The sequence below is a fragment of the Siphateles boraxobius genome, unplaced genomic scaffold, assembly GCF_051911475.1.
Source record: "Siphateles boraxobius isolate OS27281-9 unplaced genomic scaffold, OSU_SipBor_1 1, whole genome shotgun sequence".
NCBI classification, from domain to species: domain Eukaryota; kingdom Metazoa; phylum Chordata; class Actinopteri; order Cypriniformes; family Leuciscidae; genus Siphateles; species Siphateles boraxobius.
This window is the reverse complement of record NW_027508699.1, coordinates 30,036,618-30,176,924: the sequence shown is the minus strand read 5'-3', so window position 1 is coordinate 30,176,924 and position 140,307 is coordinate 30,036,618. Positions and strand designations below refer to the sequence as shown.

Genomic DNA, 140,307 nt, shown 5'->3' with positions numbered 1-140,307 from the left:
CTCATCTATTACAGCTACATATCAATGACATCCCTCCAGAAAATAGTACAGACAGACCACAATGCAGTGCAGCGGCACAGAGGCACCATTGTGGACTGCCTGAAAGATCAAGACACCTCTGTCAAACGGTACTATAAATTATTCAAAAAGGAGAATGCATATAGACAATACAGATGTATATAAATTGAGGTATAATTACAGTTATTCATCCTGCTCTTTTTCTTATGCAGTCGTGCATTGGATCTGTCACTTGCCCTTGTGTCGGCTGTGAACATTCGCTCAATGATGAAGGAGCTTCTCATTTTTCTTTCAACCTGTCCCCTAGAGCTTCGATCTCAAACCGCTTCTGGCATCTTCAACGCTGCTGAAAGGTATCATCAGTCCTTTGTACTTTATATCTACCTGTTAGTATCATACATTATATGTCTGTGGTTCAGCTCCACTAATTTGTGTATCTCTCCTATTCAACACTGTCACTCATATCTAAGAAAGTACTTTCTTACAGAAACCAACTTTAACATTGTCCTGTAAGACTTGCCTACGTTTAATGCCATTTCCCATCATTTGATGTTAAAATGTATAGCTTACCTTTCTATGTAAATTTGTGAGGTAGCTAAGGATATCAGATAATGTGTGGTGCTAAATCTCTTCATATTTAACTTAAAGAATGTGTACATTTTAATGTATGTACTCTGGCAGGCAAAAGATGATCAAATAAGGTATGTTACATTTATTTGGGCATGTGAATTGAGGAAAAAGAACAAATTCACTCTTCAGAATTTTTAGGAGACACAAATGTGTATTTTAGAAATGTAGTTTTTACCCATATCTTCATGGTAAATTATTTAGTCGTACTACAGATCGGCTCCCCTGATTAATTATTAATTAATATACAAAAACATGTAAACATATCCTGGGAAACTAGCTCAAACAGCATGTGGAACGTCTCAGTGCCAAATATCTACAAGACCCTGTGATTCAAACACATCTGTACACATCAGTCTATAAAAAATACAAAGGTTAAGGTTTGGTTCTTGAATATTTATTAGACAACTGAACCATGAAGATTAACTGGCAATGGCCATCTGAGCTAATTAATATTCATGAGCTCAGTCTTTGCAATCAATGGCTAACCCATTCTAAAACGTGTCATGTGGAGGAATCCCGATTTATTGCCTTTTTTGTTGTTTTCTGTGTTAACCTGTCTAACTTTGTATATGTGGCAAGTCACAGGCACTGAACAGCACTTTGTCTTTGTGTGTCTCTCTCTGTGTCTTGGTCAGGTATTCCCCTTCTAAGCGCTGGCACATTGATACCATCCTGCATGTGCTCACTACGGTAAATAACCACTGCTACACAACCAAAACAGTTACATGCCTCCCAAAATATGACGAAAAGTCTTCCCATTTGCAAATAAGCAATGACGTTCAGTCTGTAAACATCTTTGTGTTTATTAAAGTTCTCATCCATTTCAACGCAGTATTATTATTATTATTTTTTGTGTGAAACACAACAGGAAATCTCACGCACAATGTTTGGCAGCTTTTCCATGCAATGAATGTTTCAATGGTGTTGTTTTTTAAATGCCAAGCTCGAAAAATAACCACAAAGTATCATAAAAGTAGCCCATATTACTGATGCAAATTATTTCAAGCCTTCTGAAGCAACAAGATAGCTTTGTGGGAGGAACAGACTGGAAACTACAGGTCCTTCTCAAAAAATTAGCATATTGTGATAAAGTTCATTATTTTCCATAATGTAATGATAAAAATTAAACTTTCATATATTTTAGATTCATTGCACACCAACTGAAATATTTCAGGTCTTTTATTGTTTTAATACTGATGATTTTGGCATACAGCTCATGAAAACCCAAAATTCCTGTCTCAAAAAATTAGCATATTTCATCCGACCAATAAAAGAAGTGTTTTTAATACAAAAAAAAAGTCAACCTTCAAATAATTATGTTCAGTTATGCACTCAATAGTCAATACTTGGTCGGGAATCCTTTTGCAGAAATGACTGCTTCAATGCGGCGTGGCATGGAGGCAATCAGCCTGTGGCACTGCTGAGGTGTTATGGAGGCCCAGGATGCTTCGATAGCGGCCTTAAGCTCATCCAGAGTGTTGGGTCTTGCGTCTCTCAGCTTTCTCTTCACAATATCCCACAGATTCTCTATGGGGTTCAGGTCAGGAGAGTTGGCAGGCCAATTGAGCACAGTAATACCATGGTCAGTAAACCATTTACCAGTGGTTTTGGCACTGTGAGCAGGTGCCAGGTCGTGCTGAAAAATGAAATCTTCATCTCCATAAAGCTTTTCAGCAGATGGAAGCATGAAGTGCTCCAAAATCTCCTGATAGCTAGCTGCATTGACCCTGCCCTTGATAAAACACAGTGGACCAACACCAGCAGCTGACATGGCACCCCAGACCATCACTGACTGTGGGTGCTTGACACTGGACTTCAGGCATTTTGGCATTTCCTTCTCCCCAGTCTTCCTCCAGACTCTGGCACCTTGATTTCCGAATGACATGCAAAACTGAGCAACAGTCCAGTGCTGCTTCTCTGTAGCCCAGGTCAGGCGCTTCTGCCGCTGTTTCTGGTTCAAAAGTGGCTTGACCTGGGGAATGCGGCACCTGTAGCCCATTTCCTGCACACGCCTGTGCACGGTGGTTCTGGATGTTTCTACTCCAGACTCAGTCCACTGCTTGCGCAGGTCCCCCAAGGTCTGGAATCGGTCCTTCTCCACAATCTTCCTCAGGGTCCGGTCACCTCTTCTCGTTGTGCAGCGTTTTTTGCCACACTTTTTCCTTCCCACAGACTTCCCACTGAGGGGCCTTGATACAGCACTCTGGGAACGGCCTATTTGTTCAGAAATTTCTTTCTGTGTCTTACCCTCTTGCTTGAGGGTGTCAATGATGGCCTTCTGGACAGCAGTCAGGTCGCCAGTCTTACCCATGATTGCGGTTTTGAGTAATGAAACAGGCTGGGAGTTTTTAAAAGCCTCAACAATCTTTTGCAGGTGTTTAGAGTTAATTAGTTGATTCAGATGATTAGGTTAATAGCTTGTTTAGAGACCCTTTTCATGATATGCTAATTTTTTGAGACAGGAATTTGGGGTTTTCATGAGCTGTATGCCAAAATCATCAGTATTAAAACAATAAAAGACCTGAAATATTTCAGTTGGTGTGCAATGAATCTACAATATATGGAAGTTTAATTTTTATCATTACATTATGGAAAATAATGAACTTTATCACAATATGCTAATTTTTTGAGAAGGACCTGTATATCTCCTAAAATACATAAAAAAAGAAAATGATACTGGTTTAGAATGTGTTAGGTGAATTACTGTATCTTTTCAACTGTATCAAGTTTTAAATGTAGTACTTTCTCTTTCAGGCAGGGGGTGATGTAAGAGATGAGACTGTGCCCAACCTAATCCAACTCATCACTACTGCTTCTGAGCTCCACTGTTACACTGTTCACAAGCTCTATAGAGCGCTTGTAAAAGATATTTCACAGGTAAGGATATGTTTTTCCTTATAAGGGGCCATTCACACAGGTCTTAGAATCTCTACTAATGAGTTGAATCAGGTGTGTTTGATTAGGAAGAGTTAGAAAATGTGTAGTGTTGATGTGCCTCCAGGAACAGGGTTGGGAAACACCGGACATGGGGTCTCATTCATGAAACATTCGTAAATATACGAGTAAATATGCAAGTGATTTGCGCGTAAAGAGACCTTCCCAAAACTCTTCTCCTGATTCACAAATACTTCGTAAACGTCAGATGTGATCGTGAAATGTGTGTGTGTGTTAATGAATTCCAATCAGTCGTAAATGGGATGCGCGTGCACGTTCATTCTCAATTACCATAAATCCCGCCCATTAAATCTGACTGACAACTATATATGGGCATCATATTATGACATGAATGCGAATGAAAAAGAAAAATTTCTCAGATGCAGAAATTTAAGTTTTAATATCAGAAGTTCATTCTAAACGCCACATTTTATTTTCAAGCGTACATAGTGATGTATCGGGTCCTAAAAAAAAGGAAGCTTGGCAGCATATTACAGATGCATTCAATGGAGTTTCATCTGTTAATCGAACATTCCCAGAAGTGAGAAGAAAATGGTTCGACTTTAAGCTTGAGAGCAAAAAACTAATTCGTTCACTTCGGAAAAATCGTATTAAAACTGGAGAAGGACCACCATCGCAGATGCTGTTACTGGCTCTCATAATAAGAAAAACCGTATGTAATTACTATACAGGTCCTTCTCAAAAAATTTGCATATTGTGATAAAGTTCATTATTTTCCATAATGTAATGATAAAAATTAAACTTTCATATATTTTAGATTCATTGCACACCAACTGAAATATTTCAGGTCTTTTATTGTTTTAATACTGATGATTTTGGCATACAGCTCATGAAAACCCAAAATTCCTGTCTCAAAAAATTAGCATATTTCATCCGACCAATAAAAGAAGTGTTTTTAATACAAAAAAAAGGTCAAACTTCAAATAATTATGTTCAGTTATGCACTCAATAGTCAATACTTGGTCGGGAATCCTTTTGCAGAAATGACTGCTTCAATTCGGCGTGGCATGGAGGCGATCAGCCTGTGGCACTGCTGAGGTGTTATGGAGGCCCAGGATGCTGCGATAGCGGCCTTAAGCTCATCCAGAGTGTTGGGTCTCGCGTCTCTCAACTTTCTCTTCTCAATATCCCACAGATTCTCTATGGGGTTCAGGTCAGGAGAGTTGGCAGGCCAATTGAGCACAGTAATACCATGGTCAGTAAACCATTTACCAGTGGTTTTGGCACTGTGAGCAGGTGCCAGGTCGTGCTGAAAAATGAAATCTTCATCTCCATAAAGCTTTTCAGCAGATGGAAGCATGAAGTGCTCCAAAATCTCCTGATAGCTAGCTGCATTGACCCTGCCCTTGATAAAACACAGTGGACCAACACCAGCAGCTGACATGGCACCCCAGACCATCACTGACTGTGGGTACTTGACACTGGACTTCAGGCATTTTGGCATTTGATTCTCCCCAGTATTCCTCCAGACTCTGGCACCTTGATTTCCGAATGACATGCAAAACTGAGTAACAGTCCAGTGCTGCTTCTCTGTAGCCCAGGTCAGGCGCTTCTGCCGCTGTTTCTGGTTCAAAAGTGGCTTGACCTGGGGAATGCAGCACCTGTAGCCCATTTCCTGCACACGCCTGTGCACGGTGGCTCTGGATGTTTCTACTCCAGACTCAGTCCACTGCTTCCGCAGGTCCCCCAAGGTCTGGAATCGGCCCTTCTCAACAATCTTCCTCAGGGTCCAGTCATCTCTTCTCGTTGTGCAGCGTTTTTTGCCACACTTTTTCCTTCCCACAGACTTCCCACTGAGGTGCCTTGATACAGCACTCTGGGAACAGCCTATTTGTTCAGAAATTTCTTTGTGTCTTACCCTCTTGCTTGAGGGTGTCTATGATGGCCTTCTGGACAGCAGTCAGGTCGGCAGTCTTACCCATGATTGCGGTTTTGAGTAATGAAACAGGCTGGGAGTTTTTAAAAGCCTCAGGAATCTTTTGCAGGTGTTTAGAGTTAATTAGTTGATTCAGATGATTAGGTTAATAGCTCGTTTAGAGACCCTTTTCATGATATGCTAATTTTTTGAGACAGGAATTTTGGGTTTTCATGAGCTGTATGCCAAAATCATCAGTATTAAAACAATAAAAGACCTGAAATATTTCAGTTGGTGTGCAATGAATCTAAAATATATGAAAGTTTAATTTTTTTCATTACATTATGGAAAATAATGAACTTTATCACAATATGCTAATTTTTTGAGAAGGACCTGTATATAATATTTTTTCAAAATGCTGTGTAAATATGTACCCGATTAAGGTGAATTAAAATGCAGCCTTATTAATGAGCAAAACGTTCGGGTGTTAAGCGCATTATTTACGCGTGGCTGTTTTGTAGATTTCTTGCGTACCAACTAACATTTGGAAAAATACGAACATTTTAGTGAATCCGAAAATTTACGCCAGAACCACTTTACACACGATTTACACAAAAATTCGTTATGCTCGTGTTTCATGAATGAGACCCATGGTTTTTAAAAGTTTAACTTCTTGAGCACTGCGTTTTTAGAGCTCCATGTCCTCCATGTCATGCACGGGGCACTGCAAAAGACGCAAGTGTGACTAGCGCATGTTGACATAAAAAAAAATGGAAAAGGAGCGCAGTGAAATGTAAAAACGTGTGATGATGTAGAAGTGGCCTTCCACACAAGATGCATTCTTGATTCTTACAAACATGTGCATTGTGTTTTTGGGCTTTGAGCATCTCTGGGCAATGACACCATGTCATGTGTGGACATTTCATACGTGCCTGATTGTGTAATTGACCGTTTATTTTCATAGCAATCCTTGGTCCAAGTTGCGTGCTGGTGTATAGGGGAGTATGGAGACCTGCTGTTGAAAGGCGAGTGTGAGGAGATTGAGCCTGTGCAGGTAAACAGAAATCAAATAATTATACATGTAAAATTATATAGGGAGCACATTTGGTGCACTAATCCGTGTCAATACTGGAGCAATGTGAATCTGACATATAAATTAATACATATACATATAGTGCATTTTATGTTGCAAGCCACTAACAAGAAGGTATCCAAAAATACTTTTTTTTTTTTTTTTAACCAAGTACCATGGTAGTTCAAATGTTTCTTTTTTTTATGTACCTTGGAGTACCATGTAAATACTATTGTACATGAATATTCTTCTTATCCATTATTGTGGTCATGAGGTTTCACTAGACTAGCATGCTGTACTTTTACGTGTAAAGTTTAACGCTTTTCTTACTTTAAAGGGATAGTTCACCCAAAAATTACAATTCTATCATCATTTACTCACCCTTGTGTTGTTCCAAACCTGTATTCATTTCTTTCTTCTGCTGAACAAAAAAGAAGATATTTTGAAGAATGTCAGTAACCAAAACAGTTGATTCATACAGGTTTGGAACAACTTGAGGGTGAGTAAATGATTGATTCATTTTCGGGTGAACATCCCTTTAACAGCAACCCATCTGAGAAGTTGTGTCTTACAAACTAGCATAATTATACTTACAGTTTTATATTAGTCAGTTTTGAAAGCATGTAGTTTTGCACATCAATTACACCATGATAAATGAAACTGATGCCTCCCCTGTACCACCACAGTACTTGTTGTTTAAGGAGTGACTAAATTGTGTTTTGGGCCTTTTTTTGCCATTAGGTTACAGAAGATGACGTCCTGGAGGCCTTGGAGACAGTTCTTCAGTCTCACATGTCATCACCAGCAACCAGAGGCTTCGCACTCACTGCTACCATGAAGCTGAGCACTCGGATCACTGACAATGTCGAGTGAGAAACGTTATAATGAAATACTGACAAAAAATTTACTGTGTTGAATATGAAAAATAATGTAAGAAGTATTTGTATAATTCTACAGTATTTTGTCTAAATGAATTTAAAACGCTAAAAACTAAACTCAATCGTTTTAAATGTCACAAGTGAGTTTAGGCATCACAAGAATATAACGTATAGTATAAAAAAATGGATATTCATATTGAGATTTTCTATAGATTACATTTAACAGTTATTTACATATTAGTGTTTTTTTATGCATGTTAGATGACAGCATATGTACTCTAAAAGAAAAATTAGGGGAATTGAGCATAAACAATTATAGATCCAATTGGGGTTTAGTAGTTGTTTTTTTGTTTTTTTTAAATAAGTTAATACTTTTATTGATCTTGACTGTAAAGACATTTACATCATTACAAAAAAATAAGAATATTAAGCAGCAGATCTGTTTTTAACATTGTAATTGTAATAAGAATAAATGTTTCTTGGGGCACCCGATCATTTTATTAGAATGATTTCTAAAGGATCATGTGACACTGAAGACTGGAGTGATGGATGCTGAAAATTCAGCTTTGATCACTGGAATAAAAAAACATTTATAAAAAATAGAAAAGAAAATTTGTAAATGAAAAAGAAAATGTATAATTTGGGCTGATAACAATTATGGTACTGATATATCCTACAGTACATCCTCTCTCTCTAACTCTCTGTGTATTTACTTGTTTCTTTGAGCCTGATTTGTCTTAGATCTTTTTCATCTTTCTGTTTTTCTCTCAATCAGCCGAATCAGAAGTATTGTCAGTATTTACGGCAGCTGCATTGACCTGGAACTTCAGCAGAGAGCGGTCGAATATAATGCACTCTTCAAGAAATATGACCACATGAGGTACCGCTATGTGCTTTATTAGCCTACTATTTTTCAGTACAAAAAACCCTGAGATTATTCATGAATGGTGCAGCTCTTAAGCAGTTCATGATTAAGCGATCAAGTTCACTGTCTTCATCTCAGAGCTGCAGTGTTGGAAAGAATGCCTGTGATGGATAAGAACTCACCTGGACACACTAATGGAGACACATCAGGAGAGATTAAGGAGCCTGACACATCTATACCCAAACCAGTTGAGGCAGGTTTTTTCTCAGAACCAGCAAGCCAGGTAATTATTATATGATATTGTATTTAGACATTGAACTGTTAAAGAATAGATACACATTTTTTTGTATTTATAATTTTGTTAAAGGTGTGCGACCTTCTGGATCTCTTGGGTGGGACCGACATGTCTCTCCAGCCCAAGCCTGCCCCAACCATCACTCCAACAACTACCTCTAGTGCCGATCTTCTTGATCTGCTGGGAGGACTGGAACCGACACCAGGTGAGAACATGGACACCTGAAGCACTGATGATTTCTCCAGTTGTGTGTGACCTTTAAAAAAAACCCTGAAAGATACATTACCATTTAAATTTTGGCATCAGTATTTATTTTTAAATCAAATATTTTTATTACAGAAGGATGCATTAAATTGACCAAAAATTACATTTCTAATGTTACAAATTCTTTTTCAAATAAATTCTGTTTGTTTTTTGTTTTTTTTACATTCTATTAATCAAAGAATCCTGAAAAATGTTATCCACAAAAAACAATTAAGTACCGCAACTTTTTTCAACATTTATAAAAGCAACAAATCAGCATATTAGATTGATTTCTGAAGGATCATGTGACACTGAAGACTGAAGTGTCACATTGAAAACACTGAAGGAAGCTGAAAATTCAGCTTTGCCATCTCAGGAATAAATTACATTTTAAAATATATTAAAATAGGAAATGATTATTTTAAATTGTGTTTATATTAGTTTTCACCTCGTGTTGGTGTGTTTGCATGTAGTTCCCACTGTGACGGTGTATGAGAAGAATGGATTAACCCTGAAAACCCAATGTGACAAACAGACAGAAACAGATGTCACGGTCACCCTTATTGCCTCTAACTCCACTCAGAGTGACATCATCAACTTCACTCTTCAGGCAGCTGTACCTAAGGTCTGATATTAATTTCAGCTCATTTTCATGAAAATTCACAATAAACCTATTTGTCAACAGTCTTTTATAACATAAGCCTTTGAGTGTGTGTACTAGAGTGAACTACTCACCCGTTGTTCAAAAAGTTACAGGCACACAAACACTGACTGAATCCAGAAGATGTACAGTGTTTTTTTTTTTACTCTGTAGGACTTATTTCTCAATACTTGAGTCACTTTTAAAAGCTTTTTGCACATTTTTCCAAACTAACTTTCAACTTGGCACAGGAGTTTATTGCAGATTCAAAATGCACTAAAACTGCCAAAACACTTTATACAACACTTCCAAAGTTGGTTTTTCACCCAACACACTTTGTCACTTATAAAGAATGACCTATAAAACTCTAATCACAAGTAGCATCACAAAATGTTTTTCTTATTAAAATTTCTTTACAAAACAAGAATGACAGCTCTCTACTGCAGTATGTTAAATGGTCCATGTTTACATTACAATATAAAATTGTCCTCTTTTGTATAGATGGTTAAGACTATGTGTAGGTGTTCAGCTACATCTAATTGTTTTAATAGTATTTGTGTTTTTTTAAGATTCGGAATACATTTCAATATGGTATTACTGTAGTAATGTAGCAAATCCGTTCACACAGAACGCTTTTTATCATTCCAATGCGCGCTACTTTTCCATTGTTTTTCTATGTAAACGTGCTAGACGAACATGTATAACCGTTGCACTCGCGTCTTTTGCAGCGTCTCGCGCATGACACTGCGTTCTAAAAACGCGGCATTTTCCCCATTCCACCAAGAGTTACTCACTGCAGAGTTAAATGACGACCCACTCCTCCTCTCTGGAGCTCTAATGGGGTGGGATTAGTCCCGCTACTTCTCTCTGGAGCTCTAAGGAGGTGAAGGGATAGAGTTGTGGGTAGGATTAGGGTGTGGTTGGATATTCTAGCTCCACCCATTAGGTCCAAATTACATCATAGAATTACATTCGCTAAACCTAAGCTCCAACCAAGCTTGCTCTGCAGCTTCTCCATTCCGCTCTGCCCCACGTCTCGTGTTTTTCCAAAGCTAAAAAGCATTCTGTGTGAACGAGCCCTTATTCAGTTTTGTATTGTTAGCTTTTGAAATTATGTAATTTCAAATGAGTCATTGAATGCGTTTTGTGCCTAAGAAATGATAAATGTGATTCTCCACATTACATCTGCAATAAATTATATTTCTCAATAATTATGACCCCAATTCTAGAATATATGGGGCATTTTGTAAAATGCAATAAAATCAAGAATCTGTGATTTGTTAATTCTCTCGCACATTTATTTAACTGACAAAAATACAAAGAAAAAAATTATTTGTTTTCACTGGCCAAATTAATTGTATTTGTATTTTGATGGCTACAACACGCTCCAAAAAAATGTGAGTTACTGCCCACAATCAGCAGGTGAACTGGTAAAAGGGTATCGCGTTTGGGTATAAAGGGAGCATCCATCTGTTCAATGCAGAGATGCTACCGAGTTCTCTGGACTTGAGCTCATCTCAGATGCTCTAAAAGACCAGTCCATTAACATTGGAAATGTGTGCTGTAGTCAGATGAGTCCATGTTTCAGCATGTTTTTGGGAAAAATGGATTACGAGTTTTCAGTCCCAAAGACTTGATGTGGTTGAAAGTACCATTGACGTTGAGGTGTATATTGGGATTGTACAGAGACAATGCTAGGCCTTATTCAGCACATGCTACAACAACAGAGTGGTTTCTACACTGACACTCTTCACCGAAGAACGGATGTGCTCGGTCTCCTATTGAAAATATATGGCCCATCATGACAAGGAGAATCAGACAATGACAACATTGGACTGTTGAGCAGCTGTCATGTATAATTGGTGAGATTGGGCTAAAATTCCACTTGCAAAACAGCAACAATTAGTATCCTCAATAACCAAATGATTAAAAAGTGTAATTAAATGGAAAGGTGATGTGACACAGTGGTAAACATGCCTCCATCCCAACTTTTTTGGAGTGTCACAGCCATTAAAATAAAACAGATTTTTGATTTTGAATTGTATTTTACAATGTCCAAACTTTTCTGGAAATTGGGTTGTAAATTTGAAAGAAAGAAATTATACGTTTGTCAGAATCTTTCACACGCTGTTATCACATTTAAACAATATTATTCTCCTTTTTCAGAGTGTTCAGCTGCAGATGAAGGCTCCGAGTGGTAATGTGATTCCAGCACATGGCCTTGGTCAAGTCACACAGACTGTTTTACTCAACAACCCTAACATGGCAAGTCCATCCTGCTTCAGTTTTGTGCGACTGTTTCTCACTAAATTTTTCGGTGCTATATATGAACAAGCTTGACAATACTTTTATCTCCCACCTACAGGTCAGCCTTAAGATGCGGATTCGAGTGTCTTATTCACATCAGGGTGTAGTGCATCAGGACACAGTACAAATTGACTCCTTTCCTAGTCTGGGCTGGAACTGTCAGCCATCAATCAGCCCCTTGTGACCGACCTACGAGTTCAGAATCCCCATTACTGTCTCTCTCATTGAGATTGGAATCTACGGAAATAGGCAGCTTACTGTCAACCTTTCTATTATGGACTGAACGTTCTCACGGCAGATTTGATACAACAGGTGTTTATGAAGTGTTATCTTGGTTTGAATTGTCTAGAACAAAGTGTGCTTTGATGTGCTGTCATCACTACACAAGAGTGAACAGTCAAACTAATGCATACTGTAATTAGATAAGCTCCTTTGAGCACTGTCACTAAATAACCGTCAACAAGTTGAAGAACTTGAATTACAGATGTCCTTCATATGCCCTAATTAATTCATTTGAGCTCCAATTGCCTTTCTGCTATCATTAAGCCTCTCATCATTTTTTTCTGTTTACTGTTTTTCTTGACTGTGAATGTGAACTTACCATCTCACATATTTAGAATGTCATATTCATATTTCTCAAACAACCTCATTGTGTGTGTGAAACCACAAGTATCCATTTGTCCAATTTGTTTAATCTTTTATCCAAACACAATAAAACATATGTATATGGTATAATGCACCTCATTCAAGAAATTAGTTTTTAGAAAGATGATGGTACACGTGAGCATCTCTTTTAGGAAACAATATGCCTTAATGCCCGTTTAACAGCTGAATGAGAAATTTAAAATAGCAAAAGATATTGCTAACTAATTAATCCTTTAGGGACCTGTGTCTATCTTAAAACATGAGTAAACAGTTCTTAACCTGCTAACGTGTATACTGTCAAATACCACGGAACAAAAAGGGCAGAAACAAATGTCAATATGAACCCACATTTAGGTTGTAAACTGTTCAGAATCACAATTACATGAGTTAGAGAGTGATGTATGCAAAGCCAAATGTCCACTTGTGGCTTTAAGCAGCAGAGCCACCTGGCTCATCTGTTCATGTACATGATAAAACAGATTTCTACTATTTACAAGTTTACCATAATAGATTATAGGAAAGACACAGGAAGATTGCAGGGCTATTGCAGGTTTTCCCCTCCCCGGAGAGCCAAAACTAAATGCAGGACAGATCCTCCCTGAATCTTGTAGTCAGCAGCAGTCTTCTCATCATTCCTGAAAAAGAGAAAAGCATATAAGAAAATGTTCATTTTTGAATGCTTTATTTTAACTTCAAAATTATTTAATATTAATGGGGAACTTTACATTTGTTTTCCACTGTAAATGAGTCTTTGCTGTTGTGGTGGGATCCCCTCCTTTTCTTCCACCCGCTCTTTGATTCTTTCCACCTTGTTGAAAGAAATAGCATAAAAGAAATATCCAAATACTTCCAAAGGTAACGAAATATTATTCACATTTTAAGGACATTACCACTCCTACCTTGTCTGTAGGTTCGATGTCAATTTCTATTTCTTTGCCTGTGAGTGTCTGAGACACGATTAAATTTTTTTTATATACAATTTTAACACATCTGAATCACTTCACTAGTAGTTAAAAACAAATCTGCATTTCGACAGGATTTTAAATAGATCAACCCAAATCAAATACAATTTAATCAGTTTAAGCATGTTATTAACACTGGAAATCATAAACCAGGTTAAAACTGAATAACGTTATAGCAACTCAGATAGCGACAGCTAAAAGCGAGGACAATAATCGCTTACCTTTACTTTAATCAACATTTTGAGGGCTGTATTTTAACTCATAAAAGTTGAACAGAAACTAGATAATCTGATCTCATCTGATATTTTAAACAATAGTAATTGCAAACGCTTCTACGAAACAAACAGTCTAACTTCCCGTGTACCCGAAATAAACTCCGGGTAGTTTGTTTCAACTATAGCAATGGTACAATGGTTCCGCATTTGGGCGTCTTGTTGGATCCTCCGAAATAAATCCCAATAAAAAACTGTCAAAATTATATACAAAATTGTAAATTGTAAGAATTAATTATTATCCAAATATAGAGTAACATACATCCCAATTAGTGAGTAAATGCTGCTTTTTTTTAATTCCTCCTCTGTCAGGTGTCAGCTGTTGTAAATTAGCTAACTGTTACTGATAACTGACGAAGTAGCAGAATTCAGAAACTCACAGACAGCGTTTGGTTTGCACCTCACTCGGTCTGCATCTGATCATGAATAACCTTTTGCAATGTTTGTTTGTTTTTTCAGTTGCCACAGCGTTTGTGATGTCTGAAGATAGTAATAATGGTAATGTTTATTATGGCACAAGAAAAATATTATACATTCTTAACATGTAACATAACATCTAAAAGAATCCAGCTTTAGCGGGTAGTTGTGCTTTCGAAATGTGTAGTTGGAAATGAGCAGAGTAGTTGATCATTGGCTGGTAGGCAAACCACAATGTTTTAAACTAGTATTTTGTTGTTGCTGGTCCAAGATGGTCTACTTGCTAATAATCTGCTTTGAGACCAGGTTCTAAACATGGATGGGCTATCAGAGTTGTTCAATTTTCTTCAACTTTGAGGCATACAATGAAGTACTTCCTCTCTCCTTTTACTATAGATATCCAAGTTACGTGTGGCGAACAGTCTGTTCACGTTAAGTGGAAAATCAACCAATCGATGACTGGGAATCCTGCTCGTCTTTTCTTGGGTAGTTGCTTTCCTTCACAGTTCTTAAATGTGTCAAATGAAGAAGCAGAGGCAGACTTTCACTATCCACTTAGTGAGTGTGAGTTTAAACGGACGGTAAGTTCACTTCCTGATTTTGGTAATCACAGAATCCTGAAAATATGGTGATGAAAATATACATTTTTTTTCCCTTCCTTCCGATTAGGCTACATGGAAATACTTGGTGTATGAGAACAAGTTAACCTACAGACCCTTGCCAAAGCCAAACCCTCCTTCTTTCACCTATACAATTAGATGTGTGAATGACAGGTAACATCACAACTGGGTAGCCTACTACAGGTATTCACTCTCAATCCCAAATCATTCCCATCGATGATGTACAATAATTTTGATTCGGTCTTCAGGCCAAAGGGTTGGACTCCTGCCTTCCAGAGCTCTTCTACTGGTGCCATAGAAGGTCATGGAGAACTGGCCTTTCACATGGCAATTCTCAATCGTATGTAGGCAGATCTTGATTCATTGTCTGAGATTCTCATTCTAACAATAACTCCCCTATCATAATCTTCTCTACAGATGATTTCAGTGGCCCTGCAGAATCCAGTGTCTTTCCGCTGGGATCTTTTGTCCCTATTTGGGCTGGTGTTAACCAGCAAGCCCATCAGCCACTGGTGTTGCTTCTTGAGGAATGTGTAGCCTCTACAACTCTCGAAATCTCCCCGGATAGTCTTACGTACCCACTTATCGCCAATAAAGGGTGTGTATAATTGTGATTATTTGAAATACCCATTAGTCAGTACATCAAATAAAGTTAGATCGTCCTTATTTGCTGCAATTTAGTGCCCATATTTTTATAATTGACTTAAGATGAATCCATCATAGGTGTCTTGTGGATGGTAAGAAAAGTTTATCCACTTTTTTACCAAGATCTCACTCCTCCTCAATCCTGCTTCACCTTCAAGCATTCAGATTCGCCATGGGACAAGAGGTGAGGGAGTCTCTTCATAGGAATGTGGCAAGTTCTTAAACATCTGAATTTCTTGCTGCCTGTTCTCCCCCACCCTGCAGGTCTATATCCATTGCAAATTAATTGCATGGGACCCTGACAACCTCAACGATCTGAAGAAGGCCTGCAATTATAATAAAGTCAAAAGAGAGTTAGTGTATTCTTGATTTATACTTAAAATCCTTCAATATGCTGACATGATTTATTGGAAAATATCCCATTATCCTTCATTAACAGATGGGAGCTTTTAGATGACCCGTTCCAGAGTTCTCTTTGTCAATGCTGTGATTCAACATGTGGAGTTCGTGGAAAGAGGGAAACGGATTCCGGTAAATCAAAGGCATAATGCCAAGTAACTAATCATGTAAAAATTGCAAACCCTTTTACGTGGGTTTAAGTTAACATGCAATGTGTTGGGATTACAGCACCTCAAGGACTGGTACTAAAGTCTGTTTTAGGACCTTTGACAATTACTGAAGATTCAGCATGATTTTACTCTGATGTGCCATCCTTTATCTCAGAGAAAGGTTTGTAATTATGTTCTTAGAAATGTTTAAAACTGTCTAGTGGGTTTTTTTTCTTTTTTTTCTTCTTGATTGTTAGGCATGTGGCAGTGGTTTGTTTTTTCTCATTGGTAGGTTGAGTGGCTGTCTGGAGTTGCAGTGGATAATTGACAGGTCAGTGGTGTTTACTCTCTACATGATATTATTGTGCTGAATAAATAACCATTGTGTGCAGTGAACTGATGTTTTCCATCTTTTTTGTAGGTGCTTGATTCATGGAGTCATTAGAAGTGGCCAACGAAATCATTAGATTTGTATGACTCATTTTGTTCATTAAAAGACTGTGAAACATCCTTTGAGTCTATTATTTGAAATTTTGACCCTGTTGTGATCTCTTTGACCAAAGTGATAAAGGAAGGGGTGTCACATCAATTTTGTCTTCATAAAATTGCCTCAATATTTCCTTTTGATTACTCCCAGCTAAGGGAGCAGGTTCATGCATTGAGGAAATGTTAAAGTCCCCCTGTAGTCAATATTTTTATCCCTTAACTCATCTTTGATCACCAAAATTACATTAAATGTTTTTTCCTTAATAAAATTTCTTCATGCCTTAAAATGGCTTGAATGTAACTCTACACAATCCGTGTATCATTCGTTCAGTCGTGTTTTGATTTAATATTGAAAGTAGAAAAATGAGAAAACAGTTCCTTTTTTTTCTTCTTCTTTTCCAAAGAAACGAAAAACAAGAATTCTGCTTGATTTTCGTTTATCGTTCTGAGGTAGAAAAATGAATCAACAGCTTGAATATTCGATTTCTACAGGTGGGCGAGAATGAAACGCCCCTTTCCTCTGATTTGTCAGCCGAAGATCACACTGTGTCGTCATCAGTCCTTCCTCGGTAGCGCACAGAAGAATAAGAGTCCTCCGCTGCTGATGATGTACGGATTCTTAACTCGTTCATTGCAACTACATTTCATCTTTTTCTCATCAAACAACCAGACTAACGAATGACTCGACACACACAACCCGTACCGGGGAAGACCCTACAGGGCTTTCCTCTGTGTACAACAACAGTGCTCAAGTGCCAGGGGGTCTGTGAAATAAAATAGGGAAATAGCTGTTTCCTATTCTGTATTCCAAAATAGGGAAATATTCAGTCACTGTAAAGTCACGTTTTTTTATCATAAGCACGCTGTAATTTATTCCTAAGTGATTTAGGCTTATATAATGAATTTTTACTTCAGATAATCTAAATGTTGTCTTTCAAAAGTAGGCGCACCAAAAAGGCTGATCGCTGTATTTTGGTTTATTTTATGGTGTGCGCCAGAAAGATGTTCAATGAGACAGAGACGCGCTTAAGCAGCGCATCGTGTTGTTTTCTTTATTTTTCAAAGGCATGACATTTTGTAGTCATTTTGAATGTACTCAAATTAAAATATACATTTTACTGTTTGGAATGACAAAGTATTATAAAATACAATACAATTTTATTTGTAAAGCACATTTAAAACAACCCCGAGGTTCGCCAAAGTGCTGAACACTGACACAATTTAAGACAAATTTTAAACACATGACAAGAGCACAAGACACAGTTAAACACGTGACAATACAAAACAAAACAAAAAGCAGAAATTAACTCTCAGGCCGGTTTAAAAGCCAATGAATAAAAGTGAGTTTTAAGTCGAGATTTAAAAGTGTCAAGGCAGGGAGCAACCCTGACACTCATAGGCAGATCATTCCACAGCCTAGGGGCTACGACTGAAAAAGCTCGATCACCCCTATTTTTAAGTCTTGTTCTAGGAACAGATAAGAGTAGTTGGTCAGCAGACCTTAATGATCTCAGAGGAGCATGCATCATCAGTAGATCATCTATGTAAGCTGGTGATTGCCCATGAAGAGATTTAAAAACAAATAATAAAATCTTAAACTGTATTCTTAAACAACTGGTAGCCAATGAAGAGAGGCAAGAACAGATAATGTGCTCCCGTTTACGGGTTCCTGTAAGTCGAGCGGCAGCATTCTGAACTGTTTGCAATCTAGAGAGAGAAGCCTGGTTAACTCCTATATATAAAGCATCACAATAGTCCAGGCGGGTGGTGATAAAAGCATGTATAACCCTCTCCAAATCTTTAAAAGATAAAAACGGCTTCAATTTGGTGAGAGCCTAAGTTGAAAAAAACTAACTTTTACAACAGAGTTTATCTGTTTCTCTAGGTGAAGATCACTATCCATCTTTACACCAAGGTTCGTTACCATAGACTTGACATAGGGCGTCAGGGGTCCCAGGTCCAATTTGGAGGTGCTAGTAGAACTGCTAGGTCTAAAAATCATAATTTCAGTTTTACTTTCATTAAAATGTAAAACATTTAAAGCCATCCATGCTTTGATGTCGTAAAAGCAATCTAACAACCTTTTTGTCGAGTCCTCACCCTTACTCTTTATAGGAAGGTAGATTTGTAAATCATCTGCGTACAGATGGAAACTAATATTATGGTTCTTTAAGATAGATCCCAAAGGAAGCAAGTAAAGGGAGAAGAGAATCGGTCCCAAAATAGAGCCCTGCGGTACTCCGCATGTCACTGGTGCAACTGGTGAAGTAGAGCTCCCATACTCAACTTTAAACACTCTCTCTGAGAGATATGATCTAAACCATTTTAATGCAGTGCCTTTAATCCCCACCTTGTGCTCGAGACGCAAGATAAGAACACTGTGGTCAACCGTATCAAATGCTGCTGTAAGATCTAAAAGCATCAAAATTGTAGAATCTCCAGAATCTGTTGAAATCAAAAGATCGTTAAAAACTTTTATAAGTGCAGTCTCTGCTATGAAAAGCTTTAAAACCAGACTGAAACACCTCAAGAATACCATGCAGATCTAAATAGGCTTGTAACTGCACTAGAACTGCCTTCTCTAAAATCTTGGACACAAAAGGAAGTTTAGAAATCGGACGATAATTTGAGAGAACTAAAGTGTCCAGATTTTGTTTTTTAATAAGGGGCTGCACCACAGCCTCTTTAAAACAAAGTGGCACATAACCAGAAGTAAGACTACTGTTTATGATTGCGTGAATATTTGGTCCAATAGTGTTCCATACCTCTTTAAAAATACTTGGTGGGATAATATCAGTGGGACAAATTGACGGTTTTAAATGTGTAACAATATCATTAAGGGCCATGGTGGAAACAGGCTCAAACTCAGCGAAGACTGCAGCACACTCTATGAAAATGGAAGGATCAAAGGCTGGAGGTGAAATGCTAGCTAATAGTAGTAATCTTTTCCACAATAAAGTGGAGGAATTTTTCACAGGTCACAGTAGATTCTTCCTGCATTATATATCGGGGGGTATGAAGAACAGAATGTATTGTTCTAAAAAGAACATGAGGTTTATGGCCATTTTTATCAATAACATCAGAGAGGTATTTAGCCTTTTCAGTTTTAACAGTTCTCTGGTAATTACGCCAAGAATCCTTTAGGATATCATAAAAAACCCGCAACTTTTGTTTTTCCATTGACTTTCAGCTTTCCTACATCTTTGCCTAGCCACTCGAGTTAAGTCATTAATCCACGGTTCAGAATTAGGTTTGGAGCGCCTGGGCTTTAGAGGTGCAATTTTATCAAGAATATTTATACAGGTGGATGAAAAACATGAAATAAGCTGATCTGTACATAGGAAGGCAGACGGCTCTATAGTCTCTATAACATTACTAAATGCTTCGGAACATTGTGCAGCAGTGGCAGGTTTTATCATCCTGCGGATACGAGGTGGAGCACAATGCTTAACAGTATTGTTTGAAAGGGAAACATCAAATAAAATTATTAAAAAGTATTAAACGACAGAGTAGCCTATTAAGTTATTTCCCCAGCTGAGGAACAAATCCAAGTGATGGTGCCGGTGCATCGCGCTTACACAACATATTATCAGTTCACTTCTGGCATTACAAACTTGACACGCAGCCTGTTCATTATTAAAATAAAACAGTCAACCAAACATATAAAAAGTTATTCTGCCTAATTTTATTCGTCTTTTGTACAATATAAAAACTGTGCCGGTCAGTCATAACTTGCTGTTCTTCCAAACTCATTTCCCTTGAAGTGCGGATGTAGCCTTCGTCTATATTAGGACTCGACTGAAGTACAAAGCCTTCTTTACATAAATAGTTGGCATCCAAATGTTACATTGCAAATATGGAAATGTTGGGCCGAATGAGAGATGTGCGAACCTGGTGCGAACCCAACGTCGGTACAGTTTCAGTTTTGATTCAAATAAATTTGTTTAGGCTTCGTGTTTAAAATATGCTAAATGTTGTTTGTAATAAAGGGCACAATAGGCTATTTTGATAAGCTACTATGTATATTTTTTTATTCTTGTTGTTTTCTTAATAGGATAGGCTACCATTCATTTAAAGATTTGACATAGGCTACAGTAAGGGGAAGTAAAATACGCATAGCATGTTATTAAATAGTGTTTATAATGTTCATTTAGTATTTTATTTACCGTTCTTTTACACTATTTCTGAATAGGCTAATAATAAAATGCGTTTTTTTACAACGTGACGCGTGCGTGTTTTTTACTCTAAAGGCTGATTTATACTTCTGCGTCGGACCTACGCCGGAGCCTCTATGCTATACACTACGCGTTGGTTTTCATTTATACTTCTGCATCGTTGTACGCGTTGACGCGAAATTAAGCCCAATTTATGCTTCTGCGTCGAATCGACGGCGTACCCCCGCAGACCACTCCGCCGTAGCTGGACGTGCACCTCCAGACCACAAGGCCTGTGATTGGTCAGATGCACAGCGATGCAACTCAACCTGACGCAGAACCATAAAACGGCCACGACGCCGTAGGAGTGACGGCGTAGCTACGAGGCCTAATGAGGCCTTGACGCCGTAGCTACGCAGTAGGCTGTGTGTAGCGCGCGTACCCTTCCTCTCCAAAAATGTAACAACGCGTCAATTCTACGCGGACGCAAGCGCTGTGATTGGTCTGCTAGAACCCCTCCCTCGGGTTTCACATGTTCCCTCTGCATGTGTAATTGCGCGTCAACGCGGACAACGACGCAGAAGTATAAATGAAAAACCAACGCGTAGTGTATAGCGTAGGGGCTCCGGCGTAGGTCCGACGCAGAAGTATGAATCAGCCTTTAGCATGACCCGGTGCCCCACGCACAAGCGCGCATCCTTTAGATTATAGGCTAAAACATTTTAATAAAACACAAGGCCTACGTCATAAAACTCAGAAGAGTATTTTAATATCTATGTTGTTCTCTGTTCTCTAGTTGTTAAGGTTGATGACAGTTCATGCGTGAACGACGTTTGGCCTATTATAGGCAATTAATTATTCTTTCCTTTTAGTATTAGTGTTTAAAATATTTAATTTACAATTAATTATATAATTTTTTTAAACTTACTGGGCGAGAGCGACCATGCTAGCAGCCGTCATTTACCCTGCTATACAACGTAGGTGAATTTAGGCTATATCTACACAGAAGAAATGCCTGCAGGCTCTTCCCCGGTACGGGTTGTGTCGAGCCATTCGTTAGTCTGGTTGTTTAATGAGAAAAAGATTAAATGTAGTTGCAATAAATGAGTTAAGAATCCGCACATCATCAGCAACACAGTTTGATCTTCGGCTGAGAAATCAGAGGAAAGGGGCGTTTCATTCTCGCCCACGTGTAGAAATCGAATATTCAAGCTGTTGATTCATTTTTTCTACCTCAGAACGAAAAACGAAAATCAAGCTGAATTCTTGTTTTTCGTTTCTTTGGAAAAAATAAAAAAACAAAAAAGAACTGTTTTCTCATTTTTCTACTTTCAATATTAAATCAAAACACGACTGAACGAATGATACGCGGATTCTACACCCTTGTCTCATTTAGTATGTTGCTGCAACCCATTCACACTAAATGCGTCTCTATAGCATGCATTGTGTTTATCGTGCAATGTATATGCCAAAATGAGTTTTTACGTGCATATGATACGCATGGGTAGGTTAAGTAGTGTGGGGTGCTGTGTATTACACGCAATAAATGGCGTATCAAATGCACGCAAAAACTGCGTAGGCTATCATATGCGCGTAAAAACTCATTTTCGCGTATAAATTACACGATAATACACAATGCGTGCCATTTTTGAATATGCAAATTAGCCCTGCCTCCTATCATTTACACCATTTCAGAGATCCACTCGTTGACGATCACATGTTGATGTGATTGGTTACATGGTAGTTTGTGACGTCAGAAACACTGGCGATTTCAAAATGCTATTTTGAGAAACTCTTTGGTTCACTGCAGTTTTAAGGAGAAAATACTTAGCAATGGTGCTGACTTATGAATTTGCAAATTGTTTGTCTTAAAGCACATTAAAAACACCACATAGTCATATAAACATTAAAAGCTTGCTTTTCACTAAAGGGGGACTCCTTGAGAGAGTATGTGATTTGTGAAAACATGAAACTGTAGTAATTGTATGCTCAGATGTGAAATGTGTGTAAAAACCACATTAAGCAGATTTTCACAGAGCCTGAGCTTGTAAATTAAAAAAGTATGTTTTTGTAACCTGCTGTAATACTGCCGGGGAGCTATTACAATTGGACACAAAGACTAGTGCTAAAGAGTTGCCACATTTATGGTTTTAAAACAATACCAGAAATGTGAAAATGCTTGTGGGTTGGTTGTAATTAAATTTGTGTGTTGCAAAAACCCTTTACCTAGCATTTGTAAAATTCACAACCAAGATGAATGTCCTCACTATAAAACTAACACACTTGTAGTCAATACAAAGTTCTTCCAGTATATGCATTTGAAAAGATTTTTCAAGATTTGAACATCATACTTGCAATATTTGCCACATTTAATGATCAAAGCAGAGCATCAGCAGCTGATGTTCATTAAGCTCGTCCAAACAATGTGTTTCAGATGGGAAACCCTTAACTAGGTTATCAATCAAAGTGCATAAATTAGCGTGAAGCATGCAACAGCATATTGTCAAAATGTCTTCCTTTTTGATACTAGTTTTTTTCAGTCTGGTTGTTTTCTTAGTGGCACAAGCAGGTAAGATGGCTCTTGTAGCAGATAGATCTTTTTAACACCATCCATTGCACACTATTGCTGAATTTTGCACACACCAATTCTGAAGTCATCGTCAAATTCATCTCCCTTCAGAAATTACTGTGGAATGCGGCAAAAACTCTATGTCTGTGCGATGGATTGAAGCAAACTCTCAAATGGATCCATCCCTTCTCCGCCTGGGTGGCTGCCCTCCAACCCAGGTTTCTGTAAAACTTCAAGGGTCTGAGGCAGTGTTCTATGCAGAATTTGGGGCGTGTGATATTAGAAGGATGGTAAGTTCAGTAAAGAACTTTTTTAAGTAAACCAATTTGCAATTTGATTTACTTGTGTGTTTGGAAGTATGAACGAATGGGTTGTTCGCTAAAACCTTGGGAAACAAAGTGTTTCCTGTAGTAATTCACTGAGCCATATTCAAATCTCAAAACTTTTTGGAGACATCTGTACATGGAAAGTACCTCTGAAAAATAAAGATGACTGTACTGTATCTTTGCAGTGCTGAGAAAAGTAATGCTTGTTCATAAATGGTGTAATGTCAAAAAGTTTATTAAGTTTAATGTATTGAAATGGCAACACATCGTGTATAGAAAATACTTAATCTATTTATGAGTCTCTTCTCAATATCTTCCCCTTCATAGGTGACAATCAATGAGCTTGTATTTGAGACTGAGATCACTTCTACAACGTTGTCAAAAACCGCACCAATTTATTACCCTGTGGCCTGTAAATATGAAAGGTGCATTGTGCTCCATTTTAATTTGTCTTATGCTTTTAGACCTATGTCAATGTAGATAAAAACTGTTGCCTTTTTCTCAGGCCAGAAGATTGGACACCTCCCCTGTATGATCCTCTCCTGTTTCACACACATGGCCAGGGAGATCTGTCCTTTCGTATGAGTTTCATGAAGGGTATGTACTTATTGTAATGAAACATTCTTGACTTTTTGAATACAGAATTATCTTACAACTAATTTTCTAATTATAGATGACTTTAGTGCTGTGGCCACTACCACAACATTCTCACTAGGCTCAACAATCCCAATTGCTGCTTCATTTGACCAAAAGACCCATCAACCATTAATACTGCTCCTGGATGAATGTGTGGCCTCCACAACACCAGAATTGGGTCCAGATTCTCATATTTACCCAGTCATTACCAATAAGGGGTATGTGCGAAGACAAGGTGTGCTCTTTCTGGAGCCATAAAATGTTTTCCTGTTCCACAGCCCTGGAATAATTAGCTCAGTTCTTGGTCTTAATACCTTTTAAAATTGATTACGGTATAATTACCTTTTGTTTTATTTTAAGGTGTCTGGTAGACAGCAAAAAGACAAACTCCAGGTTTCTGCCAAGAAACCAGCTGTCAGAGATCAGGCTGAGTCTTCAAGCTTTCAAGTTTGCCATCGGAGAAGATGCAAGTTTGTTTGTGGTTGTGTGTGTGCAAGCGCGTGCGTGTGTCTTATTTTTCTTTTGCACCATCCTCAGGTCTACCTGCATTGCAGACTTGTGGCATGGGACCCAAGAGACCTGGATGGTAGCAATAAAGCTTGTCAATATGACCGGGAAAGCTCACGGTATGATAATTAAAGAATGTAATGCTGAATGCACTCTTCAAAATAAAGGTTCCTAAAGAGGGGTTTTAGCAGTGGAGCCATACAACAATTTTGGTTTCCCCAAAGAACTTTCCAATGATCTGTTCTTAAAAGAACCTTTTTTTTTTTTTTTAAATGTGACCTTAATCTAAAGAACCCCTTTTCAAGGTTGCATTGATGAAGTTTCTTCATGAAACCAATGCCAGTTGGCTAGAAAAGAAACGAGCATGCTCTTTTTGTTTTTGGAGGTGGGTGTTGACTGATGATCCATCCCAGAGTTCTCTCTGCAGCTGCTGTGACACTGACTGTCAAGGAAGAAAGAAAAGAGAAATAACAGCAGGTGAATGTTCCCTGTTTTTGCTTAAAATTATACTTCCATAAATAATTATTTGTGCACCACTTTAGGAGTTTTTGAATTGACATAAACTGACTGCATGATCTACAGATTCCTCTACAACTGTGCTCCGGCCTCTTGTTGAAAGCTGAGAACCAGGTCATGCCCCATGGATTTGGCAAGGTTTGTATTATTATTATTATTATTTATTAATTTCCATTATGTGACATCTTTTTCATGTTTAATTGTTTTCAAAGATTGGTTCCTCCAAGCCACTGGAGTTGTTTTGGACGTCCTAAGGATGGAGCTCTCTGTGCCTGTTCAACTTGTGTTTCTTGAGAGAAATAAACTATTATAAAGTGGATGCTGTTCTTTATTCGTGAATATTGGCTTGTGGACAAATTAACTTCTATTTTATACCCTCAAACATCTGTTTTCAGTGTGAATGACTGGGACAGAAAAAAAAACTTAACATTACGAAAACTGAATTTGCTGCTTAAAAACAAATGACACTGCTTCTCCTGCTGCAGTTGTGAAGAACATGGGGATTATGAATTTCAAAGACCCTATTAAAAACTAAGTTTTCGAAGTTCTCTAAACTGGCCACGAGATGGCGCAATGGTTTTCTTGGATTTCTTTTTCCTTTTTTACTTTGGCGCCATCCAGTGACGTGACGCGTACGCTCTCTCAATGCCAGTGTGAGATGTATTACGTTAATTTACCAACTAAGTTACTGGTGAGTTATTTAGATAAACATGCCACTCGTAAAACTTGTTTAAATTTGCTACAATACGCACCAGGCAATTTGCTATACGGTGTAGCATTAAACCTTTTTAGTAAAATTAAACCTTTTTAGTAACATGACTTATAACGTTACATATCGTCCGTTAATGGTATCGTCCGTTAATGGCTAGGTTTTTTTCCAGGTGGTCTCTCTTTCCTTTTAGGGTGGTGAAATGAACTGGTTTCACTGTAACAACTGTTTTGTGAGAGAAGGGAAAAAATTCGTTGTGTCTAGCTGTGGCCATATATTTTGTGAGAACTGCGAAATTGCAAGTGAGTCCGGAATACGTTGCATACAAAACGTTAATTTCGGGATATTGTGATAATTTTACCTTTTTTGTTATTTGCGAAGATAATGTGAATCCAAATAAGTTGAATGTTTTTCTAAAGGGCAGTGCCGAGTTTGTCATGCCAACTGTAACTACCTACACATATCTGATCAGGTGAGTCGAGTCCACTGAGAAACCAGATATCTCATTCTCAGGCACATTCACACTGGTGGCCCTACTCCATAGGGGGTCCTGGGTGGGTCTGGCCTACCCCCCAACTTTCTAGCCCACCCTAAGGGTCCCATGGCTCACTTTGGAGCTGGGCCTGGTGGTCAGACTTGTTTTGAGTGCTAAATAAAGTTCTGTCCATACACTGTTTTGCTATTGAAGAGAAAGACATTCAGTTTTCAAGTCACAGGTAAATTAGTGAGTTCAGTTAATGTCGACTGTGGTTTCTTTCATACAGCACACAACTAGTCAAATGTGACATAAGGAGGCCTACATGCTAAGAAGCTTTTTTTGTTGTTAAAACTGTCGACCTTAAGTAATGAAAATTTGCCTAATATAGCGGTATAGTGCAGAATTTTTAAATTTAATAAAACGAGGATGTGAGCTGATAGAGTTGTCTGAAATAGCTTAGAATTAAAAATGAAAACCTTAATGCATTACAAAGTCTTAATATGTATTATTATTTGTCACCATGGTTAAAAGCATAATTATTAATTAGAGAAAATATTAACTTAACTTACCTATACAAACAATATGTATTCCCCATTCCTTCCAACCTCTGTGTTTCTTACATATTCTTTCATTTTGTGAAGATGAAGCCTCAGGAAAAGATGTTTTTCAAAGATCCAGTGAAACTCGTTCAGACTCGTCTGGAACATATTGGACAGGTCTCAGTCATTTTCTGCTTTTCAAAATACATCGCATTTGTCCCAATTCATTAATAATGGAAAGCTTTGGAAGGCTAGAAAAACCCAAGCATTAGCTGTGAACTCTGGTACCCAAAATGATATGTCACAGTGACATCAAACCCTAAGCAAACACAATTCTGCCAGTTATAAATTAAGGAGATGTGTTTGTTTCAGATAGCTTATTTTCAGAAAAGGCAGAAGGATCGAGTCATCGCTTTCTTAAGAAGCAGGTCTGCGGAACTGGAACGAAAGCTAAAAGAAGTTCGTGATCAGTGCTACAGGTGGTAATTAGATCTGAGATATATTCAGTGGCACTTAAAATGGGACTGTTTAGTTACTTGTGCTTTGTTTAAGGCAAGTCTCTGAGCTGAAACTAGAGAACGAAGAACTAAAGAAGCCGCTTTCTCAGAGGAGGGTGAGAGTTTCTTATTGCATTACCCTCACTTGCCTTCTAACTTACGTTCTCTTCAGATGTGATAATTTTTGTCCCCTCCACACAGACATCTCCTGGGAGGTTTCCGATTAATGGGTAAATACAGATAATTGTCTATGTGCTTAGATGTGTGCCATAATATAATATAAACATTTTAAATATTTTCTCTCAATATATAGAGGAACTCCAAGAATGATTCTTCCTGTGGCTGTCACATCACCAGGTAGCAAGTTTCATTTGAGACAGAAACCTCACTTCTTATAAACACTATAAAGCTCTTTATATTTTGTTCTTATCACATTTCATTTCTCATTACATTTCTAGTCACACCTCGCTCTAGAGCTGTCAGGTAGGTTGCATTTTATCATCTCAATTATTTTTAAACAGTAGAATTGCCTTCCCTCAAATAATACTATCCAATTCTGATTGTCATACAAGTTCGGGTGACACTTTGGAGAGGTTTAGACATTCCAGACTCGGCATGACAGTGAGTTAGCTGCTCTACAATATTCTAGTATATAGTTTTAGTTTAATATAATCAGTATAAGCTAAATAAGTAATCCTTGTGTGACTGTTTTACATCTTATTTGTTCTAGACACCCCCAGGGTCATCCATCTCTATGTCAGGCATGAGTTCAATACATGAACATGGTTTCAGTAAGTGAGGAATAGTGACATTGTTAATCATATCTGTCAGATATCATTATTTGAGTTCATAAAGTATCCATGGTGTCACTCAAGGTGGACACTCTACTGTTTAGACTCTTTACTGTTTGTATGCTTATGTTCTCTTTTTATCTTAAAGGGACACCCAGCTCAGTTAACACTCCTACAAGGTAACGTTTTATGCATTTACCAAGATTAAACATTTTTAATGGCCCAAATTGAAAGTTTTCACACCAGGAAATTCTCATAATTTTTAGGTCCCAACATACAACCCCAAACAACTTCCAGTTCCAGCTTCTGGCAAGACCTACACTCCAGTCTCCACGGCCATAATCAATAATCATTTGTAGCTTATACAGGTCATTAGAAAGCTACTTTATAACCAATGCAGCACCTACACCACCCAATAGATGGGTGATATTCTTTGCATCGTATAAGTAGAAAAAATTATATTGGCCTTTTATATGAAAAATAATTTTAAGTTTAATTAAATGTGACAAAAGCAATATGAGTCATAAATGTTTTTAATTTACTTTGGCACCTCAGTTTTACAGTTTTTCTCATTTTTTGAACGAGGTTATTGCTAGAATTGAAATCATACATATCGACAAAACGTAAACTTTCCAATAGAAATAGATTTGAAATTCCATTCAACATTTTAGTTGAACACATTACACAAAAACACATCAGCATTTTTGAAAGTTTGGCTCAAGACGGATGTCAGAAATAAATTAATGAAATGCATTTTCCCCCAGTGTATTATAACAGAAAGAAAATCAAACAAAAGCTACAATATAAAAGGAACGAGAAAGAGGAATGTCAGAAATAACTCTCCAGCATTATTGATTTATTGTATAATTATAAATAATAGCTGTATTATGGTCCCTTTTTATAGGTGGAGACAAAACTTAGACATGGTTTTACAAATATACACTTTAGCATACCAAAAGATCTGAGCTTCTACCACACATAACCAACACTTGTGTGTCTGTGTTGATAAGTGAAATACTGATCTAATTTAAACCTTAGTTTAATACTAAAAATATTTATACTCCAAATATTGTGAATAATTTGCAGTTCAAGCCATTTCATACCCCATGTGCCTAATTCAAATGTCATGTAATTACCACATTTGATGAGACCTATTGGATAATGTTAAAAGGGTAATTGGACAGAATGCAACAGTGAGTTAAACATAATTGGTCTTGTTTTATTTTGCCACCCTGAAACACAAATTTACAGACAATAAGGCACAAGATTTTACAAAAGCCATGGCTTTTGTTGTCTTTTCATTGGATACGGAACAAATCTGCAGTGGAGTACGGATGTATTCAAATGAAAAGTTTATTCACAATGAAGTAGAGAGATTAGAGAAATGGATCCATAAACCTCTAAGTGCGGAATGTTAGCTCATTGGAAGGGGAAAATATATTGTAAACCTAAGGTTTAAATTGTTTAAGAGGGAATCAATATACAGTGCCATATGGATCTCTGAATTAAACAAAAACATACTCTCACATTGCTAACATTTCTGGCCCAAAGATCTAAACTACAGTACCTAATAGATAACCAAACCAAAGTTTCTGAAAATAAACAGTTTGAGCATCATGTCAGTTCTAAGAAGCAGCAATTAAGGCATTAAAAGATTACTAATAATAGCACAATAAGGGTAATACTTTGCAGTGAATGTAGTCAAATAGTCAGTAAAGACCAAAAATACATTACAATTTTGCATTTTCAATACTGCCTGTCAAATAGGTAACAAATGATGTAGTGGCTGTTAAAGAAAATACTTTTTAACACTGTTGCTATTTTTTAACAGTGGAAAACAGGGCATTGCTTGAAGTGTTTGTATACTGAGCCTTCAAACGGGTCTTGCCTAATTACAGGACTCACAGCAGATTACCAGACATGATCACAAACGTTTTTCTTTATATTAATCAATAACTGTGAGCTCTGTGTCCAATGTTGTACTGTCTTTAGACGCAAACCAGTCTCGCACCTGTTGGTAACTCATTTTGGACTTTCGGCAGAGATGGTCAAGGTCTTTCTCTTGTAATGGTCCCGTCTGTTGATAATACAGCTCCAACGGACTGATGTCTACAGAATCCGTTGCAGACTTCTGTGTTTTTGTTGTGCTGTTCCCTTGTGACTTACGTTTCCTGTTGCCTTCACTTCCTGGGGTTCCACTGGCATCGGCAGCAGCCCCTCCACTTTGTAACAATGCTATCTCGGCAAGCACTTGTCCACGTACGTCAGCATGCACCCAGCGTACATGGCCATTTTTTACAGCATAACGCGTGTCCCCAAACCACTGGATAATGTCAGCACGAGGCAAAGACGTTATTTCCACTAGCTGTGTGTATAAGTCACTCTTTGGCCATGGGCATTTATGGAAGTATTCCTTTAGGATGGCCAGTTGCTCCTTTGTTTTCCTTGGTCGTCCAGCCACTGTTAATACTGAAGAAGGTGAAGAGTTGTCCAAGGGGTTTAGGGAGTTGTTCAAAGTGTTTGCTTTGGCAGAGCGTGCATATTTCAACGACCTGGCTGAGTGTTTTTTAGATGGGGTGATGGATGGAGAAGAAGAAGAGGAAGTGGGTGCAGCTGGCTCCGGAGGTGTCACACAATGTCCCTCACTTTCCTGTTCGCTTCCTACATCATCATTATTCTGAATCTCACTTTCCTCTGAACATTTCTCCTCATCTTCTCCTAATGCTCCATCTTCAAATGCCTCAAGAGTGTTAGACAGGAAAAGCTGGAAAAACTGAGAGCTCCTCTGCCGATTCTTTCGCGATCCTGTTCTTTGCCTGGTCTGTTCTTTGCCTTCGTTGTCAGCATGCTTTGTAGTTAGCTTTTTAGTGGTGAGAGGAAGAGGCTGAACCTCCTGAGGCTGAAGTAATAGACTACAGTTGGGTTCATTTTTTTCTCCTTGAGAAGCAGGGAAGGACGTTGTCAATCCCCTACCATTTCGCAGCTGGTAGCGACTGTCACTAAACCATTTTCGAATCTCATTACGAGTTAGGCCCGTCTCCTCTTGTAAACGCTGGAGCTCTGTCTCATCAGGCCAGTTCTCCTGTAGGAAACTCTTACGCAATGCAGCTAACTGGACTTTGGACTTTTTGTAGCGCCCATGCCGTGGCTGCTCAGATCCAACTGGAGATTCTGTAGAAGTAGGTGGGGTAGCTGCTTGAGGTGTTTCGGGCATTTCTACTGGTTGTCGGTAGTAGTACGAATCCTGAGGAGGAGGGAGAGATGAACGGAAACGTGAGGGAGCAGGAGAGAGCTTTGCTGGTTCTGTGCTTTCAATTTTATGTCTTTTGTGAGGCACTTGTGGAATTTGCGCTAGATCTTCTACGTGGTCTTCTGTTTCTTTAAAATCCTCAATTCCCTTTTTCCTCTTCATAGTGCTCTCTTTGTGCGTCTCACTTGTTTCTCCAGGCCTAGCCAGCTTAAGCCGTGTCTCTTCAATGTCCTCCGATGCCCAGCTGATTCCATACTTTATGCGTTGCACCATGAACCACACCTTGACTTTATCTAGGGGAAGAGCACAGACGCGGGCAAGAGTGCTTACCTCTTGAGATGTTGGATAGGGGAAGGTGTTGAAGGCCTGTACAAGTTCAGGGACACTATCCAACTCACGTGTTTGATCGGACTGGGTCCACACTAGCTTCAGACCTTCCGATACCAAAGGAAGACATACTACGGAGTTATTATTAGTGCTGAAACTTACTGCTGCGCTGCCATTGCTCTCTCTTGGTCTGCGATTAGAGGGGCTTGCATGTTCCTTTCTGTCGGAATTGTGGTGTGGTGATTTTTGCAGCCGTGGACTGGTGAGGTTTCCGTCTTGTCTTTTTGCTGCCACCCCTCTCGGAGAGATAACTTTCAAGTCAGGGTCAGTGTGCGTCGCCATCAGAGATGTCACACCTCTATTGCCACAAACTGAAAGAATGACAAAGAAACAGTCAATTGACAATGAATATAATTTAGAAAGCATTTTAAAAATATATTCCGAAGGGTAAGTATAACATAAAGAAGTTTATTGGCAGAGTAGGATTGGTCTCATAATTAATTTGTTATGGTAAAATATCAAACTATTCAAATGTACAATGGAAAATAATAGATTTAATATTACAACACATACCATTACAATGTAGATTTGAGGTCATTCGAGTTGGTTGTTTTTGGTTGGGGGTGTGTGTAAAACTAGTAAAAGCTGACCAGTGCAGCACTTTATTGATGAATGAAAGTCAATAAAGGCCCAAATTGTGACTTTTACACTGATTGTGAAATGGCCAGATTAGAAACTGCAGTTGCCCTCATAAGCACCATCATACAGTAAATTAGGGCATGTGCACTACCCACCATGTCTTTTCTTGAACAGTTATTTTTTGTGAACTTAAAATCCTGCTTGTTGTTTGTAACCCAAATTTGTGAGGGGTGAAGAGGTTGGAATGCTGGGGGGTGGTGGGCTGTTGCTGGTTGATGGGTGCAAGGATGATGCTTTGGAGAGGGGGTTAATGGGTGGGGTTCTGGTCAGACTTTGATTGGTCAAATCTACAACAGAATTGTTCAAAGCATTTGCAAGATCCAGCCAACTTAACCTCAGGAAATCTTACATTGTTGATGCCTATCCAGAGACTGAGTTTCAAGGAACACCATTCATCAAACTTCCTAAAAGTCATTAAACTGGAACTTTATGGTCAAGTCTACAGTCCAGCCACTGACTTTCCTCTCTAAAGTTGAAAGAAGGACAGATGTCACCCCCTTCCCCCTGCCGTTCTCTTCCACTCATTAGCCTTTTATTAAAGCCTGTCGTATACTCTACACCAATGCACACCCAACCCCCACTTTGGCCGACTTGGGCAAAAGAGATGGGGGCCCTGCCCTTCACAGCTCTCTTGCCCCTTTCCAGTGCACGTAATGGTCCACTTCCCCCGTTTGCCTAAGCCCATAGAACCATAAGTCCGTTTAACCTTCCAAAAGATGGCCAAAAGGATAGTGGGAGTCGGTCTCGGTTAAATAAAGGTAACAAAAGTTAGTGCAGTTTGTCAAGCTGGTTTGTTTGCCAGTTTTGCTGTTTGCCTAGATGCCTACCCAACACAGCTCAGTCTACAGAGAACACGTTGGTTAACTTAAATTGGGTCTGTGCTAAAAACGTTGTCTAATCATGACATGAGATGATTTCTCATTGTTTGTCCTGACTATGACACCTTAACTGCTTATGGTCTCCAATTTCTAAATGAACGACACAGAACCTTAAGGGGTAAGTTCAACCAAAAATGTAAATTATCCCATAATTTACTCACCTTCAAGCCATCCTAGGTGTACATGACTTTCTTCTTTCAGCCAAACACATTCGGAGTTATATTTAAAAAATACTCTGGCTCTTCCAAGCTTTATAATGGGAGTGAATAGAACTCTAGATTTTGAAGCCCAAAAAAGCACAGCCATCATCAAAAAAAAAAAAATCCATATATCTCCAGGAGGTTAATAAAGGCCTTCTGATGTGAAGCAATGAAAAATATCCATATTTTTAACAGAAACTATAAATCACTGGCTTCCGGTAACAGCCGCACACAAGTCGAGTTCCGGCGGAAGAGTGACCGCTGACCAGACGAATGACATAGGATGTAGGAGTAGCGTACGCTTAGGTGAGAGTAGACAAAATCCTCTGGCATTTATTTTTTAAAATTCTCGTTTTAGACTTCTAATTTGTGATCTTCTGCGCTTACGCATGCGTCAATACGTCGAGTCAGAGTTCACTCAGCCTTGTGTATGGCTGTTACCGGAAGCCAATGATTATGGTTTATAAAGTTATAAATATGGATATTGCTCTTACAAAAACACATCGCTTCACTTCAGAAGGTCTTTAATAACCCCTGGAGCCGTATTAATTACTTTTACGATGGATGGATGCACTTTTTTGGGCTTCAAAATCTAGGGTATCATTCACTCCCATTATAAAGCACGGAAGAGCCAGGATATTTATATAACTGATTGTGTTTGGCTGAAAGAAGAAAGTCATATACACCAAGGGTGTCTTGAGGGTGAGGGTAATTTTTGTTGGGATAATTTTTATTTTTGGGTTAACTAACCCTTTAAGTTTTAGCTAGTTGAAGCAGCATCCTATGATTTGAATGAGCCCAAAACAAAGCTGAACTGTGAACGACAGAAACTGATTTTGCCAGTACTCTACTTGAGCACAGTTAGGCAATACTGACTGGAAAGGCTTTACCAAGGTTAGGCAATTTACCACTAACATGCAACAAGCAGGCCAGTCATCTACAAAACAAGTTGGAGGTGAACTTGACAGGATAAATTCCAGACCGCCTGTGGTGACCTCATTTATCAGATGATGACTTGGAATGACTCGACTAAGCGTAAAGTCCCTTGAAGTCAGAGTAGCTTTTTTCATCACATTGTTTAGCAGCATCACCATTTGTACTTTACTGTCCAATTTACAAATATATGAAATTATGAAATATATATTTTATAAATACATTCACAAGTTCACATATTTTCCTAAGTTTAGTCTGAAATGTGAGATAATATTAATATGGTCCAAATTAATTAATAAATTATGTGAGAATTCATTTTAATATAATTTGTGAACATGAACAATGGTCTATCATACATGCACTCTATAAAACAGAAATACATTGCACTGAAGTTTACTACACTAAAACTTGGTTAGACTTGTTGGAAATTGCGTCATTTGCCGATGTTTGTCCATGGCCTCTATTATAATCAGCTTATGTGGGGAACTTTTGACGCAGGTCGTAGGGTGTGAGATGAGATCACTACAGTGTGTATTTATCCAACAAACAGTAAGCAGGTGTAAGGGCCATCGTGGGCCGAATGCTTCTATAATAAACCAGGGTTTATGCCAAAAGAGTTCTTGTACAGAATCCATTTCGTAGCACAGGATCCGCTCACGCTTCAGTTACGCACATAAACAAACTCCTGTTGTTCCACTTAACCACACATTCCCCGTTGAACCTCGTACAAAACAAATGCTTCAAATAATGTGAACGCGACGCTAAACAAAATCGCCTGACCCATCGCGTGGCTTTCAGGGTCCAATAACAAGCCTAGTCTCGGCTACGCTTTAAAAACTTCACGAATGTAAACTGTAGCAGTTCGCGTGAACCAGCAACTCACCGCTTGAATTTCTCTCAAGGTTGTATGTGGATACGCCACTTCAGCTGGTCCGTATTATACGTTGTTGCTTTTGTTCTGGAAATCCCGAAGTGTTTTTCGCTTGTCCGGTCAGACCGAGGCTAGACAGAGAGGATCAGGAAACTCTCGGACCAGCCCCCTCTTTCTCATGAAACGACGGTGCAGTGCTCGAGCAGGTCCAATCCGGGAAGGAGAGGGATGGGAGGAGGAGCACAGCTGAAACTTGGCCCCTTGAATGCACTTCCCATCTGGGATGTGATTAACGATGCGAATTGTGCCATATGAAAAGTTTTAGGAGTCTCCAGGTAAGGCTGCAAATCATTATTCTTTGATCAGACATGTTATTAGAGATAACTTTATGAATGTTAGAGTTCAGGAAACAGCAATTAATTGAATCTACAAATTAGTATAACAAACCCCTTTAGAGTAATACAACAAGAGCTTTTGACTTTACATAGGGGTTCTGTCCTGATCACCCTTTATTTTGCTTACTTGACTGTAATACATGGCTACCCACCAAATATATTAATTGACATGAATTATTGATTTGAGGTGAAGTAATTTTGAATTTGATACAGCCATGTGTCCAGGAAAACTAATTGAACTTATTACACAGCTGAATTACATGAAATATTGATTTGATTTACATTATTTAGCATACTTGTAGAGAACGGAGAGGCATAACATGAGCACAACTGTGCAAGATTTCCCAGATGAGTGGACAGTTATGACGTGTTACTCGAGTGCTGTTTACCAATCAGAATCAAGTATTCAAGAGCAATATATCAATCTCTCAAAAATGTCAAAATACTAGTAAAATGTTTGGTTAATATACATTTATTTATTACAATTATTTTCTTTCAAGTTAAAACCAGTAGCCTATATTTAAAAGGGTATATATTTTTTATTGTTTTAGAAAACAATAAGTTGTGACAAAAATGTGCTGATGAATTTTGCAATAAGTGTCTTCCAGACTCAGCTACTGCTATTTTAATCAGTGCTTACTTCTTTGTAAAGATGGACATTACAATAATTTTAGAAACAACATTGAAGAAAAAAACAAGCTCTGTTTCTGCATGTTAAAATTTTCCACTGCCAAGACTCAGCATGGAACGAGGCACTCTGATGAATGAAGGAGTGAATACGGAGAGCCAGGACACATAGGGTACCTGGGAAAAGACGAACTTCAGAGAGGTGTAGTCCACGACACTGCGGCCTGGAAAATAAACATCATAAACACTATGACGGGTTTAGGAACATCTACAGTACATGTAAGTGGGCTGTATCTTTGTTCATAACTGGAAGCACCATCACTCCAGCATAAACATCTATCACCGTACCATCAACATCCGTGAGTCCATAGCGCCGAGCCAGGTCACATGTCATCAACACTTGCCCAGTCATGGACATCAGACTTGTATCTGTTTGTCACCAAGAAGCAGAAAGCAACATGAACAAGAGCCTCCAAGTAATACATTTTGCATCAATTTGCCTTTCATGGTAATTCATAACTATGTAAACTTTAACTGCTCATTAAATCTTTTTTTTTCTTTTTTTTATCCAACCTTTGGCCAGCTCAACTATGCATCGTCCACTAAACTCCGTCGTCTCACCCTTACTGAAAACTTCCTTGAACTGAAAAACAGATTGTAAACAAATAATTAGCAAGATATGTTTGTAATATCATAATAATACCCATTTTATATTAACTTTAAAACCAATGCTGATTAATATCTGGAATAAAATGAATATGGCTTACTTTGGGATCCAAACCTGGAGCTGCCTCATCATGAGATATATACTGATTAACTAACTCAGTCTGAACTGCCCCTGGCCAGAGGCTTACAGAAACCACACCTTTCTTCTTCAGCTCTACTGCCATATCTGCTGCCATTCTGTCACACTGAAGAAAAGAATCGAAAGAAAGAAGGAACATAAATCCTCCGAGAAAAATGAAGGAATAGTCTTCAAACAAAAAATGGAATGTAACTGAGAATGCATTCTGTGCAACTGAAATAATCTGGCTTTCAAATATGATACGCTGAAAAGGGCTGCAAATATAGAATCTGTAATGTTGTGTGCACTGACTTACTGCAGCCTTGCCGACCCCATAGGGTACATTAAAGAGATAGCGCATGCCACCCATGGATGATATGAACACAATCAAGCCCTTGCCCTGAGCCACCATCATCCTTGCAGCATATACTGAGCAGAAATAGTGACCCCTGTAAAAACACAGCGACCATGATTTCAGATACGGCTCTGAAAGGATTAAGCAAATGAATTGTTATGAAAAAGTAATTGTGTGATTTTTCAATATGATACATTATGCAGTATTATATGCCCCAATATACTCACAACGAAGTTCTTTTTCCTTCTTCGCTTTGTGGTAAAAAAATACACAAGCTGTGGTATACTGTTAGTAAACATTCCATTTAAGGTTTTTCAGGAAGTTTGCTTTGGCAAGCTGGTTCAAACCCCTGAAACGAACTCAAAACGAACATCGTTTTGGCCTGATTTTGTTCAAAATGGCTCCAGAGTCAGACCAGTTAATTCTTTGATTTTTCTTTAAGTATATCGGGGACTTAAAGTTGTCATACTTTAAAGTCATACATAAAGTTGTTCAAAGGTTTGGGGTCAGGAAGATCTTATTTTAAAGAAATTAATACTCTTATTCATATATTTATATATGATAAATAATTATAATATATATATATATATATATATATATATATATATATATATATATATATATATATATATATATATGTATATATATATATATATATATATATATATATATATATATATAATATAAATATATCAAAACAGAAAAGTTTGAAATTGTAATAATATTTCACAATTTGCTGTTTTATTGTATTTTTGATAAATGGAGCCTTGGTTAGCATGAGGGACTAATTTTCAAAAAGATTTAAAAATATCTCCCCAGCTTGTTTGGTGAATTTGAGGCTGTCTATTGGATAAGGGACAAAAAGTCTTCAAATGTATTCAACATTTGTTTTGTTTGTTTGTTTTTTACATCGGTTCATTATATTTATATTTCATTATGTTATTTGGAGTCACCTCCAGATCTGGGGCCTCATTTATAAAACTGTGCGTAGGATCCTTACTAAAAGTGTACGTGCGCCAGAAAGCTAAAAATGGCGTACTCAAAAAAATATTCAGACTTATAAAACCGTGCGTACGCCGGAACCTGCGCAGAATTCACTTTATAAATCCCAGTTAGCGGAAGATTGTGCGCACATGCGTCTCCTCCCCGAAACAACCATATATGGAGCTTACAACGCCTAGTTTTACTATGCATATCCTCATCTGCATATCATTTGCATATGATTATTCATCCACGTGATAACATGTTTAACGGTACAAGACATTAGGAAAATATGAAATGTGGCTGTGCTGTCACATTAGTTACATTAATAAAAACTAGTAGCCTATCCTTGCCTTGTTTTTGAATAAATAAATCAAATAGTATAGAATACATTTCGGAGAAAGTTTTTCTTAATCTTTTCCACTGGCCAAAGAGTATTTTCAATTGATTTATGTTTTTAATGGACACAGATAGACCTTGTTGTGCATTATTTGCACGAAACCATTTTCTCAGACAATCTGCTATTATCATGATAAGCAGTTATCTCTTTAGTTAAAACATTAAAACACAGCATGCAAGAGGAAAAGTGTTCGAAAGCATTGCATCCACAACAAATATTTCTATTTATTGTATATAAAAAATGTTGTAACTTCTCAGTAATGATTTCATGTAATTTAATTGTTTAACTACATTAATCAGAACGGTATATTTAATCTAAATCTTTACAACAGAAGTAAAACAAAGTTTAAATCATTGTTTTATTTAAACTGTTATTGTGAACATGAACTGTATTTATGATTAGGACTTATAATGAAGATTTACGGTTTTAGATGCGTTATGCTATGCGTCAGTTTCACTAAACAGCCAAACGCGCTCGCTGGCGCGGACATTTAAGAAGGAATGGATGTTTGCTTCATGTGATAGGCTTGGTTTGTGAAATTATATATGTATTATCTTTCTGTATATGTATAATTTTCTTTAGATTTTCTGTCTAAAAGTGACCAAAAAGACATTTAACTCCAGTTCACCATCGGTGTTGCCAAACTGCTCCATCTCCAAAATGAATGTTCGTACTCCAAAATGTTCGGGTCCGAGTTTGCGTGCAGGTGCGCAAATTTTCCCGTTAAGTTTGTTTTTATAAATCACAACTTGTGCGTCGTAAGTGGCGTACGCCTCTTTCAGGGCCTGTTTTGTGCGTACGCAATGGTTATAAATGAGGCCCCTCTACTGTACCTGAGTCCAGTGTTGTTGATGGTGTCCCAAATATCTGGATCCACCTCCCAGAACTTTTTGTTCATGTTGTCGAAAATAGCCTAACACAAAGACATATTATTTTATTTTCAAGTTATTTTATGAAACAATCAAAAGAAAAAATAAATCAAGTTTACAAAATCTAAATATTTGTTCCACTGTTAGCTGTAACTGACCTGTACACCAGCGTAAGCATTATTCACCAACATATCAAGCCTGCCATTTTGCTCACGCTGGACACGTTCGAACAGCTCCTTGATGTCATCCTCTTTAGATGAGTCACAGACCACAGGGAGACACTGGCCACCTCTCTCTGTCACCTGTCATCATGAAAATAAAAGAAGCTTCAAACCAATATCACCTTCCCCAAGTTGCACAAACCACACAGGGTTATCAATGTTACAATCAATAGCCAGTTTCCAAACCTCAGCTGCTGTCTGCTTTAGAGTTTTCTCCTGTCGACCAGTGATGTACACAGTAGCACCAGCCTCAGATAACTGAAGGGCAATACCTCTTCCAATTCCTCTGGAAGCACCAGTCACCACACAAATCCATCCTGATAGTGCCATCTGATAAACACAGATTGATGTCTGATTCATAAAGCAGTTCTTTTGAATTAGATCTTTGAATTGGTTCACACAATCTTTATAAACTATTTGTTTAAAGGCCTGTTCAGTCCAAGGACGATAACTACTGGAATCACTTTCAGACGATTTTTTTCCCAGCTGATGAATGATAAAAACATTGATAGCCAATCAGAATCCATCCTGTTGTAAAGCAAGTGGTGCGCACTGCAAAGCCAAATGACATCCAGCTCCCACTCTGGACGATATGGATGGGGACCTAGTCCACCTAGTCCAGCTCCACCTCTGTGGACTTCATGGAGTTAGCTTGACCTAATTAGGTTTAGGGATAGGGAGATGGGTAGTGTTAGGGTGTGGCTGGCCCTTTAAGCTCCACCCATTACATCCAGCGAGGGGGAGCTGGATATCAAGCTCCACCTATTGGCTATGCAGTGAGCTGCCTCTCCTTTAAAGAGCTTGAGCATTTAAAGTGGCAGATGACAAAACTGCAGCACTTGCTTATAATAAACAGAATGTCATTGTGTGCTGATGTGGTAACTAACATAGGTATCTTTATGATATCGTCTTTATACGGTTACGATTTTACACTGTCAACACTGTCTAGTTCCGGTGGATGACCTATGACCCAACGCACGCATATTGACAAATGCGAAAGCTCCGAGGATAGAGCAAAACAAAACATCGGTAACGAATTAGAAGTCTAAAACAATAAAAGAAAATTAAGAAAAATGTCACAGGATTTCAATATAAGAGAAGAGGAGCTTGAGTTTGTTGCTCAGCCCTATTTGTTTGAACCGTCAGAGGCGTCTATTCTCACCTAAGCTTACGCTACTCCTACATCCTATGTCATACGTCGGGTCAAAGGTCACTCTTCTACTGGAATTCTTGACCATGGGTGCTTCTCATTTCTTATTTGTGCATCCTCGTTTCCTTTCCTCGCTTCCTTTCCTAGCGCCTCAGCTCCTCCCCCTGTAGGTTGTGAGGGAAGGACGCAAGGAAAGAAAATGAGGATGGAGGAATCGAATGAAAGCTTTTTTTATACATTGGAATACTTGATCACTCAAGCGTCACTTCACAGCGTCATCAGCAGCGCTCAAAGGATCTGCCCTTATGTTGTTGAAGTTTGTTTATTTAAGAAATTCATAATGAATAATAATAAAGCAAGATACCCAGTTGTAATATGTGAGATGTGTGGTTTATATAAACTGCATAGGTAAACTATAATTTAAAAAGATTCTGACCGATGTGAAGGGGGAGGAGAATGTATACGTGCGTCACGTTTAGTCAATGGAACAGTTCCGCATAGGATACACCTGTGTATGCTTGCTCATGACTCCTATGGAAGCCTCCTCACTCCTCGTTCCTCGACTCCTCTCGGTGCAATTAGAGAATTGAGATGTCCTTCAAGATGGCTGTGCTTGATTGGTTTCCGGGTCATAGGATGGAGGACAGAGGAGCGAGGAGACGATCGAGGAGGGATATTGAGAAGCACCCCAGGATATTTCTTTAGATAATTCTGATTGTGTTTGACTGAAAGAAGAAGAAACACCTAGGACGGCAACTTTTTCAAGAAATTACAACAAACATGCTTATTGATTACCAAATTTAAATACAAAAAAAACAGCATTAGTAATGTGCCAAGCTGTTCCGGTTCCGTCAGAGGTTGCGTAGTGAACAGCCGAATCATTTTGTTGTCTGTAACGAACTGTTCCCAAAGAACCGATTCGCCAAAGGAGTCACTCACTAATCAAATTGTCTCTGCTAATCAGTAACAGGGAAGCGGAGAGAAATACAAGCACGTCACCTTGTGGTTACATATATCCATTGCAACCTTCTTCACAACGACAAATAATTGGCCCGGAATGATAGTTATGCAACAATGCATCAACAAAAGTTAACAATTATTTATCAAAGCGTCGTGCAAATGGAAAGGTACATTTTAATTTCTCGTTTCACTCTTGTGACACCTCGACTTGTCTCGAATGGTATGTGTTTAATGCGATGGATAGAATTGTCTTTCTTGTAACATTATGAAAAACCTATTGCTACTTTCCTTTAGCTACGTATTTATGTAAACGAGACACCTACCTGTTCAACGCTGCGTTTAAACTCCAGATGAACAGTATTTTCGCTCAGGAACTCTTTCCTGGACTTGAAATCTCCAACAACAGGCAAAGTGTGGTGAAATGATGAACTGCTACATATATAACGTGCAGATAAGACAGTCCTGTTTTTGGCTATCCTTCCATTCCCGTAATACATCTAATATAAAGCAACTGCGTTTTGCAAATGTAAATGCTTTTACAAGCCTATTTAAATCATATGAAAGCCCACCCCATAACACTCACAAATTTCTTTATTGGCATGGATGGTTCCACAAAAGATTTTTTAAAGTGTAAAAAAAAAAAATCTTTAGACTAATGTACTTCACACTGAGAAAAACATTGCTTTTGTAAAAACTGTTCACTGGGGTACCAAAAATGGTTCCTGCAATGGAAACGGCAATGTTTATACAAATCATTCAAGCCATTCACTTTCCCTATAGGCATTTCAGATTGGTCTTTTTCAGGTATGTTTTCAATTTTAATTGAGAAACAAAGAGAGAGGAGCTGCATCTGAAATCACAGAGAAGGTTCTTTTGAAGAAGAACTTCTACTTCATGACCGATCCGTGTACTCCTCTCCTACTATTTTTCGAACAATATGTATTTGGACAAAGGCTACAAATCTTTTGGTGTACTATGTAAGGAAAAATTTTTAGATGCATTGGGTATGGGAACAGCTAAATCTTATGTTTCCCATGATCACAACAGCGCAATATTTCTGAGCACTCACATTGACTACAAGGCCACCTCCTACAGCAAAATCACTACCAAATAGTGGTATTCACTGAATTGTTTTATGCAGTCACCTCATTTCCCCAACAGAGCTTGGATTTATGATTGTGGGGCACCCAAGGATCTTTGCCCCAATTACATATTGTGCAATTTGCCATTTGTTATTTCCAGATAACCTTTGCTCTACTGTGATGCCACTCTGCTGTCACCATTGCTTACATGTTACCATTGTTAGAGAATTAAACACTAAAATCCAAGTCACTGCTCACAGTACCAAAGGCCACTGGAAATTCCCTTTTAGTAGTTGCAATGTAGCATCGCACAGTCCCCCATTAACCCCTTTTCATTGTTTTGTTTTGTTTTGTTTGAGGTGCACAGACACACGGTTGAATAGGAAGCTACCAAACAGTGGTTAGATTCAATCGATGCCCTGTGTGTTTTCCTCACACAGATAAAAGCTTAGTAAAAAAAGATAGTGATTTAATCTTATTAATAAAACTAAGCAGTAAACCGTGTTCATAGATGTTAATTGCTCTGCTCAGTGACAAACATCAGAATTTGAGCAGAGTGTATACTGGCATCACTGTCATATACAGTGGGGAAAATATTTATTTGATCCCCTGCTGATTTTGTAAGTTCGCCCACTTGCAAAGAAATGAAGGGTCTATAATTTTCATGGTATAGGTTTATTTTAACGGATAGAGACAGAATATCAACCAAAAAATCCAGAAAAACACATTATATAAAGGTTATAAATTAATTTGCATTTCAGTAAGTGAAATAAGTATTTGATCGCCAAGCAAAACATGACTTAGTACTTTGTGGAGAAACGTTTGTTGGCAAGCACAGAGGTAAGACTTTTCTTGTAGTTGGTCACCAGGTTTGCACACATCTCAGGAGGGATTTTGGTCCACTCCTCTTTATATACTCTCAAAATCCTTAAGGTTTCTTGGCTGTCGCTTAGCAACTTAAAGTTTCAGCTCCCTCCACAGATTTTATATAGGATTATGGTCTGGAGACTGGCTAGGCCACTCCACTACCTTAATATGCTTCTTCTTGAGCCACTCTTTTGTTGCCTGGGCGGTGTGTTTTGGGTCATTGTCATGCTGGTAGATCGATCCAAGGCCCATCTTCAGTGTTCTGGCTGAAGGAAGGATGTTCTTGGCCAAGATTTGACAGGACATGGCCCCGTCCATTGGCCTCTGAATAAAGTGAAGTCGTCCTGTAACCCTCCAAACACGGCGAGTTGAGTTGATGCCAAAGAGCTCAATTTTGGTCTCATCTGACCACAGCACTTTCTCCCAAGCCTTCTCTGAATCATTGGATGTTTATTGGCAAGCTTCAGATGGGCTTGAACATGTGCCTTCTTGAGCAGGGGTACCTTGCTGGTGCTGCAGGATTTCAATCCCTTGTGGCGTAGTGTGTTACCAATGGTTTGTTTGTAATTGGTAATTGGTTTTGTGATGATCTAAGCTAATCGTATGACTGTTAGTTCTACTGTGTTAAGCAGTTTGGAAAAGTATATGGTCTTTGACCTGAGCATCCTTAGTCTGCATTTCTCTGTACATTTAATGTTGAAAATACCCATTACATAAAATATTTCTATAACGATACACAAACCATAGGTGACTTGCATTAGTTTTTTATTGTAGCCCTAATCATTTCAAACTGTGAGTCCATGCATGATGATAAATTATTGTGAAATTATTATGATTGAAATTATTGTTCACTATGTGAACTATGTAAATTTTTCTCTATAGTTTTGGAAACACTTTTTTAGTTAACTGCAGATGAATTTGCATTACAAATAAAAGTACCATGTCATTGACATTTGCCACACTCAAAACCACTCTGTTATCACCAGCCTCAGTGCTGGGTGTGCCTTATACACATATCTTCCTCTTGTGCAATAATCATTTTTATTTATTTTTTGCCATGAAGGTCACTGTTAGTGTTACCACATTGATATGAAATGTATTCTGATACAAATAGTTCTGATACAGTACATTGACAATTTGTATTTGCCTGGATATTTTTGATGCTCAAACTTTGTGGCTTATACAAGAAATATTTAAACAACTCTGTGATGGTAGAAATAAACACAAATCCAATGATGACATCACAATTTTGTCAAAACCATATCCATATATTAAAGGGATAGTTCACCCAAAAATGAAAATTCTGTTATCATTTACTCACACTCAAGTTGTTCCAAACCTGTATGAATTTTTTTCTTAAACACAAAAGAAGATATTTTGTAGAATATGGGTAAACATGGGATTTTTTTTCTACCCATACAACGGACGTCAGTGGGGTCAATCAACTGTTATGTAACCCATATTCTTCTAAATATCTTCTTTTGTGTTCAGCCGATAAAAGAAATTCATACAGGTTTGGAACAACTTGAGGGTGAGTAAATGAAAGATTTTTCATTTTTGAATGAACTATCCCTTTAAAGCCAGCTAAACAACATATTTAATACAGCAGAATAAAACTGTACGTGATCAAGACATGTAAGATGTGACAGTGCAGATGACAAAATTTGTGTCAAAATTTGATTGTCATTTAATGGCAAAATACATTTGTGTCATTTGGCCCAAAAAAAGTCATGTCTTTGGCCATATAAGGAAATAGTCAGAAATACATTAGCGAAGTCAGTCTACCGATGCTTTCTTCCGGCATGAGAGGTAAAATACCCAATGAAATTGAGAATTGGGCAATAAGGACCAGTGTGTTTTTCATATATAAAGCACACAAGCTCACTGTGAGAGTACTTTCACACACAGTAATGGGGTGGATAGATAATCTCCTGCTTTGTTCTTTCTTTGTGTCAATTTACCTGCTTACACAGGCTAAATGTGGTAAGCATTTCTTTCATTGTTCTGTCTGTCTCCTTTCTACGAGAGAAAGAAATAATTGGGAGCATTTATATTTTGATTGTGATTTAGGTCCTGTGAATGGAGCCTCATCTGGGAGTGATGAAAAAGACACTTTGTTTGTGGTAGGTTTCAAGTGCAACTGGTTAAACAGACGTGCTTTTTTCAGATATGACTTCTTGTATTTTCATATGAATTCAGTTTACAAGTATACTGAATATGAATCAGTATACAATCACACTGTTTAAATGTTTGGGGTCGTTAAAACGTTTTTTTAACGAAATCTCTTTTGCTCTCAAAGGCTGCATTTATTTGATAAAAAAACAGTAATAATGTGAAATATTATTACATTTTAAAATAACTTTTCTAATTTATTTATGTATGTTATTTTAAAAATGTAATTTATTCCTGTGATGGCAAAGCTGAATTTTCATTATCTCTTTCCATTGAAGAATTTCCATTCTTCAGTGTCACACGATCCTTTAGAAATCATTCTAATATGCTGATTTGGTGCTCAAGAAACATTTCGTATTATTATCAATGTTTTGCACATTGTGCTGCTTAATATTTGTATGGGTACTGTGATACACTCTTTGATTAATATAAATAATTTCTTTTTCATGAAATCTTTTGCAACATTATAAATGTATTTATTGTCACTTTTGATCAATTTAATATCCTGGCTAAATAAAAGTATTAATTTATTTCTGCAAAAATTACTGAACCCAAACTTTTATGCCAAGTCAAGTCACCTTAATTTATATAACGCTTTATATAATATAGATTGTTTCAAAGTGGTTTCACAGTAATAAGGAAAAGAACAGAATCAACTATGCAAACTTTATCAAATATGAGACAAATTCAAATTCTGCTGTAAAGCAGCTCTGCAAAGACAACAGTGTCGTTGTTCAGTGTGAATTCCGTGGTATGTGTACGAACTGGTAGTTTAAATGAGAAGTTTCTAACACAAAAATGGAGCTTGAGAATTATGTCGTTGGTAAATTGTATATTTATGTTGTAGTGTCTTTCACAGTGTAAAAACTGAACAAGGTCACTCATTTTAGTCTAAAGTGAAATTTTCCACACATTTTAGGCACGCGGGGATTTCACAAGAGAAAAAAGAGCCGTAGTGGTGAGGCTGTTTTAATCTTTGTTTTTTGCATATTCATTTTATAGGCATGCACTTTTAAATGTACGTTGTTAAGAAAAAAATGTAAATATATTTTTCATTATCTTTCTGTAAAATAATAAGGACTGTTCAGGTATGTGAATTATATTTTATTCAAAACCATTTTATTCAGATATTAAACCGATTTGGAGATTAGATTAATTTTCACCCCAGGCCAGTTCTACCATAGCTTGCAAAACATTGTACAACATGACTAGAAAGTGTCAGTCTTATCATCTGTACTTATTTAGGCCTTCAGAAAGATCTTGACGAGATGAAGATTAAATGTAGGGATTCTTACAAAGTAGCGAAGGATAATATTGATGGTGAGTCAACCATCTTCATCTACTCAAACTTAAAAGTATCAACCATGCAGTTCCATGCAGTTGCACTCATATTCATCACAATGATTATATTGATGGACATGTTTTCAGGTCTTAAAAGGCAACTGGATGATCTTTTTAAACAAGTCAGTTCCACCAAGAGTCCAGCCAAGGATGGTATGTGTAAAATGATACATTTGAACATAGCTGCTTTAAAATAATGAAATAAATCTCCTTTTTTTGTAACATATTGTGAAAAGACAATATTGACACTTATTTCCCTTGTTTTCCACACATTCAGTCTTAAACATTCTCCAGAAAGTCATCGACCTACAGGAGATGGATGTGGTAACGAACACTGAGAGAGATGGCGCACGGATTGAAAGTGCGTTCCAACAATACAATATTTTATTATTAACTTGAAAACCTGTAAATTTCCTGTGTATAGTCATGCAGGTATTTTAAAAATCAACAGGACTGGAGAAGCGTCGAAAGGAAGCAGAGAAAGACTTGTCAGAGATGAAGAAAGAATTTTCAGGAAGTGTTGAAATTTTTAGGCGTGCAGGTACAGAAACACCCCTGTGCATGGAGCAATACCACACTGACACTGCGTTTAGAGCCCTTGCTCAATTCTTAACCAGCAGGACCAGAAGTAATTGTTTTGTTTTTTCCTCTAGTTTCACAGATAAGCTCAGAGACATTGAAAAGTGATAAGGCAACATCAACCCCTCTTAATGGTGTGTATGATGACAATATGTATGAATGTTACTTTACAGTTAGTTTTGCACATTCTTATGAATCTAATCCACAGAATTAAAGAAATACCTGGAAGACAAGCTCAAACAACCAGGGGAACAAGGTGTCATTGCAAACCAGGGTGAGTTTAATTAGAATGAGAACAGTGGAGCCTTTCGATCAGAAATACTTTTATCAATGATTGTGGATAAAGTTCTGAAAGATTTTGAAAACGTGTAATTGCAGTTTGAGTCTTTTCCTCAATAGATGACTCAATGTGTTTTTTTTTTTTTTTTAGTTCTGCAGATTGTTGCATTGCAAATAGAAGCAGTTGAACTAAAGACACGTCTCTCTGGTAAATATAAGATGCAAGTGCAGATGGATGGTGAGTGTTCATTCTTTGATGTTTCCAAAATCCATATCAGGCTTGTGAAGTTGCAGTTGTGAGATGATCTGAATGGATAATTGTACATGTGCACAATCATTTCATCTCATTTAATGTTTGCCAGTAATTATAAGCAAACTGGAGCAAAAAAGTGGCCTCCTATCAGATTTGAAAGAGGAGCGAGAAGAGAGGAGAGAAAAGATACAAATTGGTATGTTATTACTCAGAGTATGTTTTCTTTTTTTGTAGCTCCACAATAAATGTATAGCATCTATAAGTTATGTGACAAATAAGAGGTAACTTGTGAGATCTGCAACATTTCCTTCCCATTTTCTCTAATGGATTCACAGATAAACTCATTGCAACACTGGAGAAAGAAATATTGGACCTGAATGCTGAATTATCAGCACTTAAACAAACACTTGCTCAGCTTATTGGTACTGGATTCAAACTAGTATTGATTTATGTATTATTTTGAATTTAGATATGTGAATCAATACTTCATCTTGCCCATGACTTGTATCTTGTAGGACAGACAAATGAATTTGATGGGAAAAGAACTGAAGTAATTGATCAAATTGCCAAATTGAAGGGGAAAGATGAGTTAAGTAAGTTTCTTTCATTTTAACATACCTGATTCTCATTTTTCGTGAATTATTCTATTGCGTAAATTCTAGTTTTACTAGGGGTCTCAATATATCGCCATACAAAAATGCAACAATATGTATCGTGGATGGTGACAATCTGTATTGCGTATAGTTCACCCAAAATAAAAATGACTGTGTTGGTCCTGATAATGCCAATGTTACCAGCAAAAAGTGGCCTACATTATTTTAAATATATCTAGTCAGTGACAGAGTGCAAGCATATTCATCTGAAATAATTCTAATGAATATTTTTATTCTGGTGTCACCATTGTACTGCATTGGGTAACCAGCACCAAGTCCAAGCCTATTCATTTCCACCCCCATTGTAATACCAAATTTAGCATTTTAATTAACAGTACATTTGTTAACCTTTAACCATATCTTGGAGTATCGCAATAATATGAGTTTGGTATTGTGATATGTATCAAATTTTGACATGAGGGTATCGTTACACCCCTAAGTTTTACTGTTGCATCATCAGTAATATTATACTTTTTTTTGTTGCTATTTTTAGTTTCTAGAATTCTTACACTCCAGTTTGAATTTATGGAGGCGCTAATCACTGCACAGGGACAAAAGAAAGCAGACGCATTTATGATAGCTGGTGAGATCTGAATGGTTTTTAATTATTATTATTTAAAATATGTATATATTCTTTTGATTGATTGATTGACAGGCTTTAAAAGGCAGCTTTAATAGAATTGTGATGTTTGTGTGTGATTTGGGGTTATGCCTTCTCAGATCTCCAGAAAGAGCTTGAAAAGGAACAGGACATGGCACTTTATCTGGATTCTGAAAACAAAAGTAAGATTGATATATCATCTTGTAATTACTTGCCAACTAGGGAAATCAGTGGGATTTAAATCAATAATTTATATCTTACTGATGAAAACAACTTTTTCTATAAATGTTTACATTGATTTAAATGTACATTTATTCATTTAGCAGATGCTTTTGTCCAATGTGTCTTACAAATGAGAAAAATCTGAAGCAATTCATCATAGGAGCCAACAATATTCATTGTATATTGGGCGCTTCATTCCAAAATCAAACATAGATCGTTGAGTAATCTGTAATCTTTACACCCAGGATTACGCAGAAAGCTGATTGACCAGACAGAACAATGCGAAGACCTGATGAATATGTACATTAGTAAGACATCTTACTCTCCTTTCCTCCCATCAAGTGACAACATGAAAGCAACAAAATACATTTGAAGTGCAGATTCAGTTAAAAACATAAAGGTCCATCTCCCGATTATTGTGTTGTGATTATTATTTATTTATGTATGAATCGTCTTTTCCAGATGCAGAAAATGAACTGGGTGTTCAAGTAAATAAAATAACAGATTCAACCTCAAAGACAGGCAAGTTGAGTGAAATATTAGAGACACATGAAATATAAAATATTATATTTTCAGTTGAAATGAATATACAGTACGGTTAATTTAATATACATGGCAACATTTAATTTCCACAGCCATCCAGATTATTTTGCTTAGCTTTGAAATAGACCAATTAACGAAGCAAATTAAAGGATCTTCATCTAATGATGGTATGTCTCTGAACCTTTTTTGTACTTGTGATTCTGTCAATTTGAAAAGCAATCTGAATTAAAAAATCATTCTGCTAATTGTACTATTTTTAGTCATTTTAGTGTGTAATAAAATAATATTTGTTCTATTTTTGTACATACAATAGATTTGAAGCGAATGCGGGACGAAAAACTCAAAGAACTTAAGGCGAAAAAGGAGGAACTTCAGGAAAGTGACGCTAGCTTTGAGAAAAGTGAGACTGGTTCTCTTTGCATTAATATCTGCCATAAAGTTTTGTCTACTGATTGCCTCTGCTTTTCAGTTCTTAAGGTGATATCGCAGATGGAGGAAATCTGGAAGCTACAGAACAAAGATCCAGATAACTTAAATCAAATCAGCAGTGAGTGTATACAGTACACATGCAGTCATTATATACTAATGGGAAAATTAACAGTAAAATTTCAACTCATGTTCTATTCTGGTTTCAGATCTGCAGAAGGATCTCTTGAAATTGATTACAGGATTAGACGATAAAATGTCTGCAAAACCAAGTGAGTGGAGAATTATGGTTCTTGTTTGGACGTAAGGCTCTTGTTATTTGCAGTTATGTTTAGACTCATATTTGGCCAGTTTCACAAACAAAGCTTAAGCCTATAGTCCCAGACTAAAATGCATGTTTGAGCTGTTTTAACTGAAAGCAACTTGCACTGACATATCTTCAAATATGTCAGTGCCATTTTGTTGTCTACAAGATGCACACCAGTTATGTTTTTTCTAAGGCACTTTTATAAAAGGTACTTAAATGTCCTATTTGAACTAAGGCTTAATCTAAGCCTCGTCTGTGAAACCAGGCCATAGATAGTTAAATAATTACACTTTCTGAAACCTTAAGGCCAATTAACACCAAGGATGATTACTATAATGATAAAGATGTAAAACAATAGCTGAGTCCACACCACAACTAAAATGATAACGGCACAGAGAAATTATATTGTTTGAATCACTTTCACATTGTTTTTTTCCAACTGAACAATAAAAAGAAAAAACCAATTAGAATCCATCCTGCTTTAAAGAGCTCAAGCATTTAAAGCAGCAGACAACATAACTGCAGTGCGTACTTATATTAAACAAAACGTTATCATGAGTTTGTTGTGGATACTATCTTTATAGATGTGATAGGTGAGATTCGTGGTGTGTATGGGCCTTTGTGTGTATTACATTAGCTTAAATCAGTTAATCTAAGTTTCATTATACTAAATTCATGATTTGTTCATATATTTTTGGCAGAACAATCAATATTACTTTTTTCTATGTTTGCCTCAGTGCTGAAAATCATGGCTCTCCAGTTTGATGTAACCTGGATAAGGGAAATGCTGAAAACAGTGACTACACAGGCTGAGATGAAGAAAACTGGTTGGCACTGATACTTTAAAGAACTTTTAAAAGTGTTGATATTTCCTAAAGGGATCATGACATGATAAATCAAATTTGCCTTTATCTTTTGACATATAAGAGGTTTTTGTACCATTAACTCTTTCCCCGTCCGTGTTTTTTTTTTTTTTTAAGTTGCCAGCCACTGGCAGCATTTTTTTTTCACAAAATGTTCATGGCCCCCAGAATATTTGGCTGTATGAATATCTGAACATGCAATATATTCAAAAGATAGAACAGAGCCTCTACTTTTGAACAAACACACACACACACACACACACACACACACACACACACACAAATGTTTTATTCAAGAATGAGGATTAAAACATCCTCCTCATTATAAACAGAGCATTTGTTTAATCAAGCTCCAAAAGCTCTGTCTTGTTTTAATATTGCAGGATCTGTGACGTCACACAGGCAAATACATTTGCATACGACTGCATCCAGAGCAAGACATCGACGAATAGTCATACATCGTCACACCATAGGCCCCGCCCATTGGTGATTACCCGCTTACATGACATTTGCCTATGGATGTGAGTGTCGTGTTGCGTCAAAAGTAAATAGAACTCATTATTATAATCAATGATGCTGTATACACTGGATACAGTAAACAGATTTGCTATTAGTTTCTGACTTTACGCGCTAGTCTGTCTACAACAGGACAAACTAAAGAGTGAAAAATGTTTGCATTTATAAAGCTTGTTTGCATCTCTTTAGAGACTTTAGAAGGATCCCAGCATCAGAAACAAATGGATGGTTTATTTTAATGGTGTCCCGGATCACATGCACCGGAGTAATATGTTTGTTTGGAGCATTTTGTTTTGTAAACAAGGCACAGTGTATAATGGAGAGTTCGCAAAGAAACTTGTTGAAAAATGAAGCTGCCAACTGTATCGAATCTGACAGCAGCTGCATCACAAACCACAAGTTAATTATGACATAATGCTTTGTCTGTAAATCATGGTTTTATATGGATAATGTTTTCAAAACACTTACTCACGTGCAATAAGGAGTGGGCATTGATACTGTTTCCTATGCAATGACTTTAGCCAATCATAACAGTGGCCGTTTACTGACAAGTCTTAAAGGAGCCGCCCCCTAAAAACGGATCATTTCAGACAGAGGGTTAGAATGAGGGTTAAAAAAATAATTGTTTTCCGCATACAGTATATAGTGTTTGTTTGTTATTTTGTGGGGAAAAAACTTTATTAACATTATAAGTGAACCTCAAGGAATCCATTTCATGACCCCTTTAATATTCTTTTTACATGAGCAGATTGTAACTGCTCAGGTTGGATTATTGCTATACTTACACTGACTTCTGACAGAGCTCCAAAAAGCACTGGATGACGTGGAACGTATGCTGAAGGAAAAAAACAAAGAGCTGGCTGCTGCGACCGGTGACATCAGTCAGTTACGTGAGTGAAACCTTTCATTTTGACATTTGAAACAGTAAATGGAAATCTATAGTGGACATTAAAATGCTTGTTTTGCAGAGAGAGACATTGCTCTTCTGAAGAAAGAAGTTTCGATACTGAAAATGGAAAAGGACACAGTTGAACAGACTGCAAAGCAGAGGATTAAAGGTTTCTGTTTCACCATGTACAGTAGTCAACATTTTAAGTGGATCAAAACCTTTCATTAAAGTTATACATGAATTTTGAACCATACCCGTTCTTATCTTAGGACAACTTTGATCAACTTTTTTGATCCACTTCAAATGTTGACTACTGTATTTCATCTCAGTCACATTAATTCAACAACATTCCATGAATTGATTTTCATTATTATTCTTTCTTTGATTAAAACGTATTACTCAATCTGTCACAGACCTTGAAGGAAAACTAAAAGAGAGTAACGAGGCATTGGATGATGCAAATAGAACTCTGAAAGAGAAGAATGCCACACTATCACGACAAAGTAAGTGGACAAGCACCGAAGAGATTCAGCCAATCAGAAAATGATGTCGGTTTGCAAAAATGATCAGTATTGGCAGATAAAACGCATTTGTCAATTTGTCTGCCATTTTCTTGTCAGGGCATCAGATCATTGCTTTATAATGTTTTAACCTCATGTCCCCCTAGTTACAAAGATCACCAGTCTCACAGATGACGTGAGAACCTTGAAACAGCAAGTGCAAGAAAAAGAATCGCAAGTAAATGCTAGAATAGCTGGTGAGTTTTATTCAGTCCACGTATCAATCAGATACAACCTCCATTCGCTTATTTAACACTAAAGCATATAAAAATTGGGCCTTTCCATTAATTCAAGAACACACCTTGATGTTGTTCTTTTAGAACTTGAAAGGAAACTGATGAAGAAGGAGGAAGAAAATGCCAAAATTCGTGAGGATAATGAAAGTAAAACCTTCAGCAATAAAATCTTCAACAATATAGGGCATTTAAAGTCAATGTCTAAAGAACAATTCCCTTTCTTCCCGATTCTGTCTCTCTCTAGAGCTGAAAGAAAATTGTGTGGATACAGATGATTGCCCTGAACTCCAGGAGAAATATAAAGGTATGTCTGCTGTAAAGAGATTGTCCTTTCAGAACTTTTGGAGAGTTGTATAACCAGGATACTTGGTGGCTGTGTGTTACAGAAATGCAGGCTGAATATAACGATACCATTTCTAAATTGAGTGGTGCACTTCTTCAGAAGGGTGAGTGAAGCCCTAATTTATAATTAAATGTATGACAAAATTCATCACAAAACATTGTAACTAAAAAAACATCATATTGTGTTAAACCTTATGTAAGTCACTCTTATTTTGTCAAATAATTCTCTCTCTCTCTCCAATGTTGTTGTTGTTTTCAGTTTTTATCATTAAAAATCTAATTGATGAAGTGGAGTATCTGGATAAGAAAGTTGCACAAGGATTAGGTAATGCAGGATGTATGTCTATTGATTCTGATAGCACAAACTGCAATAGTTTTGGACATACATATAAAAAGAGGTGCTGCTTACCAAGGCTGCATTTATCTGATCAAAAAATACAGTAAAAACAGCACAATTTAAAATTTATGTTTTCTATTTTAATATATTTAAAAATGTAATTTATTCCCGTAGTGGCAAAGCTGAATTTATGTCTTCCATGTTTGTGCGGCTTAATGTTTTTGTGAAAACGGTGACCGTTTTTGAGGATTCTTTGATGTGACATTCAAATAACAGCATTTATTTAATATATTGTAACAATGTAAAATCCTTTACTGTCACATTTGATCAGTTTAATGTGTCCTTTCTAAATAAATCTATGAATGTGTTAATTTCATTAAAAAAAAAACCTTACTAACCCCAAACTTTTGCCTTGTAGTGTAAGACTTGAATGAGCATCATTGAACAAATTACACACAGACCTAACAGACTATTTTCACTGCACCTTTCCAAGAACTTTACCTTCAGAATACCAAAAACTCATTATTAACTATTAATTTGATTTTTCACTTCATGTGAATTTAAACAAAAAATGAGTAAGGGGAAAAGAACAAGGTTTATGTGTTTTTGTTCCATTCGCTCCATCTATGGTTGTCTGCTTTTCAGGAGGGAGGGAAGAACTGGAAGAAAAGAAAAAAGAATTGAAGGAGGCAAAGCAGCAATTGAAAGCTGAGGGATCTGTATCAGCCAAAAGTGAGTCAACCCCAATTTTTCTGAATTTTGGGCCTTCGTTATCTAAAAAGAGACCATTTCATACTTACACAATGGTTTGTTACAGCTCTGGATGTACTTCAGTTACTAACTGACATAGGGAAGCTGCAAGAAAATCCAACTGTAGAGAATTCAGAAAAGATTCAGCGTGAGTTGAAACAAATCCATTTCTTCCCTTTAAAAACATCTCATTCATTAGCTCAAAATTAGTGATTTTTTCCTCTTCATTTAGAACTGGAAGCTAAATTAAATAGTTTGCTGACTGAGTTGAAAAACTCTGGAGAGAAGGGGCTTGAACTGAGTGAGTTTAATCTAATTTCCTTTTAAATTGTAGTAGAGTAAAAACCTGTGTGTATTATCTTAATCTGATTAATAATAGAGTGGAGCATGGTGCTTGCAATGCCAAGATCATGGGTTTGATTTTTTTATGGAATGCATTAACTGATAAAATGTATACCTTGAATGCAATATAAGTCGCTCTGGATAAATGCATCTGCCAAATGCATAAATGTAAATGTTTTTCTCATAAATTCATACAGCCTTGAAGATCATATCTATAAAGGAATCAATGTCCAGACTAAAGCAAGCACAAGGAAAACTACAAGAGGAATACAAAAGAGAAATCAATGGTAAGCCAATCTTAAATGCATCTATTGCCATTAAATGATCTAAAGAGTGCGGATTATTCATTTAAAATTAGAGGGGAAACAAAGACTATAAACTTTCTTTTTTATGTTGTTGGTCAGGTCTAAAGAAGCAAATAGAGGACAAAGAAAAAGAGATTTTGCTTTTGAATGCTAACTGTGGCCATTCCACTCAGCTGAGTAAGTTGTGTTAGTTACTACCATAGATGTACTTTGCATTTTAACCCAGTAAATTGTTAATGACAACATATTGCTTTCCAGAGGACAGGATAAAACAACTAGAGAAGGAGGCTGAGGAAAGCCAACAAAAATTGAAAAAACTACAGAAAGAATCAAACGATAAGATTGCAGGTACGTTTACCCTTGATGTGCTATTAAGTTGTATAAGTATAATAATGTTGAGACTCCTAAAGAACAGATCCTCATTAGAGGGAATGCATCCTGTTGGGATACAATCACAAATAACTTAAAAATAAAGGGAAATCAGAGTTTTATTAAACATGAAAACAATTATGACGCTTAATAAACACCGATTTGTGTTATTAAATATTATCATTTAAAAAAAAAAATTCTCAGCGCTAGAGAAACAAATTAAAACAAAGGACCAGCAGCTGGCAAACACTGAAGATAAACTTCGGGAGACAAATGCTGAAAATGCTGATTTGGGTAAGAAAAAAGATTATTTATGTTTGATTCCATATTGTATTGTCACCTATGTATGACTAGTCATTCCAATAATTTCAGTTTTGTGCCTTTTGTTTTAGTCAAAAAGCTGAACAGTCTGAATGATGACATAAAGAAAATCACAAAGGAGAAAAATAATGCACTACAGATAGCAAAAGAAGAAATCGACGGTATGACGACACTATCAAAACACCAAATACATGTGCTTAAATTCATTATCAAGTTAACTTTTCCAATACCATACAATATATTTTTGTCTTCCAAAGTGATTAGATGTGTTGGTCTTGATAAATATATAAGGGGCTGCACATTTGACCATTTCTTGTTTTAAATTTTCCTAACTGCATTTTCTGTAAGGTTTAAATGAGAAATTGCAAAGACTGGAAAACACGCTTGCTAAACAGGACCTAAACCTGAAGGAGAAGGATGATACCATTGCTATATTGAAAAAGCGACAAGACGATATGGAGAACGAGCTTGAAAAAGTGAAGAAGAAAAACGAAGGTCAGTGAGAAGAGATTCAAAGGGTTTTTGAATATTTGGTTCATAAACTGGGGAAAATTCTGAAAACTCTCAATCAAATTAACTACAGATAAAAAAATAATGATGCTGCAATTGATGCATCATTACTCTTTTTTCTTTTCTTTTTGTGGTTGTCCAGAGCTAGTGACAGAGCTTAAAACAAAGGACCAGCAACTTGCTAAAACTGAAGTTAAACTTAAGGAGATAAATGCTGCAAATCAAAACTTAAGTAAGAAAAAAATCTAGTAGAGGTGTTCCAATATAAAATTTACAAAATTAATGCATTGTAGTAATTGATTTTTTCTTTCTTTCTTTTTTTTAAGTTCGCAAGCAGGAAGAACATGAAAGGGAACTAAGAAAAATCATTGAGGAGAAAAACATTTTGCAAAACAAATCACAGGAAGAAATCTCTGGTATAACAATACTGTCAAAACACTCCAAGTCATGATAAAGTTCACATGTCCATTATTTTTTACACTTTTACATTGCTCTACATTGATTTGGATTTTATAATTTTGTCTGTTATATTGTATTCAAACCTCAGACTGTTTTCTTAGCCTAATACGTATTTTTCCACCCTTTTATCAGATTTAAAAAATACACTGGACGTACAAAAACAAGACCTTGCTAAGAAGGATCAGAAACTCCAGGATAAGGACAAAGAAGTTACTAAACTTCAAAAGGAGTTAAAACAAGAGAAAGATCAATTCAATAGTGAGTGGGGTGCCACTATCTTTTGGTAAAGTCAATAAACAATGCAAATAACATTTGGTCAGGGACCAAATTTTTTTTTTATCTTGCATGTATCTGTAGAAGGAAATCTGACAGGTTTTAATATTTTCACAATATTTATAGGTGTGGTCAGTGAGAATGGTAAACTTAGACAACAACTGGATGAGACTAAACAGAAAGTGGATGAACTTGAGAGTGAGTTATTTCTTTTTTACCTGAGCAAAAAAAGGACTATTAGCATTATTTATTATCAGAATTAACAGTATGCTTTTGTTTCTTTTATAACTCCTTTTTTTTCTGAAACTATAAAAGGAAAAAAAGAACTTCCTAAGGAAGGTAAGTTTGTGATTTCAGTCTTCTTGTAATATACAGAATAAAAAAAAATCAATTAGTTATAGTCTGTAAAAATGCAATTAACCTGAAAAATGTCTGCCTGTGTCCCCATGCCAGAATGGCCGAGATTTGACGCAAACACTGCCCACCGCAGACTCATCTTGTCGCATGATGAGAAAGAGGCAAGCACATCTTTATTGGCTCAGCCGGTACCTAACACCCCTGAGCGCTACGACACAGCTATTGCAGCTCTGGCAAAAGACGGATATAATTCTGGAAAACATTACTGGGAAATTGGGGTGTTTGGAAGAAATTGTTATGTTGTGGGAGCGGCCAAATCGTCCGCTCAGAGAAAAGGTATTCTGACATATGGCCCTTCGGCTGGCTATTGGGTTATTCTGAAGAAAAGAGATGGAACACTTGTTGCCATTGTAGACAAGCAGGTTCAAATGAACATTCGTGGAACAACCTCTGTAATTGGGATCCAGGTGGATTTTAAAAATAAAGAGGTAACTTTTTATGATGCAGAAAAGAAATATAAAATCTTTAGTTTCACTGGCAATGAGCTGCAGGGTAATATTTACCCATATATTGAGACCTGCAGTGATTCTAATAGTCATGACCCTCCCATGATCTTAAAGCAAGTTCAATCCATAGATTGGCTGAAGCAATGATCTCCATATATTAGCAGTCTGTTTATGTATGCAAAGAAAATGACCTCTGCTTTGAGATTTCGGATTGTTACTAATCTCAACTGCATCCTTGAATGTCTCGCATCTTTCAATTTAATAAAGCATTTACATTTGAAAAACCATATTTATCCTATATGTTGGTGTCTTTTAACATTTAAAAGGATAAAGCCATGCAAAATCTGTTATAATTTACTCACTTTCATATCAATCCAAACCTGTATCTTTCCTCATAAACGAAGATATATTGCAAAATGTATTTTTTTTTTTGTCGTCCATACAATGGAAGTCAATGGTAACCAAAACTGTTTGGTTATCTACATTCTTCAGAATATCTTATTTGTTCCATAGAAGAAATAAATGCATAAAGGATTGGAACAACATAACAGCGAGTAAACAATCACAAAATGTTAATTTCTTAATAAACTTAAATGTCTGAAGCAGCAAATCCACACAGAGGAAACATAAATGAAAAACATATTTTTTTTATTTTAGGGGAAAAAACAACAACAGGTTTTTGCTTCCAAACATGAACTTTTTAAGAGTAAACATAGTGCTTGAACTACGGTCACATGCATACCAAGCTCAGCTTTTCAAAAACCCATTTAACAGTATAATAGTCCATAGGAGACTTGATTTCAGTTACATTTTGAAGAGTGAAAAAGACAAACAAATAAAAAACATTGTATGAAGTCCTCAATCTCTGCCTGCTGTTCCTGCAACCCGGCTATAGAAGTATGCAACAAAGGTTGGGTCCTTTTCCTCTAAGCTGTTCAAAAAGGCATTTCTCTCCTCTTCACTCCATGAATCAAACCACTGAGTCCACAGTCTTAACTGGCATTCAAAAATGTTGGGTGGGCGATCATTCACCTGAAATGAAGAGACAAAGAGGATATCTGTGTTAAAATACAAATCTGCCTACAAAGTATCTTTTGATATGAATGGATGGAAAAAATTAAACACCTGTAGTGTGTTGAGCTGGTCTAATAAACTAGACACCTTTCCAGGCACTGCCTTTGAGATCAGATCTTCCAGAAATCGTTGCTTCTGGACAGCGTTCCATCCAAAATACCAACCAAGTACACATCGTTGCTCCTGAAGCGTCACGAAGGTCAGCGGCACAGAGTTTTCTCTGGAGCCCATGTTGAGGGACGTGCAGGACAGAGCTTCCAGACGTTGGGGGACGATGCCTCCTGAGACAGGGGGAAAGTCTGTGATGGAGACTGGAGGATGGGTTGACCAACCTTGTCCATCAGACATTCCTAACTGTGTAATGGTGTGCTTAGAGACCTGTGTATGGGACAGATCTTCCACTGTAGGGGGCATCATGGATGCTTCTGGCTGACCTGAGCCTTGTAAAGCCTGATGGAACCAAGCCATATCTAATAAGGTCAGAAAAAGGAGGATTTCAGCAGGCTTGACTTTGATGGTACTAAACAAAACTATAGCATTAAAAGAAACAGGTTACCTTAATGTTGAGCATTTTCTTAACTTCATACATAAACTGAAACATTAAAATAAGGCACCTCCTGCATTTAACATAACTTACATTATTACATCGGTTCAAAGGCTTCGTAAAACTGTTAGCTTTGGATCGTATCATGACTGCAGTAGGCTACACTTGTATTCACTTCCTTGTTAAGACACACTGTGCTTGCTAACGTCAGATTGCTAGCTGACCAAAACAAACGGGTAAACTCCGTTTTAAAACATTACTTGAGTCAGAGTGTCATTTGAAATAAAACGTCACCTTTTCTTAGCTGGATTTGTCACCTTCGGTCAAAAAAACATGTTGTTACTTTCAAAATCAGAAATTAGAGGGTAAATAATCTCGATTGCGCCGTGAAGCTCAAACGGAGCCGCGATGTGTTCTGTTCAATAAACCGCTCGGACACCAGGGGGCTTGTATGTTGTGATGTCCTATTCGTGAAACAACCCGTTGTTGTTGTTTTTTTTATCGGATCTTTTCACATTGTTCACAATACTGCGTCTCACTGAAGAAACAGACTGAATTAGTCGTTCATGAAATTTACTGAATCCCTTCACCTTTAAGTCAACAACTCTACGACTCGGAAAAATGTAGAAACGCACTTCGCCTCACTAGGCCATGCTATGTGATATACACAAAATCTCAAGATCCGAAATTGCATCTATTCTTTATATTATTAGGCCTATATAGAAAATACTTAACAAAGTCAATGTGTTATTAAGACGGTAATATTGGAGGAAACATTCAGCATACATGTTATTGATGATGCACACAATTAAACAGTACAAACGCAAAGCCTTAATGGATTTATGTTAAAAGGGAAATTAAATCACAAGAAACAAATACAATTATGTAACAAGAATATATGTTTATTGCCTGTTACTTTGTAAAACATCAAACAACTTTGATGTTCTCTGTCTGAGCTTCAACCCCGCCTCTTCCGGAAGCGCTCGTGGCGCGCTGACGTCGGTCAGGAAGGCGTTGCGGTCCGCGCGAGCTACAGAACGAGCGAAGGGAATCAAGATGGCGGACCTCGAAGACGTTACGCTGGACGGGAGGCCGCTCCATTCGCTCCGGGTAGCGGATTTGAAAGCGGCATTGGAAGAGAGAGGGCTTCCGAAAAGCGGACAGAAGAATGCTCTCATCAAGAGGCTCAAAGGGGTGAGTGGGAGTTGCTGTTTTCTCTGCTCCGCAGAGTCCGAAGACCGTGATTCGGAGGCCGAGCGTCGGTGGTCTCGCTAGCTGCTAGCGCGCACTAGCTGGGGTGCTCATGCAGTTTTAGTGTGTCATCATGCCCCCCCCCCCCCCCCCCTTGTTGCCTGTTTGTGTGTATGTGTGTGACATGCAAAAGCGGCGTTTATTTTCTATACATGTGAGTTTTGGGATGGAGCAGACGTCGCAAAAGGTTCAGGGCGATGCGGTTGTGTTTACAAGTCTCTGGATGGCTGTGAACTGTGTTTTTTTTAAGTTGTCGGCGGTTTCGCGCTTTGTTAGTGCATAAGGTGTCGGGGGGGGGGGGGGTATTTAACGGGGGCGCGCTTACTAAAAAGTCCTTCAAATAATAAGTTTTTGTAAGATTAAACACGTTTTACCCCTTGAATATCATGTGCTTTTGCTGAAATAATCACTGAGGTCGCATCGCAATTCCTTTGCGTCGGTGGGAGGATTTGATTGATTGATGTGCCGGGCGCAGCTGCTGCTTTGAAGTTTGATCTGAAAGTTACTTTTACTGAAAAGATGTAAACATGCCTGTCTGTCAATTTCCTGATTGGGTTCTTTATTATCTTATTTCGTACAATTGCTTATTTGATGTATGATGAAAGCAAAAGGTAAATACATCTATGTGCGTGATTTAGTAATAATCAGTAAACAATCAATGAATCAGTAACTTAAATGATTTCTTTTTGTATTGTTACTGCCTTTATTATTAAATCGTACGCTCTGATCCATACAAACCTTAAATATTCATGAATAATCACTTTTTGACCATTACTGTACATAAGCAGTTATGCCCGGCCTAGATCAAATTGACATCTCATACAAATTATTAAAAATCTGTGAAATATTTTGTACTTATGAGCGTATTGTATAGTTGTGCTTGGAGTCAGTTGTTTTATTTGTAATAATGCAATGAAACAATCTAAATTGTGCCGTCTGAAGAAACAGACTGAATGAGTCGCTCATGAAATTTACTGAATCCTTTCACCTTTAAGTCAACAACTCTACAACTCGGAAAAATGTAGAAACGCACTTCGCCTCACTAGGCCATGCTATGTGATATACACAAAATCTCAAGATCCGAAATTGCATCTATTCTTTATATTATTAGGCCTATATAGAAAATACTTAACAAAGTCAATGTGTTATTAAGACGGTAATATTGGAGGAAACATTCAGCATACATGTTATTGATGATGCACACAATTAAACAGTACAAACGCAAAGCCTTAATGGATTTATGTTAAAAGGGAAATTAAATCACAAGAAACAAATACAATTATGTAACAAGAATATATGTTTATTGCCTGTTACTTTGTAAAACATCAAACAACTTTGATGTTCTCTGTCTGAGCTTCAACCCCTTTCCTTTTGAATTGTTTTGTTTAAAGAAATTGACGATTGATATCTCCGTAGTGAACGCGCATATAGAGAGAAATGCACATCATGGATTAATCAGAGAGTATGCTGCCTATATTTCTTTTCCTTTTGAATTGTTTCGTTTAAAGAAATTGACGATTGATATCTCCGTAGTGAACGATAGAGAGAAATGCACATCATGTAGGCTAGCCTATTTCTTTTCGTTTTGAATAGTTTCGTTTAATGAATTTGATGATCGCCATTTCCGTATGAACGCGCATAGAGAGAAATGCACATCATGGATTAAATAATCAGCGAGTGGCCTATTTCTTTTTGTTTTGAACTGTTTCGTTTAATGAAATTTCAAGCTTTATTTAGATATAGGCCTATCTGTCATGTCTGTGAGACATACACTTAGTTTCGGTTAATTTATGATGAGATTTCAATGCAAGTGACCGCGGCGCGCCAGCGCACGATCATGTCATGATTATGTTGTCTGCTATATTTGATTCTTATTTATTAAATCCAGGCAATTGGTTGATAAAAAAATATTAAAATTAAGATACAATTTATACAAAACGAAATTCACTTTAAAGAAAGGCCTTTTACAAAATGAAACTTAAGTGGTCAATGTCTGATTCCCGATGCATCCCATCTTACTCGTGCTGTTCAGTTTTCATTATCAACGTAAAAAAAAAAACATAATATTTTAACAAATATAAACTAATGCGCTTATTTAATGAACTGGGGGCAAAATGCATCCTCACAGCAGTGAGGGGGTGGTTGTTTCGGAGATGTGACATTAGGTTAGAGGTGTTTCCATCTCTCGCGGTCACCTTTTTTATTGCAACATTTACAAATTGCCTCGTCAGTATTTACCTTCTCTCTCTCTCTCTTTCTCCTCCACACTGTCACTTGATGACAACTACATAAGCATTTTTAGGCATTGAATAAATGATATTTATATATTATATAAAAGTGCCGGTAATGACGGTATTGAAACTGATACTGTTGCTATTTTAAGACCCCGCGGTATACGATATTACCGTATTACCGCCCAACCCTATGCCACAGCTTTGCGGTCCTTTATCTGATATATCCACGCTATGTAAGATTGCCAGATCGGGTCTCCTTTCTGTAGTTCTAATAAGACATAAGAAATCTACTAATTTGACTTGCTTTACGGTAAGCATTACAATTGCTCGTTTGTGATGTCGCAATACATCATACTTTCATAAAATCATGCATCATACTCTACCTTGTCTGTGGCCATATTTGATTCCAAAGCCGGTGCTGGATAAACAGAGAGCATGTGTGTGCGCGTGCGACAGTAGGCTGCGGATTTATGACAGCGGCAATGGACAATTTCACTTCCAACCTGTAGGGCGACCGCAGAGGAAAAATCACTTGGTGTTGCTTTAAACTAAGCTACATATCAAGCATTTATGTAACGTATCTTGTTTGTACATTAAGGGCAGTTATGTTTAATAATTAAATAAGTTATTTTACCTCCGAACACTCTTGACTCATCTTCCCCTCAGGTCTTGCACACAATTTTCAAAACGCTCTCAAGATGGCGCCATTTATAGGTGAATTCGATATTACAAAACCAATACCCGATTATGGGAAATGCTTAAATATGGGGAAAATATTGGTAAAACCGATTATCGGTCGATCTCCACAGCTGTAATTTTGGTGCAGGTATTGCGCATCATTTTAATCATTCCCGCAGGTCTCCGACTTATAATGCGGGAAATACCCGCAAACATTGATTCACTTTAACATGTTGGTTGAATGAGTAAATGAATCAACACAGATTATAAAATCAAATCAGTCATTTAAAACTTTGCAAGACGCAATTTCACAAACAGCGTGAGTAATTCAGCAGTGCTGCGTCTTCTCTCTCTGTCTCTCAAAATAGGTTGCACAAGGCAAGCATCAAGCACACTGCAGGTGGCGAGAGTAGACACTAAGGTTTACCATTTGCATGTCGTTTTGAGTCTTACCAGTTTAAACATATAAGCGTATTCAGTACTTGAGCGCTTTATGAGAGTTTTTGTTTCCTGGTCCATACATGCAGTAAAGCCGCCTCACAAACAGCTTGCAAGTAAAAAAAGTTATTTTTCGCAGATTATATTACTTTAACAGTTATTAGGTCAAATGATCACAAAATTCCAGTCTTGATGCATATCCTCGTAAACAGTCGGTTATGTCTTAAATAAGCATAAAACACATGGGACAGTATAATGAAAACGGTAATGGATCCGTGCACTAGCTCTTAAAGTGACAGCAGCCTAATATGTGTCTGTCACTAATTTAGTTGTCAAAACAACAAAAGATGGCTTTAATTTTAAGGAATCAGGCTTAATAGCCTATGTATTTAATTAAGTGAGGACCAAAAGAATATCCAGTGTTATTTTATCCAGTGCCCCATTGTAAAAACACAACGAGTGTCCAAACATTTAGGTTAGATAAATGTAATAAAAAAAATTTGACTAACCAGCACCACTATCAGCAACCTCCACCCCAAACTCCTTCAAATAAAAAACACAATTTTGACAGTTTATGCAAACTTGTAAGGTTATTGAAAGCAAATAACCCCCTCATACATCACCTTTGGCCTCTTCTGTATGTCAATGAAGTTAAAGTCCCTGTAAAGTCAAAATTAAGTATGTGTTCTGAGTTTGTCATATCACAGAAAAATGTGTTATTAGCCACCCAGCCAAATTTGAATGATAAAAAAGCCGGCAAGTACATAAAATAAGCTATTAAAATCTTGAAAAAATGAGCAGTAGTCTCTGCTCTCAAACGCTGGGGACGTGTCCGCTGGCTGCGCTGAAACCACGACCCCTCGTGGTAAAGCTGCCGTTGCCACACTCAACTGTCACCCGCTACAGCCAGAATGGATGCTCCTAGCAGCTTATTAGGTTAATTAACGTTATAACATAAGCAGACAAACTTACACTCATTGGTGGGCACGCACTGCCGATGATGGCACCAGTTGTCGGCATGATGGGAAGATGAAGGCAGAGGCGGGAGAGAGTCGGTTCAGCCCCATTCACCAGTAACAGCGGATTATCAGTGAATCCCAGTTGTCTCCGACAAAAGTTTATAAAACTATCCCGTGTAAAATAATCACTACAGAGGCGGGTTTTGGTGGTGATCCTCAGCTCTCCATCAAGGTGGCTCTTCACAAAATTAATCCACCTCTTCTTGATGTGATCGTTTTTAGGAAATTTAAAGGACACCGATCTGTTTTGTACATGATCGCATCCAGGTAGTACGCATTTCCGTGACGAAGACATAACTAGCAAACTATACGCTGTAGTAACTATAATAGTACTGACAGTAACTCGCGATTGAGCGGCAAACTGATGCGAATGTGCTCTATTTATATTTTTAGTGGAGCGGCCAGCCTCAGTGGCCTCAGTGCGTCATCAAGTAGGGGCGTGTCCAGGAGCTCAGGGGCTCCAGTGCGTCATCGAGCCCCTTTTTAGACCCGCCCAAAAAATCCGTAAAATAGCAATGGTGAAAAACTGTTTAACGGTCTAACTCCACAATTCAGTACTTCACAGTTCACAGTCTCTGTAATATGTTTTATCAATACATTTATAACATTTATAATGTGTTCAGAATTTTTTTTTAAATTGCCTTTACTGGGACTTTAAGAAATAAAATCAGCTCTATTGTTTACTTCTACTTAGGGCTGGACAATAATTCAATATCAATATTTATCGCAATATTTTTTTTTCGATAACGGTGATATGATTTTTAAACACATTTTCGATATTTCAATATGACTGACGTTAGGCGCGCAGCCGTCAGAAAGAGCTGAACACAATTGGCTACTTTCATGATGACGTACACCACAGAAACGCAGCCGGTGCTCAGCACAGAATGCTGTAGGCTGATCTCCAACGTGGCAAGTTTCAGCTACAGAATGAGCGCCCCTGACCGCAATACAAATGTGACTGAACAAGCTTCCACAAGTGAGGAGAAAGCAGACGAAATAGTTGATAAGAGGGGAAAGACTAATTCAGTGGTATAAATTCAGTGGTGTTTCAGCGTGCTTTAAAATGTGCCGGAGAGTGACTGCCGACTAGCAGCGGGAACACATCAAACCTGTTCCCACCCGACCCGATAGAAGCAGCACAAACGAAGCACAAACAAACGAGACTTTTTGCGTGGATTTGGAGCATGTGGGGATGCTGAGTGACCTCAGAATGACCAATACATATGATTGTAATATCTAAGAAACCGAAACTTCACGCAGTGATTGACGGGGCGGGAGGGGGCGTGATTGGCTCGGAATGCATTGAATTTTGCTACATTTATTGCGGGACATTTAATGAAAATGCAATCGCAAGTGTCTTAACTGTGAGTGTAAATGCAATTAAGAAAAAAAACATTTAAATGATCATTTTGCTATAGTTTTTGCTTGAACATGTTAAACATATCTAATCATATATGTAATACAATTTAATTTTGCAACTTATAAAACGTTTAAATATGTATTCAATTGACATATTAAAACTAGTGTATTAAATTGCAAATGTAAATTATATTATTTAATTTTTATTTTGTACCAAACGTTGCAAAAATGTAATGGCAAATGTAAATTTAAAAACAGAAATGTATTGGCTTTTACATATTGCATTGTCATTTTGCATGTTACATTTCAAATTGAATATTGCTACCCATATGCTTTCATAGTCTTGTAGCAGGTATTGAGAAGAGAATGTTATTGTTATGATGGGTTATTTCATTGGTTCATGTAGTTTGTTATGGTGCAGTACCAAAAGACTCCAGCTGGTTTCATAGACTTGGCAAATTCATTTTTCATAAGATTGTATGTACAGACAGATGTTGTGGGCGTTCTTGGCAGTTTTTCTGAGGCTTTTATATTGTTCATATCGATATCAGAACTATATTGTATCAACCGAAATTAAGAAATATATCGTGATATAAAATTTGGCCATATCGTCCAGCTCTACTTCTACTTGTGCAAAGTGTATGTAGTATAGATAATACAATGTGTCTGTCATTCTGCATGTGCAACAGGCTCTTATGTTGGAGAACCTTCAGAAAACCTCCACTCATCACATTGGCCTGCAGCCTAACTCCCGGGTGAGCCAAACTGAGATGTTTTACAGTAGAAATAAGTCTGTTACTGTTTGTTCTTGTGTGGATGACTTAACTGCACTATAACAACCGCACAATTTTGGATAACATGTGTGTTTGTTTAGATTGGGGAGGAAATGAGTCAGAACAGCTTTATTAAACAGTACCTGGCCAAACAGCAAGAGCTTCTCAGGCAGCGTTTGGAGAGAGAGGCACGAGAGGCAGCTGAAACTGATGGTGAGTATCTGAAACAAAATAACACTAATAAACTTAAATTGTACGAGTGTATGCGTGTTTAAGCTGAATGTGTATTACGATGTTAGCCAACACAAATGCTGCATCTTTGTATAAATGGGGGTGAAGGTGAATTATAGAAACACTGTTGACTCTAAAATGTTCAAGTACTTTCAACATATGCTAACATGTAGCTTTTGTTAATATGCAGAACGTTTTGGTATTATATAGTGATGTGGACATGCCAAATCTGTTTTGATTTGAGAGTTGTAGAACATGGTTATTGTCTATTCTACATCATGAAATTGTTTATATGTATGTATGTGTATATATATATATATATATATACACATACATACATACATACATACATATATACAGGTCCTTCTCAAAAAATTAGCATATTGTGATAGTTCATTATTTTCTATAATGTAATGATAAAAATTAAACTTTCATATATTTTAGATTCATTGCACACCAACTGAAATATTTCAGGTCTTTTATTGTTTTAATACTGATGATTTTGGCATACAGCTCATGAAAACCCAACATTCCTATCTCAAAAAATTAGCATATTTCATCCGACCAATAAAATAAGTGTTTTTAACACAAAAAAAGTCAACCTTCAAAAAATTATGTTCAGTTATGCACTCAAGACTTGGTCGGGAATCCTTTTGCAGAAATGACTGCTTCAATGCCGTGTGACATGGAGGCAATCAGCCTGTGGCACTGCTGAGGTTTTATGGAGGCCCAGGATGCTGCGATAGCGGCCTTAAGCTCATCCAGAGTGTTGGGTCTTGCTTCTCTCAACTTTCTCTTCACAATATCCCACAGTTTCTCTATGGGGTTCAGGTCAGGAGAGTTGGCAGGCCAATTGAGCACAGTAATACCATGGTCAGTAAACCATTTACCAGTGGTTTTGGCACTGTGAGCAGGTGCCAGGTCGTGCTGAAAAATGAAATCTTCATCTCCATAAAGCTTTTCAGCAGATGGAAGTATGAAGTGCTCCAAAATCTCCTGATAGCTAGCTGCATTGACCCTGCCCTTGATAAAACACAGTGGACCAACACCAGCAGCTGACATGGCACCCCAGACCATCACTGACTTTGGGTACTTGACACTGGACTTCAGGCATTTTGGCAGTTCCTTCTCCCCAGTCTTCCTCCAGACTCTGGCACCTTGATTTTCTCAATGACATGCAAAATTTGCTTTCATCCGAAAAAAGTACTTTGGACCACTGAGCAACAGTCCAGTGCTGCTTCTCTGTAGCCCAGGTCAGGCGCTTCTGCCGCTGTTTCTGGTTCAAAAGTGGCTTGACCTGGGGAATGCGGCACCTGTAGCCCATTTCCTGCACACACCTGTGCACGGTGGCTCTGGATGTTTCTACTCTAGACTCAGTCCACTGCTTCCGCAGGTCCCCCAAGGTCTGGAATCGGTCCTTCTCCACAATCTTCCTCAGGGTCCGGTCACCTCTTCTCGTTGTGCAGCGTTTTTTGCCTCACTTTTTCCTTCCCACAGACCCCCCACTGAGGTGCCTTGATACAGCACTCTGGGAACAGCCTATTTGTTCAGAAATTTCTTTCTGTGTCTTACCCTCTTGCTTGAGGTTGTCGATGGCCTTCTCGACAGCAGTCAGGTCGGCAGTCTTACCCATGATTGCGGTTTTGAGTAATGAAACAGGCTGGGAGTTTTTAAAAGCATCAGGAATCTTTTGCAGGTGTTTAGAGTTAATTAGTTGATTCAGATGATTAGGTTAATAGCTCGTTTACAGACCCTTTTCATGATATGCTAATTTTTTGAGATAGGAATTTTAGGTTTTCATGAGCTGTATGCCAAAATCATCAGTATTAAAACAATAAAAGACCTGAAATATTTCAGTTGGTGTGCAATGAATCTAAAATATATGAAAGTTACATTTTTATCATTACATTATGGAAAATAATGAACTTTATCACAATATGCTAATTTTTTGAGAAGGACCTGTATATATAGGGCTGGGCGGTATATTGAGTTTGTACAATATATCGATATTTTTTTTCCCCACGGTATGGAATGAGGCAATACCGTTTATATCGATACAGTAGTTTGATACGAGCACATCTGAAAAATAGTGGAGTACACAGTGTGAGCTCCTGCAGTGAAAGAACAGTACAATTTGTCCTAAACATGACACAAGCTTAAGCGCTTCAAAATAACTGGTAAGATAGTTAACAAGTTTAAAGCAGCTTGCCCTGTCAGATGCTCGGACAGATAGCCTACTGTTAGTGACTGAAAGATAAATAATGGCACCGTTTAATGGGTTTGAGACGTGGTGCTTTCCTCAGTGCTTAACTTACATTTCACAGGTATATTCTCCATCTGTAAATGTTCTAACAAATCAAACAAATATGTCCATTTCACTGTCAGGAGAGGACGAGCTTCTGCAAATGAATCTCCGCTAAAATTCCAGCTTCCGTGAATGAGCGCCAAACAGACGAGCACAATAGAACAGTAGCGCAATAATTCTGACTAAAATACATATTTCTAAAATAATTGTTGTTGGGGACAATAAATGTGCCATATGTGGAATTTTAAACCTACAAGTATATTTTTATGAAAGAGACCATTATAATGGGGTAATCAAATGCAGGCTAATTTAATTAATTTGTGCTTTTGTTTTTATTTTCATTTTTAGTTTAGCCTTTAGTCATTTTTAAGAACAAAAGCATTATTTTTGTTTTTAGTTTGTAATGTTACAAAGTTAGAATGTAATCTGATTTTAACCACCTTTTTGCACGTAATATATTGCATAGCCTACATTACATTCCCTATTTGTTTCCATATCCTTCAATATCAACATTGTTTGGATATCATTGAGCAGGATGTGAAATTTTTTTTTTTAAATAAATAAATTTTTTTTAATCCAAATAGAAAAATGTAGAATGTACCGAGATATATATCGTATATCGCCATTTAAGCAAAAAATGCCGAGATAGTATTTTTTGGCCATATCGCCCAGCCCTATATATATATATACACACACACACACACATCTCAGTAGCAGGCAGTGCATTTCACACCTAGGCCTTAAGTAATGTCCTACCTGAATTAATTCCACCTCTTAATACGCTTTTAATAGTGTAGCGCATAACTCTTTATAATTGTTGTGAAATTGAGGTTTTATTTTACACCGGCAGTTATAGGGTTAATTCGGTGAGTTCGGAGAAGGCCGGGTAGAGAGAAACGAGGCTGGTGCGTTTGTGTAAAGTTCTTGCGTTCCGATTAAAAAGTTTAGAAACGGAGCCTCCCTTGTCTGTCGTTTCTTCAGACGTTACAATAGTATGAATGTTTGGGGGGAAAAATCTTAATTTTTCTAGAAAAATTAAGAAGAAAATCATATTCAGCACGGAAAAAACGGGGACAAAAATAAACATACTCACCAAAACTACTGATTATTTTTACACAAAATCCATCCATTTCTTTTCTCAAGAAGACTTCAATTACTCTGTTGTACAGGTTATCTGTGTGTTTTAGTTCCAAAAAGAAGTATTTTCTATCGAGTCTAATACTGAAAGTCGAGTCGGTCCCGTCATATTTCTGGCATAAGTTTTAATTTGCTTTAGGGCTGAGAGAATGTCCGCTCGACAGAAGCAGTGGGCACAGGGACAGTCACCACCAAACATGACCCATGCTCTCACACATATTTTTTGATGAAAATCAATGAGATCAGCCTTTAAAATCAAACATGGCATACATTATAGCAGAGACTATGAATATTGTCAGTTAATTATGTTTTTACCCGGGGAGATCGAATAGAGTTCTGTGACTCTGCGTTATGCTAGATAAGGCTGAATAAGGGATTTTTTCCCTGTAGGATTGAAACTGCTGAGGATCGAGGAGGGAGAGAAACATTAATTTGTGGGTTGAAAAACTGTTAAATCAACAGGAATTTATTTTAGTTTATGCAGTTTGTTACAGATGCGGTTAGCTAGCTCTGACTACTAGTAATAGTACACGCTCTGACCATCAATCAAAGGACGTGAAAATGCCGACGTTATTGTACGCCTGCTAGATGGCCACAGTGCAGTCAAATTGATATCTGATTGGCTGATTAAATCTGACTGATTATCTGATTGGTTAAAGCAACAGTTTCATAGCTGTTCATTTTAAGCTACAGGTGCCCGCACTATAGATTCTGAAGGCTTCAAGGCAGATTTCTTTGACCCTGGCAACACATGATGGCTGAAATATGATTGGATAAAAGCTCTAACATAAACATACACTACACACTACACAAAAGCTGTGGAATTGTACTATTGGGAATAATTGAATACATATTCATGGAAAAATATATTAAAGCTCAAGTCTGATTCAGGCCAGCAGAGAAGGCCTTGACGGCCCACCACTGATATATTAGACCCGAAATGGCTGTGGACATGTCTATTATCATTTGATTCAAGTCATTAATTATTTAGACTTCATTATTTATTAATTCTTTTTTTTAGGAACAGACCATGAAGACCACACAGAGGCCAATGACAGTATCTGTACTGCCCCTAACCAGGTTAGAAATATTATCAATCCTCTGCTTCTACAGTGTTTGCTCAAGTTTGGACCATGAGTTCTTACAAAATTAATATTTTGTTTGTAGTCATGCAAGATAAGGAACATTTTTATTTCTTTGGACATTTGTTGCATGACCTGAACTTATCTTCCATGTCCAACACATGTATTTCCACCAGGATGTTACTCCCTCCTTAGTCGACCAGCACAAAGGAGGTACAGCAGTTGGGGTGACTGCCAATGAGAGTGATGAGCTCAAAGAAAAAGAAACACCCGGGCAGCCGTCACCCTCCGCACCTGCCCAGCCTGGTGCAATAGCCTCTTTGTCGGTGCGGGTTGTTGGTGAAAGAGGGCCGACTTCAAGCCATGTAATGGCCGACAGTGATGATGACAGTGAAGGTGGGGATGACAATGATGGCGAAGAGGAAGAGTGGAACGTCAAAGCTCAACGGAGTCGTCGAGCACAGCCTCCAAAAAGCCAACTGGTGAGGGAAAGATCTGGTGGCTCGCAGCAACAGCAGCAGCCACCCCCCCAACATATACCTTTACTTTCACAGCAGCTCAGACAGCCCACTCCTCCCCCATCACCTCCTCCTGAACTCTCTTTCCCACTCCCAGATACCCCTAAACAGAGCCCCCCTAGTCCTGGAGAGCCCCCGTCTAGGCAGCGCATATCTAGCTCTTCGAGCTCCGGTAGTTCCAGTAGTGACAGTCGTAGCAGTAGCCCTGAACCAGCAGGGGACTCCACAGAACGCAGACCAGGCCCATTGACCTTACTTGCTCGCAAAATGGAGTCTGAGGGAGCTTTCTCTGGGGCGGGAAAGCGTGACAGGGAAGGAATTGATGGACAGAGAAGCCACCAAGAAGGAGTTGTGTCCGCAATTACCCACACAGCTAATGCAGCGTCAGTTCTGTCATACCCTAGTTCAGTGATCTCCAACCAAGGTGTTAGTGTTGTTAGGACAGCTGTGACGGAAGAGAGTGATGGCACAAAGCGGGATGAGGGTAGTCATCTTTTATGGGAGCAAGAAAACAAAAAGAGGGAAAGGCAAGGAAAACCAGGAAGGCTGAAAGCCCTGGAGAAGGAGAGAGAGGAAAGGGAGAAGATATTGGAACAAGAGCGAGCACGAGTTTTGGAACGGGAAAGACTGGAACGAGAAGAAGCTCTGAAACAGGAGAGGGAGAGGGCTTTAGAGCGAGAAAGGGAAGAGAAAGAAAAGGCCTTACAGTGGGAGAGAGAAGAGAGGGAGAGGTTGGAGAGAGAACAAGCTTTGGAACGAGAGAAGCAAGAAACAGAGAGACTAGAGAGAGAGAGGCAGGAAGCTTTAGAGCAAGAGAGATTGGAGAAAGAGAGGCTTGAGAAAGAAAGACAAGAACGAGAACAAGCCTTAGAGAGGGAGAGACTCAAGAAAGAGAGACAAGCTCTAGAGAAGGAGAGATTGGAGAGAGAGCGGCTTGAGAAGGAAAGACAAGAACGAGAACAAGCTCTAGAGAGGGAGAGATTGGAGAGAGAGCGGCTTGAGAAGGAAAGACAAGAACGAGAACAAGCCTTAGAGAGGGAGAGACTCGAGAAAGAGAGACAACAACAAGCTCTAGAGAAGGAGAGATTGGAGAGAGAGCGGCTTGAGAAGGAAAGACAAGAACGAGAACAAGCTCTAGAGAAGGAGAGATTGGAGAGAGAGCGGCTTGAAAAGGAAAGACAAGAGCGAGAACAAGCTCTAGAGAGGGAGAGATTGGAGAGAGAGCGGCTTGAAAAGGAAAGACAAGAGCGAGAACAAGCTCTAGAGAGGGAGAGATTGGAGAGAGAGCGGCTTGAAAAGGAAAGACAAGAACGAGAACGAGCTCTAGAGAGGGAAAGATTGGAGAGAGAGCGGCTTGAGAAGGAAAGACAAGAACGAGAACAAGCCTTAGAGAGGGAGAGACTCGAGAAAGAGAGACAAGAGCGAGAACAAGCTCTAGAGAGGGAGAAATTGGAGAGGGAGCGTCTTGAGAAGGAAAGACAAGAGCGAGAACAAGCTCTAGAGAAAGAGAGATTGGAGAAGAAAAGGGAAGAACGAGAGCAAGCTTTGGAACAAGAAAGACAGGAAAGAGAAAAGGCTCTTGAGAGGGAGAGGCAGGAGAAAGAAAGACAAGAAAGAGAGCAAGCATTAGAGAGAGAGAGACTGGAAAGAGACGCTGCTTTGGAGAAAGAGAGACAAGAAATTGAGAGGGCCAAAGAACAAGAAAGGCTGGAGAGAGAGAGGGCTTTGGAAAGAGAAAATCACGAAAGAGAAGCTGCTCTGGAACGCAAGAGGCAGGAGCAAGAAAGACTTGAAAAGGAGAAAGCTTTGGAAGAAGAGCATGAAAGAGAAGTGCAGAGAAAAGCAGAGCAAGAGCGAGCCTTGATAAAACAGAGAGAGGAGCAGGAGAATGCTTTACAAGAAGAGAAGCAGAGAGCTTTGGAGGAGAGGGAAAGACTTTTGGAGCAAAAAAGAGTGCAGGAGGAGAAAGAAAAGACTTTGAAACATGAAAAAAAGGAGGAACAAGAGAAAGAAAGTCATCTTCCTCCATGGAAGCGTGGCCGTGATATCGGTGGTTTCTCGAGTCCATCGGAGAAGCCAGACGAAAGTAAGGCTGGGGAACCACAAAGCGTGGGCAAAGATGGTCAATCTTCAGAGTCTGTCCCACAACAGTCACCCACAATTGCAACACCACCATCCCCTCAATCTTCCTCCAAGAAGTCCCGCTTCCTTAGAGATGCCCCTGTGAAAGTTCCTCTCCCATGCTCGCCAACGTCTGTGCTGAAGAGACCTCGTACTTTCTCAGACAGCCCGATGTCACAAGCCGCCTCAATTCCATTAGCATCTAAACCTGAGGAACCGGTGCAAGAAGATGCTCAGCCCCCTCAAACATCAGTCCTTGTTGCAGCACCCCATGAGCCTGAGAGCAAGACCCCCAAGGTGGCCACCCAACAGCATGCACCACAAGAGGAAGAGAAGATGGAGACATCAAAGAACAGCGTGGCAAGCAATGACACTAAACATGAGATGCTCAGAAGAACTGAGGATGAGAAGAAAAGAGGAAGGGAAAGAGTAAAGGAGGTGGAGAAAAAAGAAAGGAAATCATCATCATCTAGCGATTGCTCTTCATCCGACTCAGATTCTGGGTCTTCATCCTCCTCGCGCTCCTCCAGTTCATCATCATCATCAGAGGTGAAAATAAGTCATTCCACTTCAGGTGGTAGGAGGGTGAGTTGTTTAAATGTTCCTCATCTTTTTGTCAGTCTTGCTCTCTCTCTCTCTCTTTAAACACTTTACTCTTTAAATACAGTAAACACGACTCAACGCCGGCGATATGTTATGCCCTAAATTACTACATGATTAACTAACTGTATTTTTTTCTATGTACATTTCTGAAATGCACTTTCTGTAAAGCTGCTTTGAAACAATATGTATTGTGAAAAGCGCTATACAAATAAATTTGAATTGAATTGAACTTTAAAGACATCACCCATGAGTATCGTAATCGTCAAGTGTCAAAATTAATCGAATGCCATGCTTCTCAAATAGCTTTAGCCAGCTATGCGTTACAATAAGTGGCAAAAGAACTCAAGAGCATTAGAGAACTGGCATAGTTAACTTAAGATTTATTGCCTGAGCTATTAAGAATTTTAATTTCATGACTCCATTTTCCAACCATTGTCAGTTGTTTTGTCTTGTGCTTTCCTCTACATGTGTAAATTAAACTTCTAATACTGGGTTACTGAGTCAGTTGCTCACAAAGCATACAAATGTCCACTTACAATGGAACTCTATAAGGCCAAAATGGGGTGTTTTGCCCCATAGACTTGCATTGTAAGAACGTAACTGTTCGTATGTGCTTTTTTTTAATACTAATTGCAAAGAAAATAGTTGAAATGTTCTGTGATAATTGAGCTTAGGTTTTATGATGTAACCCAGAACATACTTTTAATTCAAGTGTGATAAATAGGCTTTCATTTTGATATAATTTCACTAATTGTTTATAATGCACTTGTATTGGATTGAATTGCATTGTACTATGCCTACATGCAACTCTCTTTTATATTCCCACAAAAGCATATCTTAAACATTTACTTTCCATCTTCCCCAGGCCCAGAGAGATTCTTCATCTCAGCCCACAGAAAAAGTTGATCAAACTTTGACTGAAAAGCTTCCTACATCCCAGCGCAAAAAACGAATCTTCACAGAGCAGGAGAAAGATGTTTGCAATGAGGATGTCATCCAAACCAAGGTCAGTAAGCAACCAACCTTTGGTAATATAACTTGGTTCTTAAACCCTGACTAAGCTTAGTAGCAGTAATTATTATCTTGTACCACTTTCTTTGATTGTCATTGTCTCAGTCTACTCTAAGAAACTGGCCATAAACATTTTTATATACAGTGCTTTTTCTATACACTTTAGAAACCCTGCCTTGAACAACAAGATGAGAAGAAGAAAACAAGGAGAAAGGACAATATTGAGGAAGATGACACTAACAAAGACACTACCAGGTCTGTTTGTTTTCTACTTTGATTATAGCCTACTTGTTGTGCACTAGAAATGAGGGATTGAATGAACACATTACTAAGCAGGTAAAAAGGGATGACATCTAAAGCTGATGTACAGCCAAAACAATCATTGTTACATTAATTTCCTATTATCACTGTAAAGCTGAGATAAAATGTGTTCATTATGAGGTGTTTTAAGATGAAAACATGTGTTTTTACAGTTGTGTGGTCTTCGTTTACAGTGTGAAGTTGGTGAAATGTTTGGGCTGCTCTAGTACTTGTGTAGCCTATTTTTTGAACCCAGGAAATGCATAAAAAATGTTCTTATCACGTGGAAATATGAAATAACCAATTATTTGAAGACAAAAACGACAGAACAAGTTGAATCATCAAAGAACCACAGTGTTTATGCTGTCTATGCTACAAATAGCTTATTTATAATTGTCTTAGTTTGCACGGATTTGCAACAGAACAACATGATTTTGTTTAAAATTGAGATCACAATTATCTCTAGGTTCTGACAAAATGTTAATTGATGCAGTTTATTTAAAAAAAAATTTTTTTTTTAAACAGCTGGTATTAATTATTTGAGTCATCATAAAAATTTCACTTGTTTCATGAGTGGATTAGTTGTGTTTTTGAATTAATCTCTTGAATGAACGATTTAATGAAAATCATTCTTAACTGTCACTTGTTGCCATCTACTTGAGTAACAATGTAATTGATACAATCTTTATTTGAAGTTATTTTGTAAAGGTGATTTATTCTAATTTGATCACTACCTTAGACATCAGTGTTTATATCCGAACCATAAATGTTTACCCCAGTACTTCTGTGCTAATTTGAATTAAGGTAAAACCAAAATGATACTGTGTGGTTGAAAACTGTAAAGCAGTTTCCTCCCTTTACATGACAACTGCTCTCTCTGGACTATGGAGCGAATTATGTGCCATAATTAAACAAACAAATACAGCATTTTGCAAACAAACTCGATCTGCTTTGCAAAGGAAAAATAGACTCGCAAACAAACATAAAGCAATGGTCAAGGACAAAGGTCAATTTGTGCGAAAATGCAGTGGAGTAACATATGTATTGTGTTTTGCAAATATAAATAAATGAGCCTAGATAATATTTCACAAATAAATACAAACCATCCTACAAATTGCATGTAACCTTTGAACAAATACCAAATCTAGTGCATACAAATGCATATCTGTCTGTTTTGATTGTGAGACACTTGGCTTTTTATGAGATCTCTCGGCTCGATTTTCTCACAAATGCATCCAGGCAGATTTTCTCACAAATGCAGTTGAGCAACTTCCTCTTCTAAAACTAGTAGATGGCGCTAAGATTGGGGATTAATTTAGCGCTAGTCTCCCGGGAGAAGCACTGATTTGAAACGTGTGCTTGCCTTTGCCTACAGTCAGGGCTGGACTGGCCAACGGGCATACCGGGCATTTTCCCGGTGGGCCGACGTGCTTTTTGGGCCGATACAGATCATTCTTTAAAAAAAATAAAAAAAAAATTTTTTGTCTATACGGCCCGTAATACTCGTACATTGGCGGCCCATTCGTTTAGTTTTGCTCAATTGGCGGCGCTGGGATCCCCCGAACCAAAAGATTTACCAAAAATCCTTTGTCAAACACTGGTATTGCTATACCAATGCAGCTTATAGCTTGTTTAAGGATTCATCATTGTGGAGTAGTTCAATTGTATTTTACAATTAGTAGTTATTTCATCTATTAACTCTTACTCATTCCTACTCACTCATTAGGCTACATGGCATTAGTGGTTTTAATAGGAGTTAGTATACATATTCAGGGGCGTGAAAAGATCGGTTGTGTTTATGATTATATCTAGTGGGCCAGTCTGGGCCAAAATGCCTGGGCCGATTTTTAGTCCCAGTCCAGCCCTGCCTACAGCTGAGGAAAATAAGCGGTGAACAGGTGAGTTTCTATCTTACTGTATCTATAATGTACCTTTTTGAGGTTTTCTTTTGCAAAATGTTATTACATATCTTGACAGAAATCCACATTAGTACATAGTAGCACTTCACTCTAGGATAGAGGAATCTATAAACTGAAAGCTCTACCATCATAATGTTGTTTTTACATTTTTCCTATCGGATGCGTGCGAAATGACTAAATTAGTGATTGTCTACACTGAACAAGTCTTATTTCTTTCATTCTCCATAAATTAATGAGAACATTTCATTTAATTGAAAGGAGGGTTTCATATGCAGTGCCCAAATTATTTTGGACGGACAAATGTCAGAGGCAAGTTAAGAAACAATTGTATATTGTTTGTTTTGTTCATTCATTTTTTTTACTACATTAACAGTTAAGCTGACTGAATTCCAACTAAATAAATAAATAAGTGGGACCCTCCTTTCAATTAAATTAAATGCTCTCATTGGAGAACTCATATGGAGAACAAAAGAAATAGACTCGTTCAGTACATGTAACGTCTTTACAAACATGTAAAAAAGCAACATATGATGGCAGAGTTTTCAGTTTATAGATTCCTCTATCCTAGAGTGAAGTGCTGGTGTACTAATGTGGATTTCTAGATATGTAATAACATTTTGCAAAAGAAAACCTCAAAAAGGTAAATTATAGATACAGTAAGATAGAAACTCATCTGTTCACCGCTTATTTTCCTCAGCTGTAGGCAAAGGCAAGAACACGTTTCAAAATCAGTGCTTCTCCCGAGAGACTAGCGCTAAATTAATCCCCTATTTTAGCGCTATCTACTGTTTTAGAAGAGGAAGTTGCTCAACTGCATTTGTGAGAAAATCTGCCTGGACGCATTTGTGAGAAAATCTGCCTGGACACATTTGTGAGAAAATCGAGCCGAGAGATCTCATAAAAAGCCAAGTGTCTCACAATCAAAACAGACAGATATGCATTTGTATGCACTAGATTTGGTATTTGTTCAAAGGTTACATGCAATTTGTAGGATGGTTTGTATTTATTTGTGAAATATTGTCTAGGCTCATTTATTTATATTTGCAAAACACAATACATATTTGTTACTCTACTGCATTTTCGCACAAATTGACCTTTGTACTTGAACATTGCTTTATGTTTGTGAGTCGAGTTTTCCTTTGCAAAGCAGATCGAGTTTGTTTGGGAGTCGAGTTTTCCTTTGCAAAGCAGATCGAATTTGTTTGCAAAATGCTGTATTTGTTTGTTTAATTATGGCACATAATTCGCTCCATACTGAACCAGCTGCAGCGCCAACGCAGATCTGAATGTTCGCTGTCATCAGACTTGTCAAAGCTTTAATAGACAAAGGCGAATTGGAATAAGATTGCTTCAGTTTTTTAATCTAGATCACAATCTTTTAATGATTCTGCAGCTCTGAAGAAACTGAATATTTAATGAAATAAAATAAATCAGCGGGTCATTTTTGAACAGCTTGTTTTACATGTTCGAACAAACCGATTCACCTCAAACGATTTGGACTTTCCAAGGCGAAACAATACAACACCACAGTTTTGAACACTTGCCATTGCCCTGCTAATGTAGTTAAGTTAGTAGCGTCGCTAGCTTGTTTGTTCCTCTCCAAAACGGCACGTAGCTTTACTAGCTTATTTTAAGAGCGCGTTATTGAAGTATGTGTGGATTACTGACAGGCAATCAGTGCGGCTGCCTCTCAGCCGGTGATAATGGGGTCCTGCTGCAGTGAGTCTCGCGCACCTCCCTTTCTCTCATCCAAACATGCTTTACTGCGCGCTTGACCAATAACACGGGGCTCAAGGTGGCCTGTTAGCTTTGGACGAGCGTTTAGCTTTGGACGAGCGTCAATGAATTCGCGAAGTCCCGTCCGTTTATAGTCATTTGGGAGGTGCTGTTAGGTGCGTGATCTCACTGTGCACTGTGCTGCTGATCAGGGAGGAACGAGAAGATGCTCAGCGCTACGCTCGTGTACTCGCGTCCCACAATGCGGCGGAGCGTTGTTTGTCTTATGCATCTTTATGTGCTAGCGATATGTTAGTATCAGGGCGCACTTTATTTGAATCGACTGGTATTTTTGATAGTTTTGTCGGCCGTTCGAACGATCTAAACGGGGTTGAGAGTAAAACAGTGACGCCTCGCCACGCGTGTCACTCCACTTGAGGGATGAGCTCTGATATGTAGCCTCGTGCTTTAATTTAAAAGGTCAATGAGAAACTATTAAAAAAAGGTTATAGATTCAACCCAGAATTTCTGATCCTCCTTTCTGGAGCTCTTGTTTGTTGTTAAAGCAGGCCTGTAATTGTTGTGAGTGTTTGTAGAGGTGATTGATCAATCTCTGTTTTGGAGGGTAGTGGATATTGTGTATCTTATTTACAATAAGTTGTTTGTTTCAGGATACACTGTTTCTTTTTAGGTATCACTCTCATGTTTCAACCTGCATTACTTTTTTCTTACATGGGACAAAAAATGAGATGCTAGGCAGAATATTAACTGCAGTCACCATGCACTTTTCATTGCATATTTTACATACAATGAAAGTGAATGGCGACTGAGACTGTCTAACATCTCATTTTGTGTTGAGGGTGAGTAAATGACTTTTCATTCCTTTAAATTTCAAAAACACCTTTATTGTGGGGGCTTTTTACTGTGGCTTTTGCAAATTTTAATGACTTATAATAATATTTACATACCACATTTTCCCCTGTTCTCTTTGCTGCTGTCTTTCTTAGAAGTGAGGTGAAGGAGGCTGTCATGGCGGAGCCTGAGAAGGTTCCAGAGAACAGTGAGGAGGTAAGAGTGCAGAGTGCTAGGCTGACCCATCACTACCATTCGCCAGATATCCTCCACATAAAGAGGCAAACAACATGTTATAAAGGACTGTCACCCTTCCTCCTTATTCAATCCAAAATAATAATTATTACAGGTATATGCAGGCATTACTAAGCACTTGTATGTAGTTAAAATCTGGTCACATGCTAATTTAGCAGCTCTGTTTTGTTTGTCCTCTTTGTGGTCACAGATGATGTTTTGTGAACCTTTGCTGAAGCTGTCATAGACAGAAACAGCAGGGGGCACTCTGTCACTTTGGCTGATGTTTAAACCCCCCTTGATTGCTTTGTTGTAAAGGTGCTCATGACTCTTCTATTGCCCTTATTGGTACCTGCATACAACTACTACTACTTCTACTACAGCACCTGTTCCACTGTCTCCAAGTGCCATGGCATTACCTGATAAGCCTTGAGTCTGCTCTGAAGTGCAACACACCTGGCAAAAATGGCCACATTTCCAGAATGGCGTTGGCTGGAAGCATCTGTTGATTGGACTGATAATGAAAGGCTGTGTAATGTGGGTTTGATGAAACGCTGAGTGTCTCATGAGCCTGTATCAGTTTGGCTCAAGATGTCGGCAAGTGTGGAAAAGAAGTTGTAAGAAACCGTAAGCAGATACTTGGACATCTTTCAGGACTGTTTGATGTGACTTTTTGGTTTAAATGGAGACGTTTTCCAGTGATTGCTATATCAAGGGACTTTTTCCGTTTATCCTGCAAAGAAAATGTACATGTTTTCTGTATTGTCAAGGAAACGTTGGACTCTTATCATTGCACTACTGCCTTGACGGCTGGATGTGCTGGATTTTACAGCTTTCTCATTTTCCTCTGGACTATCACAATCAAACTTAACTGTTAGTTTGAAAAAGGACTCTGTTTTGTGGCTGCTTTACTGAGACATTCAGCCTGAACAGACAAAAACCATGTGCAATTGTGGAGCTTCACAAATATATCGGATGAGAGATTGAAGTGCCTCAGACTCGGCAATTTAAAAACATTTTGCAGCAGTTTGTTTGAAAGACTCCCCTCACGTTCCAGTTTCATGCCAATACGATGGACTTCAAAAAAGACACTCAGAGCCTCGCAAACTCTACCCACGTTGTTCTACGAGAGCTCTTCTGCCATCCAGCTCTCAGATCTCTGACCAAACTTCCCAGCCTTCTATCATTGGACTGTTGTTTCCTAGATACAGTACATACAGAGGTGCGATTGGGCCATTCCCTACCCAGTGAAGAACATGTCAATGGTACCGGGAAATAAGTAGTCATTCTCCATTTTCTACTCTAAACGTTTTGCCTAGACAATGCAAATATTTGCCCAGACTCCCTGGTAACCCTAAAATGGAGCTATTGACTACAGGATAAAATGTAGATGTTTTTATGTGACCCTGGACTACAAAACCAGTCACATGGGTCATTTTTTTTAATTGAGATGTATAAGTCTAAGCTTTCCATTGATGTATGGTTTGTTAGGATAGGACACTATTTGACCGAGATACGAATATTTGAAAATCTGGAATCTGAGGGAGCAAAAAAATCAAAACATTGAGAAAAACGCTTTTAAAGTTCTCCATTTGTTCGCGATTTTGCGGCATTCACTCTCAAAAATAAATGTTTTATATATTTATGTTAGGAAATTTATAAAATACCTTCTTGAAACATGATCTTTACCTAATATCCTAATGATTTTTGGCATAAAAGAAAAATCAATTATTTTGACCCATACAATGTATTGTTGGCTATTGCCACAAATATACCTGTGTGACATGTGATTGGGTTTGAGATCCAGGGTCACATATATAAGGCCACTTCAGAGCTAACATAAAGCAGTGCTTTATTTTAATTCCCCACTACAGTAACTACCTAAAGGGATATTTCAACCCGAGGGGTGATAGATAACTGCAGCATGGCCTTTAAGAAAGTATTTTGGTGTAAGAGGACAAGACCGCATCTTCAGAGCAGAAATAGACCTTTGAATTAGTCAGAAGACCTCTAACCACATAAAGAACATGCACACAGTGTGTGCGTGTACACTGTGACTGAAGAGGCGGTCTTTTCTAATAGATTTCCTTTTATTTCTTTAATCAATTACTTGTTGATGGCTCATTCTATTTTGGTCTCTATTTGTCATTCAGTTTTATTATCTCCCTCATGCAGATTTTCCCCCCACTGTGTACCTTGTGTTTTTTCCCTATTTATTCTATCCATCTCACCTTTTCCCCTGGCTTGGATGTGTTTATTCTCTTTCAGAGCACCACGCTAAAGACCTTCTCGGCCCGAAAGATCTCTCTCGGCAGTAAGTATTTCCACAGGTTTCCCCATGAGTGATTAATTTGGAGAGATCTTTCACTGTTGAAAAGTTTTTGGTTGGTAAGACTTTTAAGAAAAATTCTCAGAATGGCCGCATTTATTTAATCAAAATACATTACAAACTTTTAAAGTAAAATTATTGCAATTTAAAAACTTTTCTATTTTCCATTTTTATATAATTTATTCATGTAATGGCAAAACTGAATTTTGAGCAGCCTTTACTTTAGACTTCATCATTGTAATATGCTGATTTGGTGCTCAAAAATGTTTCTTGTTATAAATGTTGAAAACAGTTCTTCTGCTTAAAAGGATAGTTCACCCAAAAATGAAAATGACTCACCCTGTTAATTTACTCAACTTCAGGCCATCCACAATGTAGGTGTCTTTTTTTATTTAAAGAACAGTAAAGAAGCCGTGGTCCTTAGTGATTCATAAGATGCAAGTCAATGTCTACCGTTACTTTTAAGGTGTCAAAAAAACATATACCGGCAAAACAAAATTAGCACCTGTGGCTCCTGACGATACATTGAAGTCTTATGAAGGCGAAATGTTCCGTCTGTGCAAGAGACTGAATATTATTTACAACATTATTACCTGTTACCCACAGCTTTGGCAAACAGTATGGAGCGCAAGCTTCCTGTCGCATTATTTCCTGTCCACTAAAACAGCAAATTTTCATTTTTTGGGTGAACTATCCCTTTAATGTTTTTGTTGATCCATGATAAAAAATTAAGGATTCTTTGAATAGAATGTTCAAAAGAACAACGTTTATTTGCTAGTAGAAAGCATTTAAAAAAGTATTTTTGTTTTTGAGCAATTTCATGCATCTATTTTAGTTTTTTCTGTTTTTTTCTTTAACAATCTCTAACCCAAAACTCCTGAACAGTAGTGTATCATTTGACAGAGTTTTAATAACACACAATGTTTATAAGTTTAAAAAAAAAAAAAAAACGTCCAAATGCTTGCTATCTTCAGGCAGCAAACCGTCTTCTGGGGTGGTGAATTCGGAAGGGGAAGCGGAGACCGCAAGCAGTGCTAGTGCTGGCAGGAAGAGAAGATGGGGCTCCAGTACAGCTGTCACTGCCAAGAAACCCTCCATCAGTATCACCACAGACTCTTTGAAGGTCAGAAAAATATAAAATAAAAATGAGTTTGAAAGATGATTTAATGCCGAAAAAATGTCTCTCCCAAAAGTCTATTCCTGTCTTGCTTCATCTGATGAACAGTGAATAATGCCATAATGTAATTTTTACTCTTTACAGTCTTTAATACCAGACATCAAGCCTAGCTTGGGTCAGGAGACTGTGTTAGACCTGCATCCGGAGGAGATTCATCTCTCTGGGGAAGAGGAAGGAGGAGAGAGGGGTGACCAAGACCTGAAAATTAGACGAACTGTAACACAGGTTGGTGTTGTTCTTCTGCTGTAAGTAAAAGTGTGTTTGATTGCTTACATGTGTTGGAATAACATTTTGGTAAACATAACAGGTTGTGCCCTCTGACACACAAGAGAATGGACAGAAAGAATCCAAAAGAAGTGAACATGAGGATGAGGAAGAAAGAAGTGAAGGGCGGGATAGACTTAGCCAGGAGGAAAAAATGGAAGGCTCCAATCAGGTTTCCATGGAGACAGAGCCGTTGTCCCCTTGGCGAGATGTAGATATGAAGACTGGTGAGAATTACAGAAGGAACAAATTCAAATTTATAAGGGTGCTCCAATTGTTCAGGCTCTGATCGTTATTGGTCGATAGTTGTTCTATATAATTTGATCAGTGGTTTATTTTAAGGCTGTACAGAGGACACAAGACAATTTTTGTGTCCTTTAAAAAAAAAAAAAAATTAACCTAGCTTTTAAAGGAGGAGGATCTTGAGTAATTGTCTCTGTGTTATTGGCTATTTGTGTTTAGGCATGTTAATTGTTATTGTTTTTTTTATTATATTGCTCCTTAACTTTTATTATTTACTTTTTATACACTCTTCTACAACAAATATGACCAGTCACGGAAACTAGGGACACAAGTCGGTTCTGGGGCATTTTTAGTTATTCATAGATTCTGAAAGTGTAATATCCAAGCTTTCCAACGATGTGTAACATGTGGAAATCTGATAATATTTGGAGAAGTTGTGGCCATTTTAAAGTAGGCACTTAAAAAAGCTCAAAGTGGAGAAAACGAGCTCTAAAGATTGTGCAGTTCTCACCTCTCTCTGCTGCTGGGGGTGACAATATGGCTCATTTACATCTCATTTAGAAAAGCCATACCCCCTGTAAAGCTCCTCCATGTGCTTTACAGCTTTTTTTGCACTTCGAATGAGTGCACTTCTGCCGCACTAGGCGAAAAACAATTGTGCTGCCCCTCTATTTGCAACGTACCAGCAACAACACACAAAGACCAATATGCCATATAGCCTGCATATAACGCAAAACCAGCAACAACACACAAAGACCAATATGCCATATACATATAACGTAAAACCAGCAACAACAAACAAAGACCAATATGCCATATACATATAACGCAAAACCAGCAACAACACACAAAGACCAATAAGCCATAGGCCTACACATAACGCAAATAGTGCGCAACGCTCGTGTGCCCAAAATGTCAACAATATTAAAGTTTATGCAGGAGGGAAATGCCTGCTGGCATTTTTCTTTAAGCAGTCATTTCTGCAATTTTCCAAATAATCACATTTCACCTCCTCAAATTACTGTTGCAAATCTCTTTACACCACTTTCATATGTGCGTATACACACACAAATGAAATGTCCGCAAGCACATTATATCATCAGCAGGTTCAGCATCTTAAATAACGACTAAAGAGCAAATGAAGCTTAACTTACATTTTAGAAACATGCACGGCAGGCCTTCATCGCAGCAAAGGTCTTAACTGCATCCTCTATTTCGATTCTCCGTCACATATGAAACAGCCAGCCACCGCTGTCAGCGAGCCGAGCCGCCGTATTCAAGCACTGAGGGCGCGCGCGCTGCGCCCATACCTCCGGTTTAGTTTCCCGAGCCCACGAAGTGCGGCGAAAACATTTTCGGTGTAACTGCCAGACGGTTCAGCTCGTCTGCGACAATCTTTGCGGCATCCATCTTCATTGAATTTTGATATCAGAGAGAGCCGGCCAGAGCACAGCATAATAAGTAGCCATGTGGTTGACTTGGAGGGCGGGGGCAAAAGTGCCGGGTTATTCATTATGGAGATACACACAGACAATGACACGCCACGCCCCTACTGCATGCTAGAATCTCCGAAAACAAGCCGATTTCAACCTCAAAATGTAAGCTTTTAAATATACCAATACTGCTATCTCAAACATGGAGAGGCTTCTTCGTGATTTCAATTAACAGATTCTCCAAAAAATTGAAAATCACCAATTTTGAAAAAAAACTCTTCTTTCTCATTTTGCTCGAAAGTTGTGCTGCCGACTTGTGTCCCTGGTTTCTGTGACGGGTCACAAATGTTAAGCACTTTGGACAATAAAGTTGTTTTTGCTATATAAATAAGTTGAAACTGAAGTAATATTGCTTCACTACATTCACCGGTCTCATCTGGCAGTTCTACCAGATGTGTAAAAAATACATTAAATTTGCGAACGTCAATACAGAGACATTGCAATGACTGCAAGAAACTAGGGCTGTTTTGTTTTTTGTGCATTTCTTTTTTCTTCATAGGACTTTCGTTCCTCCCTAAAAGCCCAAACTTAACATCCAAATCAGCTAAATCAACGATTGTTGTAAAATATAGTCTACTGTTGCTAAACTGTAGGACATGCTCAATAATAAAGAGTTAATTAAACTGCAGTGTTATACATTTGATTAGCCTAATTTCTGGTGATAAAGACCGTTTTATTTTTTTATTCTAATTTCACTGGAAAGCTGTATTTGTTAAACTCTTAAGCTGTTCTTAATCTCCTCTAAGAGAGGTAATGGAACATTGCTTGCCAATAAAAAAAAATTGTCAATTCATGATACTTTCTAATCTTATCTTTCTTAAATTTCTTATCTAATTTTAATACTTAACACACATTGTTAAGAATAATTAAACTGCCATGGGTCCATTTGAGGCCTTCTGTTTATGTAGTAGTAGTATTTATTTCGGTGATCGGTGTCGGACGATACTGCTTTCGGTGATCAGCCCCAAAAGTCTGGATCGGAGCACCCTTACAACTTTCTAGTGCAGTATTGAAAATCTGATATGGTGTCCTCACCCTTTTCTCCTGTCTTTTTCCCCTGCTTAGTCACTCCCAGTGACACGCTGATTCGGCGTTCGATTAGTCAGCAAAAGTCTGGAGTGAGTATCACCATTGATGACCCGGTCCGCACAGCCAAACAACCCTCTCCTCCTCGTGGCAAGCTGTCTAACATTGTCCATATCTGCAACCTGGTACGTACACACACACACACACACACACACACACACACACACACACACACACACACACACACACAATGATGATTCAGAAAATGTTTTAATAAGCTAAAGATGCTACATGCATACAGTTTTAGCTGTGCCTGTGTCATTGTCCCAGGTTTAGTAACCTAAGGCTTGGTTTGTGATGTTTCTAAGGTGAGGCCGTTTACCCTGGGGCAGCTGAAGGAGCTGTTGAACCGCACAGGGACTTTAGTGGAGGAAGCTTTCTGGATTGACAAGATAAAATCTCACTGTTACGTCACAGTAAGTCTCTTCCCTGCATCCCTCTGGATTTTTTTTGTTTCTATTTTTCATACCTGCTTACCCTTTTACCATCTTTGCTTTCACTCAGTACTCAAATGCAGAAGAGGCGATGGCCACTCGAACAGCATTACACGGGGTTAAATGGCCCCAGAGTAACCCTAAGTTCCTCAGTGTTGACTTCTGCATGCAGGAGGAGGTACGGGTTTTTTTTTTGTTTGTTTTGTTTTTTCATCTGCTGAATTCAATATCTTTTTTTTTTTTCTTTGAAAACTAATTCCCTTTCATTCCTGGTACATCTTATCAGGTGGACTTCCACAGAGGTTTGGGTCCAGCAGGAGAAAAGCCACCAGAGGAGCCCCGTGGGGCGGCAACCGCTGGACCTGGCCGTCCGGTACCCCTGTCTCTCCTGCCGGAGCGTGACCAGTGGGCAGAACGAGAGAGGGAAATGGAAAGGAGGGAGAAATCGCGTGCAGAAAGGGAATGGGACAGAGATAAGGTGAGGGACTTCAGCAAACCTGGAGAGGAAGCTGGCGCCAGAAGATCACGTTCACGAGATCGTGAGAGGAGGCGCAAGGAAAGAGGGAAGAGCAAAGAGAGGAAAACCGATAAGAAGGGTGAGGAAAATGTAATCTTTTTTTGCAGTATAGTAACTACTTGTTATTATTTGATATTTAAAATGTATTATTATTTTAATTTAAGTATGTTTTATTATTTGTTAATTTCTATTCAAATTTGTAAATATGTATTATATAAATTATACTTATTTCAATCGATTACTATTATTATTTGTAAACTTAAATATAAAATATTTATATAATATATACATTTATATTTATTATTCTTTTTTTCTTTTTAGAAAAAGGACCCGAAGAGCCACCCGCTAAACTGCTGGATGACCTCTTCCGCAAAACCAAAGCCGCTCCATGCATATACTGGCTCCCCCTCACTGAGGAGCAGGTACATTTCTTTGCACATTTTAGTTACTTATAAAGTGGTAACAGTAAGGGAAAAACCAGATTTGATAATACAGTGGTACTCATTACCCACCGCACTTTGAATTGCAGGCAGCACAGAGGGTAGCGGCTCGTGCCGAGCGCATGAGGGAAAGAGAGAAGAGGTGGAAGGAGATGGAAGAGGAGGATAAGAAACGTGAGGAGGAGCACCGGGAGAGGATGAAGACCAGCGGGACAGCCGGAGGGGACGGTGAGAGAGACCGAGACAGAGGTCGAGAGAGGGAGCGAGAGGGGGACAAACGGAAGGAGGGATATCGCAGGCCTGGCGGAAACAGTGCAAGCGGGAGCAGGAGGTCCCGAAGCCGCAGCGGCCCTCTGCCCAGAGATCGACGACGCTAAGAGAAGTCTGGAACCGTTCAGTTTGTAACCCCTGTTCTTGTATGTGCTGTAACAGCTCTATGCCTAACTTCCTGAGGACCAACTCAGACTTCATACAAACACACACACTCTGCGTAAAGACACACGGGTGCACACACACACATTGGGACCACGGTGGTGCTGTGTCTCCATATAGACTCGTCTCAATGTCTCTTGACTGGGCTTAAAGACTCCTGGTGTTCATTTCCCCTCCTCAGTGTTAATGGACTTCTGGTATAAGTGGGTCGGACTGCAAGACATTCTCCGGGTTTGGTGACGTCCTCTTTCTCCTTCAGTGTAACGTCAAAACATCTGAAAGAGTGAAGCTGCATTCAGAAAGAGATGCTCTGAAAGCCTTTAGTGTCACTTACGTTTTCCTCTTCTGTTTTCCTTACATTCCTTGTATCCTTTTTCCCTTCTATTGTCTGCCTTTTATGACCCCTTTGTTTTTACCAGGTTGCCATGGATAATGGGATGCATATTTAACCTTTTCACATTTGGTTTTAAATTTTTTTATCGTTTTAGCGTAAAAGCTTAATTTTGTTTTCTTTTAATTTTTTGTTTACTCCTGTAAGTGCTGAATGTACAAATAATAAAAAGGTTACATCTAAGGACTGGAAAAAAAGTTCTTTGTCAGTTCTTATAGGGAGTCAACTTGGACTATCTGCAGATTTGCGCTACATCTACACTTCTGTTATGTGTCTATATCCCTCTGAATATAATCAGCTGAGCTGTGCACATGGCACGCACCCAATACAGTTGACCCATGTCCCACTTCTTTTTTCGAGCTTATTCAACCACTTGATTTTCCGGTTTGTCAGAAAAATAAAAACAATTGCAGGTTTTATAAAAGGATTTCTATGAATTTAATTTCCTAGGCTTGGTTACATCAGAGAAAGTCAGTGATTCTTCTAGTCTCGACATAGCAATGCATTTTAGTCAAAAATGAAGTATGGAACAGGGATCACCATTTCACTGTTGCTGAAGTCCAGACTTGAACTCACAGCTGATTAGTTGGTGAACAAGAGGACACAAAGCTTTGATGGTTCCATTGTGAACAGTGTTGCTGGCCACCTTGAATCCTTCAGAATGTAAGATCTGCACTCAGCAAATGATCTTCTGGTGTTTTATGACTGTTATAGCATTTTTCTGTTAGTTTTATTTTGAATGTGAATTGCTGCAATCAGCAGTATCAGGTGTGTTGTGAGGGCATGAACTGTTTAAACCACGTAACTGACTTAGTATTACAATTTGTTAACTTTTTGCAATGCTCAAGTCGTTATATATGATTACATTGTGTGAACTAGCAATGAACTTTTTTTAATGTAGGTGGATAATTTATAAATATATTATTGTTCATTTGTTTATACATTTAATGTTAATGTACACAAATGTAAATATAAAAACTTAATAGAATATTTAGAAGTTAACGTTAACCTAAATGTATACTCTTCCAAAGTTTGTGGCCTTTCAGGTATTTTTGAAAGTCTTTATTTTTTACCAAGGCAGCATTTATTTGATAAAAAAAAATATATAAAATTACTACAATTTAAAATAACTCTTCTAAAATGTAATTCATCCCTGTGACGACAAAGCTGAAGTTTCAGATGCCATTACTCCAGTCTTAATTGTCACATGATCCTTCAGAAATCATTCTAATATGCTGATTTGGTACTCAAGAAACATTTCTTCTCTATGTTGAAAACCGTTGTGCTGCTTAGTATTTGTGAATCATGAATCAGGATTCTTTGATGAATAAAAAGTCCAAAGAACAGCTTTTATTTAAAATATAAATCATTTGTTGCAATACATCTTTACTGTCACTTTTCATCTATTTAATTAATGCATCCTTGCTGAATGGAGAAAAAAAAATTGTACTGACCCCAAACCTTTGAATTGTAGTGTAAATGCTAATACTGTTAACAAATTAAGGAGCCTAAAGGACTATCATTATTCAACACACCACAAGGAGGCAGGCTTTCCAAAAATCTAAATCTACAGGTCACATGCTCCTGCCTCTTGACTGCCCTTTTAGCCCTGAAGGTTAAAGCAGCTCCTTTACCTTAATTTTAAGCAACAAAACCTTAACCTTGCTGATGTCTGTAAAGGCTAATGTAATTGTGTTCCTTATGCAGCTCGTGGTTGGTTGTGTGACGAGGAAGTTCATTTGTTACAGTTCCAAACTCATTATCTCGGAAACCTATTGTTGTCTGGTTACGTATTGCACACGAGCAGGTAAATATAATGCCTCAAATGTTTACACCCTGTCTGTGTCTCAACTCCCACCCTTCTATTTTTATTGCATTGTTAGCTGCTTCCTCGCTCAGTTGCTAAGTTAGTCTCTCTCTCTTTCTCTCTCTCTCTCTCTCTCTCTCTCTCTCTCTCTCTCTCTCTCTCTCTCTCTCTCTCTCTCTCTCTCTCTCGCTTCCCCTTCCCTATGTTCCGTCTTTGACGTCCTTCCTGTCGAGCTCAGCAATGGTCCTCCTCTGTAATTAGCGCCCTGGTGGCTGAGTGGAGCATTTTTCCGGCCTGATGCAATGAACACACTCTGCATAGGGCAGCTGAACTGGGTCGACCCTCCCGTGCCCACACACAGCCCAGCCCCGCTTCTGTGACCTACAGTTCCTTCTCGTAAGTTTGTACTCTAGATAATTTAAGAGGAATTACTTGAGTCTTTTGCAGTTGTTACATTTCTTGATTAAGTGGCTTTAAGTAGGTAGCGTACTTTAAGGCCAGTTCGCCAGAAAATGAAAATTTGCTGTTAATTTATCCTCAGGCCATCCAAGATTTAGGTGACTCTTTTCTTCTTCTTCATTGGAACAGTAAATAATATTTTTAGCTGAAACCGTGGTCCTCTGTGATTCATATAATAGAAGTCAATTGGTTTCATCCAAAAAACATGTAGACAAAACAAAATTAAAACCTGTGGCTACTGACGAAACATTGAAGTCACTGAGATAGCCTACAGTAAGTAGGCAAGGCAAGGCAAGGCAAGGCAAGTTTATTTATATAGCACATTTCATACACAATGGTAATTCAAAGTGCTTTACATAGAAGAAATTAAAATAATCAAAAGAAATCAGAATAATTAAAACAGTTTAGAATAAAAGATATTCTAAACTGTATCTTCGAAATCCATTTCCCAGAGTTCCTTTTGTAGGGAGTTTGTGTGTGTCAGACGGAGTCTGGAATTAGGTAGCACTTGTTGCATCATTCTTTTCTGAAGTTTTGAATCTGAGTCAGGGTTTCTTTTTTTTTTTTGGCCAAAATTAGTTCTTCAGACGTGGGTTTGGTTATCTGTGCAGCTGTGTACAGTAATTCACAAACCACACGGGCAGTTGAACCATATACAGGGCACAGGGGAATAAGTCCTAAAGGAATATTCCATATTCAGTTCAAGCTGTCGACAGCATCTGTGGCATCCAGTCGAATACCACAGAATTACTTTGGCTTGTCTCTCATTTTATTTTAACAAGTAAAAGTTGCATTTACAGTAATGCATTTACAATGGAGGTTTATGGGGCATGGCATTTAACCTGGGAAAAATGCTACAATACTGTGTTTAGCACACTACTTAAACATATCTTTAACATGTAACTAATGTGATACAATTAATTACTAACTTTGTCTAATCAAAGTAATATGCAATTCTTCAATTCCTGTTATGGCTAATGCTTGTAAACCCTAAACTTTCGCGCCATGTGCAAGGATGCCAGAAAGTACATGCATAGAAAATCCACATGCATAATTAAATCTATAATATATAACCTGATGTTCATTCATCTAGAGCATTACTGCCAGTGCTAAAAGGATGATTTCAACAACTTTATAGCCACAATAATAGTTTGTACAGAAGAGATAAATATATGCTCTATAAATACTCCATATGACAACAGTTCAGACCCGTCTATCAAGCTCCAAAAAGGACAAAATCATGATTTTAAAAAAATGAAGCCTAGTCCATATGACTTAAATTCACAAATTTTATCAATGAAGTTCACAATTCTTACAAGATTAAATTTAATTGTCACCAAGTTTCCTTTTTCATTGGTTCATGTTTTGTTTAAGCTGGACAGCTCTAGTCACTATAAACTGTCACATATCGACAAGCGGTGCATGTACATTCTTCCAAATGTTTCTTTTTGACTTTTGAAGTTACTATATCCCTGTAGCTTCTTTTGAACCTGAAAAAAAAAACCTTTAAGGGAAGCAGGGAGAAGAACAACTATGCATTTTGTCCCAAATCTTGTCCAGGTTGGGTAATGTAAGGATAGCATACTCCCCCACTGCCCTGGCCCTCAGATCAGGCTACAGTACCACATCCTGTCAGTCCCGTGATCACTGCTGATGAACGAGCCGTGTAAACAGATTTTAAGCAATCTTCAGCAGACGCCCCCTTCCCACCGCACTGCCTTTTGTGTCCAGCAGTTGGAGAAACTAACCACAAGGCTCCTTTTTCAAAGGCCCCCTCTGATGTGGCATCTTAGAACTCTTTCTAACCTCCTTTCTTTCTTTCACTACCCCCAAAGCCGCTTGGTTCAAGCTGTAAAAACTTAAATTCTTCATGCAAAAATTCTGCTTATAGCACAAAAACTGGAAACCGCTGCTTTTCAGACGTTTTACAAAACCGTTTAGAAAGAATCGATGTAAACCTTCTAGTATTTGTGCATCATGTTTCTCATCCGTTTCCTTTGCTTTGAGTTAGACTTTGATGACATAGATTTATATATGAGAACCATATGTGGTTTAGTGTTGGAGGAGGGGTGACGGGATCTAATGCAAGTCGACCTGACGAGAATAGAGGGAGCACTGGGAGGAAAAAAAGGAAATATTAAATACAGACAAGGAGGGGAACATATATACCTCATGCTTCTGATGTGGCAGTCCAGTCATTAAAGTCATAAGGTGAAGAAAGAGTCCAGTTAACTGTTGCAGGCCTGAACTGAAGCAGGGGGGTTTCCTGGAGGATGTGACTGGGTCAGAGTGAGGGTAGCAGGGTTTGGTACTGTAGGTTGGGTGGGGGAGGGTAAAAGACTGATTCAGCAGCTCCTGGTGGGGAGTCTTTTCCTGCCCAGTTTGGAAGTATTTGCCTTTTAAAGAAGGAGGGAAAGAACCAACACTATGAGTTTAGAGATGTTGATTGTTTTACTTCCTATAACCTGTTTCCCCCCCCACATTCTCCTGTCTGGAACAGCGGAAAAAAACTACTCTCACCACACCCTGTCTTAAGTGTAGACGGTATGTTTCCCATAGCTCAACACGTTAATGCAGGTGCCTCTTCTTTTATGCACATTTCTAGCACACTCAGCATTACCTAACTAGATTTATTATGTACTGGCATGTAAGAAAATGCAAACTCTCAAGAAAAGAAGTAGCCTATAGTGTGTTTGATTAGTAACGGAACATATATGGTGTGTTTGCATTGATTGGAGCTGGATTATGTACTAGGTAGAAATTTTTGTTTTTGTTTATAGAAGTCTCTTATGCTCACCTCTAAGGCTGCATTTGTTTGATTAAAATAGAGTAAAAACAGTAAAATTACAAAATATTACAATTAATACTTTCTTCTATTTTAATAATTTAAAAATTAAATTTATGGTGACGATTTCAGGTTGTATTTTCAGCAGTCTTCAGTGTCACATGATCCTTCAGAAATCATTCTAATATGATGATTTGGTGCTCAAGAAACATGTCTCCGCAATGTTGGAAACAGTTGCGCTTGCTTAATATTTTTTGTTGAAACGTGATACATTTTTCAAAATTCTTTAATGAATAGAAATATCAGAAGAACAGCATTATATATGTAAAATTATAAATGTCTCTCTTTTGATCAGTTTAATCTGTCCTTTCTGAATAAAAGTATTAATTTCTTTTTAAAAAAACATCTTTTGAATTGTTCATATGGAAATGAATTTAGAGAGACGAGTTTGCCAAATTTCATTGTAGCTGCCCATTTGAACCGAATGACTTACGATTTGGTGCTTTATGGCTTGATGAAACTAAAACCATGTGCATCCCACATTAAGACTTTTATTTTTTTATGTTAATTTACATCCTGTACAGCATTGAAAGTTAGTGGCTGTGGAAAACATGTGTTTGCATTTAGGAGCTTCTCATTCACATGCCCCATATTTATTCCACATTTTTTCCCGTAACATCAGAATCTTTTACCCCCATCACTATTAACAGATCCTTTTAAGTGTGATAACCATAAAATGTTTCACATCATTTCTAAACATCACTATTGTGGTCCAGGTTTTGTTTTGTTTTCCCTGAAAAGATTTGAATTTTGTTTCCTGTTTTCTCTCCCTTCGTTAAAGAGGTAAAATAGCCAAGATGCCCCATTTGGCTATTTAACCTCTTTAATAAAAAAATAATAATAATTATTTCAGGGTTATTGTATGAAAATAAAGTTTTCCCCCCACTTCAAGGTCTGTCTGTTTTCTCATTAGGCTTGGAAAGACAGGAATTCTCTCCATAAGGAAAGAAGTGGACACAGCCTGTCAAGTAAGGGTGTTAAATAGCATGTGACCGACTTCATTCGAACTAGCAGAGCCCTGTGAAGACGTAAAATGGATCACAAAGAGCAGGCAAGTCTCCCAGAGACCTTCAAAAAAGATAGAATGTGTATAAAGAGAGACTTGAAATGTTTGTGGTGATACTAATGTTTGCAGTTAAGCCTTGTTTAAGAAAAAAAAGGGAGTCACTTAGCAGAAACGGCAGGAAACTCAACTCTACTTGCCTGGAGAAAAAGAGAGAGAGAGAGAAATGGAGGGAATTGTGGGCAGAGCAGAAAGTGCTGAGGTTGTACTTCGTACTGCAGAATCAGCTTGGAAAAAATTGAACTTGCTTAAAATGTGTGCAGAGTGAAATAGATTGAGCACTCGTGTAGCAAGATACTCTCTGGCTGAAATACATACATAATTCAGTGCCTTTAGGAACAATGCATCATAAATACTTTATACATCTTTGAGGGCCTGTCATTGGGTATCTTATTAGATTGCAATGCACATTTATTTTTTGACATGTCTGATTGAAAAAAAAAGATCAAGATCAAAGATCATTTGTATTACATCAACAGTGTGTGCAGAGATAAGCAATGTTTGCCTCTTTCTCCTGCAGTGTGCTGGTATTAAGGCAGTTTGGATTCCAGATGTTGTTGATGGAATTCTCCTTGAACGTTGGCCTCCAAATGTCCGCCTCCCGAAAGCCTTGTGACTGGACCCAGAGTGCCAAAACATTATCCATCTCCTGACACTTATTCCAAACAGCAAATACGTTCGGCTGTCTTCACTAAAATGTACTTTAACACATTGAATTGAGTGTCATCTCTCACTTACATTTATGATTTTTCCTCAATCAGTATCTGGAAGTGTAATTATTCTCAAAGACGGACGCACACGCTCGCATTACAACAGAGATATGTTTCCTTGTGAACAGTGCCAAAGGGGTTTGCAGAATTATAATCATTCCTGGTTTTGCTTAATCCTTGGACCTAGCCTGCTTTTTCCATCCCATTTATATGGCCAAGTGTTTCCGAGTGCCAGCAAAAGGGAGGAGAAAGAAGTATGGACTGAAATGACAAGAAAAAAGGTAGTTCTATGCAAAAGAAATAAGCTTATGTGGGGCAACAAACTGTATGTGTGAAAGAGCAGGATGTTTGTCTTATTCTTTGGTCATAACTTGAGGAGTAAAATGAGATGCGCTAATGCGAGATATGTTTCTTACAGGGAGTTAAAGAGCAGTTCGGAAAATATGGCTAAGGAAGGCAAGAAGTCTTGGAATCGGATGCAGGTTAAGAGGAGCAGCTGGAGATTAGGACACAGACATGCATTTCCCTTCGCTGTTGTGCAGGAGAGTGAGTGGGCTAAACAAACATGTTAAAGGCATAGTTCACCCAAAAATAAAAATTCTGTCATCATTTACTCACCCTCATGTTGATTCAGTAGAACACTAAAGAAGATGTTTTGGTGACCATTGACTTCCATTATAAGGAAGAAAAACATTGGGACATTTCTCAAAATCAAAATCTCAAAATTCTCTGTGTTCCACAGAGAAAAGAAAGTCATACAGGTTTTTTTGGATGTGTAAGTGATAACAGAATTTTTATTTTTGGGTTAGGCATTCAGCTATGACTATGACATATGTTTTAAAACAACATAGAAAGTATAGAAAAATCTGACAGCAAAGAAAACTTAAAAAATATTTTATTTTTGACAAACATAAAAAAAGGTTTGAAACAAGCACAATTTATTTTTAGATAATGATCATCATCATTTAAATATTATTATCATTATTGTTTTATTTATTTCCAATTTAAAAAAGCACCACAATTTATCAATAATTGTAAACATAACAGTGAACATGTTATTTTCAAATTTAAACATTTATTTCATTTCAAAAATACAAACCCACCCATTCACTTTCCCCCAAATTAAGGCCACTTCATAAGACATACATTATTGCCTGTCCAGCAGGACATTTTTAATGACAGTTGTTAAAAAAAACAAAAAAAACACATTCTTGACACGGAGAACAATAACAATAGTAATAATCATAATGATACTGACATCATCATTATCAATAATAGTAATTATTTAAAATACAGTACAATATAAAGCCATACTACTGAAGGACACAGACAGACAGCACAGCTTTGCAGGCATTGTTAGTGGAATAAGTATCAATTATCTTTGGAAAGGCACATGACTTTGGATTCTTAACCTGAGTTGGGAGTTACATGGGGTGGGAACAGACCCTGTGTTGGTTTAGTTATAAGAATTACCTTTCATGAGCCAATGCAGATAATGTTTCATGATATCTGGTGCACATGGAATCACTTACACAAGTACTATGGTGGTCCCAGAGATGGTAATACCATGGTACGGAATGATTAGTTTATTCATGCACTGTGGTATTTATATGGTACTACAGAGAATATCATATCATGGCACTTAAGCACGTTTTGACTGACTTTTCTAGTCTTATCCTGGAAGGATTTTTTTAAATTATTATAAAATTATTATCACATCAATTTCTGACATTTTATAATATTTAGAGTATAACTTTATAACTAGATTTACATTTTTCCTAATAATATTTCAAAAGTATTTTAAGTTTAATAATTTCAAACATTTTATATCCATCACTGTGAGGACCCATTGGTACCACATCCAAAAACCATGGCTGTACCTGGCAGTGGCACTTTTTTATTATTATGGTTGCATGGAATGCAAAATGTGATCAGCATCGGCTGCAACCTGAGATAAGTACAAAGTCTTCTGATTGGGACAAACGCTGTTTTTGACAGTGGGTAAGAATTCACAATGAGTCAGACATACAACAATAATCACACTTTAAAAGGACATTTACAAAAGGCTAAACAAACAGCGATGAGCTGGCGTCATGTTCTCCACCAGAAGGGAAAGAATAGAAAGACATTGAGAGAAGAGGGGAGAGATGAAGTGAATGTGACGGGGGGGACAAGCACCATATGCCTTTGTACAGCGTGCAGTAAGAGCTCGGCACAGGTGTGAAAGCAAAATGTTCAAGGACACTAATTACAAAATATAAAAATGCAGAATGTCATCATTTCTAAAGTAAACAACAAAGGGTCCCTTTTTGACCAAAACCATTTTTTTTTATTTTCCTCAAAGCTTTTTCTCATTTTGGTTTTGCTTTGCTAGTAAGTCCCCTTCTTCCATATTCTCAATTCTCTCCTCCCCCTCCCTTTCTTCCATTATCCCTTCTTAAACGTTTAAACCTTGTCCAGTAGGGAGCGTTGGCAGTAGAGCAAGCGTCTCGGTGTACCGTACCTGCGGAAGAAGAGAAGTGCTCCGAGCGTAAGGATGACGCAGACCAGCAACATAAGTGGCACCACGACGGCAGCTGCTCCACCCCCACTGCCGGGTACATCTTCAACCTCGATTATGATCACCTCCTCCTCAGTCTTGTCTTCTTCATGTGTGCGGTCACGTTCACGCTCACGTTCCCTTTCACGCTCCCGCTCACGTTCACGCTCACGCTCACGTTCACGATCACGGTCACTTCCTCCACCACCGCCACCTGTATTGGAGTCCTCATTAGGACAGCCCATCCAATCTTTAAGTGCAGACTTGGGGTATCCAGGTTCCACTTTTAATAACTGGTTGTTAAACTTCCAGTACTTATTAGCTTTGTAGAAGTAGGTATAACCTGTGAATTTAAAAGAGAAAAGGTCAGGACTATGATCTATATATATGCTGATTTTGTCCTTAAGAAGCGTTTCCACAAAAATATTTAGCTACACAACTGTTTTAAACCATGTTTTTTTCAGGATTCCTAAATGTATAGAAATAATAATAAAAAACTTCATTTATTTGAAATAGAAATCTTTTGTAACATTATCTGAGTGAACAGAAAACATATGATTGGCTGTGATTATATTATGCAGTGTTTTTGCTTTTTGTATGGACAGACAAATTGCTTAGAACCATTAGAAACGTGCTGTCTATGTTTTGAACATAGTAAGAGGTTACGAGGGTTTTGTCTTGAGTTAATGTAGAATTCTGTGTGCCTGTGTCTGATTGACAGTATACTATACAGAATTGACAAAGAACAACCATGTCAGAATAAAAAAGCAGATTATAAATCATATTATAAAACATTTTGTGAAGTGAAAGCTAAAACAGTTCAAACGCATAAACTGGAGGTTGATTTTTAAAAAAGCAGAAGGCGGCAAAGGACTTACTTTGATCTCGACTCATGAAGGCAGCCTTTATGTTGTCTGGGACGCCTTTCCATGTACTCAAAGGTTTGGGGTAATCTGGATCCACTGACCGCGTGTCTTCATTGTAACGATAATATCTGATTGAAGATAAGAAATGGTTTCAGATCTAAGCTCCCTTTGTGCTCATGTCTTATATTATGGGATATCAAAGCTACTAACTTGTTTCCTCTGAAGAAGTAGGTGTTGCCAGTAGGCGTGTAGAGGAGGGCTGCGTCCAGTTTGTCCTTGGGAAGACCATTACCCATTTCTCTCAGAGTCTTCGGGTAACCTGACTCCAAGTTCGACTCAGTGAACACCCAATGCTTGTCCCCTGCAAGCCAGAGATGACAAAATACATTACTTCTGGAGCAATAAGCAGGCCTGTCAAAGCCTAAGCACAAATCCCCCTTTTTTCCCTTTAAAATCATGATAGAAGACTACTAGTACCTTTAAAAAAGACAAATTTTCCATCCTCTCTTTCATAAGCAGCACTGATAATTGCAGGCAAACCTCTCCAGAAATGTCCAATTGGCATGGGGTAATTTTCCATTACCCGATTATTACGTACGCGCCAGAACCACTTATCCTAAAACACAGGTACAGGAATTGTGATGAACACACATACTGCATGACCTCCAACCCAATATGTACACAAATATTCTGTTAGTACCTTAAACACAAACATTTCTCCTCTGAAAATGCCAATGGTGTCAAAATGGCCCTCGCAGATGTCAGGACCAAAGCTAGGTCCCCCGGGCCTGTATGGTGTGGGATATGGAGTGTGGTGGGGGGTCTGAGGGGTGACAGGTGGTCGTGGGCGTCCTCCCGTGTTTGGCCCTGCAGAGTAAAATTTCAGTTTAGTGAATTAGGTCATAAATTAAACCTAAATATTTAGTAAAATGCTGCTGTTCATCACTATATTTTACACTGTTATTTAGATTTCATTTTTTGTATTGTATAATGTTCAAATCAATGCTTAATTAGTTTGTTTGCAGTTACATTTATTCATGTAGTTTTTATCCCATTTTATGCTTTATGCTTTGGATAGCAAATCAGAATAATTTGCTAATGCTATATATATTTATATACTATTACAGTTTTTATTTATTATGAATTAGCTTTATTTTTATATTTGCAATTTTCATTTGTATAATGTTTTGTAATTTTAGCCGAGTTTGTTTTTGTTGCTGTTTTTGGAGCCTGGGGTGTCTGCAGACACCACATTTTTTTTACAGTGTGTTCAGGGGACATGCAGCTAGCGGATAGTGAGGAGATGTTTGCTGCATGTGACAAAAAATGTTTTGGCCTAAAAAACGCGCAACATCGCTTAGAGGACCTTTAATACACGACAATGGCAATTTGGAGGACTAAAAAAAACTTTTGAAAACGGTTTCATGTACGGTGAAAACGGTGTACGTTTTTACCATTTACATGTATATATACGTTTCTCTGTGTAAATTACAAAAATGTGAATTTGTGAAAACAGTGACTTCATGTGCATGCGTATTACGTGTTCAGTCTCCAGACTTGTAACGTATCTTTACAAAGGTTTTAATCGTTTTCGCGCATCTGTGTGAATTTGGGATCAGTTTGACAACGTTGTCGTCTTTACGCGAACAACGCAAAGGAAAAACGTTTCCATTTTAAATTACATTGTTGTCATGTAAACATACCCTGAAACTCATTTCAGTTAATTGCCGAAGCAACACTTCTAATTTTTGTTTAGCCTGTTTTTCAACGAATATTCACTTTATTTAACAGTTTAATTTGTTTTAGTTAGTGATAACAACCGTGACTTGACATAACTATGGTGTGGTTTAACAATTAAAGTTGTGATGATATTGACTGTTTTACCATAAAGCTGCTGAATCCCTTTACGGTCGTCTTCAGGAAGCTCAAAGTTCTCCGTGTCCATCCACTGGTAGAAGGGAGCCATGATGGCGGATGGGTCATTTGAATGTTCCATTCCCAGGGCGTGACCCAGTTCATGAACAGCCACCAGGAACACATCATTACCTGAATGAAAGTAAGAGATAACCATGTCAGCACAGGATAGATTTGGCTAACCTTAAGTAGTAGCATTCTGTATAATTGTGTAGTGCACATAAAAAACAACAATTTTAAGCCACAAAGAATAGATAGCACAGAATTACTGCAGGGAGTTATTATTCTTTTTTTGCTAAGCTTGTTTTTAGGCATTCAGTCCACAGCAGGGAAACGTCAAAGAATGAATAAAGCTTTCAGATAGTGACGTTCCAAACATTCTCATGAAAAGGTAAAGCTGATTCAACTCAATTCAATAAAAGTGCGCACAAACACAACACTTGATTGGACTTGCCTTACACTTTCCTTGCCTTAACCCTAACCCAAGTAGGTTGAACTAATTTATGCATGTCTAAACAAGAACCACCATCCATACTGACAAACAAGTGAAGAACCCTGGGAGGTATAGAGTATTCCCTAACTTCTGGTGGTGCTGCTTACCCAACAGGTCACGATTGCCAATTGTCCAAGGTTCTGCTGCATCGAAGTGTGTGTCCCCTCCTATGCCATTGCCTGGGAAGTAAGCATGAGCCAAGAAGCCTCCTTCACCATCAAACGGACTGGCGTCTCCATGAAAGCCATCAGCGAAGAAGAGCATGATGTCAGCAAAGTCTACTACCTTTTCTCTAATGTCACTGTAAGGGATCTCTCGGAATCGCAAAGGGGTAATGCTTTCCCACACTTTAAAGGCTTTTCTGATGGCCTCAAATGTCTCATATTCACCAACTTTTGGTGTGTAGTTCTGTATGCTGAGAAAGAGATAAGAAAGAAGGATTGGAGAGGCAATCATAGAAAAGTAGGTCATAGGAAAAAGAGGAATATAGAAAGGAGAGGGAAAGAGAAAGTGATTTACATTACAGACAAGTCACACAGGAATTTTGGCCCTGGCTGCAGTGGATCCGAATCCTATAGTACGGCCAAAAATGACTTTTCCATAAGTGTGGTGTGTATTTACTAAAGCATAGCCACAGCCATATCTAAACGTTTATGACAGCAACCCTCAATTAATTGGTAATGGTTTGGATGAGAGTTTTGCGCCTAAAATGACTTAAATGCAATTTAAAATGCAGTTCTTTATTGATCCAGCAGAATAGAGTTAAGGTTGTCTCTTACCAGAATGTGAGCTCATTTTTTTCCCATTTCAGTCCCTGGATTGCGTAGCGCTTCTTTCTCAGGTTGCTTTTCAGTTCGGCTCCAAACTTGTCTGGGACGCCACAGCGGGGCCTCTTCATTGCCCTGGCGATCACAGTCCAATACATTAAATCATCCACCGCACAACAGATTTAATTTCAGTGATTTTGGACAGGATGGCCGTTAATTTCTGTCCTCATATATTCTACATCTTCTGTGCCTCATTGCACACCAGTGGAGGATTGCTGACACAATGCTCTAGTTTTCCATTCTCTCCTTCCATGACTAACAAGCACATAACTGATGGGCCAAAATAATTCCACAGAGATATCTATAAGCTCTTGAATCTCCTGATCTAGCCACAGGTGTTCAGAAAATGCAACACGGATCCAATGAAAGAAATAATGTATCATCTAGACCCATTTTTTTATCAGGAACACACACACATATATATATAGAAATTTTTAAGAAATGCAATCCTGGACATGGCAGCACTAATTACACTACAATATACTCTTGCTGTGTCCTCAACTATGTGGGCAGCTGACTTACTCCAGAGTAGTGGAATCCATGCTGCCAGTGATTTTCAGGCCATAGAATCTCTGCATGGCAGCAATGGCAGAGGAGACGGAGTGAGGAGAGCGGGCCGTATGTGTGCGGAGATCACCAGGTGGCAAATAACCATATTGCTGTAGCCATACCTAGAATGGGAGACAAAAATATTCATTACTGAACAATATTTCACAACTATATGAATAGATTGTGTTGTATGAGGACATGCTGTCATGCAGATCTGTTGTATGACTGTATCATTAAACTCAGTTGCTAAAGTGTCCTGTTTCACCTGGTTATTTTTTTTTAGGTATCTGTATAAATTATTTTCTTGATCCTTATTTTTTTGTTTTCCAGTAAATAAAAAAAAATAGATTTGAGGAAATTTTTATTTTTTTTAATGAACCATTCAAAATTTAGTTTTGGGGGTCAGTAAGTTGATCAAAAGTGATGGTAAAGACTCTTAAGTTGTTACAAAAAATTGCTATTACCAATCAATTCTGTTCTTTTGAAGTCCCTGTTTCCACCTGGTATTTAGATGTGTTTTGATAGATCAGATCACAAGTTGATGAGGCAGACACACTCGTTTACACCTGGTATATTAATCCATCTTTTGTCCGCTTTCAACCACTTCTGTCCTGATTTCTTCGAGGGGAGGGTCTATGGGTGGGTAAAAAGTATGTTGTTTTTTTTTAGATCTTGATGTATGTATGTATACTATGTAGGTCGTTACATATGAACACGCCCGGAGGCGACAGAAAAAAAACAGAAAGCATCAGCTTTAGTTTCTGCTCTGATAGCCACAAGACCACAGCGAACGCGGTGAGTGCGTGTTAAAAATCAGGAACGGTTAGAAAATGTTGTCCTTGGTACGTTTTTCGACTACCTCTGGAAGTGGTCGAAAAGTGGACAAGCTCAAAACGTTTTATACCCCGTTTACACCTGTATTTAATGTCGTCCATTTGTGATCCTATCGACCAAAATGCATCTTAATACCAAGTGGAAACAGGGCCTAAGAATCCTAAAAAAGTGTATAAAAAACAGAAAGCAGCACAACTGTTTTTAATATTGAAAATGATGAATGTTTCTTGTGCACCAAATCAGAAGGATCACGTGACACTAAAGACTTTACTAATGATTTCAAAATTCAGCTTTGCCATTATACATATAAAATATAGAAATAGAAAACCATTCTTTGAAATACAAGTTGTAATAAAAAAAGTACAACGTCTTGGTGTGCATGAAGACTTAATTCAAAAACCATTAAAAAAAGTCTTACCGACCCAAAACCTTTGAACAGTATTATCTTTTTTATTTTTAGTGATTTTATTTCTCTCGCCCCATTCCAACAAAACTTTGCTAGATTCGTTATAAAACAAGAAAAAAGCTATTTGTAATAGCTTAAGCTAAATTCAAGATATATTCTGATTCTTATTATTTTATGCAATTTTGATTCTCAATTAAATGCTAACTTGTTTTAAGGACGTTTAACTTTTTTTACTGGACAACCAGACAAAATACTGATTAAGAAAGTAATTTTTTGCATAGAGAAGATATAGTATACCGCATATAGTTTAGCAGTTGTTATTACTATGCATTGAATAAATAGCTTTGGTGAGTGTGAACTGGTAATTGAGTTGACAGAACAAGAACTTGGAGATGTTAGGAGATGGTCACAAACCCAAGGGATTGGGCAAGGTTCCTTACCACAATTCATGAAAAGAAAGCACAGTAATGCACAGTGTTCAAAATTCACTTAAAAAATACTTCTAAACAAATCTATATATCAAGTGTGTGTCTAGACTGATTTATGATCTTGCTTTCCTTTGAGACAAAAGAAGCTGCATTATCTTTGTCTTGAAACTGAGTCAGTGATAGCACAAACGCATTTCTGTTTGTAGCAATATAGGATGATGGATGAGATAATGAAAGGTGAAATGTTATCTGCCTGTGACTCCCTCAGAGAGACAAGATACTGTCTCCAGTTAAACCAAACTGTCAGTCAGTAATTTCCCTGGGAATTTCTGGTTAATACCATTGAAACCTCAGAGACAGAGCCCTTATCCCGTAATCCCCCTTTCCCTACCTCCTCCACCACTCACTCTCCCTCTCTCTCTCTCTCACACACACACTACAGCAGGAATGAAGGGCAACAATGTAGACACACCCCGGGCCTCACTACACCCTCGTTCAGCTGTAGCTCATATAGAGAAAAACATGTGGATCACATGATTTGGCTGTCGTAGCTTGTGTGGTCTTTGTGAGTAAAGTGTCAACAGAAAGAGGTTCCTCAGCATGATCAGCATGTTTTATGTCTATTATGGTGCTCTCTGGCTGAATGTGTTTTTGAGTGTGTGTTTTGGCAGCAGATGTGATTACGTCCACAGTCAGATGCTTCAGAGAATGTATTCCAAGTTGATGTAATCCTGGAAAATTTGTTTTTTGTAAGAACTTCCTGTTTTCTTGTACTCTTTATTCCTTTATTTTCCTCTATTTTTATTCATCTATTTACTCCGTTCCTGCATTCTTTTTTTGTCTCAGTACCTTTTCTCGTTTGGGGTTTTCTAACTTCCAGTGAATAGTGCAGTTTATCTGGCTGTCTGTGACTCGCTCTTAGTCCTTCACAGCACAAACAAAGCTTCAGTGTGTTATATCCATATGAGGGAAGGAAGGCTGTTTTTGGGATATGGATTGGCGGGGGATGGCTGAGATTGTGATAGATGAAAGTAACGTGTAGTGAACTGAAATGGGACAAACACCATGTGTGATGTATTTGCTGTTGCGCAACATTTCTTTCATCTCCCTAAAAAACAAGTTCGAAATTGGAGCTCAAACCCATCTCGGCAGAGTCTACCTCTGTTTTCAAGTACTTGCTGTCTCCTTCATAGAGGAAGTCATTTCCACAAAAAAACGCCTTCACATTTTCACAGGAAAGTTAACTCATTCTTCCCCTTAAGTTATAAATACAATTTGAACATAATATTCACATGAATTACTGGCTATGCCATCCTTGACTTCTGTGGTATGCTAAAGTGGCGGTACCAGCTTCACAAGATGACCAGTCTATGATTACGTCATTATACTAAGAATCATGACCACTACTGGGGAAAACTATTTGCAAAGATCTGTGTCGGGTTTGTACCTGTGAGTATCCAAAATAGCAAATGTTTTATCATTTGAAATAGCTGACATCCCTTGTTTTTCATGTAAACTTGGACTTCTATTCCGTGGTTCTATGAGGTGATCTTGTCATAGCCATCCAGAGTTTTTTCAATGGGTAATTTTATATTTTATTATAACGAGAAAAAAAATACCACCCCGCACACACCAGGGTGGTTTCAGAATGGTGTAATAAATCACTTCCAATGCAATGGAAAAAAAGGAACAGTCCTGCTTGTAGTCATAGCTTGCAAATTGTATTAAATAACTTCAGTCAACATTCATTTTTGCCTGATATGCCAGAAAATACCTGAAACTTTTTTCAAAACGTTTTACGGGGTACGACAGCATGCAATACCTTTTATAAAAGGAGCAATAGGCACCATTTTGTGTTTGCACGCAGATGCATAATAAAATCAGAGAGACTTGAGAAAGACATGCAATTTTAAGGGAAAATGAGTCACAACTTCCATTTATTCTGGGCCAATGGAATAACACAGAATCTGGGTGAGCATGTGGTGAATCCAAATCCAATGAAGCCAAATCATAAAAATGTAGTTCAGCTGCTCAGGTTACGCCATAGAACCTCAACAGCTGGCTAAATGTATCAACACCGTAACATCAACAGAAATATCCCTAAAAATAAATGGCTAATATCATTGGAGTTTACGCTACCACGAGTTTACTTATCACGAAAAAATATGCAAACTATGCAAATTCATCCAAAAAATCTGAAGATATACCAGTTATAATTATATAATAACAGCCAATGTATTTTCTATATCAAATAGTCAAATTTTTACACCTGGGCCACTCGGCTGTTTGATGACAAGAAAAAATAATATTTTAAAATGGAAAGTGCATAAAAGTAACATTAGGGGATCTTGGATGTATAGGAGAGGCAGTTGGGAATTATCTTTCCAAGACTCTTTCTTACTAGTCTGTGGGTTGTTTGGCCTAAAGCGACAGGAACTGGACAATTTGTAGTCCAATTCAGCCTTTCATTTCTCTCTTATTCTATCATTTCTGAAATGACATCACTTCTCAGCCCACAATAACTTCTATTCTTTATGCAGACTTGCATCATTTGCACCCTACCACATTTCCTGCCTGAAAAGATCAATCCCATTTTATTCCCATCTCTTTGTGTCTCTTTTCTGTTACATGCCACCCCCTTCCACATCCCACTTCCTTCCTTACACTTTGACACTACATCTCTAACTGTTTGCATCATCTCACATCTGTTCTAAAGCCGTGTGGTCAAGGCCGTACGGAAAATCCCCTGGCCATTTCCTCTGGTTTTGTCCTATAAAGGATGTCACAAGCCATATGTTGCCAAATACACATCCCAATAAAGTACTATGATGCAAAACTCCATGGAAGTTCTTCATAAATGCAGTAGCACTCATCAGGTGACTTATCCATGACCTGTCCATTGCTGTCAATGACGAGAAGTGCATCACAAAAATAACTTGTCATGCGGTTAGTATGGGAGTATATAACCATAATTTGACTTTCACAACAAAGGGGGGTGGATATAGACAGACATTAATATTGTTTAAAACCACAGATGTGCATGAGTCTATAGCATAAGGATATCCTTAAAGGACAATTCGGGACAAAAATGAACCTAAGGGTAAATAACACATGGGTACCGAGTCAACCGTTCTTTGGGATGCGTTTTCATGATAATCGAATGTACCCAGTTTTAACCAGTACCTTAGTTGTAGTTTTACCACAGATTAGCTTATAACGCTATAGGGTATAGAATAAGTAAAAATAAAAATTGCTAGTTAATACCACTAACAAGGCTCAAAATAGCCCCACACTAACACGGAAGCATAATGAGGGTCTCTACCTGCAAACCGAAGAAGCATTGAGAACTTTGTAAGTTTACAGACTAGGGATGCACCGAAATGAAAATTCTTGGCCGAAGCCGAATAATAATGAAACGCTTGGCCGAAGGCCGAATACCGAATGCGGTGTTTCACATTTTTTCCATTTATTTCGCCAATTTTTTCACCATTGCATTTAATTAAATAGTAAAAATATGCTTTTTACTATTTTGTCCTGCTTTTCAGAAAAAAAAAATCAAATTGCAAAAATATAATTTATTTTGCACATATTTTCCAACAGATATTATTTAAATAAAGCACAATATAAATTAAAATAAATAAATTACTAAAATAAAAAATATATTTTTTATTTGGCCATCTTTGAAGCCCCCCATCTTGAATAGCCTATGTTAGGCCTATAACTGACTGCTGAAAGAATGTAACTAAAAAAGTGCATTGAAAAGTGCAAAAAAATATGGATGAACCCACAAAAAAAGGAATAACTGTCCTAAACATAAGCCTACTTTTGTGGTTTACATACACTTTATCGTGGGCATTGACAGGTTTGCATGGATTTGCCTCAAATCATTTGGGTTTCAATATAGCGCTTGCTCTCCGTGGCGATTAGCAGATAAGGAGTTGAGAACGACTGACATCTCTCTCTTTTCATACAGATTACATAAACAGAGAATATTTGTTTTCGTTTTGAATTAGATCATTTAAAAGTAGACAATTAAATGATTATAAAGATATATTGCCTTTGGCTGTGTGCCAAAAATTGGCTGAGTTTTGTTTAAGTTTAGAGACGTGCTCCAGGAAAAAAGTTAACGGAGACGGAGAGGCAGAAAGCACACCCTGTTTATTTTCTTTATTTTACAAAAGCACAGTTTTGTTTCGATTGTAGTGGACACAAGTAGACATTTAACAGTCTATTTTTTCATATTAAGTCTGTATGACCATAAATGACAGAGTATTAAGTCTATTTATTAAGTCTAAAATCCAGCAAAACGCGCCGGCGCATTTGTCAACTACAGAGGGTTAAAAGACGCTTTAGTGCTGCAAGTAAGGGTACAACGTCCATAGATATCCATAATAAAGGCTAGATGTCTCGTCCGCGCTGCTGGCCAATGGAGGTCGACATCCGCACCTGGCGGCCATCTTGTCACAGGCAGCTCGCTCACTCGTAACATTGTGTTTTAGTGGTGCATGCACTTTTTAAATAACCATAACTTGCTAAATGTTCTACCGATTTTCAAACGGTTTGGTTTGTTATAAACATCAGAGATGTAGTTATCACACTGTATACTTATGAATAATAAGTGTATAAAATAAATAATCATCCAGAATTATAGCCACGTTAATAACGTTTGTAAGAAACCAAACCGTTTGTAAATCCGTCAAGATTTCAACGAGATAAGAGTATTTGTGTTCGTGCTGATCACTCATCTTACATCAGGTACCACAGAGCCCGTCAGAAAGCTTGCCTGTTACAAGATGGCCGACAGTGATGACGATTGAGGCTCTGCCGTAAGACATCTAGCCTTTATTATGGATGTCCATGACAACATCTGCCACGGATGCATCAGATGAGCTTCTCTTTTGTTATCTACTCAAAGGGGGCATGTTTGCTGCATTTATAAAGCGCGCGCCTCTCACTCTACGCTGGTTACTATTCGATTGCGTCATCAAAAACGTCATTGTTCGGTCAAATTTAATCTGTCTTTTTACTTATTCGGCCGAACACTGAAAGGGCTTTTTTTTGCTATTTTCGGCCGAATAATTTCGGTTGCCGAACATTCGGTGCATCCTAGAAGATACTTTATAAAGACAGTACACTTCGCATATATAGGCAGGAGCCTGTGGAAAACAGTCTCGACCAGTCGAACCACGAACGCCCTGCTACGTGCTGGGAGGTAAAACTTAAACTAAGGCTAAAACTGGGTACATTCGATTATCATGAAAACGTATCCTAGAGAACGGTCGACTCGGTACCCATGTGTTATTTAACCCTAGGTTCATTTTTGGCCGGAATTGTCCTTTAAGGAATTAGGAAAAACTTCCAACAGGATTGTGATGACTTCCTGTAAGCCAAAGTGGACAAAGAGAGGAAGAAAAGTCCATATGAAGTTTTCTGCCCTGTCTAAACCCCTCCTCTCATTTTTGACCATAACCAAGGACAGATGTCATCCATAGCAGAAAAAACCTTTCCCCCCAAACTCATCCTCAGCATATCCACCCTCTGACCACAACATTACAGTCAGGACTTTTCTTCCTGTTTTCTTGTGGTAATTGGTCGTTCTTTTTTGCGTCCTCAGCATCTTTCAATCTCAGTGGTCTCTCACTTGACCTTAATTCAGAATCCTCCACTCCAAAGTGTTTAGATCAGACATACTTAAATCTAAACATCTGTGACTGAATAATGCTACTGACTGTAAGCTAATAAAATCTTTCCCATATAAAGATTTAATTTCAGAACCTCACAATGTTAATGTTAACACAACATAATAACTTTAAAAGGAAATGACTGTGTTATAAAGGGGTCCTTTTTCATTTGATATAAATCTAATGAAAACCTGTCGCATTATATTTTATGAAGCCTCTTTTAGGACTATTGAGTTGTTTTGCATCATGACATTATTTGCATAACACTTCAGCATGTTCCCTCTCAAATGTCTTAATGTTTATTTTGAAAGGATGGTTTTCAAAATTACTGTAATGAAATATTTGTATTATTAATAATTTAATCAGCAGCATACATTAAAGAAGAGGGGTGAAATAAGACCTAGGCATAATGTATACATATACACGCGCACACGAATATATACAAATCTTTAATGAGAATGAGATTTTTTGTGCTTCTGAAAAGAAAACTGGAGATAAAAATGTTTAATGCACAATGCAAAAATGTTTCATTTTCTTTATACCTCTCTTTATATTTCCTGATTTTGTGGTGAAATATGACCCCCATAATTATGTTCTTGACAGGTATTGTCTGATTCACATGATTAAGAGTTTAAATAAAGGGCCCTTAAAGGAATAGTTCACCTTTTTTTTTTTTAAAGAAGAAGATATTTTGAAGAATGTCGGTAACCAAACAGTTGATGGACCCCATTGACTTCCATAGTATTTTTCTCCTACTATTAAAGTCAATGGGGTCCATCAACTGTCTGATTACCGACATTCTTTAAAATATCTTCTTTTTAGAAAAAAGAAATTCATACATGTTTGAAACAACTTGAGGGTGAATAAATGATGACAGAAATTTCATTTTTAAGTGAACTATTCCTTTAATTCTCAGTCTCCCAAAGTCTGTATAGCATGAGTCTCATATCATACAATCTTAAGCATCAACCTTCTTCAATGGAGGTCACACATGTGCATGCATGTGTTAAAGTAGTGTTGTACAGTAATTGCCAATTAAAGTTTTATCCACTTTAGAGGTATGTTTGCTTAAAAAGTGTTGCCTTTGGAAACTTATTGGACTATTTTATGTAACATTATATGGATTTAAGCAATAGTATGCTGCTGTGTAGCTTAGATGCATTGGTGATCTCCAGACACAAGGTAAAACACTTGCCACCGCAGAATAGATCTGGGTGTGTTATCAGTGATAAATATGTATTTAAGTCTCGACAATAATGCAGGATACTCACCTCAGGTTTCGTGTCTTGTTTTGAGGACGATCTGTGGGCGCACACAAATATTAGGAGCAACAGCTCCGTTAACCCGCTCCAAATCATTCTTCAGTTGATGAGTCCTTTGTTGAAAAAAGTGTATTACTATTAATAAAGTGTGGCTGCTCTTTGTAACTGACAAAACATAACCACGCTTTAGAAAGAAAAAAAGCGGCTAACGTTACCACTTTTGTGGTACGAAATCGACGTGAACGTTAATTTCTCAAGGAGAATGGAGAATACTGAAGGTTATCAAAATGTAAACAATTACTGCTATAGATTACCGTTACTATTGCATCGCATTGACTGGAACTCTAAGTGCTAAAATCATATTGTTTTATGCACTACGCGATGAAATATTGCATAGAGATAACGCAGTGTAAATATAAACAGTGATTCTTGGTAAATATCTCTTGTCTTATTTCTCTTTCATTGCGTTGTTGGATCAAATCTTCTGTTTCATATGCACAGCAGCCCCTTTCTCGGGGCTGTAGACGTGTTCGCTCGATAGGTGTTGCCAAAAACTGATCCTGAAAAGCCAAAGCCCTGCCTCCTCAACATTAGCCCATCCCGCTCCCTTCCACTGCTCGAACTTTATGGCCTTGCTGACTTCAACCGCTTTGGTTGGCTCGACCTTCCGGACAAAGAAAATACCTCATCTGCCACAGCCTTTTTATCCCTAACTAGCCTATTAGCTTTTGCAATTTTAATTCTTGGTTTTGCTTGACAATCGTTTGGTGTTTTGTGGTACTTGAATGACTAGTCAAAACATTTTGAAAGCAAACATCATGACAAAATTATTAATTTCACATGATTGAATGGAAAAATATGTGCAAAATGCCAGGGCATTGCTTTAATCTAATTGATCTTTTTATGCTATTGTTTGTGTTGACAGATAAGTATGAGTGTGTATGGAAGTCATTGGAAAATCCCAACAATTATAGAAAAACAAATAGGTCAATGTTTATTTCTTTTGACTCAGGTTTACAGGAAAGGGAATATTATAATTAATAGGCTATATATTTACGTTTTTTTATTTTAATTAGGTTAGCAATGGTGTGTCTTATCCAGGCTCTTTAACTTGTGACAAATTCCCACTGTCCATTTATGATTTGATTTAACAGCCTTTCCGTAGCCATAGATGCACAGTATCCCTTTTTTTGTTTACCGATTTTATGTCTTCAGTCTTAAGCTACGTTTAACACTGCCACCCACTGGTGGGATTCTGACATTACATGTTGCGTATATATTGATGAAGAGAAAAATATATGCTGTATCAAGTGTCTAATCAGGAGCCTATCTTTTACATTTAGAAGAGCTTCAATTCTTAATGCTGGGCCGCCCTGAATGATTTGTGTAATAGAGGTGAAAATTTACTTTTATAAAAAGGTTAAAATGTCAAGGTATGTTGACTTCAGAAGACATGATGTGCGTTTTGAACTCATCCTGGTGTTTCTGAAACTTTTAAGTTCTTTTTATGAATATGTATGGACCACTTTCAGTTTATCATTATCTTCTATCTTGTGTTCCACACATCCATACATGTTGAAACCACCCTTGACCTTCTCTTGTAGTAAATCCATTCAGTAGGTAACAAAGTAAAAGATTATTTGTTAAGCCATAAGTTTTTCCATTCCTCAAGTCCAAGTTTTTGTGCTTAGTATGCTTTTTGTGCTTACTATGCCATATTTTGCAACGCAGTGCGTTGGCCTAGGAGACAGGCCTTTTCTTTATAAATGCCACTACGGCAATAAAGTCCAGCTTTGGGTTCACGAATAGTGAGCTTATACACATTACCCACTTTGCATTTGTAACTGTAATTCTGTAGCCTTTTTATATAGTTTTATTACTCACTTTTAAAACCCATACATCACAGCAGAATACACATACCCCGGCAAACAAACATGTAGACTATATCCCCCCCTGTCCTCCTCATGTGCCGCTGCATGGTTGTCATGGTGCAAGAGATTAGAGGCCAGTGCTCAGACAGATTGTCAACGCTTCCTCCAGTTTCTCCCTCACTGCGCTTGATGTGGCACACACAGAAGCAGTGCAGAGGAGTTTGATTGTGTTAGGGAGTGAGCGGATTAGGGATGCCTATGTGAAGAAAACTGTTTCCCACAGACCACCAAGGAAGAGTAACATCACTGTAAATGAGATTTATATACTCTTAAAAAAAGTGTGTGCAGTAAAAAGAATGCCATATTCTGGTTATTGTCATGTATACACTGATTTTTATTTCCATTTTGATCTTTTAGCTGTACCATGAAATTACAACTCACGGTCAGACTCATACACCCAATTCATTTCTATGGAAGATACATGTAAAAGTATCCAGACAAAGAACAAACATCACCATAGAAACAAATATTTCCACCAAGAAATATAGAAAGGGTTATCTTTTAAGCTAGATAGTGGTTCATCTCAGAATCAGTCAAATTCTACCTTTTTCAATAACTACACTGACAATAGTAAAGTAACAAGAGTTTACACTGACTAACATACAGGCATGTTAAACAATCTTTCCCGACTCTTTAATCTAGTTGGTGTTAAGAGCAGTATATTGTCTAGTACTGTACAGCTGGACAGGACAAACATGGATACAATGGACATAGGTTGACAGGTCATATTTACAATTTGGTGTTTTGGTGCTTTTCAACTTTTAAAACTAAAATCCTGATGATTTAGTACAAGTAAAGAATGTTTAAGTACAAGTCAACAATATTTAATGTGAATTTGCCTAATGTAAATTTTACGAAGTGTATTGAATATCAGCTTGTCAAAAGCACTGGTTGGATCTAGAAAAACAATTGTACATGCATTTCCTCTGGGCTCCAGCTGTTCTGTCTGTGCTAAGCATTTTCAGAAGGATATCTTTTTAAACATTTGAGCTCATTAAGAAAATTGTTAAGAGCTCGAATTTTTGGCCAAATGTTGATAAAATTGTCCACTTTGTGCATGACTGCCCTCCAAAATAAAATGGAACGAGGTATCGACATAGTCTAATAAGATCTTTGACCAAATAAAGACTTTTCAGAATCTGTATTTAGTGCATTTTATACTTCGTAATTTGAAACGCACTCCCTCCAAATTTGACCATCCTTACAGTGTTAATAAAGAAACAGTAAATCAATACAATAACTTTTAGTGAGGAACTAGTCTATTTTCATCATTGGCTTTATAAATTTTACTCTGTTTCTCACCCAAAGCTATTGTTTAAATCCTTAGCTACCTTCAGATCTTAATTTTCGAAGAGTAAACAAAACCATCATGAAAACCTTGCACAGACAAAATAATTTACATTCATCAAAAAGAACATCACATAATATTCAAGGAAGTACTATAAGATATATTTAGACATTATTAAATATATTAAAATACACAATGCAGGTATTTTAATATGAAAGATCAGGAACATTTTTTTAAACCAAGTTAAGACCCTCTATGTGATTACTGTGAGTACATGTGTGGCATTATGTGCAGTGTTTCTTCGTTTTCTTTTTCTTTTTTTTGGTGAACAGTCAACAATCATAATTATCCTTTATAAGTTCCTTTTCTTGTCAGCTATTAGATTAATTAATCTTAACACTTTGTTTCTGTTTTCTTTAACAGCAATTGGTGGAGAGGTCTCTAATGCATGCTGATGTTTTTGGAGGGCTTGGTTTAAGAAACTCATTGATGCCCTGGTGGCAGGAAGTTTGCAAGGTGGTGAGTTTGTGACCGCTCATGATGCAACACTCTCTCTGGGCCCTTGGTCCTTCCAGGAGTTCGAGGTGCCTTGACAACTCCTCCATGGTGCTTCATATGTCCCTAGAAGTTATAGTAAGAGATGGTATTTTATTTTCATGTATCTCTCAAATTGCAACAAGACATTGTACCATGTTTAACTGTATATTCACATTGAATGACACTAATTGTTTAGCTTAATGAATTCAAAAGGCCATTCACCTTGAGTCCACTGCGACTTGCATACTCTTTTCCACATTCGGAACAATGGTAGATTTTTTTCTCTGGCATGGGAGGTGGAAGACTGGGAGTCAGTGATATGCATCCAGTTGATTCTGTTTTGTCCATTTCAGTTCTTGTTGTATCTTTAAGGTCGACTTTATTCTTTGAGGTTGAACTAGAGTGAGTTTCCTTCTTCTGCACATGTATGTCAGGCCCTTCAGTCTCAGCTGCATCCTCACTTGTCTTGTCTACAGTGTCTGATCCCATATCTGCATTAATACTCAAATCTGGAGTTGTCCTTTGACCATTCTTTGGTGTTTTGTGTATACTATCTTCTGTTTTTTCTTCCTTAGGGAACTCTTGGGGGATTGATTTGGATGTTTGGACAAGGCTTTGGTCAGGCTCATCTAGGCGTACTGTATAAGTAGGCACATTCTCAGATCTCAGCGCAAGAACAGAAGGTGATGTTGATGTTGGGTGTGGCCGAGGATCCCTGGATGCATTATGAGCTTGTATACCAAGAAAATCCTCTAGATTTGATCTGGATCCAGAGCAAGAAATGGGTGAGAGAGATGTATTTTCACTGAGTTCACAGTCATCTCTTTGTGGACTGGCTTTCATTAGAGTAGAGGAGCATGAAATAATTGTGTCTTCCAAGGAGGCAGTGTTGCTGGAAAGTTCAAAAGACAGTTCATTAGTGGCAGTAGGACCAGTTGTTGCTGATGCTGACTGAGTGGCAAGAGGGACAAGGGAGGCTGCAGATTCTACTGAAGAAGGTATACTGAGAGAGAGCTCAGGTGGATCAGGTCTGAATGTTGGAGGTGAATGGGGGGTTGGATTCAGGGAGAGGTCAGGGCTTAGGTCGAAAGGTGGTATACGACCTGAGCTAAGTGAAGCAGGTAAGCTGGAGGTTGCGGGACATACTGTGGGACCAGTGCTGCTAGCAAGGGATTCAGTATGTCTAGAATCTGATACTGTTTGTAGATCAGCATGTAATAACTGAACATCCATAGTGCTAGGGCTTATCTCTGAAGCAGAGAGCTCAATAGACTGGGGATGGGACAAAGTATCACATTCTGTTGAAGTATCAGGCATATTCTCTGGTGGTAGCTGTCCTCCTAAATGCATGCGGATATGATGTTGCAGCACAAGGGCATTGGTAAACTTCCGTTGGCATAAGGGGCAAGAATTCTGGGCACGACTGTTTGGTGGGCGGGCTCGATGGGTGGCAAGGTGTGCTCGAAGGCTTCCTTTAGTTGAGAAGGAACGACCACATAGCTTGCAGGGGAAGGGTCGCTCACCTAAATGAGTAGCCTGGTGCAAACGCAACGCTCTTGGGCAGCTTAACACCCGCAGGCACACACTACACTGATTTGGGGCAAGTGTCCCAGCAGAGTTCATAAGTCCCAGGTAAGGTGACTCCTTGCTGAAGAGGGATGATGGTATTTGGATTGAAGATGATGGAAGTGAGGTGACCACATTTGTACTGAATGTGCTTGTGCTCATTAAACCACTGCTGCTATAGCTTAATGCACCTGCTACACTATGGCTGCTGGTAGAAGTTTCCCCAATGGATGTAACCCAGTGTGACTGACTGTGTGGTTCTTTCTCTAACTTTTCCACCAGTCTCTGCAGCTTTGATGTGTCCGAAGTTGAAGTCGAGACAGAAGGGGCCGCGGATGAAGCTGTGAATGGGGATGTGATATGTTGTTGCGGGGATGGCAGAAATGATCCGGCTGGAGTTGTCTGTCTGAGAAACCCATGGCCTGGAAGATGGTGAGTGGAAGATGCTGGGAAGAAGATTTTGGGTAAGTTGGCAAGCTGTGAGTAAGCAGAATGGGGCAGCAGAGTAGGTATAGGTGGGGTGTTCTCATCAAAGCGCTGTTGTTTCACTCCTTTATATACCCCAGCAATGGAGGAGGTGGATGAGGCAGGAGCAGAAAGAAGGGTGGAGGCCAGAGAGGATGTTGATGAGGATGTTATTGAGGAGGTAGTGGATGAAGAGGCTGCAGCAGCCGCAGCAGCAGCAGCACGGTTGAGCTGAAGGAGAGAGTGTGCAGTGGTCAGCAGAGCCAAATCAATACTAGGAGGCAGAGATGAGGTTGTGGCGCGTGTTGAGGCAGTAGTGCCCTCAAGACTGTCACCACACAGATCATCCTCTTGCTGGATCTGATGCTTCTGAATAGCATTTGTATTGTTGGAGGTGACAGTTTGAGTTTGTGCTGATCCTCCCATTGATCCCCCAGTTACAGATGCAAAAAGTGAACAGGGAAACAACGAAAAAGAAAGTTCAGGGTTTTGCTCACGATGGCGCAAGAAGTGGACCTTGAGGTTCCCTCGTGTGGTGAATCGACTGAAACATACAGGGCACTGGTAAGGACGCTCCCCTGTGTGTGAACGCAAGTGTATTTGCAGGGATGAATCGCTGCTGAAGAGTTTCCGACAAAATCGGCATGCATGATGCATACGCCCCGATGATAAGACAGGCGTACCTCCTTGAGCAGAGAGTTTTGGACCCTGTGAGGGGGCAGTAGGGACAGCAGCTGTTGATAGAGATTGGCTCGGGAATGTAAGACTACTGTTTCCACTGGCTGCTGTGGTGTTGGATGATTTTTGCGATGATAGGCCAAGGGAAAGTGTGAGTGGATAGTTTGAGGCAGCAGGTGTGGGCATTGATGAGGATGTGGCAGCACTTGTATGATTGGTGAAGTTTGCTGGAGTAACTACCCCACTGTCATACTGTGCCTTATGGGGGCGTAAGACATTCAAGAGAGGGTGGGCATGTTTGGAGGACTTGGAGGGGGTCTGAGGTGGTAGCAGGGATGAGAAACAGGCCAAAAGAGGAGCCACAGATGTAGGGGGAGGTGATGACTTTGGTCGGGAGGGTCTGGGGTTGTTATCGGAACCTTTTAAACACAGCTGTGGCAGAGATGGAAGTATGAATGGCTTTGAATCCACTTCATAAGATCCTCCTCCCAGCTTCAGTACTTGCCTACAGATTTCCTCAGTCATCTGCATTTGATGGATTTGCCTCTGCTGCAGCACACGTAGCTCCTCCAAGATGAAAGCAATACTGACGGGTGTACATGCTGGGGCTGAAGGGACTGAGCATGGGCTGGAAGAGGGTGTAACTGGACTTGGGGGACCCTGAGGCACAGAACTGGGGCTTCCAGGATGTGGAGGCACACAGAGAGAAGCAGCAATGGAGGAGGATGAAGAGGTTGTGGTTGCTGACACGCCTAACTTTGGAGAAGCCATGGGTGAGTGAGTAATGTTATGGGTAGAGAACACAGTTGGTGCAGTAGTAGAGATGGGCTGATTAGTAGAATGGGATGGTATATCAGGAATTTGGGAAAGGTGAGATTCTGTTAGGTTTAAAGGAAATTGAATGGGCTGGCAGGGGATGTGAAAGATAGGATGGCGTGGTCTGGTCAGAGAAGGTGTTGTGAGCCTCTCAACCAGTGGACTTGGGTTTAGGGTAGATTGGCAGTCCTTTGCAAGAGTAGAGGTGAAGGACTTCACTCCCAGCTGCTCCTCTAAGAAATCAGAGAGAAACTATTTATGCAACAATTTATGCCATACAGATACTAGTCTAGTCTAACGTTTAAAATCCAAGTCCAATAAAAAGCAAAAATAAAAACGGTAACAGGTCAGGAAACTGATAATAAGCAATTATATAGTTGAAAAGGCACTCATACACTAATTTAATTTCAAATCATGAAACTGATTAAGGTAACCACTACACTACCTAGTAAGTATAATAGAATGTACAGTTTGATTAATCATTCTAAATGTATTATTTTAATCAATTTAATAATGATTTAATACATTCAATATTTTAAATCAGTCATTAGGTGATTGAGTAAAGAGAAATAGATTGTATAAATTTAATTACACAATTAGTTTTGTAATTTATTTAATTTTATTCTCGCTAGGTTCTTACATGTTCATTGTTTGTTGTCTGCCACATTATTGTTGTTATTGCACTTGTGAACTGAGAAACCCAAATGTTTTTAGCCTCTTGAACCTCATAACCCAATTTCGAATCTTTAGTTATTTTCCTTTTATTTAGTTTGTTGTCGCCTTGAATGCTTCTAAATTGTTTTTACTCATTGCTTACACAAGCATCACCAGGGAAACATAGCATATGGGGAGGCTCACAGAAGAGGATACCTCTAGCTGACCTGTAACACTGTATTTCTATTAAATGTCAACCAAAGTGTAGTATTGCTGTTCTAACCAAGGCTCCCATCAATGGTACCTACTGTGCCACTTGAACTCCCGTTATCATAAATCTTTTTTGTTTTACATTTAACTTGTAATACTAAAAAAATTATCTGTTATCATATCCAATAAAGCATGAAGAACACAATTTGTACTTTTTATTTTTACCCCTTTTTTAAGTCAGTCTTGCACATGGCTGTCTTTTCCTCTCTCTCTATCCCTTCACTCACTCTTATCTGAAATCCCATCCCTTGACCAGCTTACAATGCTTTTAGCACCGCTAACAGCCAACTTTGTTTCCACAGCAACAATGAACATGGACAATGAACCTCGCCACAAAATTCCCAAACCTCTTAACTGACCCACCTACCCGCCCTCTAAATTGTGTAAGTGAATATATTTCATTACCTCCCATATATATATTTTTTAAAAATCTTCTTTCCTAACCCAGCAAAGCCTGAAAGGTCAGTGATCCTTAGTGCCATAGTTAACCACTAAAAACAGCTAGATTGCTTAAAATAAGTGACCTTTAGCATTGGAGCCATATCCAGACACCAATGTGAATTTACAGAGGACATAATAGCATGAATACAAAATTAAATAGAGATACATACACACTCATATACAAGGGAGAGATGCACAAAGAGTTTCCTGTACTTAAAGAACTCTAGAATTTAAGTCACAGATCAACACACTCTTATGCACGTACTTCCTGGCAGTTAATGCCTGACTGCACGACCACAAAGCCTCATAGAGACAATTAAGTCTCATGCCATTCCCGCTCAAGTGGCTCCTTCTTTTTCAATGTTGTCCACCCTTTTCCACAACTTTTTTCTAATTCCCTTTTCAAAACCCAGTTCAGCATATTACACATCTCTGTTCCCTTTAGGTTTGCTTTGCTATTTGGTCTTCTCATTCTCACTAGCTATACACAATATCGTGGGTGGTCTAAATTTTTAGCTTGTGTATGAAAAAGATGAAAAGTACTAATTGGATATTCAACGGAAGCTGTTGGGATCTATTTATATGTAAATATTACAGAATTTCCTTTTATTTTTACTCTGCTTCATTTTACTTTTCTAAAAACTAGATAAGATATTTTAAACATATTAATCTATTAATGTCACAGCAAATATCTCGAATGGCATTTGCAAGATGGCTCGCTGGCAGAAACAATGGAGCTTCTCTTACTAAACGGTAAAACATTTCTCACCATGTTGAAGTATCCACGAAGTGTTGTGGATAGGGCTGAAAAAGTGCAGAGGTCTTTTCTGTTTCCGGCGTGACATGATGCAGGGGAAAGTCAATGGCTAAATGGCCCATGGGTTGAATCAGACTGAAAATCTTTCTCTTTAAACTAAATTACAGAAAGTCTCGCTGCATTAGTTCTGAGAAACAATCAAAAATCCATGTTTAATTTATATAGAGAGCTACAAGGCGAAAGGCCAAATGCATACATGAGCAAGCAACGTCTCAGAAGCGAACTAAGCACTTGGCAAACTAAATCTGTGTCTATTCAGTGTCTAACTTAAATCCAAAGACAACTCTCCACCTCCTTTTCCCTGTTTCTCTCTCAAACACAGTCTCGGCTTGTTCTGTCTGCATTTGCATTCAAATAACGCAGAACACCACCTACTCATGCATATACCCCTCCTTTCTCTTACACCCCCAAGTTTTAAGGCGTTCCCCTAAACCTTTTTTAAGTCTCAGGATTGAATATTTAATAATTAGACACCAAGAGCATGTAAGGCTGAGATACAGTATAATGTAGGACATTTTGAAAAAATGTCTTGTAACTTGTTGCCAAAAAAAATGGCAGGGGACCAAATGTATTCATAGTTATCATATAATGTTATATTATTTTATAATGTCATATTCTCAGTTATATTCTCAGTGATTGCCTTTTTAAATGAAACTCAAACATGACTGTAAACTTTAGCTCCTTAATGTAATGCAAATTCAACAGGCCTGCATTAAGTTCATTAGAACTTAAAAGGACCTGCAGAGATTCTCATCTCAGCAGCATTACTGTATTATTAAAATGTAAGCCAAATAATAGAATTTGAAACAATATCTAAATTTTGATTGTCTATAATACAGATGTGTCATGTTTTCAGGTGAGTCCATTTTAGTAGCATAATCCAATGTCATGGTATTTATTTTAGAAAACTATAATACATCCTTGTCCTCCTCAACAGTATTTATTTCATGTGCATGTTTTTTTATGGCTTTCACAGCATAACCACATATTCCTTACATATTACATTTATATTATTATATAATTTGTATTAAAAACTCAAGACGTTATTATTAAAATAATATTAATGCCAAAACCCAATAAAGTGTTATTAGCTAGCATTTCAATTTCGGCTATAAAACACCTCGTAAAATTATTGAACAAATGTCATAATTACGTCAGCAAAATGCACGCGGGAACTACAGCTCTACTGTACGCACGACCTGTTGCGTCCTCCGGCGCGCTCTATGATCATAACCAATTATGATTCATATTTCTTATGACTACATGAAATACTTTGACGTAACTAACATTTGGAGTCTACGGATTGTAAATGGTATAAACACTTACCATCAGACGATAATCTTTCTCGGCTTTTTGTGAAATTAGGGTAGATTACGTCGTACAGTGTCTGGGTCATATCATCATTGCTGTTCCGGCATTTTGCCACCGTGATGCGCAGTCGGCTTTGACAGCAGGCAGTTCGATATATCTAAATTATTTATTTGCTGTACTGTCGTTACACTGTATATTGTTGTAGTAGTGACTGGTCACTTCTCACCCATTGTTCAGTGTTTGGTTTGATGGCACTTTGCGATTTCGTAAAGTGATATTTCGCTATTCCTGTCATTCCCACAGTCCTCCCCTCCCTCTCTGCTCTGCTTCCTTTGTATTTGGTAAAAATGGCCCTCTCCCCGGCCTGAGCCTTTGTTGAGCACACTACCGCTGCGGCATCGACGGATGTCTGTCTGTGAGTCTGTCGGTCCAATCCGGACACTGTCTCCGCAGAGTAATTAACCAGCCATTACGAATCATGTTTGGTTTTTAACTGCCTAAAGTGCGAGGCCTTTACGTTTGTTTGAGGTCCGTGACACAATTTTCTTTTTGAGATCATGTAATCTGGTAATAATTCTTAGGCTACTATGGGAATCATTTTATATGAGAATGGTGTAAATATGTCCCGGTGTTGTTCGCGTTGAATTTCACATGTTAGCCATACTATTTGGAGTTGTTACTATTGCTATAGAGTTACTGTGAGAGAGTACAACTGTTCAGTTTACTGTGACACTGAGTAGCTACGTTGCTAACAAGTTGCTAAAAAAGGACTACAACTACCACAAGGATGTGAATTTATGTGCTTGATGAGTTGGACAATGGTTGTAGTCCATGAAAAACATGAAACCAGGGCACAACACTTTTTGTCTTTCTCAGTTTGTGTAAATCCATTTGGTGTTAAGAGTATTTTCCCCCCACATTAATTCTGCACGTCTAGTACAATTATGTGTGTCTTGCTTCAAGTTAATACAGTGAAATTTTAATTTACCCCAAAAGAATGGAAATGTAACATGCCCCATGTGACCCTATTACTGCTTAAAATGTTATCTGATCTAATAAAAATATATAAGGCAAACTAAAATATTTTGTCAAAATACAATTATTATTTTTTTATATAAAACAATGGATATTTTCAAATAATTAAAAATAAAGAAATGTTTGAGTTTGGCAATGAACATACCAAAAACACAGCTATAAAGTATTATTCAAAACATAATTATTTCTGAACATTGACACTCAGAACATTCAACAAATCAGCATATTACAATTTAAAAAGAAAAGCCTTAAAAAAAAGACAATTTGAATATCCGATGTGGATTGACACAGAAGCAAATGAAGGGAAACCTCGTACACACTTGAAAGTCTATGGATCCACTGAGTATGTTGTCAATTCTCTGAAAAAAATAAAGCAACAGCTTATGTTTTTCTATAGCACCAAATATCAGGAGAATTTCTTTGGCCTATTTATTTATTCATTTGTTTATTTATTGCTTTTTTATCGTTCTATAAGACGCTTACAATATTGACCTTGCATTCTTGATTTTTATGTAAATCAATGCAAATCAATTTGTCAAAATGTGAGTGACTGACTGACAAATGTGAGAAATGCCATGCTTTTATTAAAGTGCCCCTATTATGGTTTTTCGAATATTCCCTTTCATGCCGTGTACTATATGTCTGTGAATGTTAACAAAGTTGTAAAGTCAAAAGTGCACGATAAATAAAGTTATTGTCTCCCAAAAGACAGAAGTAAAAAAACTTTTTGTTTTATTTTTATACAGTTACATTTAATAATAGAATCAACTTAACATGTGATATATGTGTGTAAAATATGCTAAAGAATACTTAAAAGTAAAGGGCTTGAGAATTATTTTCTTTTTGTTCTTGTGTAAGATACATCTGTATTAGTATGGTTTACTGTTCTGGTTAATCAACCTCTTTAACTCCATTAATGTTAAAAACTAAGGTTTTTAGTTCACAAATCTACGGCACTTTACAATGTGAACCATGATTGAAGAAACACAATCATCATAGACATTATGCAAATAAATAAGTTTGTAGATTTTGCAGAATACAATCTCAAGCAAAGTTTCCTGGCTTTGTTTTGAATATGAATAATGAAAGAGCAAATCATATAAATTTCCAGCAATCTATTGGAGCAAATACAAAACCACATACACAGGTATATTTTCAGTCACAATAATTATGCATAGCCCATATTTATATATTTCCATTACAAAAAATATAAGTAATCTGTCATGAGGTTGAGCAGATGGTATAACAGTAAAGCTGAAAATCAAGCCAATTTTTATAGTTTTTAAACTTTTTTAAATTTGCAAGTCTAATCACAGCACAGTTCAAGTGCAACCGAACTCATACCACCTCCTTCAGGTAGTCTCTAGTTCGGTACCTCAGTGTGTTCCCAGGTCCGCATGACAGCTTTCATGTTACCAATTTTTTATTCAAAACGTGTCCCATTCCGAACTAAACTGCCAGTGTTGCATGGGTATGAAAAATTATTGCAACCAATGCTATTGTTTTCTTTATTTTTCAATTTCTGTTTTCTTTATTTTCCTCTGCAAGCCATCGGTGATATTAGTTTAGTTTGACATCCTCTGAAATATCCTCAGAAAATTCCGGTAAGTGGGAGTAGTACAACTCAGTGTCCTTAATATTTTCAAGCCATTTTGTCACATAGTCTTCTTTCTTTACTTTTGGAATAAAATTGAAATGTATAAAACATTATATAAACATGTTCTACTGACTGACAGTAATCAAATCATTGTTTTCTTGGAAATGTGTCTGGCTACTATCAGATGGATCCAGAGCTTCTTCTTTCTGACTTGTTAGATCCCCTTCCACTGTCAGACGCATATGGCCACCGCTCTTTGCTTGTCAACCTCTCCTTTTTTCATCACACACTTTTTTGCCATCTTCTTCTCGTTTAATTTTCAGGATAGTGTTCACCACTGAGGTCTTCCCAACAATATTGCCACCCATCAAGACAATCCTTAACTTTGGAAAAACACAACTTTTCTCTGAAGAAAAAATAGAGAGTTCATGAACAGTGCTAAGCATTCAGTTGATTATTTTGCCTATAATGCTGTTGAGCATTTTTTTATATGCATTATACCCGTTGGACGTTCTTTCAAGGTCAGCATCTTTGTTTTTACTTCAATCTCTCACTCCTCTTTTTCTTCACAGTTCTTCTCTTTACCTCCATATCCCCAAGCAATAATTGAATACATGAACTCTATTCCCACATTTCTTTATTAAAATATTAAGCTCTTTCTCAATTAGCTTCTCTGTATATCCATGTCTCGGTACTTGTTGTTATATATGAGCAGAACAATGGTGTGATTCCAGATCTGATCAGATCATCCTGACCAAGGATGGTGTTAGCCGCACTGCGTTTGAATTCTGCAATACTACCTATTACCAGGGCCGGACTGGGACACAATTTCAGGCCGGGAAATCCTACACCCATCCAGGCCATCCACCCAAATAAAATTTAGAAACACGGACAACCCGGTTTTTACATTTATTTCACAGTATGACCATAACATAAAAACATAAAAAACAAACCTAGAAGTAAAGCAGTCCTAATATCAAATGGGTCTGCACATAACGTTATACAAGCATTTGAAGGTCAGCAGGCTGCGTAAGACTTTTTAATTAAATAACTGTATTTAATAAAATTATTAATAAAAATATTTTTATTACCTTATTAAATGTACGCATCATCTTTCATGTCAAATTCTTACATTTTATCAATAAATTCAGTTATAATAATAAGACACTATAGGGCTGTTACCCATCAAATTAAATAATTTGCACTGCAAAATTACAACTGCAATAAATGCTTTTATGAGATTGATGTTTTAAATAAATGTTTGAATATACAAATTAAAAAAATGCAATTCTTAGACATTAAACTAAACCGCCAATAGATGGCGGCAAGTGACCGTCTTAATTAGTGAGTCATTGAGTCAATCATACAAAAGATTTGTTCAAAACGCTGAATCATTCAGTAACAAAACACCGCGCTGCTGTTGCTTTCCTTTGGAACTATTTTCGTCGGTGAAATAGAACAAAAACAGTTAATATTTTTTGTGTATAAAATGTAAGTAACTTAATATTAAATATTAACTACGCTACTTGTTTATTGAACAATAAATTCAATGTAACATTTTCAATCGTGATAATATTCAGCAAAACACCTCCCTTAGTTGTGTTATGTTAAACTAAATCATATGCTATAAATAAAATAAAATAAACAATTCGAATTTTTTACCTCAGTACATTTCTTCTGTGAGTTTTCTGTGTGCTGTTTCACTCATTTGTTTTGATTTCTCCACGAATGTAGACGAGTTAACAAAGAAAAAAGTACAGTATTTACAGATGAAACTGCCCTGCACTTGAAGGCCTGAACAGGCAGTAATTTTACAACATTTTGCTGCTACTTTTTGGAGTGCTTTCTCTTTCTTTCCCCTTTCCCTCTCTGCTCCACCTGGCCGTTTTCTCTCCATCATCGGGCGCTGCTCGCATTTTTTGTTTCGATTGTAAGTTAGCCTTGCCAGTCAAAACTAACAGATTCGTGATTTTATTTATTATTAATAATAATAATAATAATAATTTTATTGAATGACGAATTCGAAAATGATCACTGGTAAAGGTAGTAATATAAAATAATAATAAAAAATACATATAAAAAACGCTGGCTGGCAGCAGGCCAAATTAGTCACTAGTCCGGGCCTGCCTATTACAATGACCTTTATCTCTGGAAGAGCTGGACAATCTGCAAGAGAAAATGTAGTATTCTGTAATTATCACTTGTAATTTACAGATGAATTGTCATATTTCAGATGTATAGTCAAATATATACATGTAGATTGTGTACTTTGCATGTCCATGTTGTGGTTTGTAGTATTAAATCAATTCCATTTTAAAAACCTTTGTAAATGCATAATAGTCAGATGACTTTCCTATATAGTTTTGACAAAGTCACAAAGTTTCCCAGCTTAGAAGTGTGAAAACTGGAACTTGTACTAAAAAACATTTACTGTAACTAGAATGAGTTCTCTCGCATTTGTAGGAAGTCAAACATTTTGGCCTTACAATATTGTTTTGTACTTCTTGGAAATAAAAAATAAAATAATTTTAACCTTTGAACAACAATGTATAGATTTATAAATAAATTGTTGTTCAATGATATTTTGAAGACTTTTGTGTCAGATCATCCACTCACTAAAAATATATTATATAGGGTTCATGTCAAACTTTTAAACATTTATTTAATATACAACCTGAGGAAAATTCACTGTCATGATGATCCTCACCTGCCTCCATCGTGCGTCATAGACTGCCAGTTTGAAGTTTGCTTCAATATCTTCTTTCTGTCGCTCCTTTTTGCTTACTTTTAATTTCCTCTTTTATTAGTTCACAGTATTTCCTTTTTATACATTAAAAAATGAATCTTCAAGCTTTTTCTGTCCGTTCTTGTTAATGTACTAAATGTTTTTCTGCACTTGATAAACATACCCGGTTACTAACGTAACCTCGGTTCCCTGAGAGTAAGGGAACGAGTATTGTGTAGCTATTATTTTTTATTTCCATTACATGAGAGTAGATTTTAAAACTTCATGCTGATTTGTACTCGGCTTTCGCCAAGATAAGCACCAACTAAGACATAGCTTTACAGTAATCTATACTTCTCCATCCATTTACGCTTCTTTCCATATGGAGATGTGAATCTCCTTCTGTCTGGTGTTAATAGCTGCAGTGTATTTTGCGCGTCAGAACACACAACGGCTGCAACCACAGTGAGGTCTCCCCATGACAACCGTCTGGATTGAGCTAAGTAGGGGACATCTCTAGGGTCTTAAAGTGGGCACCTTCCGTCCTCAGTGTTTCGTCGACTAGCCCAAGACACCTGAAGAGGGCTCGACAGTGACTCTGGCATCCCAGAATCACCCCCTCCGTCCCCCACTCAACTCAGCCCAGCTTACTAACCTTTACATCCTTCCTGCTGCTGAGGTTGCTCCTTCCTCATAGTTCACATGTGACCAAACCACAGTCTCTCTCTCTACCCGACCATACGCGCCAACCCGTTTGACTAAGGCTGTCGAGCCCCACTGCCGTCGTTAAAGCAGGTCAGTGGCAACGGTTCCGTATGGCATACTACCGCAAAACACAATATCTGTCCAAACACCAATCCTCATTCACGCAAAATACACAGGAACGTAATAACTGTAATTAATATGAAAGCTATACAAATAAACCAACTGACTCTTCAAGTTTTTCAAGAATTCTTCGAAACCGTAGCGTGACGGCCTGTACACAGCCAGCTAGAATCTTTCCGTCTCAACCACAGCCAGTTGTTGCTCCTCTCTGCTGCTTCAGATAAGTTCTTTACTGTGCGACGCAACTCTTGGCCACTGAATCCGACGTCTCTGAGGAACCGGGTTGTGGAGTGTGCCACAAATCCTTGACAACCCACTTCCACTGGATAAACCCGGACTTTCTATCCTCGCTGTTCTGCTTCAGTGGCCAGCTGAGGATACCGCAGTTTCTTCCTCTCATATGCCTCATCTACAGCATCCTCCAGTTGAAAAATGCGTGCTGATCCAGACCACAAAACAATATCTGGTCGGAGGTTAGTGGTGGCAATCTCAGGTGGAAAAATAAGCCGTTGATCAAGATCAGCCAGCATTTTCCAGTCCCTAGCAGCTTCCAGTTGTCCTGGACGAGAATTGGTTTTAACACCTTTTCTTGGTGGTTGCTCGCCTGGGCGGAGGAATATTGTCTTCTGTGTGTAATGTTTTGTTAGAACAGGTGTCAACTTATTGGTCATGTTACGCTTGTCTTCCAATGCTAAAGCCAAACATCGGAGTACTTGGTCATGGCGCCAAGTAAACCGACCCTGGCTAAGAGCCACCTTACATCCTGTCAAAATGTGCCTTAATGTGGCAGGTGATGAACACAAAGGACAAGAGGGATCCTCTCCTATCCAGAGGTTTAGGTTCTGTGGTGATGGGAGAACATCATATGTTGACCGGATAAGGAAACTGATCCTATACGCTATGGGAAAACTCCTTTTCTCGAGAATATTGAAGCCTTTATTTTAAAACACAGTGCTGCTGCACAGCCACCACAGCACAGAGCTAACTAGCTTGCTGATTGGCTGGGCTGCGCCAGAATGGCAATGGCTACTGACTATGTAAGTCGCCCATTTCGCCATAAGAATCAGGTTAAATCGACTGAAGCGACAGTACTCGAACGTGTAGCATAAAGGCACGGCTGGCTACGCAATACTCGTTCCCTTACTCACAGGGAACCGAGGTTACACTAGTAACCAAGTATGTTCCCTTTCGAGAACGTTCACTTCGTATTGCGAAGCTTCATGATATGGGAACCCATTTTGAAACGCTGTGCTATTAGCTGACGACTTCATTCTAAGCTATCGCCTGGGGCTGAGCTTTCCGAGGCTTATAGTAGAACTAAAGTCAGAGCCCTACGGGGACCAGACAATGTCGGAGCCCACGAAGGGATATCTAGAGGTTTGGGCCCCCTTAGGGGCCAAGACCTCTTATCAAATAGAAAGAACTCGTGCCTGCAGTGCTGGCACTTCTAGATTATAAAATCTTACAAATGTGGACGGCGAAGACCAGCCGGCCGCCGCACAAATCTCTTTAATTGCAAACCACTGGACCAAGCCCATGAAGAGGCCATATCCCTTGTGGAATGAGCCCTGACGCCTATGGGACATTGAAGGCACATAGAAGCGTAGGCTGGAGAGATAGCGTCCACTATCCATCGTGATAATCTCTGCTTCGTGACCGGAACCCCCTTTGGTACGGCCACCGAAGCATTCAGTGAGCTGTTTCGACTGTCTGAATGGGGCAGAACGCTCCAGATAGATTCTGAGAGCCCTAACAGGGCAGAGCAGACCTAATTCTCTTTCGTCTTCCATTAGGGGAAGCGTCGATAGCGAAATGACCTGGGCTCTTGAACGGAGTTGAGAGCACCTTGGGTTCATAACCATGTCTAGGTCTGAGGACGACTTTGGAGTCGTTGGGCCCAAACTCGAGACATGAGGCATTCGTAGAGAGCGCTTGTAAGTCGCCCACTCACTTGACCGATGCTAGGGCTAGCAGGAGTGCGGTCTTGAGCGAAAGAGGCTTAAAGTCAGCCAACTGAAGCGGCTAAAACGGGGCTCCCTTAAGGGCCCTGAGGACCGGGGATAGGTCCCAGGCACGTATAGAGGGAGGTCGAGGCGGGTTAAGCCTCCTGGCCCCTTTTAATGAAGCACACGCCCAAGGACTGGCCAGCCACAGGAGCATGGAAGGCTGCTATGGCCACCACATATACGTATATGCTGAAGATACTCCAGATCAGACGAACTGTCTGAGGGTGGAGAGCCCATCTCGAGATAGCATGTCTGCACCCTGGTTCAGTATGCCCGGTATATGCTCTGCCCTTAGCGGCATGCAGGTTGGCGTGAGCCCATAAAAGGAGCTGTTTGGCCATGATTTACAGGTTGTGTGACCTGAGGTCAACCTGACGATTTATGTATGATACCACTGCCATGTTGTCCATCCGGACCAAGATGTGGTGTCCCGCCAGGTGCGGGAGGAAGGTTTTCAGGGCTAGAAAGACTCCTCTCATTTTGAGAGCCTTGGATCTCCATACAATAGCAGTGGGTGGGCAGAGGTGCACGGCCACTGCTTCTTCCAGAGGGGGCAGCTTCTCGTACCCTTTCTCCTCAGCGCCGTCAATAGTCGAGAGCATTGCGGAGGCAGATGTCTTCAGGTGGGCCGTGTAGGGGGCTCGCCACGACATAGTGAGTTCCTCGTGGAACTCAGGGAAGAACGGCGCTGGTCTTTGACGAGGGGCCTGCTGCCGCCCCAGCAGGAATCACTCGTCGAGGCGGCTCTTGGGCTCCTCAGGAGAAGACCACTCGAGGACGAGGTCGTCTTCAACGGGCCTTGTGAGGACGCAGAGAAGCTCAGCGTCCAAGTTCGCTCTGGCGCCACTTCCGCTGGACTGAGATAGGGGGGCGGGGTAAACGACTGAGCCCAACCACTCCTTGCCCTCGGATGCAGCCAAAGAAAGGCTGTCATCACCTTCCTACTCCGATCCACCGAATGAGACGAGACCGGCCGCTTGTGGAGAGGGGCGCTGGTCCGTCTGGGTGAATAACACTGGTGAAGGGGGCTCCTGTGGAGAGAGCGAGGCACGCGGGGATGGGGCCGGTGTGGGCTCACTTGTCTCCGCTCGCTCAGGCATCCTCTGACCCTGCCATTTCTTCCTCCGCGGTTCGAGGAGGGCAGGAAACGGGAGGGCGCGAGGGGCGGGACCGTCATCTGAGAAGAAGGCCAGCCGCGAGCGCAGGGTAGAGAGCGGCATACTCTCGCAGTGAGAGCAGCCGCCCTTAGTGAGTGCAGCTTCCGCATGGCCAGATCCCAGGCACGAAACACACTCACTGTGTCCATCCGCGTCATGCAGAGGGGCTCTGCAGCGTTGAAATTTGCTCTTTTAACAGAGTGTCGCAGCGGCAAGCACACTGTGCGTTTAAAGGATATAGCGTTTTTTGCCGAATGGCCGCAAGAGAACGGCGAATCAGAACAGGCAGCGTCAAGTCGAGAAGCTTCGAACAGGAGGCCGCCGTCCACTGAACTGCTACGGCGAAGGCTTCAGCAGGAGAATCAGTGAAGAGAGTTTGCCAAAGGAGATTAAATCTGATTCCTATGGCGAAATGGGCCGCTTATATAGTCAGTAGCCACGCCTATTTTGGCGCGCTTCGGCACGCGCGCGAGGCGGGAAGCGTTCTGATAGGATCGCCTATCCTCGCCGCTTCGCCATAGGTTTGTGCAGTTCCAGCAGCCCAGCCAATCAGCAAGCTAGTTAGCTCTGTGCTGTGCTGGCTGTGCAGTGGCACTCCGTTTTAAAATAAAGGCTTCAATATTTTAAGAAAAGGAGTTTTCCCATAGCGTATAGTTACGCAATACGAAGTGATCGTTCTTGAAAGGGAACTGGTTTCTCAGCTTCTTGATGAAAATAGCTCTACCTCCCTGAGTGCTACCATATATGTCAGTTTTTGTCAGGGCCGGCCCGAGGCATAAGCGAACTAAGCGGCTGCGTGGCCAGGGGGCCCCCCAATCGAGTTAAAAAAAATTTTTTTTAGATGACTTAAACAAGTGACACAATAAATGAATGAATGAATGAATGAATAATTCAAGACAAGAAAATTCTGATTTCATGATCAATATACCTGCCAACAACTGCTGCTGAGTCTGCCACCGTTTAAGTCATGCGCATAATCTAGACACCTCGCGAGTGCATAGACAAGTCGTGCGCAACTGCGCATAGCCACGGTATCGGTTTAAGTTGGAGAAAATAGCCGCAGGGGAACTTAAAAATCTAGTTGTAAGGGTAGCAGTTTGAATAAATAATAAACATAGCAGTTTGAACTCTTCTCCACTTTATTATACCACACATCAGATCACTAGGGATGGCTGACGCGAAACAGTCGTTCCGAAGCTTTGCGAGATCCCGAAGCGCAGATGTTTCGAAACACTGATTCGAAGCGTGATTCAAAACACCCATGTCACGTGACTATGGCCAAACGAAGCCTCGAAGTGTTTCACTAAAGGCTTGTTCGACTTGAACCGGCGCTGCGCAGACCGATCGGTTGATGACATCAAAGTACCGCGAGAGCGATGCAAAAGCATAAGGAGTCGTCTGCTCTCTAATCGCTCTCGCGGTACTTTGATGTCATCAACCGATCGGTCTGTGCAGCGCCGGTTCAAGTCGAACAAGCCTTAAATGTTTCATCAGGTGTGATCCGCCGAATCAGCGTTTGATTGACACGGTCGGAAACAGACCACACAATCGCACATCTGTATAAAAGTGAAATCAACGAATATTGACCTCGTGGGTTTTTGTGAGAGGAGTTTGATTTCGAGATAGCGGATTTTTGGTGATATAGTGACATTTATAGTGCGATTTGTTTAGTTATATTTAGGCTTACATTTAAATTTACACAACACATTGACTGATAGGCTAGAGACACAGAGTATACATATAGTGACACATTAATAGATACATAGATATAAATATATATAGACAGCTAGATTAATAGATAGATAGATAGATAGATAGTAGATAGATAGATAGATAGATGGATAGATAGATAGATAGATAGATTAAAGATAGCCTACATATATAAATACATAGATTATAGATACATGTCTAAATACATATATTATAGATACATATTATATATACATATCTAAATGATAGATTGTAGATACATATATCTAATTACATAGATAGATTAGAGATACATATCTAGATAGATTTGGATAGATAGATAAAATGGAGGCTCCCCAGAAGAGAGGCCGTACATCTGTGGTGTGGGAGCATTTCCATTTAGAAACCCCAAATAAAGTGAGATGTGTGTATTGTGATCGGCAGCTCGCCTACTGCAACAATACATCATCCATGATGCGCCATTTGAGGAGCACTCATCCTGCCATTTTGCAGGGTGCAGAGGATGGCATTCCCCCTGTACCTAGGCCTGCTACTGACACTGCTGGGCCATCTAAGCATATGCATAGATGTATCCATCACCATCAACATCATCACCATCACCATCACCATCAACACCAGTATAAACACAGGGAATTTTATGAGAACTTTTTGATACTCGTATCCATCAAACCCAGATGATACACAATGCTACAGCTGATGCCACAGTGGAAGTGAAAAAATACATCAACGATGCGTATTTGCCCAGAACTCATGATCCACTAATTTACTTGAAAGAGAGAGCAGTAATCTTTCCTCATTTGTATGTCCTAGCTTAAAGATATCTTTGCATGCCAGCAACAAGTGTCCCTTGTGAGAGGATTTTTTCAAAGGCTGGAGAAATTATCTGTAACAAAAGAAGTAGGCGAAGTCCTTCCACAGCAGAAAAATTAATATTTTTGAATAAAAATATGTAAAAAAGTGAGACATTGTGGCTTGGTTTATTTTATTAATATTCATTTTGCAGGACCAAAATAACATTATGCACAGGGAGGAGCCTATAGGTTACAAGATTCACATATTAGAAAAGTACAATAATAAAAAATAAAAAAAATTTCATGGCTCGTCAAGGTTGTTTCAGATCAACACCTGCAAGTGACCACTAGGTGTCACCGTTGAGACGGGTGTCGGATTGATTCGAAGCCTCGAAACAATATGGACCATTTGGTTCAACTGTTTCATTTCTTCACGAAGCCTCGATCTGCCCATCACTACAGATCACTAACTGCTCCAAAAACCCGCGACACTCCAGTATTAAGTGCGCACGACCCATTCCTATCTACGGCAAGGCCCGAGGGGAAAAAATAGTTTGAATACACACAACGAGTGCCAGTAGTACATCATCACCGGTATTATAGTAACAGACTTTGTTGGATTCTGTCATGTACAATCCAACAAAGTCTGTTACAATAATAATAATAAAAAAGATTTTGAGGACAGTTACACTGTATTGAGACAGTTGAGAAATAATACTATTTTTACAGTTTTCAACAATAATTGTCATTGTTGAACCCTTGCTCTTATTATGTTTCTGATTTCTCAGTTTTGTCATTATTTTAGCAGATAATTTATTTTATATGTTTTGAGACAGTTTGTTTTAAGAAGTTTCAAAGAGTTAGTAAAAGAGTAAAGTAAAAGTTAAAACTTTTTTAAGTAGACATCTATTTTTTATTAAGTATTTATTTTGTATTAATACATAACCTCATTGTATTCATTTTTAATGTATCATTATTGCGTGACATTTTTGTCAATAATCGTCAAGCACAGGTGACTTCGCGTAGTGGGAGGGGGCCCCCAAATCAAATTCTGATTAGGGCCCCCAAAAGGCTCGGACCGGCTCTGGTTTCTGTCTTTTTTCAGGCTTCGGTGTGTATATTTGTGTTGTCAGGACAAAAAGAAACTTGACAAACAAAATGTTTTGGGCCTGTTACAAAAATATATGTTCACTTCATGCATAATATTATGTGACAAATGTAATAGAAAAATTAACTGCAAGCAACAATTAAAAAGGTTGAGCACACCAATGAACATTGTAAGACTGAGTGGATTTGTTTGGTCGGAGCACTCTGCTGAATTTTAAAGGGCTATAGTAGTTAATAGCATACAGCAAGTGTCAAAATGATTTATGACCCTATGATTGACAGGTGGGCGTGTCTATCCTTTGATCTTCCCCCGCCCCTTCCGGTTCCTCCCCTTCCTGTCCCGCCCCTTGTCCCGCCCCTTCCGGTTCCTCCCCTTCCTGTTACCTTTGACCTAGTTCCGCCCCTTCCTGTTACAGCTTCTGTCAAAATGATGGATGGTTACCTTTGACCTAGTTCCGCCCCTTGCGGTTACAGCTCCTGTCAAAATGATGGATGTGTGACAGTTAGTTTGATTGTTTGATCAAGAAAAGGGAGGTATTGGCCTTGTTAACATAAGCTTTGATGTTACAGTTACAAAGTGATGTGACAGTTAGTTTGAGATGTGATTGTTTGAAGTTGGTGTTTTGGTCACCGCATCCCTGAGCTTTATCAAGGGGAGCTGTGAAAGTGATAAGAAAAAAATGTACAACTATTCACTGGACCAAGCATTATGTTCATTTAAATAAAATGGTGAAAGTTTATCTGTTCTGTAAAAAAGAATATAAAATAAAATCTCACACAAAAAGTTGAAATAAATGTACAACTATTCACTGAACCAAGCATTTCAGTTTAAATAAAATGGAGCCACAAAAATAAAAAATTTACAACTATTCACTGAACCAAGCATTTCAGTTTAAATAAAATGGTGAAAGTTTATCTGTTCTTTAAAAGAATATAAAATAAAACCTCACACAAAAAGTTTAAATAAAATGGAGTCACAAAAATATTCCAAACAGTTAAAAATGTATTAGAGAGTTGAAGAAAAAAACATACAGCTTATGTAAAACCTCACACAAAAAGTTTAAATAAAATGGAGTCACAAAAATATTCCAAACAGTTAAAAATGTATTAGAGAGTTGAAGAAAAAACATACAGCTTATGTAAAACCTCACACAAAAAGTTTAAATAAAATGGAGCCACAAAAGTATTGCAAACAATCCAATGTATGAATGATCTGACTCTGTCTCAAAAACATAGGGAGCACGCGCGTCTATGTGTGTGTGTGTGTGTGTGTGTGTCAAAGAAGGAATTTCCCCCCCTCCGCATTGCTGAGGACCTTGAAAGTTTATCTCACACAGAAGTTGAAAAAGCATTATGTTCATTTAAATGAAATGATTATAAAATTTACATTTAGTCATTCACAAATATTTGACACTGACTCAAGTTGAAAAACCATGCTGTTCAATTAAAAGTATATAAATTAAACAAAAATAAAAATCATCTTACTGTTTCACCGTGGTTGAAAAAACCCCACAAGTGTTTCCCCTGAAGTCTTTTCTCTCTGTCACACCAGCCTGTGGCTGGCCTGGTATCTGTTTTTGTGACACGTTCCTGAGCCCATTGAAAAGCATTGTGTTCCTTTAAAAGTGTATAAATTAAAATATATCATATATAAAATAAATAGTTTACTAATTTAACTAAAGTTGAAAATCATGCCGTTCATTAAAAAATCTTACTAAATTAATGAAGTTGAAAAGCATTCTGTTCATTTAAAATAAATATTTTACAAATTTACTGTAGCAATTATGTTAGATTTAGATAAAAATAAAATCATCTTACATTTTCACCAGGGTTGAAGAAAAAAAATCACACAGGTAGTGCCTGCCAGCATGGACAGTGTGCGTGACAAATAAGTGATATCATCGCTGTTTTCGAACCACCGGTAATAAATTACTTTTAATTCATAAGACTTATTTTCAGGAGTGACAGTTATCAAAAGGTCTGCCTAAATGCTGGGAATGTGAATTGGCCTTGAACCTGAACAGTTCCATTCATAGAGTACTGAAAGAATATAGTGGACACACAGCTCCGCCGTTTTCCCATAGTTTTCCACAGGCTCTTACTGTAAAAGGCTATAAAATAGCCAAGACACATGGTCGTGTGCCATACCCCATGTCTGGACCAAAAACTTTTGCACCCTCTCTTCTATGACCACCTCATCAAAAATGCAAAACAGTGAGTACTTTCTCTATAATTAATTTATGCTACGGTGCTGTTTATCTGTAATATGCAATGATGTTTAATCTGAAAAATTGTTTATACATAAGGAAAAGACGGTATAATTCATTAGTGGTGATACAGATATTAAAATGTATCTACTATATTCATTTATCAAAGTGGTTTAAAAATATGGAGCATTGTATTATGATATTGATGTGATACAGATATTAACATGTATCTACTATATTAATTTAT

The 140,307-nt window shown here is 38.3% G+C and overlaps 12 protein-coding genes and 1 long non-coding RNA gene across 18 annotated transcripts in view; 7 read left to right on the top strand and 6 right to left on the bottom strand.

The window, feature by feature from the left end:
- Positions 1–12,490, top strand: part of ap1g2 (adaptor related protein complex 1 subunit gamma 2) — a 17,511-nt gene extending 5,021 nt beyond the window's left edge. For both annotated transcript variants that reach the window (XM_077232857.1, XM_077232849.1), the window contains 12 exons: positions 15–128; positions 231–371; positions 1,284–1,338; positions 3,403–3,525; positions 6,423–6,512; positions 7,272–7,399; positions 8,184–8,288; positions 8,412–8,556; positions 8,641–8,773; positions 9,285–9,436; positions 11,618–11,716; positions 11,817–12,490. In XM_077232857.1, coding sequence (XP_077088972.1) covers positions 15–128; positions 231–371; positions 1,284–1,338; positions 3,403–3,525; positions 6,423–6,512; positions 7,272–7,399; positions 8,184–8,288; positions 8,412–8,556; positions 8,641–8,773; positions 9,285–9,436; positions 11,618–11,716; positions 11,817–11,942 — 1,411 coding nt within the window. In that variant the 3' untranslated portion in view covers positions 11,943–12,490. The remainder of the gene's footprint in view (positions 1–14; positions 129–230; positions 372–1,283; positions 1,339–3,402; positions 3,526–6,422; positions 6,513–7,271; positions 7,400–8,183; positions 8,289–8,411; positions 8,557–8,640; positions 8,774–9,284; positions 9,437–11,617; positions 11,717–11,816) is intronic.
- Positions 8,854–13,743, bottom strand: nedd8l (NEDD8 ubiquitin like modifier, like). Its single transcript, XM_077232933.1, has 4 exons — positions 13,587–13,743; positions 13,303–13,350; positions 13,129–13,211; positions 8,854–13,038 (listed from the first exon to the last, which is right to left on the bottom strand). Exons 1-4 carry the CDS (start codon positions 13,602–13,604, stop codon positions 12,945–12,947), a joined length of 243 nt encoding a protein of 80 aa, XP_077089048.1. The 5' UTR covers positions 13,605–13,743; the 3' UTR covers positions 8,854–12,944.
- Positions 13,744–13,947: 204 nt separating this feature from the next.
- zp3f.2 (zona pellucida glycoprotein 3f, tandem duplicate 2) lies at positions 13,948–16,377 on the top strand. 2 transcript variants are annotated; one of them, XM_077232909.1, is made up of 11 exons: positions 13,948–14,135; positions 14,451–14,635; positions 14,724–14,827; positions 14,923–15,014; positions 15,092–15,272; positions 15,443–15,503; positions 15,584–15,672; positions 15,759–15,850; positions 15,947–16,048; positions 16,160–16,198; positions 16,289–16,377. In XM_077232909.1, exons 1-9 carry the CDS (start codon positions 14,060–14,062, stop codon positions 16,009–16,011), a joined length of 945 nt encoding a protein of 314 aa, XP_077089024.1. In that variant the 5' UTR covers positions 13,948–14,059; the 3' UTR covers positions 16,012–16,048; positions 16,160–16,198; positions 16,289–16,377. The 2 variants fall into 2 exon arrangements, with proteins under 2 accessions (XP_077089024.1, XP_077089014.1); XM_077232899.1 differs by having other exon boundaries at positions 15,398–15,503.
- Positions 16,378–22,986: 6,609 nt separating this feature from the next.
- Positions 22,987–25,378, top strand: zp3f.1 (zona pellucida glycoprotein 3f, tandem duplicate 1). Its single transcript, XM_077232786.1, has 10 exons — positions 22,987–23,076; positions 23,188–23,366; positions 23,730–23,827; positions 23,908–23,999; positions 24,076–24,256; positions 24,399–24,504; positions 24,576–24,664; positions 24,931–25,022; positions 25,128–25,199; positions 25,274–25,378. The coding sequence occupies exons 1-9, from the start codon at positions 22,995–22,997 to the stop codon at positions 25,166–25,168; spliced, it is 960 nt and encodes a 319-aa protein (XP_077088901.1). The 5' UTR covers positions 22,987–22,994; the 3' UTR covers positions 25,169–25,199; positions 25,274–25,378.
- Positions 25,379–25,867: 489 nt separating this feature from the next.
- On the top strand, positions 25,868–28,603 carry LOC143740754 (E3 ubiquitin-protein ligase RNF212B-like). Its single transcript, XM_077232776.1, has 12 exons — positions 25,868–26,072; positions 26,190–26,242; positions 26,890–26,964; positions 27,160–27,266; positions 27,340–27,400; positions 27,486–27,514; positions 27,598–27,641; positions 27,743–27,767; positions 27,857–27,905; positions 28,015–28,075; positions 28,224–28,254; positions 28,342–28,603. The coding sequence occupies exons 1-12, from the start codon at positions 25,973–25,975 to the stop codon at positions 28,415–28,417; spliced, it is 711 nt and encodes a 236-aa protein (XP_077088891.1). The 5' UTR covers positions 25,868–25,972; the 3' UTR covers positions 28,418–28,603.
- A 670-nt stretch (positions 28,604–29,273) lies between these two features.
- Positions 29,274–35,569, bottom strand: homeza (homeobox and leucine zipper encoding a). Its single transcript, XM_077232751.1, has 2 exons — positions 35,246–35,569; positions 29,274–32,023 (listed from the first exon to the last, which is right to left on the bottom strand). Exon 2 carries the CDS (start codon positions 31,992–31,994, stop codon positions 30,021–30,023), a length of 1,974 nt encoding a protein of 657 aa, XP_077088866.1. The 5' UTR covers positions 31,995–32,023; positions 35,246–35,569; the 3' UTR covers positions 29,274–30,020.
- Positions 35,570–36,147: 578 nt separating this feature from the next.
- dhrs1 (dehydrogenase/reductase (SDR family) member 1) lies at positions 36,148–42,484 on the bottom strand. The gene is made up of 9 exons (XM_077232766.1): positions 42,299–42,484; positions 40,052–40,195; positions 39,803–39,946; positions 39,609–39,688; positions 37,356–37,488; positions 37,023–37,166; positions 36,829–36,898; positions 36,604–36,684; positions 36,148–36,479 (listed from the first exon to the last, which is right to left on the bottom strand). Exons 1-9 carry the CDS (start codon positions 42,470–42,472, stop codon positions 36,343–36,345), a joined length of 1,107 nt encoding a protein of 368 aa, XP_077088881.1. The 5' UTR covers positions 42,473–42,484; the 3' UTR covers positions 36,148–36,342.
- A 3,313-nt stretch (positions 42,485–45,797) lies between these two features.
- LOC143740738 (uncharacterized) lies at positions 45,798–59,522 on the top strand. Its single transcript, XM_077232736.1, has 45 exons — positions 45,798–45,907; positions 45,995–46,047; positions 47,016–47,059; positions 47,342–47,416; positions 47,525–47,590; positions 47,715–47,798; positions 47,889–47,978; positions 48,091–48,150; positions 48,225–48,290; positions 48,447–48,533; positions 48,658–48,744; positions 48,884–48,970; positions 49,064–49,141; positions 49,695–49,784; positions 49,922–49,984; positions 50,270–50,332; positions 50,487–50,546; positions 50,660–50,734; positions 50,881–50,967; positions 51,037–51,114; positions 51,203–51,265; positions 52,038–52,127; positions 53,480–53,569; positions 53,648–53,737; positions 53,982–54,071; positions 54,236–54,325; positions 54,449–54,511; positions 54,609–54,668; positions 54,751–54,810; positions 54,966–55,031; positions 55,689–55,775; positions 55,861–55,941; positions 56,026–56,094; positions 56,333–56,422; positions 56,540–56,617; positions 56,699–56,788; positions 57,014–57,103; positions 57,202–57,291; positions 57,479–57,625; positions 57,783–57,872; positions 57,967–58,056; positions 58,232–58,357; positions 58,499–58,570; positions 58,688–58,711; positions 58,826–59,522. The coding sequence occupies exons 4-45, from the start codon at positions 47,365–47,367 to the stop codon at positions 59,380–59,382; spliced, it is 3,816 nt and encodes a 1,271-aa protein (XP_077088851.1). The 5' UTR covers positions 45,798–45,907; positions 45,995–46,047; positions 47,016–47,059; positions 47,342–47,364; the 3' UTR covers positions 59,383–59,522.
- Positions 59,523–59,866: 344 nt separating this feature from the next.
- cunh14orf119 (chromosome unknown C14orf119 homolog) lies at positions 59,867–61,344 on the bottom strand. Of its 3 annotated transcripts, XM_077232718.1 has the most exons (4): positions 60,866–60,909; positions 60,688–60,779; positions 60,361–60,590; positions 59,867–60,267 (listed from the first exon to the last, which is right to left on the bottom strand). In XM_077232718.1, the coding sequence occupies exons 1-4, from the start codon at positions 60,892–60,894 to the stop codon at positions 60,094–60,096; spliced, it is 525 nt and encodes a 174-aa protein (XP_077088833.1). In that variant the 5' UTR covers positions 60,895–60,909; the 3' UTR covers positions 59,867–60,093. The 3 variants fall into 3 exon arrangements, with proteins under 3 accessions (XP_077088833.1, XP_077088820.1, XP_077088826.1); XM_077232705.1 differs by lacking the exon at positions 60,866–60,909 and adding an exon at positions 61,148–61,344 and having other exon boundaries at positions 60,361–60,779; XM_077232711.1 differs by having other exon boundaries at positions 60,361–60,779; positions 60,866–61,270.
- A 90-nt stretch (positions 61,345–61,434) lies between these two features.
- acin1a (apoptotic chromatin condensation inducer 1a) lies at positions 61,435–91,640 on the top strand. 2 transcript variants are annotated; one of them, XM_077232688.1, is made up of 18 exons: positions 61,435–62,047; positions 68,525–68,590; positions 68,710–68,821; positions 73,303–73,361; positions 73,540–76,587; positions 77,471–77,611; positions 77,783–77,871; positions 82,562–82,619; positions 84,906–84,951; positions 85,941–86,089; positions 86,228–86,368; positions 86,451–86,634; positions 89,209–89,354; positions 89,538–89,645; positions 89,734–89,841; positions 89,950–90,259; positions 90,502–90,602; positions 90,710–91,640. In XM_077232688.1, the coding sequence occupies exons 1-18, from the start codon at positions 61,910–61,912 to the stop codon at positions 90,995–90,997; spliced, it is 5,292 nt and encodes a 1,763-aa protein (XP_077088803.1). In that variant the 5' UTR covers positions 61,435–61,909; the 3' UTR covers positions 90,998–91,640. The 2 variants fall into 2 exon arrangements, with proteins under 2 accessions (XP_077088803.1, XP_077088798.1); XM_077232683.1 differs by having other exon boundaries at positions 82,559–82,619.
- A 311-nt stretch (positions 91,641–91,951) lies between these two features.
- On the top strand, positions 91,952–99,211 carry LOC143740732 (uncharacterized). The gene is made up of 7 exons (XR_013204889.1): positions 91,952–92,106; positions 93,151–93,250; positions 93,489–93,646; positions 97,468–97,605; positions 98,138–98,315; positions 98,456–98,608; positions 98,746–99,211. It is a non-coding gene; the product is annotated as an uncharacterized LOC143740732 (long non-coding RNA).
- Positions 99,206–114,741, bottom strand: mmp14b (matrix metallopeptidase 14b (membrane-inserted)). Its single transcript, XM_077232696.1, has 10 exons — positions 114,136–114,741; positions 105,489–105,637; positions 104,919–105,041; positions 104,247–104,554; positions 103,617–103,778; positions 102,433–102,599; positions 102,210–102,348; positions 101,943–102,093; positions 101,745–101,860; positions 99,206–101,209 (listed from the first exon to the last, which is right to left on the bottom strand). The coding sequence occupies exons 1-10, from the start codon at positions 114,220–114,222 to the stop codon at positions 100,773–100,775; spliced, it is 1,839 nt and encodes a 612-aa protein (XP_077088811.1). The 5' UTR covers positions 114,223–114,741; the 3' UTR covers positions 99,206–100,772.
- Positions 114,742–116,361: 1,620 nt separating this feature from the next.
- sall2 (spalt-like transcription factor 2) lies at positions 116,362–125,445 on the bottom strand. Its single transcript, XM_077232675.1, has 3 exons — positions 124,916–125,445; positions 118,105–121,640; positions 116,362–117,966 (listed from the first exon to the last, which is right to left on the bottom strand). Exons 1-3 carry the CDS (start codon positions 124,983–124,985, stop codon positions 117,829–117,831), a joined length of 3,744 nt encoding a protein of 1,247 aa, XP_077088790.1. The 5' UTR covers positions 124,986–125,445; the 3' UTR covers positions 116,362–117,828.
- Positions 125,446–140,307: the final 14,862 nt, after the last annotated feature.

What these genes read in the sequence shown, in the direction of transcription:
- nedd8l (XM_077232933.1), bottom strand. An exon ending in ACATCGAACCTACAGACAAG is followed by an intron (nt 13,212 to 13,302) that starts GTAGGAGTGGTA and finishes TCTTTCAACAAG; the next exon opens with GTGGAAAGAATCAAAGAGCG. An exon ending in ATTTACAGTGGAAAACAAAT is followed by an intron (nt 13,039 to 13,128) that starts GTAAAGTTCCCC and finishes TCTCTTTTTCAG; the next exon opens with GAATGATGAGAAGACTGCTG.
- zp3f.2 (XM_077232899.1), top strand. Translation starts at nt 14,060, where the DNA reads ATGAATAACCTTTTGCAATGTTTGTTTGTTTTTTCAGTTGCCACAGCG. An exon ending in ATTAGATGTGTGAATGACAG is followed by an intron (nt 14,828 to 14,922) that starts GTAACATCACAA and finishes TTCGGTCTTCAG; the next exon opens with GCCAAAGGGTTGGACTCCTG. An exon ending in TATAATAAAGTCAAAAGAGA is followed by an intron (nt 15,673 to 15,758) that starts GTTAGTGTATTC and finishes CTTCATTAACAG; the next exon opens with ATGGGAGCTTTTAGATGACC.
- zp3f.1 (XM_077232786.1), top strand. Translation starts at nt 22,995, where the DNA reads ATGCAACAGCATATTGTCAAAATGTCTTCCTTTTTGATACTAGTTTTT. An exon ending in CGTGTGATATTAGAAGGATG is followed by an intron (nt 23,367 to 23,729) that starts GTAAGTTCAGTA and finishes TCCCCTTCATAG; the next exon opens with GTGACAATCAATGAGCTTGT. An exon ending in GTGGCCTGTAAATATGAAAG is followed by an intron (nt 23,828 to 23,907) that starts GTGCATTGTGCT and finishes CCTTTTTCTCAG; the next exon opens with GCCAGAAGATTGGACACCTC.
- LOC143740754 (XM_077232776.1), top strand. Translation starts at nt 25,973, where the DNA reads ATGAACTGGTTTCACTGTAACAACTGTTTTGTGAGAGAAGGGAAAAAA. An exon ending in TGTGGCTGTCACATCACCAG is followed by an intron (nt 27,642 to 27,742) that starts GTAGCAAGTTTC and finishes TTACATTTCTAG; the next exon opens with TCACACCTCGCTCTAGAGCT. An exon ending in ATTCCAGACTCGGCATGACA is followed by an intron (nt 27,906 to 28,014) that starts GTGAGTTAGCTG and finishes TATTTGTTCTAG; the next exon opens with ACACCCCCAGGGTCATCCAT.
- homeza (XM_077232751.1), bottom strand. Translation starts at nt 31,994, where the DNA reads ATGGCGACGCACACTGACCCTGACTTGAAAGTTATCTCTCCGAGAGGG.
- dhrs1 (XM_077232766.1), bottom strand. Translation starts at nt 42,472, where the DNA reads ATGTATTACGGGAATGGAAGGATAGCCAAAAACAGGACTGTCTTATCT. An exon ending in ATGCTTACGCTGGTGTACAG is followed by an intron (nt 39,689 to 39,802) that starts GTCAGTTACAGC and finishes TCTTTGTGTTAG; the next exon opens with GCTATTTTCGACAACATGAA. An exon ending in CATAGTTGAGCTGGCCAAAG is followed by an intron (nt 36,685 to 36,828) that starts GTTGGATAAAAA and finishes GGTGACAAACAG; the next exon opens with ATACAAGTCTGATGTCCATG.
- LOC143740738 (XM_077232736.1), top strand. Translation starts at nt 47,365, where the DNA reads ATGAAGATTAAATGTAGGGATTCTTACAAAGTAGCGAAGGATAATATT. An exon ending in AGATGGCGCACGGATTGAAA is followed by an intron (nt 47,799 to 47,888) that starts GTGCGTTCCAAC and finishes AAAAATCAACAG; the next exon opens with GACTGGAGAAGCGTCGAAAG. An exon ending in TGCAAAGCAGAGGATTAAAG is followed by an intron (nt 53,738 to 53,981) that starts GTTTCTGTTTCA and finishes AATCTGTCACAG; the next exon opens with ACCTTGAAGGAAAACTAAAA.
- cunh14orf119 (XM_077232705.1), bottom strand. Translation starts at nt 60,777, where the DNA reads ATGGCTTGGTTCCATCAGGCTTTACAAGGCTCAGGTCAGCCAGAAGCA. An exon ending in ACCAGCTCAACACACTACAG is followed by an intron (nt 60,268 to 60,360) that starts GTGTTTAATTTT and finishes TCTTCATTTCAG; the next exon opens with GTGAATGATCGCCCACCCAA.
- acin1a (XM_077232683.1), top strand. Translation starts at nt 61,910, where the DNA reads ATGGCGGACCTCGAAGACGTTACGCTGGACGGGAGGCCGCTCCATTCG. An exon ending in TCTGTACTGCCCCTAACCAG is followed by an intron (nt 73,362 to 73,539) that starts GTTAGAAATATT and finishes TATTTCCACCAG; the next exon opens with GATGTTACTCCCTCCTTAGT. An exon ending in TTGTCCATATCTGCAACCTG is followed by an intron (nt 89,355 to 89,537) that starts GTACGTACACAC and finishes GATGTTTCTAAG; the next exon opens with GTGAGGCCGTTTACCCTGGG.
- mmp14b (XM_077232696.1), bottom strand. Translation starts at nt 114,222, where the DNA reads ATGATTTGGAGCGGGTTAACGGAGCTGTTGCTCCTAATATTTGTGTGC. An exon ending in AGGGATTCAGCAGCTTTATG is followed by an intron (nt 102,600 to 103,616) that starts GTAAAACAGTCA and finishes TTTACTCTGCAG; the next exon opens with GGCCAAACACGGGAGGACGC. An exon ending in GAGAAATGTTTGTGTTTAAG is followed by an intron (nt 102,349 to 102,432) that starts GTACTAACAGAA and finishes CCTGTGTTTTAG; the next exon opens with GATAAGTGGTTCTGGCGCGT.
- sall2 (XM_077232675.1), bottom strand. Translation starts at nt 124,985, where the DNA reads ATGACCCAGACACTGTACGACGTAATCTACCCTAATTTCACAAAAAGC. An exon ending in AGAAAGATTATCGTCTGATG is followed by an intron (nt 121,641 to 124,915) that starts GTAAGTGTTTAT and finishes CTGATTTCTTAG; the next exon opens with AGGAGCAGCTGGGAGTGAAG. An exon ending in CAAGTCGCAGTGGACTCAAG is followed by an intron (nt 117,967 to 118,104) that starts GTGAATGGCCTT and finishes TATAACTTCTAG; the next exon opens with GGACATATGAAGCACCATGG.